Source organism: Platichthys flesus, chromosome 3 (genome assembly GCF_949316205.1).
Source record: "Platichthys flesus chromosome 3, fPlaFle2.1, whole genome shotgun sequence".
NCBI classification, from domain to species: domain Eukaryota; kingdom Metazoa; phylum Chordata; class Actinopteri; order Pleuronectiformes; family Pleuronectidae; genus Platichthys; species Platichthys flesus.
In genome coordinates, this window is record NC_084947.1 from 1156714 (window position 1) to 1282599 (window position 125886).

At 44.8% G+C, this 125886-nt stretch overlaps 10 protein-coding genes across 15 annotated transcripts; 6 read left to right on the forward strand and 4 right to left on the reverse strand.

The window, feature by feature from the left end:
- Positions 1-409: 409 nt before the first annotated feature.
- Positions 410-11557, forward strand: adamtsl2 (ADAMTS-like 2). The gene is made up of 18 exons (XM_062381279.1): positions 410-514; positions 2073-2215; positions 2315-2390; positions 2599-2701; positions 3124-3269; positions 3543-3666; positions 3818-3898; positions 4061-4236; positions 4446-4749; positions 5443-5791; positions 6606-6709; positions 6999-7125; positions 7439-7652; positions 7777-7932; positions 9036-9206; positions 9341-9517; positions 10248-10392; positions 11160-11557. The coding sequence occupies exons 1-18, from the start codon at positions 410-412 to the stop codon at positions 11285-11287; spliced, it is 2829 nt and encodes a 942-aa protein (XP_062237263.1). The 3' UTR covers positions 11288-11557.
- Positions 11558-14501: 2944 nt separating this feature from the next.
- LOC133950730 (protein FAM163B) lies at positions 14502-20863 on the reverse strand. Its single transcript, XM_062384840.1, has 3 exons — positions 20547-20863; positions 16450-16565; positions 14502-15138 (listed from the first exon to the last, which is right to left on the reverse strand). Exons 2-3 carry the CDS (start codon positions 16540-16542, stop codon positions 14692-14694), a joined length of 540 nt encoding a protein of 179 aa, XP_062240824.1. The 5' UTR covers positions 16543-16565; positions 20547-20863; the 3' UTR covers positions 14502-14691.
- A 10617-nt stretch (positions 20864-31480) lies between these two features.
- Positions 31481-36260, reverse strand: LOC133936101 (calumenin-A-like). Its single transcript, XM_062381299.1, has 8 exons — positions 36067-36260; positions 34684-34925; positions 34076-34396; positions 33281-33474; positions 33041-33204; positions 32852-32912; positions 31777-31976; positions 31481-31619 (listed from the first exon to the last, which is right to left on the reverse strand). Exons 3-8 carry the CDS (start codon positions 34393-34395, stop codon positions 31515-31517), a joined length of 1044 nt encoding a protein of 347 aa, XP_062237283.1. The 5' UTR covers position 34396; positions 34684-34925; positions 36067-36260; the 3' UTR covers positions 31481-31514.
- A 1088-nt stretch (positions 36261-37348) lies between these two features.
- Positions 37349-39821, forward strand: LOC133936069 (natterin-3-like). Its single transcript, XM_062381297.1, has 3 exons — positions 37349-37370; positions 38162-38255; positions 38669-39821. The coding sequence occupies exons 2-3, from the start codon at positions 38162-38164 to the stop codon at positions 39754-39756; spliced, it is 1182 nt and encodes a 393-aa protein (XP_062237281.1). The 5' UTR covers positions 37349-37370; the 3' UTR covers positions 39757-39821.
- A 5189-nt stretch (positions 39822-45010) lies between these two features.
- On the forward strand, positions 45011-47268 carry LOC133936043 (natterin-3-like). 2 transcript variants are annotated; one of them, XM_062381295.1, is made up of 3 exons: positions 45011-45040; positions 45863-45974; positions 46095-47268. In XM_062381295.1, the coding sequence occupies exons 2-3, from the start codon at positions 45863-45865 to the stop codon at positions 47183-47185; spliced, it is 1203 nt and encodes a 400-aa protein (XP_062237279.1). In that variant the 5' UTR covers positions 45011-45040; the 3' UTR covers positions 47186-47268. The 2 variants fall into 2 exon arrangements, with proteins under 2 accessions (XP_062237279.1, XP_062237278.1); XM_062381294.1 differs by lacking the exon at positions 45011-45040 and having other exon boundaries at positions 45815-45974.
- Positions 47269-47820: 552 nt separating this feature from the next.
- On the forward strand, positions 47821-51168 carry ptrh1 (peptidyl-tRNA hydrolase 1 homolog). Its single transcript, XM_062381301.1, has 5 exons — positions 47821-48518; positions 49921-50140; positions 50305-50404; positions 50541-50586; positions 50674-51168. Exons 1-5 carry the CDS (start codon positions 48333-48335, stop codon positions 50947-50949), a joined length of 828 nt encoding a protein of 275 aa, XP_062237285.1. The 5' UTR covers positions 47821-48332; the 3' UTR covers positions 50950-51168.
- A 14231-nt stretch (positions 51169-65399) lies between these two features.
- Positions 65400-69188, reverse strand: tor2a (torsin family 2, member A). The gene is made up of 5 exons (XM_062381300.1): positions 68979-69188; positions 67733-67998; positions 67477-67652; positions 67221-67348; positions 65400-66818 (listed from the first exon to the last, which is right to left on the reverse strand). Exons 1-5 carry the CDS (start codon positions 69097-69099, stop codon positions 66574-66576), a joined length of 936 nt encoding a protein of 311 aa, XP_062237284.1. The 5' UTR covers positions 69100-69188; the 3' UTR covers positions 65400-66573.
- A 2123-nt stretch (positions 69189-71311) lies between these two features.
- On the reverse strand, positions 71312-85402 carry sh2d3cb (SH2 domain containing 3Cb). 3 transcript variants are annotated; one of them, XM_062381277.1, is made up of 12 exons: positions 85254-85402; positions 82481-83195; positions 77648-77687; positions 76581-76709; positions 75435-75829; positions 75201-75283; positions 74088-74548; positions 73387-73502; positions 73085-73256; positions 72860-72971; positions 72555-72761; positions 71312-72422 (listed from the first exon to the last, which is right to left on the reverse strand). In XM_062381277.1, exons 1-12 carry the CDS (start codon positions 85270-85272, stop codon positions 72253-72255), a joined length of 2619 nt encoding a protein of 872 aa, XP_062237261.1. In that variant the 5' UTR covers positions 85273-85402; the 3' UTR covers positions 71312-72252. The 3 variants fall into 3 exon arrangements, with proteins under 3 accessions (XP_062237261.1, XP_062237260.1, XP_062237262.1); XM_062381276.1 differs by having other exon boundaries at positions 75201-75304; positions 85254-85399; XM_062381278.1 differs by lacking the exons at positions 82481-83195; positions 85254-85402 and adding an exon at positions 81743-81913 and having other exon boundaries at positions 75201-75304.
- Positions 85403-88722: 3320 nt separating this feature from the next.
- LOC133947388 (STAM-binding protein-like A) lies at positions 88723-94454 on the forward strand. 2 transcript variants are annotated; one of them, XM_062382181.1, is made up of 10 exons: positions 88723-88871; positions 90369-90628; positions 90962-91037; positions 91138-91233; positions 91528-91924; positions 92111-92235; positions 92794-92931; positions 93130-93242; positions 93372-93471; positions 93840-94454. In XM_062382181.1, exons 2-10 carry the CDS (start codon positions 90423-90425, stop codon positions 93894-93896), a joined length of 1308 nt encoding a protein of 435 aa, XP_062238165.1. In that variant the 5' UTR covers positions 88723-88871; positions 90369-90422; the 3' UTR covers positions 93897-94454. The 2 variants fall into 2 exon arrangements, with proteins under 2 accessions (XP_062238165.1, XP_062238166.1); XM_062382182.1 differs by having other exon boundaries at positions 90404-90628.
- A 1010-nt stretch (positions 94455-95464) lies between these two features.
- ppil2 (peptidylprolyl isomerase (cyclophilin)-like 2) lies at positions 95465-115886 on the forward strand. 2 transcript variants are annotated; one of them, XM_062381287.1, is made up of 21 exons: positions 95465-95610; positions 95777-95826; positions 96580-96625; positions 96777-96839; positions 96971-97022; positions 97285-97336; positions 97668-97759; positions 98163-98252; positions 98356-98431; positions 98899-99059; positions 101728-101803; positions 102570-102676; positions 105521-105610; positions 106935-106968; positions 109501-109618; positions 109842-109898; positions 113254-113326; positions 113463-113525; positions 114220-114362; positions 115441-115477; positions 115508-115886. In XM_062381287.1, exons 1-21 carry the CDS (start codon positions 95579-95581, stop codon positions 115742-115744), a joined length of 1749 nt encoding a protein of 582 aa, XP_062237271.1. In that variant the 5' UTR covers positions 95465-95578; the 3' UTR covers positions 115745-115886. The 2 variants fall into 2 exon arrangements, with proteins under 2 accessions (XP_062237271.1, XP_062237270.1); XM_062381286.1 differs by having other exon boundaries at positions 115441-115886.
- The last annotated feature ends 10000 nt before the right edge of the window (positions 115887-125886 follow it).

Sequence of the window (125886 nt, forward strand, 5' to 3'; positions counted from 1 at the left end):
CAAGGATTTGTGCGTGCTACCTTTACACTAACTCCGTAAACACGAATAAACCTCAGTGACAACTTCAAGACGTCTGGAGGAGAAGACGCAGCGTCAGACATTCGTCTTCAGGCCTGGAACAAAGACTCTGGACATCGTCTCCTGTCTCAGTCCACGTCCAGAGTGTGATGAAGCCCAGAGAGAAGCTTCATCACAGCAGCTCCTCCAGACGAACACCTTCACACTTAATTACTTCAACGTGTGCTGAAGCAGTCGTGATGGTTTCAAGACTTAAAAAACACCAATATTCCAAATATATATTGTAATATTTGGAAGTTTTGTGTATTTTTCAGATTGTGCACATGGTTGTTTGTTGGCTCGGGTGAACACCAGCAATGATCTGATTTCTTTGTCCCTCTGATGAACCAGGATGAGGGGGAGGTCGTGGGAGCGATGTGGGGAGTCGGGCGTGGTCCTGCTGGGCTTCCTGACGCTGGCGGTGTCTGTGGGGAACCTGTCCACCAGGGGGCTTCAGGTACACAACTCACTGCTTATCACTGAAAATCATGTTTGACTACTTTGAACAGATTGTGAGACGACGCACAAAATGAGCTGTGAGTTAATCTGGAAACCAAAACTATAAAAACCCGTCGATGTCTCATCAACAAAGTTTTGGTCTAAATGGCTTTCAGTCTTAAACGAGCTGCTCAGAACTTTTTGTCCAACTTCTTTTCAAACAGTGTTGAGTTAGGATTTCCTCACAGGAACCAGATTATCATAATGATCCTAAGACTTCACAGTTAACTGTATATTTTTCTGCAGAGAACTGTTTGATGATTGAAGGTCTTGTACATAACTTTCATTATTAATGACACTTGTGGCTTTTGAGGAAACTCCAATATTTATTGCTGCTTGTATTTGTGTGCTACTGAGCATTTGCCAAAACACTGAGTCTTCAGGTTCGAGTCACATCATCTGGTCACTACCACATTCTTTTGTATTAATGCTGGCTAATAAATAAAAATGCAGTTTCCAAGCAGGGAGCAAAAATGTGATTGATGTCATCGAGTCCAGTCGAGTGATTTTAACCCGACTTCGTGTCGTCTGCACGATGTCAAGCAACAAAAGTGTTTTTCTCCTGAAGTGGTTTTATTTGTCTAAACAAAACTAACTCTGCGTGGCAGCTGGTTCTCTTGAAAGCTTCAGCGGGGGAGGAACCAAATCCTTACAACAATCCACCTGTCAATCTAACGATCACATCGTCTTTGTCATGGATTCGATGTGATGTCATCGTCCAATATTCTCAAAAGAGATCAAACAGCAGAATTAAATCCAGAGACGTGAAATAAAAACATCATAAACTCATGAATCTGAGCTCGGTGACGATTCCCTGTGGAACCTCTTCTCTTTTCAGTCGACTCATCATCTTCTCTCTCTCCCTCGTTCTGTCTCTCTCTCACTTACGCCCTCTGTCTGGTATTTCCAGTGTCTCTCGCCCTCTCGCGCAGCTGCTCTGTCTCACGCCTTTTATAAGGAGCTCAGTGCACATTCCACCGGTCACTGCGATGAACGTGTCCGAGTGACGGGACGCAGCCATCGGCCCGATCCACGCTGCCGCTGCACATCGGGAATGTACGAAGTGTTTGAGCGTCTTCACACGACGGAGCCTCGGACAAAACGCTCTGACGCTCGCACGCTGTCGCTCTATTGGCTGCTGACGCACGGTGCAACCAGAGTACCACAACTATTACTGTTACACAACCAGACACACAACATGCGAGAGTTATTATTGTAATTAGAGATGAAACGATCATCATGGTTCTTATCACAGTTGTCTGAGTTTTTACATAGTTTTGTTAAATGTGTGTTGAAAAAGTACAGACACACAAACTAAAGTTATTTCATGAAGTAATATATTAAAATAAAAAGCTTTAATAAATAGACAATACCAAAACTGTGTGTGTGGTGTTGGTTTTACGGATGTTGTGGGGACCTGCCTCACAAAGTCACATTATGGGACTTGTCATCTTTATGAGGACAAAAAGGTAGAGACATGTCTGTGTGTGTGTGTGTGTGTGTGTGTGTGTGTGTAGGAGGAGGGTGCGGCCTCCAACAGTCTGGAGGAGGAGCTGGAGGTGACCACGTACTGGTGGGGGGAGTGGGCCAAGTGGACCGCCTGCACTCGAACCTGTGGAGGCGGCGTGATGTCACAAGAAAGACACTGCCTCAAACAGAGGTCTGCACGTGCACACACACACACACACACACACACACACACACTTATAGTGTTGTTGTGGTTGTTAATTCTTAAAACATGTTTGTTTTCTGTCCAAAGAAAGAAAGTTGCTGCTGGGAAAGACAACATGACGTGCACAGGAACTGCGAAGAAGTATCACCTCTGCAACACGAAGGTGAGTCACACACTGTAGCTCACTCCTGATTGGCTCCCAGCAGAGGACTGTGGTTGTGGCGGGAAGCTTCCAGGCGTGACAGCATGTGGTCGCCTGGAAGTCAAACCGGGCGAGGCTCAGAAAACCTTTCCCGAACAAATAAACACTGGCAGAGGATTTATTTGTGAACACTCTGTAAACCAGTTTAAATGGTGTCGTGTCTCTGCAGGAGTGTCCGGCCGCTGGGCGGAGCTTCAGAGAGGAGCAGTGCTGGTCCTTCAACTCGCAGCTTTACAGTGGGAGGAGCTTCCAGTGGAAACCTCTGTATCCTGGTAATAACACTCCCATTACCTCCCAGTACCTCCAGAGACACATCGGAGGTCACTGAGTTCTCTGCTGCTCAGCTGCTGAAGCTTTCATTTACAGTTTAAAATGTCTGCTATGATTTTTAACAAGCCATCTACAAACCAATCAGAGTCCAGTATATGTAGGCGTAGCCTACGTAGGAGATGACGACAGGACAAACGTATGTCAGACAAAATTCTTTAGTCCCTAAATTACAAGATCAAATGAAACCATGGATCAAACACATGATGCTTGTCCCAGGTTCAGATCCATAAATCCAATAATCTCTTCCACAAACGCTGCCCTCTTGTGGTCATGACATCATTTATAGCCGTGGTATCGAGGTCCTACCTAAAGAGAACTATAGAACTAAGTGAGATCGTGACCTTTGACCTGCGTTTTCCTCCAGACGACTACGTTCACATCTCCAGTAACCCCTGTGACCTCCACTGCACCACGACCGACGGCCAGCGGCAGCTGATGGTGACGGCTCGAGACGGAACGTCCTGCAAGTACAGCAGCTACCGCGGCGTCTGCGTGGACGGTAAGTGTGAGGTGAGTCCAGCTGCGTCTTTGTTTCTACTGGTTTACTCCCACTCTCAACGCTCAGGTTGGAAGTGATGAAGGGAAATGTTTGATTTCACTGAGGACCTTCGTTATCTGTTTTTTATTGAAATCAAAAAACACTCTGTCGAGAAAGAGAAGTGCACATTTAATTCATGTCCGGTTCATTATGTTCAAAATAATCTGATCTCATAAAACACAATGAACTTGTCTCTATATTGTGTAATAACTGGTCATTTCCACCTGCTCTGCTCTTCTGCTCAGCCAATCGGATGTGACGGAGTTCTGTTTTCCTCCAACACTTTGGACAAGTGCGGCGTCTGTCAGGGCGACGGCAGCAGCTGCAGCAGAGTCAACGGGAACTCGCGCCGCGGAGCCACGACTCTCGGTGAACACCTTTAGAATTATCCTGGGATTCTGAAAATTACAAGGAGAAAACATTCTTTTCATTTGTCAGTTGAGTATGAAAAGTTCAAGTGATGCACAGATTAAATAGGAGAACCAGAGATTAAAGTTCATTCTGGTTTCTGACCATCCAGGTTACTCTTTCATTACTCAAATCCCTGAAGGATCATGGGACATCCAGATCATTGAGAGGAAGAAGTCAGCAGATCTTCTGGGTGAGTTCTTGAATTTAAGTGGAGCTTTCATTTGACCCTGGTCCCTGGACTGGAAACACAATGAGTTCCTGCAATGGTTCCTGATCCCATCTGAACGTTCCTGCAGTGGACACATGTCTTAAGAGTCTTTTGAAAATGGCTAATGTGTCTCTTCCTCCCCAGCTGTGACCGACCAGGCAGGAAACTTCTTCTTCAACGGAGCCTACAAGGTGGACACTCCTCAGAACTTCCACGCTGCCGGCACTGTCTTCAAGTACCGTCGACCCATGGACGTGTACGAGACCGGGATCGAGTACATCGTCGTCAAAGGCCCCATCGATCAGGCCATCAATATCCTGGTACGCCTCAGGTCTCACCTGTCTTCCCCTGTCCTCACTCACCTTCATGTGTACCTTCATCACACGCTGTTCAATGAAGGAAGAGCTGGTTGTGTCTCGTCTTTTCTCTGCTGCTTCGTCTCTTTGTTCTTCATCATAAGAACCAGCAGCCTGAGGACCACGTCTGGATTCATGAACCTGTCTTAACTCAACTTCTTCTCCTCACTCAGGTTTGGAACCAGAACGGACGAATTCCGTACATCACCTACGAATACACCGTCCTGCGGGACTCCCTGCCGCCCATCCCGCCTCCTCCCGTCTACACCGGGTCCGACACCTCAGCTGGTGAGGCCTCGGTGGAGGTGGGGACGCTGCTGTCCCCAAACAGCAGTGTCCATGGGCAGGCGGGCCCTCAGGGCCAGCTGGAGCCGGGGGCCGCAGACGACCAGAAGGTCCAAGAAACCAATGAGGTGTACGAGGAGACGGTGTCCATCGACTGCGACCAAGACGCAGCAGCTGCGCCAAAATTCACAGGTAGAGACCCACGTTGGTAACATATCCCATTCGAGTAGGTTGATAACCTATACTGCAGCCAACCACCAGGGGGCGATCCCCTGAAGGAACAGAAAGGACTCTTCAGCTCCAGTGGTTTATTAGCTGACGAGTGAAAGTGGGTCAGAAGCTTCACCTTCTTCTCGGCTGTTTCTCTGGACGTGTGTGCGATGGCCCTTCACATCTCTGCATTATTCATCATTCAGACACATGAAGAGATCGAGAGCCGATGAAAAATTCAGACATGTGGTGTTTTCTTCCCTTTTTAAAAAACGGCTGCATCGCCAACATGAGTGGTAATGGCTCTCAGCTCGCTCAGCTGACCGCCCAGCCCATTACGTCTCCTCAGCTGGTGGTGGTGGTGGTGGTGGTGGTGGTGCTGGTGGTGGTGGTGGTGCTGGTGGTGGTGGTGGTGGTGGTGGTGGTGCTGGTGGTGGTGGTGGTGCTGGTGCTGGTGGTGGTGGTGGTGGTGGTGGTGCGAGGAGATGTCTCCTCACAGGCTGACGTCACATCACAGACTTCAAAGCTACATCAGACTGAATGATATCAAGCTGTTTCTGATATGAGCAAACATGGAGGCAGAACTCAGAGGACTGATATTAATAATATGAATTGGCGTTAAGGTCTGTTAAGGTGACGATGTGGTTTTGAACGCTCTCTCTCTTCCATCAGAAGGAAACAGCAGTCACACCGGCAGCACTGTGAACCCTGCCGCTGGAGCCCTGGACTCAGGACCCGAGTCCCCGAACCTCATCTGGAGGGTCCTGCTGGACGGGCGGATCAGCCCCGACGAGCTGCTCATCAACATCTCCACCAACCAGCTGCTGACGGAGGGCGGCGGCTTGTTCTCGTCCGAGCTGGGCCCCGGCGAGGTGGACCTGAGCAGCCTGGAGCGAGAGCTCGGTCTGAACGAGACGCTGGAGTTCACTCTGGGCCGAAGACGCAATGACAGCGGGGACACGGTGTCCCAGAACAAAACGGTGCAGAACACAGGGAGGACGTCCAGCCGCTCCAACAGAACCAGGTAATCCAGCAGAACCAGGTTCTCCAGCAGAACCAGGTAATCCAGCAGAACCAGGTTCTCCAACAGAACCAGGTTCTCCAGCAGAACCAGACCCCCCAAACAGCACAAAGATAAGAAGCACATGTAGTTTTCAGATGATGTACAGACGTCCACCGTCAGTTTGGACGCTCAGAAAACAGGTTGGACAACGTGGTTCTCCTCTGAAGACGTCCACAGAGGAGACAGACAGACCTGCAGGGACAGACAGACCGGTGTAAGCAGGTGGTGATACAGTACAGACAGTAGGAGCAGACACACAGACAGACAGGTCAAGCCAGCAGCTCACAGTTATAATTCATGTCACTGCTCTGTGTCCAACACGGCTTCAGAAGGTCTGAGCCAGTAGAACCCCCGACACGCCCTCCAAGGGGAACGTGAGCGACTCTGGGGAGGAACCCATGTGATGAGGTGGAACTCTGAGTTTTCAAACAAACGTCTGGCGGCTGTCGGAGGGAGAGGGACCGGCGTCATGACAAGAATGTGCACACAACTTTTATGTGATGAAAGAAGTGAGAGCGTGGTCTGCTGCGATGGAGACTCAGCTGAGTGAGGACTGGGTGTGAAGTCTCATCGACGTCTGAGGAGAAACACAAACTCCTGACGAGTCTTTACATGAACGAGCTCCAGTCCCACTGAGACGAGGCGGAATTCTTGTATGACACACAAATAAATTCTGCTACAGACACAGTTTTCCTTTCCTTATACAGTGTGTGTGTGTGTGTGTGTGTGTGTGTGTGTGTGTGTGTGTGTGTGTGTGTGTGTGTGTGTCTCTCAGGGGGAATCAGAGGCTCTACCAGAAGAACCTGAAGCTGAGCCCTGCCGACATGTATCGCTGGAAACTTTCCTCTCAGGAGCCCTGCAGCATGACGTGCTCTATAGGTACACACACACACACACACACACACACACACACACACACACACACACACACACACACACACCTTTACTCAATGATTTTACTGGAGTGAATAAACAGTTTTTCATTTTTAAACATCATTAAACTGCTTTAATATAAAACAGTTTAAACAAAGCGAGACAGTAACTTCAACACTTTGATTTCTGCAGCTACCTTGAATATTTTCTATTTCTCTCTTCACAGCACTTTGAGTTTCTTTGTGTTGATCTTTGTGTTGATCTTTGTGTTGATTTTTTGTGTCTCGCGGTGCAGGCGTGTCCAGGTCCTTCGTGTCGTGTGTTCGCTATGACGGCATCGAGGTGCACGACATGTACTGTGACGCTCTGACCCGACCCGAGCCCGTCCACGACTTCTGTATCGGCAGAGAGTGTCAGCCCAGGTAAGCAAAACAAACACTTCATACATTGTACAACACAATCGATGTCTGTCCGTCCTGGGAGACGGGTCCTCACATGTGTCTCTGAGGTTTCTATGTATTGTACCTGTTAAAAGGGTTTTAGTAGTTTGTCCTGACTCTTGTTGAGGGTGAAGGACAGAGGATGTCTCACCCTGTTAAAGCCCTATGAGGCGAATTGTGATTTGTGAATATGGGCTATACAAATCAAATGTGATTGATTGATTGATTGATTGATTGATTGATTGATTGATTGTATGTAGTATGTGGTAAAAGCTTGTGCTGACCTCGTGTCCAGGTGGGAGGCGAGCAGCTGGAGCGAGTGCTCCAGGACGTGTGGCGAGGGATTCCAGTTCCGGCAGGTCCGCTGCTGGAAGATGCTGTCGCCGGGCCTGGACAGCTCGGTGTACAGCGACCTCTGCACCATGGCCGACCTGGAGCGACCCGTGGAGAGACGGGCCTGCAAGAGCCCGGCCTGCGGGCCCCAGTGGGAGGTGGCCGAGTGGACGGAGGTAGGAGAGCAAGCCACAGGAGACGCTCCTCTTCGGACTGGTTTGACTTTCTCCACTTTTTAATGTATTGAAATGTTTTGCTCATTAAAATCTTGAACGGTCTCGTTGTGCGTCCTCGTCCCAGTGTCCTGCAAAGTGCGGCCTCAAAGCCCAGGTGACCCGGGACGTCCGCTGCACCGATGACCCCAGATCATGTGACCCGATGACCAGACCAGCCAGCGTCAAGAACTGCACTGGTCCGCCCTGTGAACGCCACTGGACCGTGTCCGAGTGGGGACCCGTGAGTTCCTTCACTCTGTGTCTGCGCTCTGTAATCTGATCTGAGAATCGAGATCATTACTTACAGATATAAATAATAGGAACTTGTTACTGTCGACCCAGATATAAATATTGTTTTCTCTGCCGTTAAAATCACAGACAGTGAAGAAAAGTCCATCTGGTTGATTTAAGGTTTATTCTTAGAATAACTCTTATTTCCTGTGTCTGAGTCGTTCATGAAAGAAGATAAATTCCTCACGTTTGAAACAGGTTTTCCTTCGTCTCATGTTTTGATTGATGGCTCACCTGTCCTCAGCCGTCGAACACACTGTGTGAATTTGTGTCTTTAATCGGTGTCGTACAGGCAAATGTAGTTTCTGATGATTTTCCATTCAAAGTCCACGTCTGGAAACTTTCACGTCTAATTTACGACCGTCCAGTCGAACCTGGAAAAAGCCGGCGGGAGCTCGAACAGCCGAGAAATGTTCCTGTGAAATACGGCTCCCAGTGCAACAGCTAATGTTGGGTCAGGCATATTTATTATTATTTACACACTGTGAGTGTTTCTAGTTTACTGGGATTTACTGGTTTATGATGTCCAGCTGTGCAGTCGAACAGAACCAGTGAAACATCCTCTGCAGTAAATCTGTGGTTTTATTGACTCATTTAATTTCCTCTCGTGTTTGATGAGTTGTTTAAAACAGTTTTTAAACAGAAACACAAACATCTGCTTCTTAAAACGCTGCCAGTTCCCACATGTTTGATTTTATTTTGAAGGGTCAATTCAAATAAATTCCCCTTTTTCATTAATGTTGTCAGATAGTTTTATTCTTCATTATGATTTAATAATCCTGAGTTCTTTTCTTAATATTTATTAATCGCAGATTTATGCTGCCTCCACGCAAACACACTCTTCAGTTTCATTTTTCGATAAAAGCACAATGAACAACAGTTTGTATATTTTCTCAACGACAGTAAGATGACGAGTGCTTGCACAGGGAATCGAACCTGTGACGTGAGGCTGTTTCCTCACACGTGTCACTCTGACCTGATCTGACTTCACATGTTGGACTGAGCTGTTTCCTGTGAATCACGCACTCTGACCTTTGCCCTCCTGTCACGCAGTGCTCGGGGTCGTGTGGCCAGGGGAAGACGATGCGTCACGTGTACTGTAAGGCCGGGGACGGGCGCGTGGTCCCGGAGAACCAGTGCTCTGCGGAGAACAAGCCACTGGCCATCCACCCCTGTGGAGAGAGGGACTGTGCCCCCCACTGGCTGAGCCAGGACTGGGAGAGGGTGAGACCACGTTCCTCAGGAGCTAACCCTGATCCCTGATCAGTCACTGATCCACGTTCACTATGAGTGAACCTTCTTGTTTTGTATTCTGAAATGAAGGGAGACATGATTGTGTTTCTTGTCCCGACCGACAGTGCAACACAACCTGTGGGCGTGGCGTGAAGCGGAGGACGCTCATGTGCGTCGGCATCAGTGGAGGAAAGTTCCAGATCTTCGAGGAGGAGGCGTGCGGAGGCAGCGAGAAGCCGGAGGAGGAGAACACCTGCTTCGAGAGGCCGTGCTTCAAGTGGTACACCACCCCCTGGTCGGAGGTGAGCACCACACTGGGTCAGCCTCACTGGGACCATCCCAGTATCCAGGGTTCCCCAGTTCCCTGTGTTCACTTTAACATTCACCCTCCTGTGGATTTAGATTAGATTCAACTTTATTGTCATTACACATTTCAAGTACTAATACAATGAAATGCAGTTTAGCGTCTAACCAGAAGTACAAAAAAAGTTAAAGTGCAGAGTATTGTGTGTATTTAAAATGGAATGTAAATAAATAAGATATGTACAGTAGCAAATATATATGGAATAGTACAGTATTAACAGGTATTGTATGACATAAGAACTATGAGTTAGAAATATCATCCAGGTTTTATTATTGGACCAATAATCATGAGTTGGTCTGTTACACTGAGAGACATGAGGCCGGGGAACCGGAGAACCCACAACAGCCTGAGGAACACCGGACCATGGGAAGACACACGTGTAGAACTTTGTCATTGTGTGTCAAATACAGTAAATCTGGGGAACATACAACACAGGGAACACAGCCGTGTGTGAACAGGGGACCAGACGAACATACGTTATTATTATGATTATGTGATGGGTTATGTGAACAGTCTTTGTTAATCATTCCAGTTTTTTACTGTAGTGAAAACCCTTCTCATCAATCTTTTTATTTCATCTATTTATTTATTTGTTTGACCTTTGGAGCTGTGTGTGTTGTGTAATGTCTGTGTGTTGTGTAACGTCTGTGTGTTGTGCGTCTCCTCAGTGCACGAAGACGTGTGGCGTGGGCGTGAGGATGCGGGACGTGAAGTGTTACCAGGGCCGGGAGCTGGTCCGGGGCTGCGACCCCCTCACCAGGCCGGTGGCCAAACAGACGTGCACGCTGCAGGCCTGCCCCACCGAGCCGCCAGGTAACCACCTGTCTGTCCTCTCTCAGCAGACACGTCTCCGTCCCTGGTCTCTGGTCTCACACTGGAATCAGGTGATCTTGTAATAAAGGATTTAAAGTCTCACTGGGAGGAACCAGGGCTGTGAAGCTTCTCTTCACGTCCTCAAGGTCGTTGGAGGATCAAGTGAATTAGAGTCTGAAAGTTCCAGAAACACAATCTGTTAATAAAGACTCACAAGGTCACCGTGACCTTTGACCACTGAAATATAATCTGTCTAATTTAATTCCATAATGACAGACTTGAGATATCAAGAGGCCAAAAGCATGTTTTGTGAGGTCACAGTGACCTTTGACCTTCAACAACCAAAGACAGATCAATTCATCCTTGACTTCGACTCAACGCTGTCATTGAAATGAAGCCAAAATATCTACGAACAGCGCCACCTGGGGGTTTAACCTCATTTTGAAGTCATTTGTGTTTGAGCCACAGCATCGACCTGCCGATGATACGTCGACCAATCAGGAGTCCGTCTCAGCTGTCAATCATCACGTCTCAGCCTGTTTTTAAATCATCAAATAAAAATCAAACCAAACTGATCAGAAACACAAACATCAGTGAGATAAGAACTGAGAAATGTCTGAAGTTGAAAGTGAAAGTTGTCTTTGTTTTCTTATGATAAAAGTGTGATTCTTGATTTGTTTTAGTTTCTTCAACGGGGGGGGGGGGGGGGGGGGGGGGAGCAGCCTGGTTCAGGTTCCATGTTTTCTAAGAGGACTTTGATTTGGCAGATGAGAGCTGCCAGGACCGGCCCTCCACCAACTGCCTGCTGGCCCTGAAGGTGAACCTGTGCAGCCACTGGTACTACAGCAAGGCCTGCTGCCACTCGTGCCGCGCCGTGCGCCCTCCGCCCTCCTAGTCCCGGACGCCTCCCTCCACCCGCCTGGGTCTGCTCCTGCAGGAGGTTACTGTGAATAACGAGGAGGAGGAGGAGGAGGAGCTGGAAGTGACACAGAACTTCCTCCAATAACTCTGGATTCATCTCTTTGATAGTTTAAATGATCCAACTTGAAATCTGCTCATCAGTCATTTCATGAATCAGCTGCAAAAACACAGTTTCTCTTTTTCACGTCTTTTTCTAGATTATTTTCCAAACACGTTTGATTTGGACTAAAAGGATTAAAGAGTCACGAGGAACAACTCTTCATCGCTCTCTTGTAATTATATTGGTAAAATATATATATTTTTCTATTTGACTACTTGAAAATGAATTGGAAACGACACCAAATATTAATTCGTGAATCATTTATTATTATATTTCTTCTCTATGGTTTCATTCTGTTCCGCTGACGTGATAAATTCATCAGACGTGAACAAACTGAACATCGTCTTAGAAATGATTCTGAAAATGACTTTTACTGAGAAACTCTTCCTCCAACTGTCGAGTCGATTAAAAGATCTATTAAATTATTTCTGAATATACTGCATGACTAGAATATTTAATACAGAAATCTTATTTAATTGTGTTTCAGTCCGGCACGGCCCAACAGGAAGTTCAAAAGAGAAAAGCGAACGCACATTTCCGTGGCCTGGCGCCGTGCCGTCACGCCTGCAGGACGTGGACCAGCGTATTTATTAGTCATAGCACATTTTCATTTATCGTGACGCTGCTGATGCCAGCGATGGTTATTCATCGGTTCAGCTGAAGCCAGTTGTGTGTTTGTGTTCTGTGTGCGTGACGGAGGAGCAGCACAGGCAGAAAGAGTCCTGACACTTGAAGTCATGTATTCAGACGTGTACATGTAAGTCTCGTGTGTAACTATTGTGTGTTTTTATATACCTGATACCTCTTTGTACAAAACTCAAGTATGCAGATTGTGTACTGTTGATAATGAACTGAAGTGTTCCTGGTACTGACGTGTATTTCAATTAAACAGTTTCAATGAGTGTCTCTGTGGTTTTCAATGGGAACTGATGGAACGTTGCTTCTTCAGTTGGATCAGTTTCATCTCAACATAACACATGTTGGATGTTTCTTTAGCTTTTTTGATATTTCTAAAATTTAGCACTTGATAATCCAGAAATCTTTAATTACATCTTTAATTCCTTTATCCTCTTGTCTCCTCGTAGATTGAAGTAAATCCTCTAATGACAGTTTACACACAAGCTGTGACCTCACAGGTGAAAGAACAGGTCCTGGTTCAGTTTGATCTGGTGTCTCTTGGTAAATCCTGGTTTGTTAAACACACAGTTTGGTTTTTGAAGACGTGAACAGAGGGACGAAGGAAGCTGCGTTCAACACTTTTATTCTGTAGGTTAACGAGACGCAGTCACATGACACAGCTCTGCGTCCGGACGCTCTCTTACAAACTTGACAAAGTGAAAGAGACACAATCATTGTGTTGTGCGCTTGTTCATCGTCTCACACACTTTGACTCAAAAAACACTGAAATCACAAATATCACATGACAGGAAGAAGATGGCCGACCAGGAGAAGCAACTCCTGTTTTATAGCAGCAAATAGTTTTATCCGAAATGTTCAAGTGACTGCCTCATTTCACGATGGAGTGATGACCTCTGACCTCTGACCTCTGACCCGGACGGACTGTCATCGTTCAGGAGACGTCAGGTCGTTGCTCCAAAGCCCTTTGAACTGTTTCCTGTCGGCAGACGAGCCTGAACTCAGCTGCTTCACCGACTCAGGTCAGAAAACTCAAAACGCACAAATCACGATCTGACAAATCTACACAAGTGAACACAAACGTGGGTTCGACCAGAGGATCTGTGTGTGTGTGTGGGGGGGGGGGGGACCTTTAACTTTTATAAGTTTTCACTCAAACATCATAATCAAACCAGACTTTATACCACACGTTGCTTCTTGTATTAAAAACCTAAAGATCAGATGATTTGTTATTTTATTCCTTAATGTCAGATTTATAAATGTTTTAATTCTTAAGACAGGAAAACAACTCAAACTCTTTCAAAGACCAAAGTTTCCAAATTAAACTCAGTATTTTAAACAAAAGGTTTGATTTCTCTACATTTCATCGCCTCCTTCATTTCATTTTCCTTATTTTGACACTAAACATTTAACAAAGAGCAAAAATGCTCCTGAAAGTCAGAAGAAGTCAAGATAAATTCAACAATCAATCAAACTTCTTCTTTCTGTCTTCAAACTAGCAACTTGTTCACAGAAGATATTAACGAGGTCATGATTATTGAAGCAAATGGACTGAGAAGGTTTTTATCTCCTTCGCCTTCACAGGGGTTTTCTTTTTACAGAAGATCCACTGTGGGTCCTGTGTTATTATTCTTCATTGTTTATTTGCATTATAAAAATGCGATAGTTAAAAAAAGTCTTAGTTTGTGTTGAGTGAATAAATGTGAAATGTTAATAGACACTTTACAGTCGCTGCTGCACAAACTCCATCACATCTTTTCTGCACATCAACGTTTACATGGACTAAAATAATCTGACTTTATTCTGAATGAGACAATTGTGTTTTCAAGCAGTTGGTAAATGTTGTTGGTTGTTGTCGCACAATCCGGTGGAAGCACCAACAGGACGTTATAATGAGAACAACAACAACCACATTTCTGAGTTAGATTATTGTTTATTCTGAGTTATGACCTTATTCCGGTTTAGTTGATCAGATCTTTCTGTTTATTCTGATTCAGACTATTGTCTTAACCGGGTAAGTCTGAATATTGGTGTCCATGTAAACATGTCTGGAGTCGTTTCCGTTGAACCACAGTGAGGTTGTGTAGTAACGTTAAGTCACTGCAGCAGAACCAAGGTACAGAACGTTGAACTGGGTCATCAGCTGGGACAGTTACACCCGTCTACTGGAAATGAGAGCTTCTTGTGAGAGAGGATAAACTGTGAAGACAAAACTTCAGCTTTTTTCTTCTTCCCCAAAACCCTTTGGAGATTAACTTTTCTTTATAATCCCATGAAAATCTTGTTTGTACCTGATTGATTCCCCCCCCCCCCGTGTGATGCATTCAACCAACAAAACAATAAAATCTGTGTTAACTTCACTGACAAAAGCTCAAATTGTTAATTTTCTGTTTTATATTTCCACAAACACACATATTGGTAATTTACTTGACTAAAGCTAAAACACAGAATGATGCTCAAAACTGACAAAAATCTATCCGTTCAAGTTTGTCAGAAACATTTTGTGTTCGGGTTCGTATCAGAGGTGTGGACCTCCAACATGGCTGCCACGTGAAAGCCCTCAGGTCAGTGTCGGTGCTGCAGCCACAGCACGGTGCAACTGACGAAGTTCGTTTGTCCGCAGGCCAGCAGGGGGCGCTGCTCTACACGTCGGTGCTGACGCTGTGGGTGACCACCTCCCTCATGGTGACGGAGCGGATGAGGTTCAGCTTCTGGTAGAAACTGGCCAGATCCACGGGCAGGTCCAGGTCCTGCTGCTGCACAGTCCTGTAGCTGACCCCCCGCCCCCCCCCGCCGCACAGCCTCTCCGGGTGCTGCAGGTAGAAGGGCAGCGAGCAGCGGGCGCAGGACGGGCAGAAGGCGTGCGAGCGCTGGCACCTGCGCGGCGGGGGGGTCGGGGAGTAGCCGACCGGCCCATTGGGCTCGGTGAGGAATGTGGGGGGGTAGGTCTCGTGCTCGTCGCTGTAGTGCTCCGGCGTCGGGGGGGTAGGAGGAGCTGTCAGAGCCAGGGGGCGGCACGGCGACATGCTGGAGAGTTCCGGTTCCTCCTCCTCCCCCTTCTCAGACTCCTCCCTCTTACAGCAGTAATACTGGTGCAGTGAAACACAAGAGAAAAATACCAGGGTGAGTCACTGTCCAAACTTTTAACGTGTTTTACTAATGCTAATGCGAATCTACTACGTACTAACGTGGCTCCTACGTGCTAACGTGACTCCTACGTGCTAACGTGACTCCTACGTGCTAACGTGGTTCCCACGTACTAACGTGACTCCTACGTGCTAACGTGGCTCCTACGTGCTAACGTGGTTCCTACGTACTAACGTGGCTCCTATGTGCTAACGTGGCTCCTACGTGCTAACGTGGCTCGTACGTGCTAACGTGGTTCCTACGTACTAACGTGACTCCTATGTGCTAACGTGGCTCCTATGTGCTAACGTGGTTCCTACGTACTAACATGACTCCTACGTACTAACGTGGTTCCTACGTACTAACGTGACTCCTACGTGCTAACGTGGCTCCTACGTGCTAACGTGGCTCCTAGGTGCTAACGTGATTCCTACATATTAACGTGACTCCTACGTGCTAACGTGACTCCTACGTAAGAGTCAGCTTCAAGATTAATAACAATTTCAACTCAGTGAGGATACTTCTACATTTCCGGAGTTATGAACAGGGTTTGAACTTGTTTCTTAAAGAGACAGTCCTTCTGATTCCGGAAGCCATCGATCCTCAGGAACCTTTAGGTCACGCTTCAGTTCCTGAGTTGGTCTTACGATTCAGAAAACTAAACTAATTGTTTCCACATCAGTAACTTATCTGATGTAGATTCTCCTCAGATCGGGTCAAACCTACGACATTCACCTTCCTCTCAGAATGAAGTGCAACAACTTTCCTCACTTTCAATTTATTTCTCTTTTCCAGTGCTGTGGTTGGTTTGTTCCGTGTGTTCAGCTCTTCCACTGGGAGCCTGTTAGCAGTTACATCAGTTAGCCTGTCCACTTGTAGCGTTAAATCTGACACGACACACCAACAACAGACTGGTTTCTTTGATGAAGTTGTGACTTTCCTGTCCGACACTATAGAAAATGATTTATAGACCCTCTGATGGTGTCGATATAACCAGTGATCCAAGCGAGACGCTCATGGGACACGAGGAAGACATTTCAACAACGTCAGAAACTAAGCTCACATCAAGCAGACGTGTTCCTTAACGGCCGTCCCAACACGAGAGACACGTGGATGCATGGTCACGTCTTCATGATGCAGAGCCAATGAGCTTTAATCCAACACAACCAGCATCAGAAGTTCTGAGTCATGCAGATGGAGAAGTGAGTGGCACCAACTCCCATTTCATGGATGAGAATCTGTGGAACGTGAACTGAAGAGTGAAACAGTCGTACCTGTAACCTACATAGACACAGTACAGCCACGATGGTCAGTAAGATGACTGTAGCCAGAATTCCTCCTGCGATGACCACTGTCCCGGCTGACATTCGAAATCCTCTCCATCAACAGCCTGCAGGCAGGAGGAGGAGGAGGGGGGGGGGGGGGGCAGAAGAAGAGATGAAAGTGGAAATGGACCAAAAGGAGAGATGAGAACAAGGCAGGACGAGTGAGAGAGAGGATAAGGAAAGGAGATTAAGAGGAAAGAGAGAAACGGAGGAAATGGGAACAGATGGAGAGGATGATAATGAAGGGGGGGGGGGGGGTCAAGGAGAAAGTTAAGATGGAGGAAGGTTGAGAGGAGGCAGGAAGGAAGAGAGAGATACAAAAAATAAAGCCCAAATATCTCTGTAATGGATTAATAATCAAATAACTCGCTTTCTGTGGATTCTCCAGAACTTTCCAGGAGAATAACTCGACTCCAGTTCGAAACTCAGGAGAGGAAACTGAAGAGAAAAACTTATGACAGACCTCGAGCTTTAGCATTTCTCCGGCTAACTGGATTCCATTAAACACTTTGCATTTGTTAGTCGCGGGTGTTCAGCTGAGTGCTCCCACAGCAACCTGACAATTAAACAATGAGGCAGCAAGCAGAGCGCTAAACTCCACCGACACCCATCCACTCTCCGGCCTGCAGCCCCCAGGTCTGTTCACCAGGTTTCATTCTCCCGCACATTTAAAAATAAAAACAAGGATCTGTCTCGTGGTTAAAAGCTGCCTTCTGCACTTTCACCACCGATAAACCATCTAAAGTAAAAAGGGACGCGACCCGTGAGTTTTTAGAGAATCTGCGGGAAACTTTGTGAGAGCTGTCACAGAACGACGGCCTTGGGGGGGGGAGCGGAAAAAGCCTCCAGCATTAAAAACAATCCTCATACTGTAATATTTATCAGTCTCTGGAAGGTTTGTGACGAGGAGGAGGAAAAAGACGAGATGAGGACGAGAGCGAGGAAGGTGACGCCAGCTTCTTCTTGTCAGGGCAAGAAATCTGTTTGTAATCTGCTTCAAATTACATCAGGCTGAGACTTCATGTGTTTTATTATTCACTTCGGCTTCATGTTTAATGCAGCAAATCTGCTCCCGGATCAGAATTAAGTGTGCATTAGTCGATGAAGAGAAAAACTAAAACACTGAAGGGACACAAGGAAATATTCCTCAAGCTTTAATGTGACGGCAGATAGAAATTTAACAGGATTCCCTGGAGGCCTCGGCAGCGTCGGGCTCAACAGTCACGTGAACTCACTCTTCCATGATTGAAGATTTAAATATGAGAAGCTAATATTTAACTCCTGCTCATGTTTTAAACACGAAAACAGAAAGAAAAGCAGAATTGAATGAACCGGGTCAGAGGAGCCATCAGCTCATTTCCTTCCTGTGTGGGCGTGGCGAGGGACAGTGAGGCGTCGTGTCATTGGACGGTGGCACTGTGACACGTTCCGGCCAAGACGCCGTCAGACATCCTACGAACAGCAGAGGGCGCCGACTGTAAGAAACTCAGCTTCACGTTCGGACTCGGTAAGAGACTGAGACTCTGCAGACGAGACATCAGGTGAAGTTTGTGAGCTGCTGATCTGAAGCTTCCAGTTTGGATATTCTGTCCCGCTCCATCTAGGGTTGGGCACTGAAGTCCAGAGCCAATCAGAGACCAGTTCCTACACGGCCAGTTACAACTGGACCAAATCATTTCTCTGGCTGAGCTCTGCACTGGAATACACAGGAAACTTCCCTGTTAGGACCCTGTCCAGACGTGTGGTCAGGTTTTACTGGGATGGATGTGTTGGATATAGAGGAAGATGATTGGTTGTTGAGGGAAAGGTTTGAGGAGCAGATGTGTCTGGTTGGCTGGTGAAGGACAGACTCAGAGTCTGGGTTCAGTCTCAGGCATCTTTTCACCCAGGCTTATTACAGGATGGAACCTAGAGTGAGAGATGAGAGGTGTGCACCAAGGGAGAAGAGGAGGGTGAGGGTCAAGGGCTGGGATGGGGAAAGTGGGGATGAAGAGTTTTTGGTGATGTAGGGATGAGGATGATAAAGGGATGTGGGTAAGGATGAGGGAGATGAGGATGAAGAAGATTAGAGGTCGTAGAGATGAGGATGAAAAAGATGAGAGGATGTGGGGATGAGGAGGAAGAAGATGAGAGGATGTGGGGATGAGGAGGAAGAAGATGAGAGGATGTGGGGATGAGGAGGAAGAAGATGAGAGGATGTGGGGATGAGGAGGAAGAAGATGAGAGGATGTGGAGATGAGGATGAAGAAGATGAGAGGATGTGGGGATGAGGAGGAAGGGAATGAGAGGATGTGGGGATGAGGAGGAAGAAGATGAGAGGATGTGGGGATGAGGAGGAAGAAGATGAGAGGATGTGGGGATGAGGAGGAAGAAGATGAGAGGATGTGGGGATGAGGAGGATGCAGATGAAGGCTTGTGTGTAGGGATGATGGACGTGAGGATGATGAAGGTGAGGTGATGTAGGGATGAGCAGAGCGAGGCATGATGAAGAAGGACGATTGGATGAAGTGGAGGGAAAGGGTGACTTGATGAAACAGAGACAAACGGAGCGTGACCAGGGATGTGTCAGCTTCACATGTGATTGGCGTGTGATTGACGTGTGATTGGCGTGTGATTGACGTGTGGCTCTGCTCTTGATCTTAAGTTAACCAGGTAGCTTCATCTTAACACACGTCCGGTTACACGTCACTCTAGAGACGACTCTCTCTCCACGTGGCTCAGTTAGCACGTAGCGTTAGCATGTAGTTAGCATGTAGCCAGAAGCTACAAAGATCATTAATACAAACTGTTCAGTAGAGGACGGAACACGAAGAATCAGAGGCTCCGTGTTCCACATGTGAGTTACATGTCAGTTACATGTTATAGCTGCAGCAGCTGGAACTGACTGTGGGTCAGTTTCACTCTCGTCTCATCAGCAGCCTGAGCAGCACCTGCTAATGAACCGGGTTCCCATAGTGATGACATCAGCACGGCCAGTCGTTTACACACACACAGAGACACACACATACTCACCCACACCCACACATACACACACTCACCCACACACGCTCACACTCACACAACCACTCAAGCATCAGACACACACACACACACAACCACTCACACACACACACACACACATACACACACATACACAAACACACACACACACACACACACACACACTCACCCACACCCACACACACATACACATACACGTACACATACACACACACACACACAAACACACACTCACACACACGCTCACACACACACACACACACTCAAGCATCAGACAAACACACACACACCCACACACCCACACACCCTAATTTAATTTATCAAACTGGCAGCTTTTATTTTAAACTTGTTTTATGTAAATATGATTTTCAATCATCAGAAGTACACACTTTACACATAGGTTGTGTGCATAGTGTGAGTCTGGTCTGGATTAGCAACACACTCATGTTGGATATTTTCAAAGCAATATGAATATTTTTAGACTCATATTGAAACTACTTTTTGAAAATAAATAATTGAAAAGACTCAGTTTCTCTTCACAGATATAAAGATTCTCTGAGTGATGCTGAGAGTTCGAACAACGTCTGGACTCATGACTTCAATATGAATAAAATAAATGAATTGAATAATTAGACAAATAATTAATTGGTACCAGGACAAAATTGATACTCAGTGTTACATGTGAGGACAGAAACGTGACACTGGAACATACAAACACAACGTATGAAGCATGTGAGCAGGATCATAACTGCACAGTCTGAGCGGTTCCTCACTGAGAAACTTCGAGCGTAAAAGTTGCAGAACCCAAAGTGACAACAGAAGAATCAGGGCGGACTTTTCAATCATTCAATTTTCAATGTATGAGCTAATTACTGAACGTGGCTGCTGTTGGTTTCAGTGGAATAATCAGATGAATTAATATATCACACCTTTACGCATTTAACAAATTCTAGAGAGTTTCCAGCACCAAGGTTTAATCCTGGCTCCAAATTAGGATCCCAGTTTAACCACAGGATCCCAGTACACAAAGAGCTGGATCATCTCACCCATCACATCAGTATCGTGCCATGGTGTCTCCCGCGGCTCCTGGTCAGCTCGGGGTGCCCCCCACCCCCCCTCGGGAGCAGCGGGTCGGGTTTCAGCTGAGGGAGGTGGAACCCGGCGTGGAGCTGTGACCGCAGCGGTTTACATCCACACGCATCTGAGCCGAGCTCCTCCGGAACTTCTCCACCTGATGGAGGAGAGGAGCTCAGGCGCTCAGGTTCCCATCCACAGCTCCTGTCTCCTGCAAGAAGCCGTTAGGAGGTCGAGAAGGTCCAGGTATTTCCTCCGGAGCTCCAGGTCGCTTCTCTTTTGCTCTTTGGCCAAACCGCAGAAACCGGATCCTCACGCACGGTGACTCCCGCACGAGAAGCTCGGCTCCGCTTTGTAATTAATTTGTAATTCTCTTCCGCGCGCCGCGGCCGCTCTCACTCTGTGCGCGCTCCCGCAGCAGTGCGCTCAATCCCGATGTGACCGCGCTTCACAGTAGCGCGCACTGAATAAAAAGCCAATACCTGCAGGATGCGAGTCAATCCTCCAATCACGTTCCAGAGATTTGTATGAATCAATTTGACCTTTCATTAAACCTCAGGCTGGAGTCACGTGATCAGGGACCTGATCTCCAGTTTCCTGAACCTTCATCATGTTGATGTGTTTGCTTCCTCAGGATCAGATACAGGACAACACTGTATCCTTCACTACACCTGTTGAGCTGATCTAGTATCAGTGTGGGTCACTTAACAGAGTGTGATCATACACACCATCTCCTGAGCACCTTTTGTATCTAGACATTAAGGGCGATATCATCACATATGGACCTGAAGAGGCAAGGTGCACAATAACACAACTTTGAACATTATAACGCATTTTTGGGAGGCAAAGGTTCACCACTGATACATCTCGTCAAACCAGCTGTTGACGTTGTGCGACATTTTTCACACTGAGCAACACTTTTGCTCAAAGGGCTTCGAGGTTTGTTTTGTGGGCGTGTCTGAGGCGATGTCCAATCAGCAGTGACGTGTATATAAACTCACCTGATAAAAAAGTCAGTGACCTTCTCAGCGGCCGTATCAGTGTTTAACCCAGATCTGTTCTTCAGTGTTAACTCTCAGCTCTTTAGAGTAATTTGGAGCCGGTTCAACATGATGGACTTGAAGAAGACGGACATGTTGGTTGGTTAGAGATGTGTCAGTAAGATGAGGATGAGCTTACTGCTGGTTGCTCTCCGGCTCCTCTCTCTCCTCCAGCGCTCCACTTAAGCAGCGCCAAGAAAAGACGAGCAAGGCAGAGAAAGAAAAGATTTTATTGTGTGAATTATTTAGAGGTTAAAGCAGGATGAGATTCCACAGACAAGAGCCTGTGATACAGTATTAATGAGTGAAGACATTAGAGGTTATTTCTCCTCTTTTCTGCCACTGATGTGTTTCAACACTTCAACATCCAGATGCTCCCGGAGGAAACAACGAGCAACGAGAAGCAGAAGAGAAGAATATTCAACCCGGAGTCGATCGGCAAAACTTCAGACGCCATCAAACACGACTTTATTTAAAATCAGGAAACAAACAAAATCGGAGATGTGGATGTTTATGATTGATTGCTTGATATGAACAAAAATAAATGATAGTAAGCAGAACCGTTAGTAGACTTTGAGAGAAAGGACTGTTTCACACCTTCAGCCTGAACCTCACTATCAGTGAAAGGTTCCTCAGACCGATGGAGCAGAAGAGGAGATCTGGGTCTGGATCAATCTGAACCACGGTGAAAACACACGTTCAAACACAGAAGAGAATGAAAAGCTCTGGTGTGAAAACACTCAACATGTTGTCACCTGCCTCCTCTCACTGCTCGTCCAATGACACGGCTTCATGACACCTTCCACTTTGCATTGATCCTCTCATCAGGCTGATGGATTTGTTTACAGCAGGAGCTGAAGAGGTCGGAGACCAGGTCAGATGAGTCAGATTCAGACGATACAGTCTCAGTCGAGCGATTCTCAACTCAACCACAGCTTTTCACCACAGTAGAATTATTACATATATGAACTCAGCAGCTTTTGTCTGATGCATCAGTTTCTGTTTGAATCCACCAATAACAATGAAGACTGTGTTAGAAGGAGGACGTGTAATGATGAGAGACCGTCTTCAGTAAACAGAGTCTCTGAGAAGCAGCGAGGAGGAAGCCTCCCGTCAGCCGGGGGCTCGCTGGGATCTGCTGCTCGCTGATGTTGTGACTGAAAGAACACGATCTCAGATCAGTGACAGTGAGACGGGATGAGCAGGAGGTTTGTCGGGATGTGAGAGACACCGAGGAGGACACTGACATGTGGTGGGTATCATGTCGCTCTGAGGTTTGTGGAGCTCCTCCGTGGAGCTCAGGAAGTGAAGTGGAACAAATGCTGAGTGACACAGATCCTCGTCTCCGAACATCAGACCAGAGAAGACGAGGAGGAGGAGGAGGAGAAAGAGCTTCACCACCAACATGACAGCAAGTCAAACCGAGGCCAGAGTTCATCCTCTGAGGACCATGAATGTCTAAGAAGAACTTCCTGTCCTGTGTAATGGAGACTCACATCACACCTTCAGTGTGAGACCACAGGACATCTTTTCTTTCTGTGGCCATGAAACCCCCCCCCCCCCCGATCTATCATGTGAAATATGAATTTGTTGTTTTAATCATATAATGTTCAATGTCACTTATTCCTGTTATCATTCATTTATACTTAATAATAGTTTGTTCTCTATGAAGCCGATCCACGTCTTTGTGCAGAAACAACAACAAACAGAAATGAATCATCAGTTCCTTCACGACGCGGAGCTGCTCCGTGAATCAGAGGAAAGTTCATCCATCCTGACACATCCTCATTAAAACTGTTTGTAACAGCCAAGGCTGTCAGTGAGGTCACGTCTGACGAGCCGGCCTGCAGGTATCCGACTGTCAGAGACGCTCCTGTCCCCAGAATCACTCAAACACTTATTTAAAGCAGCAATGTTCTTAAACCTTAGAATAAAAACTGCTCCACAGACGTTTGAGAAGGTGAAGTACGAGTACGAGTTAGAGTCGGAGTGTCGGCTGGATTCGTGGATAAATACAACTGGGTATCGTCGTCATAACAATGAGAATTCCCTGATCAGTTTTCTAATGGAAGAATAGATGAGGTAAATGGAATCAGGCCGAGCACAGAGCCCTGAGGATCTACTGGACAGATTTCCATCTAACATGGTGGAAGAATGTGGTTTGGGTCGGGGGAGAATTCACCAGGGGTCAAATCCAGGGACGTTTTAAGCTTTTATCACTTTCTTTAACCTTTTCACTAATTTCACAGGAAAGTTCACGGGTTTGAAAAGGAATCAGACATAATCAGCCTCGTTTTTCTTCACCTTGTGGTTCGCGATGGAGCTGGAGTTGGTTTTCAAGTCGTGTTTCCTGATTCGAGCTAAATGAGCAGAAGGGTTCAAACCCTCTGGAGCTGAGCGCCGGCTCCTGAAGTGTTTCTGGTCGACATGTGGATGTTTGTGTCTCGTCCAGACTTCCTGCACCGATCCAAGCCGTCAGCGAACAGGTGTCTCCTGTTTCCTGGGTTATTTAGTCAAGGGCTTTCAGAGAGCGGTCCGGGGGGGGGGGGGGGACCTCAGCTTTGTTATCGTTTCATCAGCTCATCGCTCGTCTGGGAAAGGTCGGACTCCTGGACGGCTCCTCGCTCAGGTGTGAAGGCTCTCAGTGTCGTAGGGCTTAGCGGGTGAAGGAAATGTGATGTTAGCCTGATCCGCCACATCAGCCCCCCCCCCCGGCCTCTCCACCGAGCCTCAGAGTTTATACAACATATAGAGTTATCCTCATGTTACGCTCCGTGATGTCAGGCTGCCGCTCCCCCCCCTCTGCCTGCGTCATCAGCAGAGGTCGGAGTCTGAACCCGTGAACAAACAGACTCTCACCTTCACACAAAACACAGGAGAGAACCTGATTCCATCTTCAGACACAAGCTTCTTCTTTGTTTCTCATTTTTTTAAAGACACTCGAGCTTCACGGACCGTTTGGTTTCTGGAGTCTTTTCCTCTTTTTCATCCGTTTACTGAGATTCGCTCTCGGTTGTGTTTCTCACTGAAGTCTCTCAGAAACGCTGAGTCATTATTTTCTGACATTTTGAATTTAAACTTAAAGAAACACAAATGTCTTGAACCAGATTATAACTCAGTGTTGATTCCTTTGATTTGCATTTGTTGTTTTTCTGCGTTCAAAAAGTTGTGATTGACAGCTGAGACTGACTCCTGATTGGTCGAGGGCATCTATCAATTTGATCTCGATAGAGCAGCTCCATCCTCTCAAGATGGTGGCGCTTGTTGTCATCATGGCATTTTAGGTCATTCTGAATAGTGGGAGAAATTTCGTCCATCTTTATTTACGGACCTTGAATTGACGTGAACCAGATTATCTGGGGATGAATCCATCAGATTCACTGGTGGTATCGTAGAAGCAGTTTCCTGAGTTTCTCTGTCAGGACGTGATGCTGCATCTTGTTGCCTCCTCCCCCCCCCCCCCCCCCCCTCTGCAGTGCACAGAACAGAACCAACAGTTTTATTAATAATGAAACACAAAGATTTCTATTTGATGGCTCGGTCCTCTCTGTGATGCACTGACCCCACTTTGAGAAGAAAAAGGCTTTTTCAAGGAATGGTCTCCACTGAAGCGGGAGGAGAGCATCTCCCTTTGAAGAGGCTTTTATTGGATATGGAGCCTGAGAGCACCTGACCGCCATCTCAGCCCTTTTCTGTCCCACTAACACAGCAGGAGGTGCGTCCAACATTCACACATGTCAGAGCGAGGAGGACTCAAACTCAGCTCCTCAGTCCTCACGTGAGGTCACAGGAATTTGTCTTTTTGAATAAGTGAGAGGAAAACAAGGAGGTTTTGTTTGACACTGATCTCATCAGGTTCACAGACAGTGAACCTCAGGTGGTACACACAGAGTCCACAGGGAGACAGGTGAGGAGACAGAGGAGGAGACATGTGAGGAGACAGATGAGGAGACATGTGAGGAGACAGATGAGGAGACAGAGGAGGAGACATGCGAGGAGACAGATGAGGAGACATGTGAGGAGACAGGTGAGGAGACAGAGGAGGAGACATGTGAGGAGACAGATGAGGAGATATGTGAGGAGACAGATGAGACAGGTGAGGAGACAGGGGAGGAGACAGGTTAGGAGACAGATGAGATAGGGGAGGAGACAGGCGAGGACACATATGAGGAGACAGATTAAGAAACATGTGAGGAGACAGGTGAGACAGGGGAGGAGACAGGTGAGAATACAGATGAGACAGGTGAGGAGACAGGTGAGGATACAGGTGAGGAGACAGATGAGACAGGTGAGGAGAGAGGTGAGGAGACAGGTGAGGAGACAGATGAGACAGGTGAGGAGACAGATGAGGAGACAGGTGAGGAGACAGGTGAGACAGGTGAGAAGACAGATGAGACAGGTGAGGAGACAGGTTCCTGGTCCCTTGTCCCTGAACAGTCGAGTGTCTGTGTTGATCTGAACCAGATGGTTGACGTGAGCAGAGATTTGGTTTTTGCTCTTTTTCCTCCTGACGACAGTGAAGAGAAACTTCTGTGAATAAATAAAGGTCAGAAGTGTTTTCAGAGCCGAGGTCAGAATATTAATGTTAATGTTAATTTATGTGTAATGATGAATTGCAGCTGAAAACAAATAAAGCAGGAGATTGTTTCAATAAATCTGCATAAAAGTGAAGGTTAGAGACGTGACCTCCACCTGCTGAGCTTCTTCAGCTGCTCTCTGATCCACACTCAGGGATATAGATCCTGGAATAAGAGAAATAAAAGACACTAGATTTAAGTGAAGTAACATTTAATACACATCATAATGTTTGACAGGAGCATCATTCATTTAATCTAGAAGTTATTTAGACTATCAGCTGTGCTTTGGACCTGACCCTGATAAAAGTAATGTCAGGTTGGACACACACGTTTAGAAGAGTTGTTGTTTGGTTTTCTGTTTTCTGTTTTCTGCCTCAGTGAACATTTATTTCTTCAAACTCACCTGCTCCGTCCGGGAATCAAACCCGCGACCTCGGCTCACCCGCTGACTCACCCCGTCAGGAAGTTAAGACAGTACAGTCTCAAAGTTCAGTTGCACTTTTCCTCCAATGACACGGAGTCTCTGCTCCCAGCTGTCGTCCTGCATGTCGTCCAATCAGCTGATGAATATTCAGCGGCGGGTATTAGCATATTGTTCAGGATATTAGCATCGAGACGCTGACAGCAGCATCAGGGTGAGGGGAACTGATGAGTCAGAGGGGGGGAGGGGGGGGGGGAGTGGGCAGCTCCGGCCTGGGGGGGGCAGCGGGTCAGGATTCATCACGTCCACGACCACAGCTCGGCCTGATGGGAAGAAGGTGGCAGCAGAGGAGAAGATTCACAAGAATCAGATCCAGGACATGTTTTAAAATGGAGATCTGTGAGTCGTGGCCTCTGGTCGACAGACGAGCCGCTACAGACGAGCCGCTACAGACGACCTGCTACAGACAACCTGCTACAGACGACCTGGTACAGACAAGCCGCGACAGATGACCTGCTACAGACGAGCTGCTACAGACGAAATGCTACAGACGACCTGCTACAGACGAGCCGCGACAGATGACCTGCTACAGACGAGCCGCTACAGACGAGCCGCTACAGACGAGATGCTACAGACGAGCCACTACAGACGAGCCGCTACAGACGAGCCGCTACAGACGAGCCGCTACAGACAAACTGCGACAGACGACTTGCTACAGATGAGATGCTACAGACGAGCCGCTACAGACGACCTGCTACAGACGAGCCACTACAGACGACCTGCTACAGACGAGCCGCTACAGACGAGCTGCTACAGACGAGCCACTACAGACGACCTGCTACAGACGAGCCACTACAGACGACCTGCAACAGACGACCTGCTACAGACGAGCCACTACAGACGAGCTGCTACAGACGAGCCGCTACAGACGACCTGCTACAGACGAGCTGTGTCTCTGGACACGACTCAGAGCTTCATGCTCAGAAACGTGACGTCAGCCACTGAGTAAAGAAAAACTTTCTCCTGAGAAAGTTTTTACAGAGTCTGTGGAGAAGTGAAGTGATCAGGTGATCAGTATCAAGGTTCCGCCCCCAACCCCCCCTCCACCAGCCACAGCTGTCAATCAAGACCACATCAAAGCTTTTGTTACTTTGGTAAAAGGGCGTTAACTTTGCATAAATATGTATTTGAGCTTTATTCGGAAATGTGAACTTCTGGACACACAATGATACAAACACACTTTTCATCGTACCTTTGTCCCGAGTTACCTGAATGGGACAACCTGTTGACTTCCTGTTGTAGAACCAGTGGACTAACTGGTCGGCCCTGAAGCTCGGTGAGCCGTGTTCGACGTAGAGTTCTTCACTCTGTGGGATTGAAGCTGTGATCGGGTCTGGAGCTCAGCTGCAGCTTCTCGTCACTGGAAGTCTCTTCATGGACTCGCTGCTCGGCCGATCTGCAGTTACACTCACAGTCCACGCTCAAACACAAAGCAGCAGCTGCCAGGTGAGATGAAGCTCTCACATGGAAATGTGCTCAGAGATGGAGCCGATGCATTTTTCATGGTGGACACGGCAGCTCCTCTCACATGACGCCGGCTCTTCTTGTCCCGTGTGCTCGATGGGGCGTGCGACCTCGGGCTCAGATGCAATCTGCACCTCGCTCGCTGGAACCGGTTCAGCTCTGCAGGCAAAGTGACGTGATGTGTTTCATCCCTTTACCATAAAGATGGAGATATGAGGTGGAAAGTACAATTACACACATACTGCACTGAGGTACTATACGTACATATGGTAACTCTACTGCAACTTCAACGTATCTTATTTCAAAGGAGAATCACTCTGCAACAGAACTTCATCATTTCACAGTTATTAGCGATAACTAAACAATACGTGAGAATAACAACTGTTCAGATATATCTCAGGGTTATTGGACAAACTCATTTGCATGGTGTGTAGATTTAATGAGTATTTTACTTATTAGTATTTTGCCGTAAGTAAAGAGTCTTGAAACTTTTTACTTCAGAAACTCTTCTTACGCTGTCCTCTGGATCACAGACTTAAATGTTGCTCGTCTCGTTTCAGTCTGAAAACTCTTCTACGTTCTCTTCCTGATTGGTTCTCATCAGTCACATGACTCGACTACCAGTGAACACAAAGCTAACACTTCCTGTCAGTAACACTTCCACCTCGGCGTCGCTCAGAGAACAGAAATCCCTGCTCTGACTCTTCACCATCACTGTTATATATCGTTTTATACATGATCATATTTACAGTTTTATACATGATCATATTTACAGTTTTATACATGATCATATTTACAGTTTTATATATGATCATACATCCCAGTGGGACATGTGGACCTGCTGCTGGTGTCTGGTTCTGTACTGATCTACTGGAAGTGGCTGAATAATGCATCACATGATGGAAGTGAGAGAGTTGAACCTCAGCACTGACTCAACACACACTGTTTGTGTTGGACACATGATGTTTAGTCAGCACACCCCCGAGGCTGTTTGTTTACATGTTAACTTGGCATGTATATGGCGTGTATGAGCTCCACGTGACCAACATACAAACATAACAAGCAATCAACTCACTGCACGATGAGAGCGTAACCCAGGAGGATTCTGGGAAATGAGACAATAAGAACAGCAGCAATCACAGGAGAGAAAACTGACTTGAAATGAAACCAAATCAAATTTAAATTTGTTATACTACAGTAAATAAGGGAATGAATGATAATGAAATGGAATATTACTCCTTACATTAAGAATAATTCTGTCTTTATAAACAATAATATTATTATTATTAGGTCAAGGTATCCCACACTATATTTAACCTATTTTAAACTTTTAAACCTCTGTTTGTGCAGTGTTTCTTATAATAATAAAATAATGATGATTATCAAATCAGTATAGTGTTCTCGTGCTTCCCTTCAGTCTCTGACAGATCGTCCTCAGGAAGTGTCTCCAGGCCGAGGACTGCTCGTCTCTGTCAGTGTCTCATTAGGAGAGACTCGTCCTGGACGCTCAGCTGAACCTAACGAGCTGTTGGGCTGATCGCTGTCACCCTGAGCACAGGCAGCCATCCACCCCCCCCCCCCCCCCCCCCCGTGCCTGACGGGACGTTCAAGGGCAGAGCACATAGAGCAGATAGAGCAGATAGAGCACACAGAGCAGAGTGCAGCTCATCTCATTCACACACCACCATCTCCTGGTGCCAGAGGTCGACTCACTCTGCAGAGATCTACTGAGCGTGACCTCTGACCTTCTGACTCCTTACAAACCATTTTCGAGTGCGACTGAGGATCAGGCCACTGAGATTTCAAGACTAAAGTCCTAATATTAAAGTCATGATTTGTTTTCTTTATAAGAAAGTCACGACTTTATTCCTGTAATATTATGTTTTTTTTCCAAAGTATTTACAACTCAGTATCAGTGACCAATATGACATTTTCTCAGTTGTGATATAAAATCATTTTGCTGAATCGCTCCGGTCGCTCTACCTGCCTCACTACTGCCCTCTAGGTGAACTTAGTGACTCGGGCGTTAGCGGTGCGACTCCGTGGTCGACCTCCGACGCAGCGCTCAGCCACACTCAGGTCGGCCATGTTGTGGACTGATGGTTTCACTGCAGCTCTCACCGCCACTTTACCACCAATAAATAAAACATAGACTCCATCTTTCTTTCTATCCATCTATCTATATCACAAACGCACACACATGCATGCACACACGTACACGCACACAGGTACACAATGATCAGGACATACAACACAAAGTGGTGCTGTCGCATCAGAGCAGGACCACGACTCTAACGACCGTTCATCACAACGTTGCTCTATGTTTTCTATAGATTTCTACCCATGAGCTTTAAGGTGAGTTGGGATTTTATTTTTCTAAATGACATCACATCACAGGCTCACTTCCTGTCTGTGGTTTAAAACATCAGCTCAGAGTCATTAACGAGTGCAGTGATTCTATAGGTCGATCATTTACCAACACCAGTGAACCAGTGATGTTGAACTGGGATAATAACACAAACCAAAGTTATTGACTTTCTCTCAGCAGCTGCACGATGGAAACGATAAACAAGGATCAAATCCCAGAGGTCAAAGAAATCCATAAGTGTTCATGAGCAGAAACAGAGAGGTCAGAGGTCAGACCCTTCTGTCAGTCAGAATATATATGTTCTCACTAAATATATGAATAAAACAAACCACAAAACCGTTGTTGTTCCTCTGTTGTGTTCTGTGTGTTGCTGCCCCCTGGCGACTCAGCACAGTATTTCAACTGAGTGAAAGCTCAGCGACTCAGTGTTTCTACAGAAACTGTTAAACTGTTAAAGAGCTCCAGTAAAATAATGATAAATGTTTTCTCTGCTGCTCGTTGTTTGTTACTGATTCAAATCGATTCAAACATAAATTTCTCATTTTTGAAGATCGACTCTGGATCTAAGAGGTTGAGAACTAAGAAATCTGCTCTCGCTTATTTCAAACTAGAACAATTAAACATTTGATTTTAAAATATATAGAGAAGTTTTTGTGAATGTTTCTCCAGTAGCATTGACTTTAAACACATTAGATACAAATAAAAAAACTGGGGTTTAGTCTTAAAAACATCAACATGTTTGATTAATTAAAAAATATGAAATCAGTAAATTGTGACATTAAACCTGTGAAACAGCAAACTGACCAATAAACTGACCAATAAAGGTTTTGTCAGCAAAACATTTAACTGGAGAAACGAAGCAGTAAAAACTCATAAAGCTGAAAACTGATCAGTTGAAGCTGATTCTAAATTATTGATCACACAGAAGTTTTAAAGTTTTTAAATGTAAACAAAAATGTCAAAAATAAATTCATCATTCAAAGTGAAATCATGTTTATTCTTCCACAGATCTACAGCTCGTCGTGTGGCACCACAGCTTCTCCGTAGTTCGTCACCTGACTCTCAACAAACATCTCGTGTTTGTCCAGAATCTCCGCCTTGGTCAGTTTTCCATCCTGAAGAAGAAGAAGAGGTGAAAGTGAAACTCTTCATTTATTGACATTAACATTGATTGAATACGTTTTTTACAAACTAACTGTTGAGGGTGAGACTGAAGTGACCATTTGTTAAACTGTTTGAACAATAGAAAGTGAGATGGGAGTGAATCTGGACCTTGTTGGTGTCGGACTCCATCAGGAGCTGTTTGGCTTCAGAGTCGGCAGCGCTATAATTAGCCGGAAAAATCAACTGCATCAGTTCCTGTTTGTCCAGTTTCTCGTCTTTGTTTGTGTCTTGGATCTCCAGGAAGTCTCGACGTTGCTTTTCCATCAGTTCTGGATCGTTGTCATTGTTTCCTGGAGGGAACAGTACATCTGCAGCCAGGAACAAGTAATCAGATTACAGGAGAGTCAGATTCTGTCTGAGTCCAGTCTGGAGACAACGTTGGAATAATATTAATCCTTTATTGGCTCTTTACCACAAATTCAATTCAAAATGTATTCTGTGAAACCAAACCAGAGGGTTCAGAGTTAGGCTCCTCCTCCTCGTCCTCTTCCTCTACCTCCTCCACTTCCTCCTCCACCTCTTCCTCTTCCTCTACCTCCTCCACTTCCTTCACTTTCATCACTTCTTATACCTCCTCCATTTCCTCCTCCACCTATTCCACATCCTCTACCTCGTCCAACCCTTCGTCTTCCTCTACCTCATCCATTTCCTCGTCCACTTCCTTCAATTCCATCACTTCTTATACCTCCTCCACTCCCACCTCCACTTCCTCCTCCACCTCCTACTCTTCCTATATCTCCTCCACTTCCTCGTCCACTTCCTCCTCCAACTATTCCACGTCCTCTACCTCATCCACCTCTTCCTCTTCCTCTACCTCCTCCACTTCCTTCACTTCATCACTTCTTATACCTCCTCCATTTCCTCCTCCACTTCCTCCTCCACCTATTCCACATCCTCTACCTCGTCCAACCCTTCGTCTTCCTCTACCTCATCCACTTCCTCGTCCACTCCCTTCACTTCCATCACTTCTTATACCTCCTCCACTTCCTTCACTTCCTGTACCTTGTCCACCTCCTCCACTTCCTCCTCTACTTCCTCCACCTGCTCCACCTCTGAGGTCCATTTTAAACGTCTATTGTCCCTAAACCTTGAAAATTCTTCCTAGTTTACAGAACCTTCACACATTGAATGTATTTTATAAACAGTTGAGTTCTGAGTGAAAGTTGAGAGCGGAACTTTTTACCCATGAACTCGTTCAGGTCGATGAAACCGTCTCCGTTCTTGTCAAAGTCATCTATCGTTTCCTGTTCGTGCAAATTGAAATAAAAAGATGTGAATATATGACACTGAATGAGTGAGAATCAGCGACATCACAGCTCTCGGCGACATCACAGCTCTCGGTGACATCACAGCTCTCGGTGACATCACTCGCCTGAACCACGACGTCCCTCATGTGATGGAAGTTTTCCGGATGAAGGAAAGCGTTGAGCTCCTGCTTGTCGAGCTTCATGTCTGCGTCGGTGTCGGCGGCTCTGAAGCGTCGCTCCTCCTGCAGCATCTGGGGGACGTTGACATCTTCTTTCGTGAGAGGGTCGTCTGTGGGAGGTGAGGACAAACTGATCAGAGGTCGTGAGACGTCACGTGACTCAGCGTCTGATTGGTCGTTTCTTACTGATGTAGCTGCCGTACGTGACGTTCTTATACTCGTCCCAGCTGATCAGTCCGTCCCCGTCCGTGTCGAAGTCTCTCCACCGGTCCTCCACTTGTCCATCCGTGTAGTTCCTCTGAACGTTCTGGATCCAGGTCTTCAGTTCGTCCTCGGAGATGAAATCGTCTTTGTCCACGTCGATTCTGTCCACGAGGATTCTGCAGAGGGACACACAGTGAGGACAGTTCAGAGGCTTGGACAGAATTACATCACACGTCTGACATCATCGTAACAATGTGGTGACACGTGGGAATTAAAATGATTAACTGTTTTATTTCCAACACTACAACACGGACAGGTTGAACCTGTAGAACGAGTCGAGGTCACGTTAACCTGCCGAACAGGAAGTGAAGAGCTGAATGTTTCCAACAGAGGACACGTTTACAAGAAGACACACCTGAGCAGGAGACTCATGAGACACAGAGGACACGTACACACACGTCTGTGAAAGCGTCTTTTCCTCATTTCACCTGAACTCTGTGATTTGTCTCATTAAATCCACGAGGACGTTAAGTTGTCACCAGGTTGTTTGTTAACTACTGAACCGATCTCTGAAACCGTGAGGATGTAGAACTGCAGCAGATTGTGAGTGACAGGTTCACAGACCAAGAGGTGAGAGATGAGTGAAGAGAGAGAACTTCAGTGAAGCCACTCGCGGATACACAACTGATACTGTGACTCTGAGTGTCTGCGTGGATGGCAAAAACTTTACAGAGGTAACAAAGCAAAACACCAAGAGGCTGTAGGTCGTGAACTCACGCAAGCTGAGCGATGCTCTCCTCTGGGGCGAGCTGGTTGAAGCTTCTCGCTTCATCTGGTTCCAGAAGAGCTTCGTGCTCGTGCTCGTGGTCGTGCTCGTGGTCGTGGTCGTGGTCGTGGTCGTGGTCGTGGTCGTCCTCGAGGTGAGAGAGCGGCTCTTCCTCGAGGTGAGAGAGCGGCTCTTCCTCGAGGTGAGAGAGCGGCTCTTCCTCGAGGTGAGAGAGCGGCTCTTCCTCGATCACTCCACTCTTCTTCTCTGTTTGCTCGCTGCTGCCGAGGACGATGCAGGAGACGAAGCAGATCAGCAACAGACGGATCATCCTGAGACACATTTAGAGATTAAACATTAAACATCAAACACATCTACATATGTAATGTTTAAGTTCAAACACAAACATTTATAGATACAGAGATTAAACACTGTGATGTCATCATAATGTCACTGAGATGAATGCACCAATATTCAGATTCTTTTTTATGTGACCTCATTTTATGAAAATTATAATTTTCTTTCTTCTTTGAAAAGTAATTGAAACAAATTTTTTAAACTTTAGTTATGACATTTGTTAACTAACTTTAATCAAATAAAAATAAACAGCTGAACTCACCTGTCGTTTCACCTGCTCTCTATGTCTCTCTGTCTCTGTCTCTGTCTCTCTCTCTCTCTCTCTCTCTCTCTCTCTCTCTCTCTCTCTCTCTCTCTCTCCCTCCCTCCTCCCTCTCTCGGTTTCACTCTCCTTCCATCTCTCCCAATTTAATTGGTCCACCGCAGCATGTGCTGGATTCTCATTGGCTGTTGGTTTTATTCGGACCAATCAGCAGCATGAAATGAACAGTGTTGGCTTCACATCTTTAAAAAACAAAAGGAGGATTATTATTTATTCAGGTAGTATAGCTTTTTATTTCTGTGATATTTACAAAGGTGCTGAATTAATTCAGGTATATGAACATAGATGTAGTTAATGAAAACTATGTGCATATATTATCATCATATGAATATGAGCTGATGTGCAGACAGTCTTTATTTGTATTTTACAAACAGTTGCCAGGTTAGTTTCTTATTGGTCGAAAAGAGGTAAAGAAGTCATCATCTTGTCTTTTCTTCATCAATAAGAAATAGGGAGGGAGGGAGAAAGAAGGGAGGAGGGAAGGAAGGGAGGGAGAAAGAAGGGAGGAGGGAAGGAAGGGAGGGAGGGAGGGAGGAAGAAAGAAGGTTAGAGGGAGGAAGGGAGAAAGAAAGAACGTAGGAGGGGAGGATGGGAGAATGAAGGGAGGAGGGAAGGAATGAAGGAAGGGAGAAAGGGAGGGAGGGGGGAAGAAAGAAGGTAGGAGGGAAGGAAGGGAGAAAGAAGGAAGGGAGGAAGGGAGGGAGAAAGAAAGAAGGTAGGAGGGAAGAAAGGGAGAATGAAGGGAGGAGGGAAGGAAGGAAGGAAGGGAGAAAGGGAGGGAGGGGGGAAGAAAGAAGGGAGGAGGGAAGGAAGGGAGAAAGAAGGGAGGGAGTGAGAAAGAAATAAGGTAGGAGTGCAGGAGGAGGGGAGAAAAGAAGGGAGGGAGGAACAAAGCATCAACTTTCTCTTGTTTCTTGAAAGAACAAAAAAAACGCAAATTCTAAAGATTTTAAATGAAATGAAAGAAAATCTGTTCTGATTTAATGATAAAATCTGGTGCAGTGAACAATAAAAATGATGTGATTGGTTTTCTGATGATCACGTTCTCTCCCGAGACGCTGGACAACACCACTGTCAACATCTCTGGATGTCAGCCAGTTGTGAGAAGAGTTTCTCTGAGGAGGACGGACCAGGTTTCTGTGACAATCAAGTGATTAATGTTACTTTCTACTTATTGTTGTCCTTTGACCATTTTTGTCGGCCAACAATAAAAAATTAAATACTATGAAGATGGACCACTTCTATGTTTCAGTTACACTAGAAACAGGAGGCGATTAGCTTAGCTAAGCATAAAGCCGGGAAACGGGGGGGTTAAATAGTTACCTGGCTAACAGCCTAAAGACGGACGGCATGGCAGCTCAAAACAGCTCAATGACCCCCTGGTGGCTGGCTGCAGTACAGTTCATTGACTCCACCTCCTCCATGTTAGCAGGTGGGACATGATCTAAACAAAACGAGGGGAAAAATCCAAGCAGATGTTGAAATATCTAACACATCCAGCAGGTGGCACTAAGACATCACCAACTGCACAATGTAAAGAAGATCCTACAGTAAAGATCAAGTCTTATTCGTTGAGCTCACCACATAAATAATTAATTCTCCACATATTAAATACAAAGAATAAAATAACCAGTTTTGAGTTTATTGATGGACAATTCAAATCGAGAGGTCAGACAGGTCATCATGTGACTTAGTGACATCTGGAAACTGATCAAACTGATGAAGACCATGAGATGTCGTTGAAGGAAAAGCTGCAGAGTCAAGATTATTTTTATTTATAGAGTTTTCCTTCGAACTAAGAAGAAGTGATGAAGTGATTTATTTCTTCTTTCTGTGGCGAAAGGAGATTCTTTTATTTCCTGTAGGAATTCTGTGATTAGCAGCTGACGCACTTCAGGTCATTGAGTGAGATAGTGTGAACAACAAAAGAGCCGATGATAAGTCACGTCCTTATCAGCCTGTTGTCCTTTACACGTTAATAATCCTGAATCTTATCCTGGATTTATCTGCCCTCAGGTGACACTAGATCAAGAGAACAGCACGATCACTTTACAGAGGAGGTTACTAATGGACTTTAAAACAAGAGCAACAAAGAGAAACAAATCACAAACAAACCAAACTAACAAGTGAACCAACCAACAAACAAAACTACAAAACAACTAACAAACTCACCAACTCACCAACAAACCTATAAACCAAGAAATTAACTAACCAACACAACCACTAACCAGCAAATAAACCAACAAACAAAACTACACAACAACTAACAAACTCACCAACTCACCAACAAACCTATAAACCAAGAAATTAACTAACCAACACAACCACTAACCAGCAAATAAACCAACAAACAAAACTACACAACAACTAAAAACCCACCAACAAACCTACAAACGAAGAAATAAACGAACCAACACAACAACAAACCAACATTCACAAGAAAGAAAATCTTACAAACATACTCCAAAGAACTAATGAGCGGCAGCCACCAGTCCTCATCAGCTGTGACCAGGCACGTTGCACCAGTTTGTGTTGATTGGTCAAAGTCAGCGCGTGATTATGATTCAGTCATAAATCAGGTTTATAAAGCAGCAGGTGATGGAGCCAGTGGGGGAGCGGCTGTGAAGGTGAGTGCTGCTCAGGCTCGTTCACTTATACTGATGTGATTAGTACAGTTTGATTTTTACACTATTGTTTTGTTACAATGTTTCAGCTAAAGACTCAATTACAAATAAATCATAATTATTGTTGCACTATAATAATATATATGAATAATAGTTGTTTAATTAAAATAGATAGACTTTAGATCATCGTCATATGTGAATATGATAATAAATAATACACTATACTCATGATATTCAAAGCCTTACATTATTGTGCTTAAAGAAAAGTTTGATAAAACGGACTATTATTAGTGTGAATGGTGAATAACAACAGGGATGAATTACTGAGGGTGGATTTTCAAATATTAGATTTTCATAGTAAATTGTAAATGGACACAAACAGTTTTTTAAAAGTTGTTATTTATACATTAAGTATTGTTTCAACTTACGTACTATTACACACTCAGGTCTGCTCATGTTGTCACATGAATAAAGCATGTTCTAGGTAACTATGGTTAGTCAGACAATGTTCAACATTAGAAATAATGAACAAGATTAAAAACATTAACGGTGAAAGATACAGAATAGGATTGAAAAATGTTAAACTAAATCTGACAAAATACATGAGTACAATATGTAGTTTTATTAGTAGTATTATTTTAGGGGAGTTTGTCTCCAGTGCTCAGTCCAGAGGAAACGATGGAGTCGTCTACTCTCATGTCTAAAGTTTAAGTGTTTAAATCCTGATTCTGTACAAAACTGATTTAATATTATTGATGATAAAGATGTGGAATTGAATGGTGTTTGAATCCCAGATGAAGCTGTCCCTGTTGCTGCTGTGGGGCCTGATGGCTCTGACCTCAGCCAGTCTGCAGGACATCGTGAAGAAGAGCTCGCAGCTCAGGAAAGGTGAACCCTCAGATTATTGAGACATAAACATGTTTAGACGATTAATCATTTCTAATGCAGATGTTTTCTTTTCTGGAAATTCGTTAGTTTTTAGTTTTTGCTGAATCTTGTAAATATTCAAACAAACAAACAAACGTGGCTGAAAACATTATGATTTTAACCGATGTGATGACAAAAAATATATATTAGAAACATTAATTTCTCATATACATTAATTTAATGAAGCCCATGTCCCATACGCTAACATGGAGGTAGGGTTTGTAACCTACACTGCCTCCAGCCACCAAGGGGCTTTATTTAAGTGGAGAAATTTTGGCTTCACTTTCAGGAGCTGTCATGTCGTCCATCTTTATTTTAGAGATAATACCATGAGATGAACTTGTGGTTTAACATGTGAACTTTTATCTTCCCAGTTTCTTTACTGAACCCAGAGCTGGAGGACCTGGAGCCTCAGTCCACCGGTAATAACTTGGTGACGAGTCCTCTGACCCCCCCCGACCTGGAGCAGCAGCAAGACCTGCCTTCCTCCTACATGTTCACCGATAACGTGAACCTGGAGTGGCAGGCCTGGACCGGCTCTCTGCCCAACGGAGCTGTCTCCATATACAACGGCTACACCGAGCGCCAAGACTACATCTGCAAATACCGGTGTGAAGCCGGCTTCTACAGCCCCAGCCTGGGCCCCTACTGCCGTTACCCCTATGGAGACCGTGAGTACTACGCCCCCAAGTTTGAGCTGCTGGCCAACAAAGACAACTTTGAGTTCCTGGAGTGGAAGGAAGGCTCCTACGGTTCAGTGCCGCCGAATTCAGTCAGAACCTGCCCAGGTGTCGGCATCTACGTTGGCAAGAACAAGTACGGTCTGGGGAAGGTGGTTCCCCAGTTCGAGGCCTTCTTCCTGCCTTGGGAAGGCGACGAGTATTGGTACAAGAAGTACCAGGTCTTGGCCATCAACAAGGACGCCTACACCCAGCACATCAGTGACGTCAAGTACGCCATCGACGAGGTCGCCATCTTCCAGTATCCTCCTGAGACCATGCGTATGTCCGGGGTCACCAACAACGAGTGCCAGGCGGTGGTGAAGACAGTCACCATCTCAAAGACCTCAGAGGTGGAGACCACGTGGGACATCGGCCGATCCACCATGCTCGGCATCACAGGCAGCATCACCGCCAAAATCCCGTTCATCGGCTCCGGGGGCATCGAACTGGGCGGCGAGAAGACGCTGACGTTCAACAAGGGAACCACCGTGGTGGAGTCGCTCAGCCACTCGGTGTCTGTGGAGCTCACGGTTCCACCGAACCACTCCTGCACAGTCCGCATGGAAGGTCGCAAGATGAAGGCTGATATCCCCTACACGGCTCGGCTCAGCCGCACCTACCGAAACGGAGACACCCAGTGGACCTCCATCACCGGGACGTACGACGGGGTCCAGATCGGAGAAGTGCGGGCGGTGGTGGAGCGCTGCGAACCGGTGGTCGATGCCAAGCCGTGTCCTTAATGAGAGAATCAACATCTGCTGTTTGTTGTGTTCAAAACTAATAAAGTGTCTCAATAAGAACAAATCCCACAAATCAAAACCTCCTCCTTTGTTTTCACAAACTCTTTACCAGCACTAAATAAAATACAAAAATACAATGTAAAATATATATATATACATATAACGTTCACTGATTAAACAGTTTTGACTGATTATTCCTTCTATTCCTGAACTACAATGCAGAAAAACATTTTTTGTCCACAACATTGATCTGAGATTTTTTATTGTACAGATAAACAGTTACTATTAAATCATTAAAAATAAGTAAACCAGTTCTGTTACTTCACATTGAAACATACAGTCACTGATCCTCTTTATATAAAGTCAGTGATCATCTTTATATACAGTCAGTGATCATCTTTATATAAAGTCAATAATCATCTTTATATAAAGTCACTGATCATCTTCATATACAGTCACTGATCCTCTTTATATACAGTCACTGATCATCTTTATATACAGTCAGTGATCATCTTTATATACAGTCACTGATCCTCTTTATATACAGTCACTGATCCTCTTTATATACAGTCACTGATCATCTTCATATACAGTCACTGATCCTCTTTATATACAGTCACTGATCATCTTTATATACAGTCACTGATCCTCTTTATATACAGTCACTGATCATCTTTATATACAGTCAGTGATCATCTTTATATACAGTCACTGATCCTCTTTATATACAGTCACTGATCCTCTTTATATACAGTCACTTATCATCTTCATATACAGTCACTGATCATCTCTATATACAGTCACTGATCATTTTTATATAAATTGACTGATCATCTTTATATAAAGTCACTGATCATCTTTATATACAGTCACTTATCATCTTTATATACAGTCACTTATCATCTTTATATACAGTCACTGATCATCTTCATATACAGTCAGTGATCATCTTTATATACAGTCACTGATCCTCTTTATATACAGTCACTGATCATCTTTATATACAGTCAGTGATCATCTTTATATACAGTCACTGATCCTCTTTATATACAGTCACTGATCCTCTTTATATACAGTCACTTATCATCTTCATATACAGTCACTGATCATCTCTATATACAGTCACTCATCATCTTTATATACAGTCACTGATCATTTTTATATAAATTGACTGATCATCTTTATATACAGTCACTGATCATCTTTATATACAGTCACTGATCATCTTTATATAAAGTCACTGATCATCTTTATATACAGTCACTGATCCTCTTTATATACAGTCACTGATCCTCTTTATATACAGTCACTGATCATCTTTATATACAGTCACTGATCATCTTTATATACAGTCACTGATCATCTTTATATACAGTCACTGATCATTTTTATATAAATTGACTGATCATCTTTATATAAAGTCACTGATCATCTTTATATAAAGTCACTGATCATCTTTATATACAGTCACTGATCATCTTTATATACAGACACTGATCATCTTTATATTCAGTCACTGATCATCTTTATATAAATTGACTGATCATCTTTATATACAGTCACTGATCATCTTTATATACAGTCACTGATCATCTTTATATACAGTCACTGATCATCTTTATATACAGACACTGATCATCTTTATATTCAGTCACTGATCATCTTTATATAAATTGACTGATCATCTTTATATACAGTCACTGATCATCTTTATATACAGTCACTGATCATCTTTATATAAAGTCACTGATCATCTTTATATACAGTCACTGATCATCTTTATATACAGACACTGATCATCTTTATATTCAGTCACTGATCATCTTTATATAAATTGACTGATCATCTTTATATACAGTCACTGATCATCTTTATATACAGTCACTGATCATCTTTATATACAGTCACTGATCATTTTTATATAAAGTCACTGATCATCTTTATATACAGTCACTGATCATCTTTTTATACAGTCACTGATCATTTTTATATAAATTGACTGATCATCTTTATATAAAGTCACTGATCATCTTTATATCAAGTCACTGATCATCTTTATATACAGACACTGATCATCTTTATATTCAGTCACTGATCATCTTTATAAACAGTCACTGATCATCTTTATAAACAGTCACTGATCATCTTTATATAAATTAACTGATCATTTTTATATAAATTGACTGATCATCTTTATATAAAGTCACTGATCATCTTTATATAAAGTCACTGATCATCTTTATATACAGTCACTGATCATCTTTATATACAGACACTGATCATCTTTATATTCAGTCACTGATCATCTTTATATAAATTGACTGATCATCTTTATATACAGTCACTGATCATCTTTATATACAGTCACTGATCATCTTTATATACAGTCACTGATCATTTTTATATAAAGTCACTGATCATCTTTATATACAGTCACTGATCATCTTTATATACAGTCACTGATCATTTTTATATAAAGTCACTGATCATCTTTATATACAGTCACTGATCATCTTTTTATACAGTCACTGATCATTTTTATATAAAGTCACTGATCATCTTTATATACAGTCACTGATCATCTTTTTATACAGTCACTGATCATTTTTATATAAAGTCACTGATCATCTTTATATACAGTCACTGATCATCTTTATATACAGTCACTGATCATTTTTATATAAATTGACTGATCATCTTTATATAAAGTCACTGATCATCTTTATATAAAGTCACTGATCATCTTTATATACAGACACTGATCATCTTTATATTCAGTCACTGATCATCTTTATAAACAGTCACTGATCATCTTTATAAACAGTCACTGATCATCTTTATATAAATTAACTGATCATTTTTATATAAATTGACTGATCATCTTTATATAAAGTCACTGATCATCTTTATATAAAGTCACTGATCATCTTTATATACAGACACTGATCATCTTTATATTCAGTCACTGATCATCTTTATATACAGTCACTGATCATCTTTATATACAGACACTGATCATCTTTATATTCAGTCACTGATCATCTTTATATAAATTGACTGATCATCTTTATATACAGTCACTGATCATCTTTATATACAGTCACTGATCATCTTTATATACAGTCACTGATCATTTTTATATAAAGTCACTGATCATCTTTATATACAGTCACTGATCATCTTTTTATACAGTCACTGATCATTTTTATATAAATTGACTGATCATCTTTATATAAAGTCACTGATCATCTTTATATACAGTCACTGATCATCTTTATATTCAGTCACTGATCATCTTTATAAACAGTCACTGATCATCTTTATATTCAGTCACTGATCATCTTTATATAAAGTCACTGATCATCTTTATATACAGTCACTGATCATTTTTATATAAATTGACTGATCATCTTTATATAAAGTCACTGATCATCTTTATAAACAGTCACTGATCATCTTTATATAAATTAACTGATCATTTTTATATAAATTGACTGATCATCTTTATATAAAGTCACTGATCATCTTTATATAAAGTCACTGATCATCTTTATATACAGACACTGATCATCTTTATATTCAGTCACTGATCATCTTTATAAACAGTCACTGATCATCTTTATAAACAGTCACTGATCATCTTTATATAAATTAACTGATCATTTTTATATAAATTGACTGATCATCTTTATATAAAGTCACTGATCATCTTTATATAAAGTCACTGATCATCTTTATATACAGACACTGATCATCTTTATATTCAGTCACTGATCATCTTTATATACAGACACTGATCATCTTTATATTCAGTCACTGATCCTCTTTATATACAGACACTGATCATCTTTATATACAGTCACTGATCCTCTTTATATACAGTGATTTGAATCTGTGTACCACCAGTGAAATAGAAGCACTGACCCTCAGATGAAACCTCTCACCCTGGTTCCTCACAGTCCTCTTTGGAACATTAATAAATAAACTGATAATAACTTTGTTTATAACTTTCTGCCTCAAGGACGAACACAGTCGATCGTCACATCAGCGATTTCCACCGATACGGCTGTGATGGGAGAACTGGTTTAATCTTGGCAGCCGGAGACATGACACAACATGGACCTTCTTAATCGATGAGCCACCATTACAGGAGATGGTAATCGCGCTGTTCCCAGTCTGAGCTTATCTGACCGTACAGTATCTGGCATCGATGGAGAAAGAGCGCCGCAGCACTTTGGACATCGTGTGATCAGCGGATCCCCCGATAGATACAGGACGTTAAATCCAGGATAACTTATTTATGAAGCACTTTGAACGGTCTCATAAAAGAGTCGGAGGCAGAACAGGGATCAATAAAGAATCCTGTTATCACCATTAATACTGTGTCTTCGCTCCGGGAGCTGCAGGTGGATCCTGGTCAAGGTCAAACAGCCTGAAGGGTTTAATGGAAGTCACGCAACACACGAGCTTCTACTAATATATATAAACTTGGGACAGGAGGATCTTAATATACAATCAATATGTGCTCGCAAAAATAAAGATGGACAACACTTCCTCCCACTATGAATCCAAAATGTCCTGCACAAGATCAACCAGGGGATGGAGACGTCTCAGCTGTCAATCATGACGTTTTACCCCTTTTTCATATCCTCAAAAGAACTGATGCTGAATCAAGCTGCAGCAGATTAGACCCACTCATGATCCTCAGCTTCTAAATGTGACTGATTCCATCAAGATCCATGAATTATTCTCTTACAAAGAGAAACAAGTTGCTGGATCTGCACCAAAGTCTAATGACTCAACACTTTGGTGAAGATCATAGTTTTTAGACGATCTTGCTCACAAACAAACAAACAAACAAACAAACAAAGAAACGGAGCGAGGTGAAAACATAACCTCCTTGGTGGAGATAATGAAGACTCTGATTTCAGAGCTACGTTTTGAGTGTGGTCAATGCCCCGTCCACTAACATGGGGTTTATGAACTATGGAGGAGCCACCAGGAGGCGATGGAGATTCTCCTTTTACTGAGCCGTCATGTTGTCCTTCTTTATTTACACTTTATGAAATAAATCAAACACACTCAGTCCTTGAAGGAGTTTTAAAGTAAAGTCAGAGGCGTCTCTGGTCATCAACACAAACACTATCAGGATTGAGCTCTGGGTCATGGAAGCTGCTCGCGCTGCTGTTTTATGGTCGGGGGGGGGGGGGGGGTGATAAGCCTGATGTGTTTTTAAACCTGAGTTCACACTGAGCCGGCGTCACTGCCTCAGGAACCTGTCCAGGTAAAAACCGATCCTCACACTACTTCTCATGATTAACGACAACTCTCTGTCAAACTGATCATCGATCAATAAACAGATCAAAACAGTTCATCTGAAGAAAATGCTGCAGATTTATTTAAACTGTTTTTACAATAATAATGAATGACATATCTGGTTTATACATGTAGAACAACTTTCTTTATGCCACATGTAGGGACCTGCACTTTGTCTGTACTTCTGTAAATTTCCTGCAACGATCCGACTTGACAATATTTTTTAAAGGGACCGAAGAACATTTTTCTGTACATTTATGTTTTCAGATTCTTCGACACAAAACATGTTTCACTCGTGCATCTTTAGATACAATATGTTCAAACTAATTTTTAAAGGAGCGTTACACTAGATCTGATTTTTAATGTCTCAGTAGTAAAGATAATAAAACCTGCAGATAATTAAACACATAATTAATTGATATAAACACAAGCAATAAATAGTTAATGGTATTAAAGCAAATGAGTATATATATTCAGTTATAGTCTACAAAAAGTAACATTGCACATTGTTTATTTTATATTTATGTTCGTGTGGATTAAATTATTCTAAAGGATAAATAAAAGAGAAAGTTGATGTTATTATGTTATATTAAACATTAAAGCTTTTAGCCAAAAATAAACTAAAATCTCAAACCATCGTTCAAACGAATAGAAGCATTTCTTTAACCAGCGCCTGGTTTCATATTGTTTCTTTATTCAACCAGGAGAAGACGTGAGTGGGAACAAACCCTCTTTGTCATGAGCTCAGTTAATGGTTCAGTGTGATGTTGTGTTTTGGTTGTTGATCCAGATGAGTTGGTGCGTGGCTGTCGTCCTGACGGTGCTGCAGCTCTGCAGCCCGGCGCTGCAGTCCGACCCACAGCTCCACGTCTCCCGGCTGCAGGACGGGCAAGAGAAACCCAGTGAGTCACATCGTAGTCAGAATTAAGACTCAATAAATCAGCACCAGGTCAACAACTGCTCCATGTCTTTTAAATCTATGCCTTTAGACCCAGAGTCATTTTCTCTGTCTTGTCCTGTAGCGCTGTGGCTTAACCCCGAAAAGGAAGATGTTGTTCCTTCTCGTGAAGTCATCAACCCTCCGTACGTTAGAGACTTCCCAGAAGCTGAGACCACCCCTCAATCCTTCCCCATGTTCGACGAACACGTCAACCTCAAGTGGGTCACGTGGAACCGCTCTGTCCCCAACGGGGCCGTGGCCATCTTCAACGGCTACACCGAACGCACCGACTACGTTTGCAAGGTGAACTGCGAGGCCGGTTTCTACACCCCCAGCCTGGGAGGCTTCTGCCAGTACCCCTACGCCGACAAAGAGTATTCATCCTCCAGGTTTGACCTGCTGGTCAACGTCGACCACTTTGAGTTCCTGCACTGGGTTGAAGACTCGTACGGATCCGTCCCCACGTTTTCGGTGAGAACCTGCCCCGGCTCAGACATCTACGTGGGGAAGAACAAGTACGGACTTGGCAAAGTGGTGACCCAACACAAGGCCTTCTTCCTCCCCTGGGAGGGCGACGAGTACTGGTACAAGTCCTACCAGGTCCTGGCGATCGACAGGGAGGTCTACAGCCAGCACATCTCCCACGTGGAGTACGCCGTCGACAAGATGGAGCTGTTCCATCAACCTCCCGAAGCCCTGAAGCTCGCCAAGGTCACCAACCTGGAGTGCAGGGACGTGGTGAAGGTGGTGCACCTGGAGAAGACCAGCACGGTGGAGAAGAGCTGGGACATCGGGAGGCAAACCCGCAACAGCTCCGTCTCAACCATGAAGGCTAAAGTGCCCATCATCAGCCCGGGGACGGTGGACTTCACCAAGGAGCAGACGGTGACCTTCTCCGAGGGAACCACCACGGTGGAGAGCATCAGCCACTCGGTCTCTGTGGAGCTGCTGGTCCCACCCAACCACTCCTGCACTGTGATGATGGAAGGACGCAAGATGACCGCTGACCTCCCCTTCACCGCCAGGCTGAGCAGGACCAACCTCCAGGGAGAGACCCGCTGGACGTACATGACGGGCACCTACAGCGACGTGAACGTCGGTGAGATCAACGCTGTGGTGGAGCGGTGCCAGCCGGTGCCTGAGGCTGACCCCTGCCCCTCGGCTCAGGACTGAGGATCCGTCTGAGCCACGTGATTCACAAAAATAAAAACTGAGAAAAACTCTGTTTTCTGAATAAAACACGTTAAAATTAAGAAGTTCTTTGTCTTCAATTTGTTACTTCTCTCACAATTTAAATTTTTTTAATTTGAGGAAAATGTTCTTTAACAATAAAAACATCAATGAATACTGTGAATGTGAAACAAAGAATTTTCAGTGAAAAATAAATATAGACATTTAAAACTGTTTAAAAATCCATGTTTTATTTGATTATATTTGTAGATCTTTATTTTATTGACATAAGTCAAAGTAAGATTCATTATTCACACAATGAAAACCTGCAAACACTGAAACTGAATCATTTACATTAGAGAACAGAAGAGTAACGAGCGACAACATGAAGACAGACTTAGAGACAGTTAACTGCCACAGACCAATTAAGACAACTCCTCATGTGTAAACCTAAACATTTTAAATATATGAAACATTTACATGAGTTATTATAATTTGAATGAGCAACAGTAATGAGCTGTTCAACTTTTTATAACTTTTGACTCTGTGCACCTGTTGAGTGTAAAGGTGCAGGTCTCAGTCTCGCCGCTAGGTGGCGATGTAGCCTCGGCTCATGTTGTCTTGTTACTCCTCGTTGACTGCTGTGATGCAGCTACACGTCATCAAGCTAACAAGCTAATAAGCTAATGTTGCCTCATGTCAGAGATGAGATGGTTTTTAAAACATGAATTATCCTTTGATCCGGTTTATGTGTTTTTCTCTCCGGGTCTGATTCTCTCACCAGGTTCAGGGAGTATTTCAATCCGGTGTCAACCCGTTATGAGTTAGCAACAAGCTACAGGAGGCTAACGTTAGCCCGGAAGCTAACATCACCTTCACAGCCAACACGTGAAAACAGTGTTTAAAGTGTTTAAAATATCTCTGAGGTGAAGAAGTTTGTATAAAAGCAACAGTTTCAATACAACGTTAATTAATATACCCTTTAATTTAACCTGATATTCGGTTTGTATAGAAACGAACTCCATAGAGAAACCCGCTGATTGACAGGACCCACACTCGTTGGATTCTGCTTCAAAATGTCAGAGTCGTCGCTGTGAACATTAAAAACAAGCTTGACTGGACCCGGGGAGAGAAGCCGATCTCCGGCCGAATGAACCTCATCGACGCGTGGAGCCGTTTCCGTCGCTTCGTGTCTCCTTTGATCAACGAGTTTCTGACCTTTGTCACGATGCGTCGACTTCTAACCCGAGTTCTGAACCGAGTCCTGCTGAACGAGTCCTTCTCACCTGTGATGGTCCCTGAGGCGGAGATACACTCACACGGCCGCAGGAAGCTGGTGAGTGGGAAACTCTTCATCTGTTACTGTACAATATTAATATCACTTCATCTTCATTATATGAGTGGTTCCTCACTTCTCATCTTCATCTGTTAAGTACTGTCCAGTAATAATATCACTTCATCTTCATCTTCATCATCTGTGTGGATCTTCACTTCTCATCTTCTTCAGTTCTGCTGCTGAAGTTTCATGTGTGTTCTCACCTTGGTCTCAGTTTATTTTTAATGTCATAAACACACATGTGTCACGTTGATTTAGATATGAATGAATATTTCCTCCGTGTCCAACGTGACTCTCAACTCACGAGGCAACTTTAAATCTATCGTGGAATAAACTTTGTGTTTTTCTATTTCCACAGCTCACATCCTGTGGTCTACAGATATTCTCTTAGTTCTGATGAACAGGTTTGAGTCATTCTGAGAAACCGTTCAAGGGTCGTTTCTATATTGAACAACATTTATCTTGAAACCTGTTTTTATCTGGTGTCAGACAGATTGTACTGTAGCTCCGAGGACGTGTTCCAGATGAGACATGCTCCTGAATGCAGCTGCTGCACTTTCTACTGTTCTAACAAACAGGCAACATGCAACTCAGACAAGCGCCCAGTGGAATTCAGAATTCATCCACACACACACACACACACACACACACTCACACACTTAACTTCAGTTGTTTTAAATGTGAGATATATGTAATCGTGACCTTTTTAAATGTGAGTGTGAACAGCCCCAGTTTGTCCAAAGAGTTCCGTCACACAAGCGCCTTGTGAAACACAGAGCAGCTTTGTGTGTGCATAATGCTTACATGTATTTATGTGGCACCATAATGACAATTGTGTGTTTTCTGAAAGCTTAGTGTAAAGAGCACAATGTTTGCAGTGTGTCAGTCAGAGTCCAACACAATGTGCTCTGTGGTGCTCAGTGGATCAGTCCCATCCGTACCACGCAGCATCTGTATCTTTGTTTGTTTGTGTGTGTGTGTGTGTGTTGAGGTGTGTGTATAAGTGTGTAACAGTCTGACGCCTCCGGTGAAATACAAAGCTCCTCTGGATTCTTCTGAGAATGAACGAGCTTTGTAGAAGCAAACTCCTCAATGTTTCTTTCAGCGACCTCATCTCTCAGCTTGAAGCCCATTGGTTCCCACTGATGATTTCATCCTTAAAACATCAAACAAACGTTGTGTAATTAAAAAATATAACACTTCCTAAACATGCTCACTAGTTTTTAGCAAATTCTCTTTAAATTTAACAAATTAAATCAGAATCTTGACGGGGACTATTTTCTTAAGTGGATGAATCTATGTTCTGAGATGTAGTGAATATTTGCAGCAGCAGGACGATGTGTTTGTTCCATTAAAGAACTGTGTGTGTCTGTGTGTGTGTGTGTCTGTGTGTGTGAGTCAGGTGGTGGGACTGGGCAACCCGGGGATGGAGGGAACCAGACACAGCGTGGGCATGGCGGTGCTCGGCGCGCTCGCCGCCCGGCTCGACGTGGCGGACCGATGGCGCGGTGACAAGCAGGTGTCCGGTGAGGTCATCGTGTCGGAGATCGAACACACACATGTGGTGCTGCTCCGTCCCAGACTGCTGATGAACATCAATGGAGTGTCAGTGGCCAAAGCAGGTGTGTGTGTGTGTCTGTGTGTGTCTAAATCACACAGGAAGTGAACAAACACACATCATGACAGTATCTCAACCGTTGTATCTCAATGAACGAATTCCTCGACAGACAGGGAGTGAATATGAAATGAAAGATTATCTTATGATCCCAACTCTCTTGTTCTCCAGCCGGTAAATACGGCATCAGGCCTGAAGACATCCTGCTGGTCCACGATGAACTGGACAAACCTCTGGGGAAGGTCAACATCAAGCATGGAGGCAGCGCCAGGTCGGTTCCTCGTCACGTAGACATCAGACCTGACCGCTGGTGCATCCACAGAGAAACCAGATAAATAATGAAATTTGTGAGGAAATACGTTTTTAATGTGCATGAAAAACGTGAAACTTTGAATTCCTCTTTGCAGAGGTCACAACGGAGTGCGCTCCTGTGTCGACTGTCTTCAGACGGATGTGAGTGTCCAACACAGCAGACTCAGACCTGGTGTTGTCTGTGGATCTGTATCTCATGTTGGTCCATCGTCCTCTCGTCTCCTGCAGGTGATGCAGAGACTTCGAGTCGGGATCGGACGGCCGACGGGGAAGACGTCGGTGGAGCGTCACGTCCTGGGCCGCTTCTCCTCGGAGGAGCGGAAGGTTCTGGAGTCTGTGTTGGTCCAGAGTGTGGACCTCCTCCTCTCCCAGCTCTCCCAGCAAGAGTCCAAACAGGACTCCCCCTCCTCCCCCTCCTCGCCAGCAGGGGGCAGAGGAGCAGCACAGAAGAGAACAGAGCCCAGAGCTTCTCCGGCCGAGGACTCGTCTGCTGCCCGGAGCTGAACATCAACATCTGTCTTATCAAACCCACAGCTGCCTCAAAGACAAATGTATTTATTCTCTGCTGTGAGATTAAGAGACTTAAAAGACAAAGTCCACAAGATGAAGATGATGCAACAGGAGCTGAGGTTCAGGCCCAAAGACCGTGAGGACCTGAGCTCTTCGGTTTGTTCCTGTGAATCATTTCTCTCATGAATTTAAGTACTGAAACCAAAAGCTCAACAGATTCACTGTTTTCATTAACATTTGTCTGGTTGTTGATTCTTGATGCCTCAAAAACCTGCAGACGTTTGGTTGCAAGTGAAGAAGTTTGAAGAACTTATTGAGGATATTTCACATTCTGTGATGAGCAGGGGCACAGTGTGGTGGGCGTGCACAGGAAGCATGTGGTCGCTAGTTGCAGAAAGAGCGAGGCTAGCTGTTAGCAACACAACAGGTTAGGAACTATCGTAATTGATTCTTCGTGTTGTTGTTCTACTCTGGTGGCTGAGGCTGGTGATGGAAGGAGGTCATGTGACGGGAGCCTAACGAATCACTGAAGTCAAAAAGACCCAATCAGCCAGAGGTCGTGAGCGTCTGCGCCACCGTTTCCAAACGTCTCAGGTTCTGCTCGTTCAGACTCAAACGCAGCCGCGGAGTTTTCAAACTAAAAGGAGATCATCAGCGTTTACACACTTCTCTGTGACACGTCTCTGAATGTCCCTCTGGACAGCGGACGGTCTGCAGCAGGAGGACGTCCTGTGGACGAGGCCTGAGAGGACGTTTCTCTGAAGTGATGCATCTCTAACAAGTCGCCCGAGTCAACAGACAAAAAGAAAAACGTCTTTTCGTGAAGTTAAACTTTTTCTTTCTTTACATCTGAGTGGAGGTGATCGTCCTCGTGCAGCCGTGACTGGGATCCACTCTCTCTCCCTCTGGACGAGGCTCCTCTGGCTCTCAACATATTGATTTCCTCTCATGATTGTCACACTAATTACACTTTTCATCAATTAGGGCTCTTTAATGGTCACATTGAGTCGAGGGGCGCGCTGCGTTCTCACACTGCGGAGAATGCCAGAAGAGGGGGGGTGGTGGACAAATAAAAAAAAAAGAGAAGGGCCATAAAAGAGCATATAAACCAGCGGAAAGAGGCCGACCAGCGGCTGAATGAGGGAAACCAGCACAAAGGAGCCGGTAGATTGCGATGGAGGCCTGAGGAAGAAAGGCCGGCGAGAAACAAAAGAGCCCAAACATTGTTTAGAGCCGGTTTGTTTGGAGCCTTCTGTCCCCGCGGCGCACAAAGGCAGCAGGGACACACTTGTGGACGTGAGGAAAGTGGGGGGGGTGCTGGACTCAAAGGAAACTTCTTCACTCTATGACAACCCCCACCACACACACACACACACACACACCCTCCTCCCCGACCCCGTTGACCCTATCAGGCCACTTTCCCAGTCACTGGTCAACTTTTCACCACCGGCTTCAATAACTTTTCTTCTGCCGGGGTCAAAGGTCAGCTGGACACCCGGGCCTTTAGACCCTCAATTTATTCAGGAATGGAAGTGCCCCCCACACCACCCTGCCTCCTCCCTCCTCCTCCTCCTGATGCTCCACAGTGAAGCGTAGCTGGGCTAACAGGTGGTGGTGGGGGGGGGGGGGGGGGCTTCGCTCAGATGTGCTGACTCTGCAGAAACAGGCCGACAGACTCTGAGGACGAGAATTCTCAGAGATACGTTAATGTTATAAACTCATTTACACTCTTTTAAAGCCAGGATCAGTATTTGTTGGTGTTTGGCTTCAGACAGAAACATCTGAGCAGCTTCAGGACAGTGGACGGAGGACGGAGGACAGTGGACAGTGGACGTCCTGAGGGCGCAGCTGAAACATCTACCAGGGGAAAGACTTCTGAATACTGCAGCTTCTCCTTCAGATGAACATGTGGGGTCAAGAAATAAACAACTCAAGTTCATAAAACCAAAACTCAACAATTTCTGTATATTTCAATTAAAAGTTATCAACCCAGTAACAAATATAAGATTCTTCTTCTTTAAGTTAATAGAATATACTTATACTTGATGGTAATTCTATCAAACCTAAATTGTATTAGTAAAGAACATTTGTTATCCAGGCTGTGTAAGAGGCTCAAGGGACATTTTGAGGGCAGCATAGTAGTGCGTGTTTTCTTTAATACTTTCTTTAGTTGTGCAACTCAAGCAGAACTCAGCTGATCTCAGACCTGCACTGAACTCCAGAGATGCTCCACAGCTTCTCCAGCAACAGCCTCTGGAGTTTCTGCTGACTTTCTCATTTGACCTCCTGGTATAAAGTCTGGAGAAAGTCCGGAGAAGCTGATCTGAGAACAGGGGAGAGGATCCTCTGCCTGATTCACAGAGAGCGAGTGGGTTCGTTGAAGACGCTACAAACATCTGACAAATGCAAAAATGAATAAAACAAAAAGAAAGCTCATATCTCCGGGTGAAGCAGCAGGAGTCGATGTTCTGTAGAGGAAGTCACGTGATCTCTGCAGTGGAGTTAAAACGTTTTGTCCCGACTGAACGAGTCTGAGCAGAAAACCTCAAGTTAAGATATCTTAAGGTTTTTCTTCTCTTTCTAGAAGAGTGTGGTCTTCACTTTGAGATCAGGACTCATTGATTCCTTCAGATGAATGATGCTCTCACTCAGATGTTTAGATTTCCAGCTTCAGCTCGTCTGGCTGTGACGCTGCTACCGATAGAACACCAGCAATTTGTCCAATTATTGACAAATAACTGATAATCAATATTGTGCCTGAACCGCCTCTGTTGTCCCAAGATAACGTTTTATAAATATATATTATATATTAACAAGATGTTTTCCTGTTCATGTAAATACTAGTTTGCAGAGCAAAGACATTTATATATATATTTTACATTAATATATTTAAAATACTATAATAACTATAATATTTATAATGCTGACGATCAGAGTCTCTGTGGCTCCGAGTGGTTTTCAGCCCTGAACTCAGGGAACTTCTACTGTTCCTCATTGTCCTGTGGGGGGTTGTTGAGGAGTTTAACAGTAAGTTGATGTTCATCTTAATGTACATTATCTCTCTCGTGTATTACTGGAACGTTCCAGCAGGGACCTGAGCCCCCCCCTCCTCTCTCTCTCTCTCTGGAGGTCGTCCTGGTTTCCAGGCAGAGCCGCCTGTTACAGTGAATCCTTGTCGCCTCTCTCCGATGAGGAAGCATTAATAACGCGTCCTTCTCCCTTTCATCGCTGTAATCTCCAGTGATCTCGGGCCTCCCGCACTAAATTATTCGTACAGGGCCATGAAAAGGCGGCGGCGGGCCCCTTTAAGAGGCAAATGAGCATCGAACGTGCGACGCCGTCCCCAGCAACGAAAACGTTAAGTCACCCGGGAGCAGGTTGACGGCAGAGGACTGTGTGAGGAGAGGAAGGGCCCACCAGCTCCATCACCGCCATCATGGAGGCAAAGCCTGCTGGGTAATTTATTCCTGGACTCCTTGTCTAGTTGTTTACATTTGGCTTTTAGCGGCTCAGAGTGAAACAGTGAAGACCTGGAGCTCAAGGCCCAACAGGCGACTGAAGACACCACGTTTAGATTCATCTCAAATCCAGATTTATTATTCTGATCTGCACCAATTTATCATAAAAATCAATCCTAACTGTGTCTGATCTCTTTCATCAGGACTCATTCATTATTTTCTCAGAAATCTAAAATCCCTGATGTGCTGCTGCTCTGGGTCCGAACCCGAGTTTAACGAGTTCCTCTCTGAGCTGGAGACACAACCTCCTCCACCGGGTTAGGGTTAGTCTGTTGTCTGTTGGTTTGAATCAACACATGCAAAGAAAACAGAACCTCCATCACAAGCAGGATTATTCTCCAACATTCTCCAATGGATCCTCCAGTAGATTTAACTCTTCTGTTACTTTGCTTTATGCTCGGAAGCTTTGAAACTCCAGCTGCTTTCAGATCTGCACTGAACCTTCTCCAGAAGGGTAATAAGGTCAGAGTGAGAGGCTCAGGTCTTCCTCTGGACCTTCTCCTGTCAGCCTCTTGGTAGAACCTCTGGAGAATGACCAGATGAGCCGATGTGTAAACAGGAAGTTCTTGTAGCACAACAGGAAGTAAAGCCTTGTTGTCCTTATGGGATTTTCCACTCGTACATTTTAGAACCTGGCGACTGAAACCCCTGATTGGATCCAACCTGTGGATTCTGTGCTCTACATGTTTGAACTCTTCAAAGATGGGATTTGATCATCTCCATGTCTCGTCTCCTTCTAGCAGGTAAATGATGATCTCAGAGGACCAGTATCATCCCTGGTTAGATATCGTGGGATGTGACACACACATCCTGGTTGTTTTTGAGTTGCAGCTCATAATATTCATGTAACGACTGGTTCAACAGCTGCTAACAGGCTCTCCTCCATCTTGGCTCAACTACAGCCAATCACAGCCAAGCGGGGTCGACCTCAGTGAGGATGTGACGTCGTTGCTCAAAGGTCAAAGTCAAACTCCACAATGTTTATTTGTTTAATTCGGGAATAAAACCGACTGCCAAATGTATTAACTCCTCAGACATCTGTGTGTGTGTGTGCAAATCAAATCTCCCCCCCCCCCCCCCCCCCCACACACACACACACTCACCAGCTTCACACAAACCACACGTGTTGTTCAGGGCCTGAGAAGGTGCCGTGTGGAATATGGTGAGTTTATGCATTTTTAGCAAATTTGTCTTCGTGTTAAAACACATTTGTTAAGTTGCTACAATGCTTTTATTTTGAAAAGTTATAAACTTGGGCTTGAAGATTGTCTTCAACATGTAAAAGACAAAATGAAAAGTTGAATCAAGGATTTCTGGATCAAAGATGATTCTTCATCAACTTAAAACTCAAAATGTGATATTTTAGGAATATATATTAACAGCAGGAGCTTGTAACCTGTTTTTATTTATTAAGAGAAATCAAATAATATTATTGAACATGTAAAGTATTCTGTAAATTTAATAAAAATATTTATAATCTTGATCTGTATTATATATTTATATATATATAATAAAATTCGAATGAAATTTACCTCAAAATAAAAACATTTTTATTTTTCCCAATTCACAGTTTTAAAAACGGCAACGAATTTCATTCGAGTTTGTTAGTTCATTAATGTGTTTCTCACCGTCAGTGTGTGTGTCTGTTTGTGTGTGTGTGTGTGTGTGTGTGTACAGTGTCATTATTGTGTTTGGAAATGAAGAAAAACAAATGAATAAATAAAACATAATGAGATGTCGTGTCTTTAAGATTTTTTTTACTGATCCAGCTCTGTCCTTCTCTCTCTCTCTCTCTCTCTCTCTCTCTCTCTCTCTCTCTCTCTCTCTCTCTCTCTCTCTCTCTCTCTCTCTCTGTGCAGATTCATTACCTCTCCTCCTCCTGCACAATGGGCATTTATCATCACCCCCGCGGTGTGTGTGTGTGACTGTGTGTGTGACTGTGTGTGTGTTCAAATCTCTGCACCACGCGCGGACCGGCTCCACTCTCTCTCTCCATCTCTCTCTCGGTGCCACGGACGCACCGGTGCTTATTGTTGGAGGAGCCCCAGAAATAGGGCCCCTGCTCGGCCGGAGGGAGCGGAGGGAGCCGTTGGAGCGGGAGGTGCTGGAGGTGGAGGTGGTGCTGTCCACTCGCACCCCCGTCCATCCGGGGCGGGTGCGTGTGGTACAGGGAGGGGGGTGCACACCGCCTGGCTGCCCGCCTCTTTGCCTCCATCATCCGCCTCCTGTTTCCCTCCGAGCCGCTGGAGCCGCGGAGCCTCAGAGCTGGAGGAGCCCGAGGAGGAGCAGGTGCTTCCCCCTCCGTCCTCCTGCAGGAGCAGGTGAGGAGGTGGCTTCATCCGGATCTTCTCTCTTGTTAAAGGAGGGAAGAAGGAGGACGGAGGACGGAGGATGGAGGGATGCGACCGAACAGGTGCAGATATGGCGGAGTTTTCATTCCCTGGATCTTTTTTCCTGAGTTTTTGTCTGTGTGTGTTTTTATGAATTGAGGATTTGTCCTCCTCCTCAGCTGCTGCTTCTCTTCATTCGTTTCTGGATTATTTCTGATAAATTGGACTGAGGCTCATTAACTGGATGAAGGAGAAGCTGCAGGAGGAGAAATCTCCGCATGGAACTTCAGTTATTATTATTATTACTGTCATTATTACCAGTATTATTACTTGTATTATTACTGTGTCTCTAGCAGCTGATTGTCCAAACGCAATTCTTGTTAAATTTTAAATCCAATCCGAGAGTTGTGCATGGACATCTGTTGCTGGAGGCTCCTTCTCGTCCTGACCTGCTCCTCACCTGGATTCATCTGCTCCTCTCAGAGGTGGTTCAGTGTGCGGGTCTCGAGCTCCTCGTGCCCGAGTGGGGCTCCATGTGTTGGGGTTGAGTCCGGGGCCTTCGCAGGGCCACGCTCCTGCTGCCATCTTTCATCTGACTTATTTATCAAGTTAGATTCTCTCAAAGTGAGGAAGTGGAGCAGAAACAGTGACAAAATAAAGGCAGATAATTGAGTATTTTATAAGCTGGGACGTTATTACTTATTTTTCCTGAGTTGCTGGAGTGAAACTAATTTCCCTGCTCAGCTCGTCTCTCTGGATCGAGTCACTTCAGCTGCTGCAGGGAAGCTTTACTGTCGCTCCACCGCTGAGGCTTTGTTGCCTCCTTTTGTTAACGTTGTGGGGATTATCATTTGCATAATTCTTCAGGAATGTATCATTTTAATTTTGTTTAACAAACCGTGACCCTTTCCAAGCCCTTTATCCGTTCGATAAAAGCTGCCATTACAAGCCAATAAAGACGGGATTCGTTTGTACTCATTCTGCTGAATAATAAAGAATTCATCACCATTGGAAGCGTCAGATTATTTTTCCTCCTCTTCACGTTTTTCTATTTTTCTCCCACGTGTCATCTGAAATTCACAGGGTTTATTTATCCGTAAAAAAGGTTTTTATCTGGAAAAATGAAATTGTAAAGAAATCTTTTTTTTTGTTCTTACATCAGAAATCAGAAATCCTGGAGCAGCCACGTGTGGATTTGATTTGGTTAAAGTTGTAAAGTGTCTCGGAGAAAAACAGAATTTAAATCAAATAGTTAAACAGACAAAACATATTTGTATAAATCAATTAATAATGCAATTTATTTTATAACTTTATAACGTGTATTGTTTTCTAAGAAACAGTATTGTGACAAATTGAAATCGTTTTTTCCAGAATTTTTCTTTGTCACAATAAGATAACTTTTTCATTTATAAATTGAAATCTTTGTTGGAAATATTGGATTTAATTTTTTTTAAATTTCTATAATTTCCTTACAGACCGGGACTAAATTCTCGTGCAGCAGGTGAAAACTGTGACATGACAGGGATGTGAAAACTGTTTCCAGCAGCAGATCCAAACCTTCAGTTTGACTCTGGCCTCCTCGGGGGGGCTGTGGGTCTGGGGTCTGTTTGATTTTCACACCACAGCATCACTGAGGCCGGGATGCGTCGGGTCTCCTCCGACTAATTTGCTGCTGTAATCTGCTCTCAGCGTGTTGCTGTGGGAAGGAGCTCAGCCTCAGAGCGGTGGATTAAAAACTGTGTGCGTCTGTGTGTGTGTGTGTGTTTGTGTGTGTGTGTGTGTGTGTGTGTGTGTGGGTGTGTTTGTGTGTGTGTGTGTGTGTGTGTGGGTGTGTTTGTGTGTGTGTCAACAACCACCCAAGTTGGGCTGAAAACCCATCAGTTGTGTGTTGACCAGGAGGAAATCATGATCCTACACATCTGAGACTTTTTCTCTTGACTTCAAAAGTAGAAATGCTCAACGTCGTCTAACGCAAATTAAAACCAGCAAAATGTAAACTGAAGCCCTGAACCAAGAGTCTGAATTTAACTTCTCCACAGTTTGTAAAACTTCCAGCTGCACAGACACAGAGTTCTGAGCTGAGGAAGGCCGTCCTGTTTAAACTTGGGTATCGATCCTCACTTGTTTTGGCTGAAGAAGCTCGTATCAGCTGCAACTCAACTTTCTTCACTTTGTTTTAAGAGGAGAAAAATGTCAACGTGAAAAAAGTCCTAAAAAATGGGATTTAGTATTTTGGTCTCATACAAATATGGTTATCTGGAGTCATGTGCTTGGGGTCATGACCCCCGGGTTCAGAACCACTGAGATCTGTAGTTTGGTTCAGTTTTTAAATTAACTTTGAATTTATCTTTAAAAGGGAACTCCTTGGTTTTACTCAAACCTGATGAACATATCAGATCTTTACCATGTGTGTTAATGAAGAGACTGAACAAGAGGTCATGTGAATTCAGCTGGTGGCAGCAGATCCAGGAGCAGTCGTGCTGATGGAGCTTCACACTCTGGGTGACTTCAGGTGCACGTTCAGCTGAGTAAGGGATCGATCACCATCGACGGGGATATCGATGACACAGATATGTTGAGGAAACAATTAGGAGGGCAGTGTAATGATCAGACGGATCATTACAGCCATTTAACCTCGCTGGCAGCTGCTGATGAGATATAGACTGATCGCTGCAGCGGGTTCCAGCTCCTCAGAGTCTTCAGAGCTCACACAGCTCCTGGTTGTTCTCAATGTGACGGCTCCTCCTGCTGGTTCTGTTCATCACGTCTGACCCAGGAGGATAAAAACCCTCCACAGGGTCAGAGGGTCCTAAAGGAGCTCGTGGACGTGTATTCAGGGTCTAAATGTCTGAACCGTTTCTTCTCCTCTTGTCCTCGTCTTCTTTGATGAGTCAAAGCTCAGATTCGAGTCAGGTCGAGCGTCAGCGGCTGAAGAAGAATCTGATGACCGACGTTGACGCAGCGTTAAAACAGAAAGACGCTTCCTCTTCCGGGTTCGGCCTCCATGTTGGACGAGCAGCTTCCGCCTGCTGCACCGGGTCACTCACTTCCTCCTTCCTGCCCCTCCCTCCTCCTCTATCTCCACAGTCACATGACCCAGGCAGTGTTATCAGTGACACAAGCACACACACACTGACACACACACACACACACTGACACACACACACACTGACACACACACCGCTGCAGAGTAAGAGGCAGCGAGGACGGAGGTGGAGATGGAAGGAGGAGACCGGATGTGGGCAGAGGAGGAAGAGGAGGTGTGGGAGCATCACATGGGTGACGTCACATCACGACCTCCTTCCCAGCATCCCTCCCTCCCTTCTTACCATCACACACACACACACACACACACACACACACACACACAGCATCTCACTGGCGTCTAAGAAACGTGCAAGAATGTTGAGGTCTGTCTCTGGATGTGACCTCCTGTGATGCTGCGAACTGACGTCTTTATTAGCAACAGGCGAAGAGGCCATTAACGTGTGCATGTGCATGTGCATGTGCACGTGTTTGCATGTAATTGTCTGGATTCTACGATGTCGGGTGTTTTCAGGTGAACGTGGAGTCGGGGCCGCTCAGTGGAGCGAGCGAGACAGGTTCTGCCGTGGGGGGGGGGGGATGGCGTGACTGTGGAGACCATGTGATGAAACGCCCCCCCGCCTCCCTCTGATTTTATCCCCACACCCCTCTTCCCACCTCCACACATAAACACGCCCCCTCTCCCAAATAACATCATCATCAGCGCTGTGTTCGCCAGCCGGTGGCTTCTGCTGCGGAGAGGAGGGCAGGCGGCCATGTTGGGCCCTTAACACGCCACATCGACAAATGGCTCCGACTCTCACACAGACACACACACACACACACACACATACACACACACAAATATAATATTCAAGTGTGTGAGCAGGAGTTCATTTCTTTCCTTTGGGCCGTTTCGTCACCGACTGGAGACGCCTGGGACATCGGCGCTCGTCTCTGACCGCACCACCATCACCACTGCCACCTCAACCCCCCCATTGCTCTCTGTTGGTACCAAACAGCAGCTGTCCCCCCCCCCCCTCACACACACACACACACTGCACCACTGTTCAGGCCCAGCTGCAGACGCACAGCTGTGGTATAGCAGGGCGCTCTGACATCACCGTCCTCCCCCGGCCAATCATCTGCTTCGATTATTTTAAGGAGCACTGTCCAGCCACAGGACGACATGTCCTCACTGGAGACAGATATTGAGAAGAGACGCTTTAAAAATCTAGTTTTACAGAGAAGAGAGAAAAGTCTCTGAAAGTGTAGAAATGGAGAAAAAAACCAGAACACGTGAACGAGTTCAAATCAAATCCTGACGAGCCAGCTCAGAAACTAGAGACTGAAGAAACCTCACGTCTACTGGTGGAGCGACTCAGATACCAAGAGCAGATCAGACTGGGTGTGTTGTGAGGACAAGCGTTCGACTCCTCTGATAAAGGAAACTGTTGGAGAGTAAAGGCTCAGATTCCTCATCAGTCGATGGGCTCGGAGACGTCCTCCATCAAATCCCCTCAGCACCACGACCCACAGAGAGTCAGAACCTGCTGGTTGTGAATGAAACGAAGCCGGAGCAGAGTCTGAATCCTACACGTGGATCCGAACATCAGACAGTTCCTTCCTGCAGATCAAACTGGATCTGAGTTTCTGTGCATTGAGCTGGTCTGAGAGCAGCTGCAGATCCTCGTCTGTTCAGCGTCATTACCATAAACTGTGGTGGGAAAGGAATCGCTCATCAATCAGAAGTGTAGGGAGAGTGACCACGGCAAAGACCGGGCCCGCTGTTTGAGCAGCAGGCCCTCAGGGGTCAGCTGGGGTGCTGTGTGTGTGTCTGTGTGTGTGTGTGTGTGTGTGTGTGTGTGTGTGTGTGTGTGTGTTGTCATTAATCACTCCAGGTTTGAACAGAGTGAGAGGCGTCACAGCCTTTATCCTCCCCCCCTCTTCATCCTCCTCCTTCTCGGCCGGTGGCCTTCGCACCCCATCTGACCACCGCACAGAGGCCAAGGTCGAGCTGACCCCTGCCCCCCCCTCCACACCGCCACCTCATCTCCAATCAGCCCCCCCGCCCCCATCCCCCCCCATCCCCTCAGGAGTCACCCTTCACCCTCTCTCCTCGCCCCACATTCCCCCCGCCGCGTCCCCTTTGTTCACCTGTTGTCCTGGAGACCCGACTGCCACTGAGACCACCCCTCCACTGTGTGTGTGTGTGCGTGTGTGTGTGTGAGTGTGTGTGTGTGTGTGTGTGTGTGTGTGTGGCAGAGGTCAGAACAGACGCTAAAATAACAGATAATCCCACAGAACACCGGTCAGGCCATGACACCATGGAGGCCACTCAGTGACGACAAACACACTCTCACAGCATTACACACTGTCACACAACACACACACACACACACAACACACACACAGGTTTGTAACACGTTCGACTAGAATTGACCAGCTGTTTATATATATATTTATATATATATATATACTTTACTTTCTATTTTAAATTTTGAAATTCTATTTTATTCTATTTTATACTTTTTCTATTTATTTTATTTTATAGGTTGTAATTACTTTTGCTATAAGAGAGCCTGAGACTCAAGCATTTCACTGCCAGGGACTGCTTAATGTTATTGTTGTGCATTTGACAATAAAAAATCTTGAATCTTGAATCTTGAATCTTGAATCTTGAATCTTGAATCTTGAATCGTGAATCTTGACCACCATTTAAACAGCATCCCTATGGGACGACCTTGGGAAACACATGAGTACGGGACCCCAGAAAATAATTCTAGTGATAATGATTCAGCCCTTCTGGTCGTCTTGAGTCGGGGTTAGCATCACCACCTCAGCTAGCATCGCTAATTCCAGTAGTGGACATTTATTCTGAAGTCTTGGCGTCAGTGACGCAGTTTCGAGTTGAGTTTGATGTCGTGACACTTGATGACATCACAGGAGCAGAATCGAGGCGTGTTATATATTTTGTCTGTTGTTTTATTGTGTTTGAACAATCTGTCACCAGTTACTCCAGTTGTGTTGGATTTTTGGCTTCAACAAAGTTTATCACTGAAACTGTTTTGTTGACTCAAACACCCCCCCCCCCCCCCCCCAGCCTCCATCATAGAGCTGAGGAGATAATGAGTGAATGAGGTGAAGGTGTGAACGTGTAGTGAGGAGGCAGCTGAGTGAAGAGGAGACGAGAGGACGAAGAGTCAGGTCAGAAAAACCACTGACTCAAACTGGACAGCATCAGATCCTCGTCCTCCTTCAGGTGACAGGTGGAGCGGCCGGGTGCAGCAGACAGAGACAGGAAGTGACGTGACACCTCTGCTGCAGAGGTCATGTGATCTCCTTTACAACACACCTGCGCCTCCTCCAGAGGAGATGTGGAGGAGCTGTGGAGTTCAGTGTGGGAGCAGCGACTGGCTGCTGCCGCTCAGGCTCGTCCTCCTCGTCCTGCCGGGGGACGGACAGCTGCAGGAATGTGGAGGCCGAGCTGGGCCCGTCCCAACCGTCCCAAATGACTGCACACACAAAAAAGGATTTAAGTCTTTGTCACAATTGTCCCCTCACACTTTGGGCTGCAAGAGAAAACAGCATAAGACTCCCTCAACCCCCCCCTCCCCCCCACACACACACCACCACCAGCCCTACCCCACCCCCTCATTGTACCCCCCCTCCTCCGCAGCCCCTACCTTTCTCCTGACCCCGGCCGCCCGCATAAAAGACCCATCAGAAGTATCGCTGGCTGCATTAACAAGTGAAAGAGGCCCAATAATGGAGCGGTTAGGGAGAAGAATGAGGAGACAGAGGGGCACTCACAGATGTGGAGCTGGGTGGGGAGGAGGGGAGGAAGGAGCAGCGTCCCATTGTTGCCCCCCCCCCCCCCCCCCCCCCCCCCGCCTCAGATGGATGAGAGGAAGAAGGGAGGGCCTGGAAGGAGAGAGGAGGTAGAATATAGGAAAGTAGGTGAAAGTGGCTTCTTCAACCTGATTTGTGATGGAGGAGGCCGGGGAAGGAGAGAGGGAGGGGAGGAGAGGAAGAGTAGAGGAAGAGGAGAGGAAGAGGGATAAAGGAGGGAAGGAAGTAAGAGATGGACAGAAGCAATATGAAGAAGAGGAAGAGGAGGAAGACTAAGGAAAAGTAAAGTGGAGGAGGTGAACGAAGCGACCAGAGCTGACAGCTGGACCTTTCTGCAGGGAGCGTGTGAAAACAGGCTCAGAGGTCAGAGGAGCGTGTGTGTGTGTGTGTGTGTGTGTGTGTGTGTGTGTGTGTGTGTGTGTTTGTGTGTGTGTGTGCGTGGGTGTTGTCCAGAAGGACGAAGATTGCGATACAGCAGCTGGGGTGAAGAGGCTTGTCACCTGACCTTCGACCCCCTCCTCTTCCTCACACCGCCTGAATGTGTGGCGCTGGAGTAATGAAGTCATCACGGTGGGATCGTGGTGAGATGTGGCATGTGTGTAAATATAAACACATGTATGTGTGTGTAGGAGGACGTGGGGGGCCATTTACCAACAAAGGGTTTGTTAGTGGGACAGGAAGTCGTCACAGGGGGAAGTCTCCTCCAATCAGAACATCTACACGAGTCCAAAACTCCAGATATGAACTTTTATCTGGACGGGAGTTTCCAGTTGAATCCTGTGTCTGTGTTGACTCATTTCTTTATAAAATCTACTTCCTGGTATTTTTATTTCACACTTTCAACTCATCCTGCGTCCAATCAGAAAGCCTCCTCCCCATAAATGTCATTGATAAAGTTTTCACATCATGAATTGAGAATAAAGTCAAATAAAATCGGAGGAAGGTACTTTTTAATTTTTTGCAAAAAGTCGGATTTTTTTCTGATAATGTAGAGAATTTTTAGTTTGTGAATAAAGTTGAAATGTGTTTGATCTTTAGTTTAATGCAACCTTTACAACGCAGATCTTTAAACTCTGAGCTGAAGCAGAAATAATTAACTTTCCACTGATTCCTCCACACAGGATGTTCTAGAGGCCGTCATGTGCTGACGTCAGTGTTTGATCTGTTATAAGAAGTTGGACTTGAATCCAGAAAAAAGGTTTATCTGCATTTCAAATTCATTCTCAAAATACTAAATCTTCCTTATATTTTATTTTTTTATGTAGAATATGTTTCATGAGAAACGTCCTCACAGCCAAAGTTCCTACAGGAGTAAAGATGGAATGAGTCTCTCACACACACAGAATGCTGAAGCCCTCTGACACCTGTTCATATCCGATGGAGGAACCATTCATTTCCTGTCGGTGCAGATAGAGGAGCTGCGTCTCTGTCACAGAGCGATCACATCTCCTCTGCTTCCTGTTCGCAGCCGCAGGAGGCCACACACTCAGGAGCAGGGATTCAAACCAACACTACAAAACAACATCACCTTTTGAATGCTTGTATACAGACGACAGTATTTACAGTATTAGTTAAGTACTGGTTGTATTTTCATTTCATCTGGAAAGTTAAAGATCAAAAAGTAAACACTGTTATTTGTTAAAGATTTGAATTTCCACTGATAGAAGAGCTGAAGTCAGTCAATAAATTAATTCATAATAAATACGGAGTTTACAGAGCAGCTTGTTAATTGGATGTGTTTTTTATTTGACAACTTGCTGCTGCAGTCATTCATACAGTCACAATTTAATGCAGTCAATAGAATTAACACCTGTAAATTAGTTGTAATAATAAAGTAAACTTCATGACTCAACGTGTTCGTCCTGGATCAAGAGGCCTCCAGGTTATAAAGTGCAGTTTCAGTGTTGTCACCGTTTACAACACGTTTACATTAGAAATATCAAAACTGTTGAAAACTCATTTAAATGAAATAAAAACCAATGAGCTGCAGCTGAAGTTCTGCAGAGCTTCTTCCTCGCTTGGTAAAAGTAAGTCTCTACTGCCCCCTGGTGGTTAAAGTGCATGTGAGCACCCAGACTGGAGCCTGAAGTCAAATCCACCAGCTTCTTCCTTTAGTTCGTAGAAATAGTTTTCTCTTAAAGCATCACCTCAGTTTGACTCGACTTATTTCTCATTCCCCCCAAAAAATCCTTAAGTTTCAAATATACGATTTCTTATTTCTAAAAGTTCTTAATTTTTGCTTTAAGTTAAAATAGTTATCCATGATTTCCTGGATCTGACAGGAAGTGACACAGACTTAACTTCACATCTCTTTTTAAAATGAATCATGTTTTTTTTTTTCTCCATATTTTTTGTGTCTCTGTTGCAAAGCTGCAAGTTTGTTCCATCGTTTTAAGGTTTAAGGCTTTGAGAGTTTATGAGTTCACTTCTGAACGCTCTCGAATATTAAACAACAAACTAAGTCTGTCACCGGAGCACGAAGGAGTTCTCGCTAAATAAATATTTCAAACGTTAAAAAGTCTTTATGGAAACTCTTTTTTTCTAAAACTATGATCACAAAGCAGAAACCACATCATAGATCAAAAAGACAGAGCCTCTTTCTTTAGCTGTTGGATGCCAACAGATGAGCAAGGCACTAAAGCGGCCAGCAGCTGAAACCTTTGTCTCCTTTTGAGGTAGAGACGGAGACGTGTCCCGGGTTCAGACGCTGAACAAAGCTCAGGGAACAAACTCTCCTGTTTGGTTAAAGCGCTGGAGGCCTCCTCCACTGTGAATCTCCGCTGCTTTGACCTCTGACCTCCACGTGGCAGAAACTAGGCAAACGTAAAGTTCTGTTTTTCACCTCAGGGGGAGTTTCCCTGTCAGTCATTAAAAAAGAAAGTCAACACTCCGACTCACAGGAACATGTTGATTTTGGCGGAGACGGCCTTACAGCCGGTGGTGGAGAAGTATTGTCCCGGAGCGGGAGTGTAAACCATGTCGCCCCCCACTGCCTCCACCACGTCACTGCGGCCACACCGGTCCTGCTGGCAGAGCTGCGAGCGGACGCAGCGCTCGATGTGGCGGCGGCTCAGCGGCAGGAAGGGGACGAAGCGGGTGATGAGCTTCTGCTGGATGATGCTGGAGTGGAAGAAGCCGCCTGGAGGAAGAAACTCAGACTTAATGTCACAGGAGCGTTCCAGCAAATCCACTCGTTTGATCAACGGAACAAAGACAAGAGGCAGTTTCATCACTGAGCAGAGTTATACAGATTATCTATTGGCTAATGAATATGAATGTGAATGTTAATGTTCTGTTCTATTGACTGGGAGTTTTTTTCCACCGATTCTTAGGAAATTCCATCAGTTCATCTTTGAGTCCGAGAGACAACTGGTCAAACTGGGAAGAAAGTCCTGAACGGCCGACTTGAGATACAAAGTGAAGATCTGCAGCTGCACAAACATCTGTTCACCTGTTTATTCATATTCAAAGTATAACTAAGTACATGATGAAACAGAATTCTTAAACGTTGTGTGAAAGGATCGAGAGTTGTGCGACTCACTTGAGGTGTCGTTGTAGACCGACTGTGCGATGTCGTCCTGCAGGTCGGACAACCTGATCTCCTCTCGGTCCCGTCCAGCCCGACGGTTCTCCACACTCAGTCTGTTTATCACCTCCTCTCCTGTGGTGCTGCGGGGAAACACACACATTATTATATCAAACTCATTTCTATACAATCTATTTTGTCATAGTGAAGACTCCAGTTATAAATGTATAGACTGTGTGTGTGTGTGTGTGTGTGTGTACTGGCTTTGTACCTGATGAAGATGTAGATGGCCTTGCGGTAATTGGTGCGGAACACGACGTGAGAAGGACCGAGGAAGGGCTCCAGGACATCGATGAGGCCTGAAGGCATCTTCTCCATCTCGTCAAACAGGAAGATGGAGCGTGCGCACTCCGTCAGGTTCCCCTGCACCCAGAGCTTCAACTCCTCCTGCAAACCAGAGGGGGGACATGTCGATCTGACCACATCTGTCTTTCTGGATCGGACCTTCAGACTCATCCCTCACTTACCCTGTACTCATTGACCCGCTGAGGGATTGGGAAGTGCAGCGTTGGAACAAACTGGTGGATAAATGGGCTGCTCATAGCTGAGCCATACAGATGAGTTCCCAGCATGGAGCTGACCAGTGTCTTCCCTGTCCCAGAGGAGCCGTGGAAGGACAGCACCAGGGGGCGATCGGGGTTTTTATTCTGGAGGAAACTGGCCACCGCCTCTGACACGATGTCCTGGGCCAGGTGTTGACCGTAGACATTCTTGTAGAGGTCCCACTCCAAGTCTGGTCATGGGAAAAAAAAGACATGTGTGATGTTAATGTTAACACATAATCCTCATGTTGAGTGATGACATGTTAAAGCTCTTCAAGGAGCAAAGAACAAACACAAAATAAAAGTACAAGAAACTATGAAGAACTACTCAGACTCCACTCAGTTTCTTGGGCAACATGCGACTACAAAGAAAGAAGCGCCGTGGGACTGGCGTCCGACGTCTGGCTGGTAGCCGGCGCTACCAGCCATTTAGATAACCACATATCTAAATATGATAACCACATATCTAAATAAATGGTAAAAAATCAAAGTTCGCAATAGAAAAAAATATTTCTTTATTTCTAGATAACCCTACTTATTAATTTCTTCACTTCCTGCTATGCTCCACAGTAACTGACCGGATCACCACTGTAAACAAAGAGTTAAACACACCCACCTAATTAACATACAGACACAGAAATACAAAAAGTTAATGTGTAGAAAAAAAAGAAATGAAAAAACGAGTAAATGTAGAATTTTGTAAATAAATGTCAACATATAGATGTTCACAAATAAATAACTTAATTTAGAAATATGAAACTGTAGAACTACAGAAAAACGTTGTCATTGTAAACTGTTAGTATTCTACATTTGTTAAGTTGTTCGGTAAGTTTGTTGTTCTAAATATTAGTGACAGCACGTTGGCCAATCAGATTTCAGCTATGGCAATTGGCCCCGCCCCCGCAGCTAGCATAGCATGCTAGCTGTTGAGTAAGAATCTGTCTCTTTCTGGACACGGTCAGTAACATGTCGGTGAGTGACCTCTTCCTGCTCGTGAACCAAACTAATCAGCCGCGTTTGAGTTTCCGTTCACTGAACAAACGAACTTTAATCCTGTGTGTGCAGCTAGCTGGCTAACAGGAAGTCATTCAGGCTAGGTAGCTGGCTAACAGGAAGTCATTCAGGCTAGGTAGCAGGCTAACAGGAAGTCATTCAGGCTCGCTAGCCGTACCTCTGATGCGCGGTCTGAAGTCGCAGTCGCAGCTTTCTGAAAGGGCGCAGTAGAGTTTCTGGAAAACTGCGCACACCGGGTTGCAGAGGAATAAAAACAGCGCACAGCGGACGAGCACCATGTTGGACTTGCTCCAGCGACCACCGCTCAGTTTGTAGTTTCTCCTTCTTCCCGGAAGACACGGAGAAACATGTAACAGTGTGAGGAGGACTACATTTCCCATGAGCCACCTGGAGACTGGTGCACCACTAGGGACACGTTGGAGGCTCACAGGTCGGAGTGACGCAGGTTCCGGATGTTGTCGGTTGGTTGCAGACTCGGTCGCTGATTCGTTATTTCCACATAGCGCCTGTGTTTGAAGTGTGGTGATAAACTGAAGTTATGAACATGAATTAAAACACAACCACGAGTTAATATGATGTGTGCGTGTCAACATCTCCTTTAGACACCGATATAAATCATATGGGTACCGAAATAAATATAGCAGTACATGTGCATTTATCTATATCTAGATAGGTAGAAAATAATCATGGACAGGATAATATATTTATTTGATTCCTCATTAAAAGATAAGGCAATGAACATATTGAGTATTTTTATTTTTCATTATACAAAGGAATCAAAGGAAAATATGATTATTATAGGAAAAATTGAATTAGAGCCCTTATGTGTTTGCTCTATCCTCTACATCATCCCCTCTGCATCTGCTCAGGCTTTCTGTAGCCAATCAAATTGGCTCACGTAGAGCGTCCTCGAGATTACCTTTGAACTTATCGTTCACAGCAGCAAGTTTGTGATTCTCCAGAATCATATTGTCACAATCTGCTTCCTTCTGCTGCATGAAGATGGTAGCCTGATCAGAGAACTCTAGGGAAGCCTCAGAAGTAACTTGGTGGTTTTCCTGAGTCCACTGGTCCAGTTTATCTGTGTCGTCTTGGTGCTGGGAAAAGAGGGCCTGATGATGAGTATGGTATTTCTCATGTAGAGCGTCCTCAAGTTCATCTTGCTCTCTGACGCCAGTAGGTAACTATCTAGAGTCAGATGGTCAGAGTCTGTTTCCTCCTGCTGCTGGGAGATGAGAGCTTGATGAGTATGGTATTTCTCATGTAGAGCATCCTGAAGATCACCTTGTAGCTCGTTGTTCTCAGAAGGTGGTTCTCCAGACCCAGCTGGTCCAGTTTATCTGTGTCCTCATGCTGCAGGTGTAACGGATGTGGACCTGAAGAGGGACACGTGACTCAGGGACTGGGTTCCGGCTCTTCATTCCCTCTAGAAACCAGCATATAGGTTTGCTGTGGTTATTTTCACCTCTTTGCTCCGTTATTAAATCTACAATATAAAATAAATGAACTTCAGAGGCTGCCGACATCCGCGACGTGAAAACAAAAGGGCGCCAGCACCGCGTATAATACATCTCAGTGTATTGTTGTGTTCATTCATGGTTATTCATGCTCATATAATCAATCCATGAATTTGTTTTTTTTAAATAATGTATAAAGTTTTTGAATAATCTCATACATTTCGACCAGAATTATTGAAATAGTCAATTATTGAAATGGAGTCAATAAAACATCAAGCTCTATAATCGTCTCCATTTTCTCCTCTTTGTCTCTTCAACTTCCTCAGTCCTCAAAATTCTCTTTGTTGGTTTGTTCATCAGTTCATTGAATTGATCCTTAATTTGAAAGATGATAAAATTGATCCTCTTCTTATAGTTCAATAAACCATTGATTGGATTGCAACCAACATCAGGTCAAAGGTGTTGGATCAACGTCAAGCTTTGAGTCCTTTAGTTCTTTGATTCTTTCAAGGTGAAGTATTCTAGTGTGAGTGTGTGTGTGTGTTTGTGTGTGTCGTGTTGCATAGTTTCCTATGTGTCCACCTGTGAGGTGCGTTGACTCATCTACAGCGGGTTACTCACAGGATAAGTGAGTAACCCAAACCACTCAGGTTTCAACATTTTTATTTTATAGGCGAACACAAATTAAAGTACCTAAACTTAGATTGTCCAGCAGTGTCCTCTGGCCTGGTGAAGGCTCAGCTTTGTCTTCTCTGTCCCTCACGGCTGCTCTCCTGGTGCCTTTAGTCCAGGGAGCTCTGCCAACTGTCCCTGGTTCAGCTGGAGGTGCTCTCCAAACCCCCTCCTTGCTCACATCGATGTATTATATTCAATATAGAGATTAGATGTTAACCCTATGTAAGGTAGGAGAAATGTTGTGTGATGTACTCATTTATTTAGGGTCAGTAAATGTTCAGCTCCTTCATCTCATTCCATTTTAAACAGTTATGATGTGAGATAAGAAAAAAGCTTAAAAAATCCAAACCCGATAACGTGAAGATAGTAGAAATATCTTTATGAACACATTACAGTAGTCAAAATGTAAAATAATACAATTTTATAAATGCAGATAAAATGTTATTATGTTATTTGGTTTTATAATATAAGATACAGTTGGTGAACTTGTTAATTCAGTGGAAGGTCCAGCCTTAAGATCAACAACATTTGTATATATTAATCGACACACAGAGGCTCAGCCTCATCTCAGGAACAAAAGCACCAAACCAAATGTTTACACTCATATCTGATATGATATGTTAATATTGAGTTCAATGTGGAACAGATGAAGTCCTCTGGTAAGATACATTAACATATTAATGTTGCACCGATGGACCTGGATATGGCTAATCAAATGCAGAGTAGTATATTATATATACAGATTAGACTTTAACACTATGTAAGGTTGTAGAAATGTTGTGTACCTGTGGGATGTACCATTGTATTCAGGGTCAGTTCATTTCCATCTCCTTCACCTCACTCCATCTTTAACAGTATTCCAGGGAAACAGAGAAATCTATGTTCTAAAGGAATAACTGATCAGTTGTAAAGTCTTTGAATGATCTTGGCTCTCTGGTTCTGGACGTCCATTTCTCAACTCTTGACTGTGGGGGGGGGGGGACCAGTCGGGCTTGGTTTCAAACATGGTACAAAAACAAACCATTAAGTATCAGAACCACTTTGACACTTGTTATCGTCCTTCTGAATGAAGTTTCATCAGGAATCTGAATCATAGAGCGACAGGAAGGTTTGCTTCCCCTCTCAAGAGACGATGCATTGATCAGAGTCATCTCTACATAAATAAAGTCAAACTGCCACTCGTGTGCATTTGGGGCAGGAACCTCCCTGTTTAAAACACCATCGTGCCGTTGAGTTAGGTTTCATTGAGAACAGACTCCATTGGGGAGAATGCGACAGGCCACTCGTCCAGATCTGAGGTCAGTGTGATCTGAAAGGCGGCTCCAGCTTGTTGGACAAGGCCGTCAGCACCTGCTCGAACTTGGTGTATCGTAGAGCCTGGCTCTCCGGGGCTCCCCTGCTACCCCACAGCAACCTCAGCTGGAAGTCGGTCAGGAAGAGCTCCATGACCTCGGCCTGCTCCTGGAAACCTGCAACATCAGTTCAAAGGGTAAATGTCTGATGGTTTCAGACGGTTTCTTGTCCGGCGCCCACCATGCTGCACCCACACAGACCGACACCACGCCACAGCCTGGAGGGTGTCCTCCTTTGACTTTGCTCACCTTGTAGTTTGCTCTGAGCGTTGGATTGGTAGATGCCCCCCAGCTGTGCGATGGTCCTCGCCGCCCCCAGGTGGAACATGACCACGTCCATGCCGACATCCGCCGACTCCCATGGCTCCGTCCCCTCACCCACCACCACACTCTTCTCCAGCAGAGACAAGAGGGGGAGGACATGGGGGAAGGTGGTGTTGGACAGCGGACAACTTTCTGAGGGGAGACAGACGCACTCACAGAGTCAGCTTTAGGTGGAAGAAGAGAGGGGGGGGTGCTTGATCATGTGGTGTGAGGTGTAGAAAGCACTCTACCTCTCCCATCATTGAGGCTCTTCATAAACGGCCTTAGAGTTTTCTCGTAGAGAATAGCGCCCTCTGTGTGTCGCTGTCGTAACGCCGTCCACATCTGCTCCAGACGAGACACCTGAAGGACACGGAAAACCTGGTTAAATATCAGACAGGGAACCAGTACCTCCACCCCCCAGTACCTCCACCCCCCAGTACCTCCACCCACCAGTCTGAGTGAAGCCTGCTTACCTGCGGCAGCTCGAGAGCTCTCATGACGGCAGCAAAACCAAACATGTTTCCCATGGTGCTCTTGAGCTCGGCTGCGATTTGGATGATCTTGTAGAGCAGACCGGCTCGCTCCTCGTTTGTCCCGGTGCAGCCCAACACATCCACCGCCAACATGATGGCCATGGTGTGAAACCTGAGGGGAGAGAGGGCGTCAGGAAGTTTTCAGTCACTGCAGTCAGGGCTTCATCTCTTTACGTTTTCACAGAGTTCCGGAAACAAGACCACGTTGAGGGGACTGATATCAATGAGGATTTCTTCCTCACCTCTCCAGCAGGTCCAGTCTCAGCTGCTGGCCATGTGGCAACGTGAGCAGCTCTATCCCAGAGCTGACTCCCATCATCCTTTGCACCTCCGGAGTCACCGGCAGAATCCGTGCCACCTGAGAAACAAACGTGCACTTGTTGGACCTGAATGTGGTTCTTGGTATTTTGTTATTTTGTTTAGCAGGTAGCTAGTTGCATGATCAACAAGTTGTGTTATCACCTTACTGTTAGATGTTAGGCAGCAGTAATACGCCAGCTGTTCTCTTCTTACCTTTCTTGCACATTAACATAAAGTGACCTGGTTGTGAGTGATGAGTGAGCTTACTCCCATAATACTTGTATGATACACTCTCCTTAAGGAGGTCGGCTGGGTAAAAGTTCATTAATGTTTTGGCCTTTGAGGCAGTTAACTGAACTGCACTGGCTGGTGGGGGCTCTCACCCACAGGCTGGTCATTGTAGTTTGTGTGTGTAAAGCTTCTGCAAATTTAAAATACAAAAAGTCAGGTAAGGAACTTGTTTTCTGAGGCCACAGCCACCTCGACCTTCAACCAACAAAATCAAATGGGTTCATCCTGAAGTCCAACTAAACCTGTGTTGACAAATTTTCAAAGAAATGATCATGTTCACAGACGACCCCGAAAAAAGAACAAGAAATAGCAGTGACTAGTGGATATTGATTAGAGGAGCTTTAAACAGTACCATGCAGTCGGCCTTGGTGATATGTTTGGCTGCGGTCCTGGGGTCCACCTCAGCTAGAAGCTCCTTCACTCTTCGCAGAATTCCGACCTCCAAAGGCTTATTCTGTTCAGGCATCAGCGGGGACTTGTACCTGCTCGGTTTGAAAGAAGAAACCGCCTCCACTACGGGTGAAAAGTACACGTTCCCGTCCTCCAGCCTCAGTGGATCCACGCCCAGCGACCCATCCTCTGCCCACAGCCTCTCCACATAGCTCTGAGGGCCAGGGTACAGCTCCGTGTAGCAGCTTCCGTCTCCATCAGAGGACGGAGGGTCCTGCTTCTGATGGTATCTGTTGTTACGCTGTCTGTTGAGGGTGCTGTTCGGAGAGGACGTGGGCTGAGAGGTGTTCAAGCTCCTGGAGAAGGATGGAGATGGTGCCACAAGGGTGGTCGGGGGGTAGCAAGGGCTTCTGGACCGTGGGGCTGGAGGTGGAAGACGACACGGCAAAGAAGGACTGTTATTAACTCTTACGTGATGAATACCCTTACATTAAAATAAAAAAAGAGTTTGTAATGAGGCAAACGGGAGCTCCGCATCTTAAGACTCATAGGATTCACATGATCCATGTTTTTAGTCATGGACAAACAAACAGAACACGCCTTAGAGATCATGTTTATTAATTTATTCATCTGTTAAATCTCCAAAATGTATGAACATTTTTTGAAAAGCTTGACCTGAGCTATGATATAGTTTTTAGTTGAGATCTAATGATGGATTTCATAACACTAAAGGATTCTTATGTTTTAAATGTTATAAAATGTATAGATCACTGCACTTATTTGAATCTAAAACTAACTCAAATAATAATTTTAGAAAATAGGACAAGATGGAGAATATTACTACGGTTAATCATGTTTTTAATCATCAAATTAAATCCACAGTGGAACTTGTGGTCTTTATTTCACCCCCGAGCCGACACACAAACCTCCTCTTTTGTGTTTGTATATTTATTGTACCATTATAGTTAATACGTAAAGCTAATGCTAAGCAGTGTTTTGTGAAACGATCTATGAATCGTGTAGTGTTGACCTGGCTGAGATTAGATTAAAAGATTCCGTTTGGCAGTAAACTCACTGTTGATGTTTGGAGAAGTGAGAGTTGATTCTCCTGAAGTCGACAGAGTCTGCTCGTCCTGTCTTCTGCTCATGTCTGTCCCCCTGTGGACGAGAGAGGAAGGACTGCACGGAGACAGACAAGGACAGAGACAGATCACAGAAGGACATTATGTCTGTGCTGATTTAAAACACGTGCCTAGTGAACAGTGACACCAGTCCCTTGTGTTCTGGAGAAGTGTCGGTGAAGCCTCACCTCCTGGGACGGACCCTGTCCTCTCCACCCGAGCTGCCGCTCCTCGGCCCCCCGGGGTCGGAGCGCTGGCTGGTGACGGTGCAGAACGCCGTCTCCAGGTAACTGAGTGGCAGCGTCCTGTGAACTGGCTGATGGATCTGAGCGCTGCTCCACGGGGTCAGAGCCGCCCGGCTGCCCACGTGGAAGTGGACGAGGGCCTGTATGGTGTCAAAGGTCCCCCCCCCCAGGCTGTACTGGACCCGGGTGAACGTCTCACCAGCCTGAACCACCGTCTTCCTGATCAGGAAGTGAAGCGTCTTCTCCTCCCAGTGGCTGGTGAGGACAAAGTCTCCCTGACTGGACTGGGAGTCTCGGATGAGGAAGTCGCCATGTTTCCCCACAAGGCTCTCCGACACCTGAGGAGGCAACTTCATGTTATCTGTGTGACATGCTGCAAATATTAGATATGAAGCAAATGTCAAAACAAATAGCACCTCTCTAAAAAAAAACAGGTTCCTCTTCCTCTTTTCAGCCTCCTGGTTTGAGCTCCTGTCTCTTTAAGCCCCCCCCCCCCCCCCCCCCCCGATAAAGCCCCCTCTGTTGTGATTGGTCAACCACTTCTGACAGGTGTATTAAAACCAAGGTACCTGCTCTCACTTTACCGGACTTTGTTAGCGGGGGGGGGGGGGGGGGGGGGGAGTTTACACTGGACATTCTGTCATATGGCTTTGACTTTTTAACTTAGCAGAACTTGCACATCATGGAGTTATAAATAAAGACGGAAAACGCATCTCCACTTCTCAGAAATGAGGCACAAACTTCAAAATGCTAACTTTAGTCCAATGATCAGAAACTGTGCAGCAGTGGTGATGGAGGGGAGCCTCGTTATCGAGGTCCCAATGATAGAGGCAGCTCACCAAAAGGGAGTTAGTCTCAACTGTCAATCATGATGAAACATGGACACTTCATCCACATACACCAGTGAGACACGAACGACCGAAAATCTTTGAGAAATATTTATTTAACGACTACTCAGATTTGTTTTTACTCAATGTCCTATCTGCTAACATGGAGGAGGCGAGGTTTATGACCTTAACTGTAGCCAGCCACCAGGGGACAAAAGTGCACAATGTGTGTCTGTGTGTGCGTGTGTGTTGTGGGGCACACCTCCCAGGGGATGTGTCCGTGGTACCAGACGTTGCTCCTCAGGTTCGTGCCGCTCAGCTTCAGCTCCTCCTCCAGCTGCTTCCTCTGGGTCTCTGACGGCGGCTCCAACCAGAACTTCCCCTTGGAGAACTTAAAGAGCATCACAGACACACAATCAGATACAAAACACACACACACACACACACACTCACACACACACACAACAAACACAACTGAAGATGAACCCATCATGCTGGCATTGGGTGAAAATCCCATCTTCATCTGGAACAACAAACTTTCGTTTGGTCCTCTGAGGGAACGAGAGTCGTCCTGCTCCTCCGCTCGCTGTCCGGGTGAAAGTGTGTTAACACAGGACGGGACGGGGGACGGGGCGAGGGACGGAGCGAGGGACGGGGTGAGGGACGGGCGAGGGACGGGGCGAGGGAGGACAGCTCTGGCATTCCCACACTGGCGGCACCAGGGGCCCGAGACCCAGACCCATGCTGGGGTCTGGGTCTTGTCACTGTGGCAACGAGGGGGCATCACTCAGAGGAGCTTTGTCTATCGAGTCTTTATACAAACAACCCCCCCCCCCCAAAGAAAAATACGTGTTTAAGTGTTTGCACCAGGGATGGACTGGGAATGCTTTTGTTTGTTTTGTTTTAGGACACTCACACACACACACACACACACACAAACACACACACACACACACACTCACACATTCCCTAGCTACTTACCCTAAAATGAACCATCCAATCTAAATGCCTGAACATAACAACAAGTCTTAACCCTCTAACAGCCCATTGACTTTGTGAGGTTCGGTTTGTGTGTGTGTGTGTGTGTGTGCGTGTGTGTGTGTTAAGCCCCTCATGAATAGTGTTATCATTCATTACCAGCGTGTCCCATTGAGACGAGTGTGTTTGTGTAAGTTTCCAATTATAAGTCAATGAACAGGAAACTGTCTCTCCTCCATCTTTCCCCAGAGCTGCCGCCTCAAAGTGTTGTTGTTGTTTTATTGTTTCCAGAGTTTCACCGTGTGACCCCGAGCAGCACGAGAACAGAAACCACGTGAAGAAGAAACTCACCTTCACATACTCTCCACTGCCGTCTGTCACGTGACCCGGCCTGAAACACACATGACGAGCACACGTTAGAACATGACACAGTCACGTGAGCTCTATTTCTACACGGTGTGATAAGAACTTCATAAAATGACACAAACCATCTGTAACCAAACGTTTATTTAACGTCTGGATTGATTATGACTAGTAGTTTGATTTTTCTGTTTGGTCCCCGTCTCGTCTGCTAACATGGAGGAGGCGGCTTCACTTTTGGGAGCCATCATGTCGTCCATCTTTGTTTTATTGAGTAATAAATTTGATTTGGTTTATTTATGGCGTCCAATGCTTGAGTATCACGCTGCAACTCAACTGATAAACAAAGGGGTGTTGTATTTAAAGATAAACACGTATTTTTAAATCCTCAATATTTCCTAAGGATTAGAGTTAAGGGTTATTAAACCATAATAACAAAGAAACATAATTGAGGTTTGATATTTTATAGTTTACGAAAGTGTAATTTCAGCTGATAAATGGAGCTTTAGTTTGAACTCACAGGAAGCAGCGGGACAAGTGTGAACTTATTTATGAATAATCACGTCACACACTTCACACACAACCCGTAACACAACAGTAACGATGGTAGACGTGGAAGTGTGCGTCCTCTTGCTCAAGCACAGCAGCGCCCGTCAGTGTGACACCACCCAGCAACATCTTGCAACACTACAAACTTCTCCATGGAGGCCGGGGAACATTTCTGCAGCCGCGTGAACCTCGTGTCTGCCAGCGGAGTTTCAGACGAGTGCTGAGAAACCCACCGGGGGTTCGATGCTGGCTATGTTGGGAGTGTGAACCTCTTTTTATTTGTTTTCTGGTCACTCTGCTCTTCCTCAAAATGCTGCATATTTTCCCTGAGTAACGTCAGGGGAGGTGACCTTTCGTTCCCAAGCACAAGCCCAGAGAGCACAGAGCCAACACACACACACACACACACACACACACAGATGTGAACACACACATAAAACACACTCTTGACTCCCTGACAGTGTGATTGTCCCTGATTGTCCCTGAACTCATCGCTCATCATTGTGTGATGATGTGTGATGATTTATTCACGATGAGGGTAAATGTGGGTCGCTCTGTGAGGCCGGACAGGAAGCACATGTATCTGATCACGTTCTGACTCAACAACTCAACAACTCAACAACTCGACTTTTGTGTTTCTGAGATGAAGTCGGCAAAAAGAAAACAGCTCATGAAATAATAAGAAACATTATGGAAACAGGTTTGATGAACTGAGATTATGAAATAACCTCATGATCAGGAGGTATGATTCCAGTATCTGGTACCTGATTGGTCTCGGTACACAGCCCTGATACTTGGGAGAAAAAAAAGTATTTTGATATATGGGCCGATATCTATGTAGTGTATAGTTTACATGTGTTTGAAAGCCAACATGCATCTGTTCATACATTTCACAAACAATCAAACTGAGGTTTGTGAAATGTCTGGTAGAGAACCACAGAGAACCACAGAGAACCACAGAGAACCCCAGAGAACCCCAGAGAACCACAGAGAACCACAGAGAACCACAGAGGACCACAGAGGACCACAGTGTACCACAGAGAACCACAGAGAACCCCAGAGAACCACAGAGAACCACAGAGAGCCACAGTGAACCCCAGAGAACCACAGAGAACCACAGAGAACCACAGAGGACCACAGAGAACCACAGAGAACCACAGAGAACCACAGAGAACCCCAGAGAACCACAGAGGACCACAGAGAACCACAGAGAACTACAGAGAACCACAGAGAACCACAGTGTACCACAGAGAACCACAGAGAACCACAGAGAACCACAGAGGACCACAGAGGACCACAGTGTACCACAGAGAACCACAGGGAACCACAGAGAACCACAGAGAACCACAGAGAACCACAGTGAACCACAGAGGACCACAGAGGACCACAGAGAACCACAGAGAACCACAGAGGACCACAGAGAACCACAGAGAACCACAGAGGACCACAGATAACCACAGAGAACCACAGTGAACCACAGAGGACCACAGAGGACCACAGAGAACCACAGTGAACCACAGAGGACCACAGAGGACCACAGAGAACCACAGAGGACCACAGAGGACCACAGAGAACCACAGAGAACCACAGAGAACCACAGATAACCACAGAGAACCACAGTGAACCACAGAGGACCACAGAGAACCCAAGAGGACCTCAGAGAACCACAGTGAGCCGCAGAGAACCACAGAGAACCACAGAGAACCACAGAGAACCACAGAGAACCACAGAGGACCACAGAGGACCACAGAGAACCACAGAGAACCACAGAGAACCACAGAGAACCACAGAGAACCACAGATAACCACAGAGAACCACAGTGAACCACAGAGGACCACAGAGAACCCCAGAGGACCTCAGAGAACCACAGTGAGCCGCAGAGAACCACAGAGAACCACAGAGAACCACAGAGAACCACAGAGAACCACAGAGGACCACAGAGAACCACAGAGGACCACAGAGGACCACAGAGAACCACAGAGGACCACAGAGGACCACAGAGAACCCCAGAGGACCTCAGAGAACCACAGTGAGCCGCAGAGAACCACAGAGAACCACAGAGGACCCCAGACTCTGAGCTGCTCTGTGGAAACTCCCTTCACCTCAGGGCTGCATTCCCCAAAACAAGCATCAAGTTTTACAGCACTTCCTGCTCTGAGGCCAGCAGCTCTCTCACACACTTCCACTTCAGTGAGGACACTCAGTGATGTAATGCAGCTCCCTGACACAAACCTTCAACAACACAATTTCAGTTCAGAGGAGAGGAAAACCCGGGAGTTTGATTTCTCTGAGCCTGTGACACAAAGTGAGGACCATTCAAAATGCTGTAACACCTGGAGATGAAGCCTGGGGGGGGGACCTGAAGACATTATCTTCAGGTCATTGACTGAATCTGAACCTCTGCAATTTAGAATCGTGATTATCAAGAAGATTCTCATATGAAAGGTGCAGCAATTGGTTGAGTGAGCAGAAACTTCAGAAACTTTGGAAACTTCAGTAAAGTTTAGAACCGAAACTTTGCTGCTGACGTGTAAATAAGTCTTTTGTTTCCTGTACCGTGTAGACAAGGACACACACACGTGGAGTGTGGTCACTGTTTGTTCACTATTAACATACTAAGCATCAGTTACATCGTTATGTTGGATACTGTGTTTTTAAAATCAATTAATATTTGAAAATCCACAAGGTGCAGCAGCCGTACATCTCAAAGAAGTCCTCACAAAGACACACACAGGCACACACACACACAGACACACACGCTCCCATAATAACCAAACATGACACCAGCTCCACGTGTCCTCACAGAGCTGAAGCTGTTTACTGCAGAGAGGACGAGTCCAACCAAACTCTGTTGAAATGAAAGTCAAGGTCGAAGCACTTCTGCTGCGACGGGTCACTAACGCACCGACCAGCACAAGATGGCGGCGCCCAGTCCGAGGTGTACTGGCTTCATTACTGGATAGAAAGTGGAGAGAGAGAGGAATCTGCATTCTGAGTCAGTCCGGTCGGGTCCGGTGCCTCGAGCGTCCACGTGAGGCTCAGAGCTGAGAAACAGAAAGAAGGACGTAGACAACCTGTCTCTGGAAACAGGTAGAAGACGACAGAGATCGTTTTAATTTGAAAAGGCCTCAGACGCTCCTGCATGACAGTGAGAGGTCAGAGGTCAGCATCAGGTGTGACTCAGGTCAGAGTGAAACAGGCTGAAGCATCTCTGACTTAAATCACTATTCTTACAGGATCCAGTTCCCCCACTTACGTAACACACACACTCACACAGACACACGCACACACTCACAGACACACACACACACTCAGTCACACACAGCCTGTTTTTGAACTGGTCGCTGTGAAACCTTGGTTTTCTGACAACTTTCAAACTAACGTCACGTGTCTGGAAACATCGAGGACCGATCAAACGCAGCAATAATCGATCACATCTCGATCATCGATCACTCTTCGATCGTCGGTGGATCTCAGTCCTGCGGCTGCCCCCCCCATGACTCGGACCTTCATCAGAACGGAACCCGCTCCTCTCACCTCCGTCCTCCGGCTCCGCAGCGGAGCGACCCTCCGGCCCCGGCTCCACTCATCCTGTCCCGCACGGTCCCGCACGCTCACTCCCGCCGAACCTCTCCAGCAGCTCACTTTGAGCGGACAGGCGGGGACGCGCTGCGCATGCCCGCTGGCAAATCACTTTTTTACTGTGATCGAATTCTTTAGGATACGGTCATTTATTATTATTTTATTTGAAATATTTATTTTTGTAAAACAAAACTTCAGTCACGCGTCATTATCGTGTTTTTACGCGTTGTTATAAAGAAGTATTTGAGTAATTATTATAAATTAAAGAGTTAAATCTGAAGTCATTTAAAATTCTTTAGTTTCCCTGGATTCACCATCAACCCTCCGACATGTCTGGGACACTTATATATTTTTTTATAATGTATTCCAGTGTGCACTGATGACTCTGTATTGGTTACAGTAGCAGTCAGTATTTAAACATAATTTTTGAAATATTCTTTCATTTATTTTAGATTCTGTCAGTATTTAATTTAAAAACAAACTCAATTCAAATGTTTCTCAAATTAAATTATTATTTCATTATTTGATCGATTTGATTTTCAAACATACAGCTTCTAATGAAACGAGACTTGACCCAGATTCTTTTCTTGTTTAAAGCCTCAGTTCTCGTGTCATCAGCTCGAAGGTCACAGGTTTGAAACCCAGACACACACAGAGTCTCTAGGAACCTTCAGTGCAGTAGACCGTCCTCACCTCACGTCCCCCGGGCTCTTGGGCTCCTGAGCTGTGTCTCTTTGCTGCTTCCCTCTTGGGTCGTCTCGAGCTGCCTCAGTAATCGGGTCCATCGGGACGTACACATCCTGCGCTGGAGCCACTTTGGGTCCGTTAGTGCCCATGTTCGATGGATATTTCACAGGTCTACTGGTTTCTAAAGCATCCTTGCTCCTCGACGGTGCGTCTCGGCTCTTATCGAGTTCTCCTGGAGGACGACTGAAGCCTTCGGGGCCTGAGGTCAAAGGTGAGGCTGGGCTGGGTGACGGAGTGGCGGGCAGCGGCCGGCACGCTGCAGGCAGGGGCCGGTCCGGACTGGTCACAGTGAGGCTGGACAGGGCACTGAGCAGGAGGGAGTCTGGGACATGTTCCCCCGCCTTGCACTGGCCCTGCCCTCCACTCACCCCCCCATCCTCCTCCTCCTCTTTCCTCCTCTTCATCTTTTCCTTCAGACCCCTGAAGCTCTTCTTCTGCCTCTCGCTGCGGGGCACAGTGCCCACATGTGTGTACATGTCACTGGAGCGGGCGTAGCCGGGGCTGTGGAGGCACGACTCCATGTCGTCCACTGACTGGTCCCCAGCTGCTGCTGGTTTGGCCCCACAGAGGCTCCCATCATGCTCTGGGGCTGCCTGGATTTTGCCCGGGGATGAGGAGCGGCGGGCGGAGAGATTGGTGAGGCTCCCAAACCACTTGAGACCTGGAGAGAGAAGGAAACAGTTCATTAATAAGTTTATTAATACGCCCTCAAAGTATGATTATCATTTATCTCCTCACGCAGATTCCCTGAACAACTTTCATTGATATAAAGACAAAAAACTAAACTCAGCTTCTTTGCATGTGCACCTCCAGCATCTTTTTTTCTCAGGATCATTTATCTATATTTAGCTGAGGAAATGGACGGGGGGTTGAGGGGGGGGGGGGGCATAATAAAACACTGCTGAGATCTCCAGGGGCCACGGATCAGAATAGAAACCGATGAGAGTTTAAAGGCTACAACAACAACATTCCTGCAGTGAGACAACTCTCATTTTCTCACAGCAGAGAAAGAATTCTCCTGCTCTGACATATTTAACGGTCCCTGGTCGGGTCGTCCTGTTTCACTGCACATGTCATGTCCAGCACATTCAGGTCAAGCTGAGTCAGGGCCTGAACCGGGAGACTTGTAAGACAGAGAGAAAGAAGAAAGATATTTATCAATGTTTCACTTCAAACTTTACACAAATAACAAGAGCAAAAGTCTTGGAGAGCTTCTGGGTCAAAGGTCAGAGGAGTGAGAGAAACCCAGTTAACAGGAAACCGCCACTCCCCCATATAATTTTGGAATCAGAGAGTGTTTCTCATTTCAGAGGTGTCATGGTTTCGCCTCCTTTGCAGCAAAGACCGTGAAGACCAAATCAAAATAAGACACTCAGGTCTACGAAGCTTTCCCATGAGCGCCGTCCCCAGCTCGTCCCTTATTGGACACAACCAGACATGTTTAATGCCCCTTGGTTTTTCAACGTGCACCGTTTGCTGTTGGGTTGAGTTGAGGCGTGACACTTGTGTGTGGTCGCTCATCGCTTGCCGGCTCCATTTCCTCTTTATAAAATGTTTTTTCACTTCTCGGGGCTGAGGCTGTGATCTGTGACATCACCTCATGAGCATATTACTGTCCTGAAGCTCAGAGAGAAGCTGCAGCACAGAGACGTGTTCACTGATGTGACGCTTCAGGCCGAACCCGACTGAATGAGCGGCCCTCAGATGCATCATGGGTAAGTGTGGACAGCGAGCAGACAGTGACACTCGCTGTCTTTTCTTAGCTCTGAGCTAAACTCCGCCCTCAGACGCACCAGTGTCCATTGATGCTGCACAAAGACTCGTTTATGCCTCGTTTACAATGGACCAAAAACACCACAGTGTGAGTGGAACAGTGGACAAAGGGCCAATGCACACAAACACACACATTATCACACAGCATCACACAGCATCACACTGCGACACCAGACTAAATGGACCCCCCTCTGCGCTGACTCATCATAAAACACTGAAGCCGTTTTCAGACATGAACTCCAGAAAAGGTCCGTACAGCTGGGTCTGGACATGTTGTGTAGTTGGTGTTTGTGTAGCAGCAGCAGCAGGTTGTCGGAACATGCGAGGAACAGGCGAGGGGCGGGGCCTGTAGAGCAGCAGGGGCGGAGCCTGTAGAGCAGCAGGAGGCGGGACATGACGTATAAACTCTGATGTGGAAAGATCAGTGTTGTTGTTTACACCTCCCTTGACGTCTTCATCTTCTACGTGTACGGCTCCTCTTCTTCATCCTGAGATGTTTTTGTTCTTCCAATTTCTAACGTGTGTCACGTGTTAGAAACCTCATCAACACGTCCACTCGGCCACTTTCCACCAACGCCCAGTACTCATCTCAGGTTTACATGGTGCCCCTCTGAAGGGCCCCGAGCCAGAGGCTTCGAACCAATGGATCAAATAACAACTGCAACTTTTGAAATATTATGTTTTATTTGCTGCTAATATTTCCCTTTATCATTCGGTATGATGTTGAATAAGGAGCTCTAGGGTAATTGAGTATTTTCAGATTATACTTCAATTCACATAAGAACACGTCTGTAATGTTTAGATTAACATCATTGCCGTGAATGAACAAACAAAGTCCTGCTGTGTTGTCTCATCTCTTTTACATCACAGATCATAAGAGCTTTAGACTCTGATGATTATTTATTAAAACAACTTTACTCATCTGCATCAGAAACATGGAACTTACTCAGTTTCCTCTTGATCATGGCTCCGACGTTTGAAGATGATGTTTCCTGGAGAGCTCGGACAGGAGAACTGTGTGTTCCTCTGGCTGCTGCAGTGTGATGATGAGGAGGCACATGTCCTTCACTGCTTCGCTCACTGAAGCTGCTTCCTGTCTCATCACAGCGGAAGCTCAGGGCGAGAGAGTGTCACCGTGTTCTTCTGCTGCCTTGATGCAATCAGATGACCCAGTAACACTACACAGGAAGTGTGTGTCACTCACTCTTCCACCAAAAGCCTCCAACCTGCAACTGAGCCACTGTCACAACAACATGATACAAATCTATTTGACTAGTTGAGAATTAGAATGAGTCAAAAATAAAAACCTCTTCTTTGAAGAGAAACAGGAAGTTGAGACATCGCACAAAGAACGAAAATTATAATTCATAACATTTCAGAGACAATAACTTTATGTGTCTACATTTACTTCAAAGCCTTATTTATTAAACAGTCAACCAATCAATCAATCAATCAATCAATCAATCAATCAATCTGACTTTATCTGTAGAGAACTTTTCATTTAAACAAGACAAACAAAAACCAGGACACTCACTTGCACACTCACTCGCACACTCAGTCACACACTCACTCGCACACTCAGTCACACACTCACTCGCACACTCACTCACACACTCACTAGCACACTCACAAACACACTAAGTCGCACACTCACTCCCTCAGTCACACAAAAAACAGATCAAATAGAGAAGACTTGTAGATTGAGTTCTTTTAAATCTCTTCTTAAAACCTTTTTGTAGACACACACAAAACAAACTGAAAAAATGAACGACAAACATGACAAACAATATCTGAAGTCATTCCACAAGTTTCCTGTTAATATCTCGCAACTATAAAACATCGGATCATTTAAATCTTTACGAATGGCGATTTGTTTTTGGATTAAATAATCTTAAAAAATCTATATCACAAATTAAATTCAGATAGTCATGAGAAACAAACGTAGGGATGTGTTAAATTAGAATTCAGAAATCCCTCTGAGATCAGCAGAAGGAGGAGAAGTGGAGGAGAGGATAGAAAAACTTGAACCAATGAACGACTCGTTTCCCCAAAAAACTGATATAATCTCACTTCCTGTTTCACTTCTGTAAATAACTGGGTGGAGCTAACCATCAAACTAAAAATATGAGACCAAAATGTTGCACCAAAAACAGGACACGGTGGAAAGTGGAAAATAAAAATAAATAAAAACATAACAGGGTAAAGATGTCAAATCCATGTTAAGTTAGATTTTTAAAAACTTCAATCTTTGAGGTTGAAAAGAAGATTTAGATTTTCTTGTGTCTACACTGTGGGAGTCATTCTTTTCTATTATCTCTTCTTGATAATAATTAATAAACAAATCTCTCAAAGAACTCATAACAGACGTCTCTGTGGAGCATTCGTCTGTTAACTGAGAGGTTGGTGGTTCAAGTCCGGGGGCGATTTGTTTTCCATCCCAAAGCATTGAATTTATCTCACTCCAATTTTAAAACTTTATTTAACAACACATGCTCTGACTGACACTCTGGAAACTCTGGACTCTGTTTGAAGCCCCTGAACCAGATCCTGTTATAATGTTGAACTCATCAGTATCTATCTGAGGAGCTCAGACTGGTTGCGATGGGATGTGACCATAAACAGAGTTTCCTCTGCAGATGGGGGATGTCCTCTCTTCTCTTCTCTTTTCAGTCATATATCAGAGAAAGAAAATCTCTAATTCCAAGACTATCATATTTGTGGATATTATTATAATTATTGTATATATATTAAGGGAGAATCATACCCCTAGACCGACAAGCCATGAGAATTAAACGTTATTTCATAGTACGCCCTGTATTTGTTGTTTCAATAGAAGGTGTCTCTTCTTGTCACTCTATAACATTCAGGAGTTCATGTCTCATTCTCTAGTTTCAAGTCTTCTTCAAACAGCTGATGTTTATTCAGTGAAATATGATCATTTAGAGTCAAACAAATCATAAAGCACAAGTGTGATTGACAGCTGGTACCGTCCAATGGGTGCAGGTGGGTGTGTAGTCAGGCTCCACCCCCTGCTCCTCCATATAGTGTTGCTTCTGGCAAAGTGTCAAGCAGTTGTTTTCCTCCATCATGTGTATGTGCTGTTCCTTAACAACAATGCTCCTTTTAGAGTTTTTTGTTGTGCTCATATTTAAAGAAGCATGTATATCTGAGTCCGGTGGTGAAAAGCCTGAGGTCTGTGAGGAAGACAGATTCAAACACAGAGCCGTCCCTGCCTCGTCCTCATGTCCCTCAGCTCAGCTGCTGCTTCAGACTGGTCTTCTGTCTCCAACACACAACAGTGGATCTGTGGTCTGAACAAGGACGACTCAGTGTGACCACAGAGGACTGTACCAACCGAGTCGTGTCCCCACACTGAAACTAAAGAAACAGAGTTACTGCTCAGAGGAAACCTTCACTGAGTCAAACAGTTCACGCACCAATTTCCAAACGTTGTTACTCAACAACATCTGAGCTCTGACCAGCAGAGGAAACTCTGACATAAGGACTAAATAAGAAGAAGCTGTGGAGCATTACAAACAGACACGTTTACAATGAGCGCTGACCTGCTGCTGCAGGGTGCATGTGGTTCTCACCCTCTTCTAGTTTCTTCTGGGTTGAAAACTCTCTATTGAACGAGTCTCTGGAGCATTAGTTCATCACATTCTGCTGTAAACTGAACAGCTGGTGGTTCACGTCCATCCAGGGACGATTCACTCTCCTTCCCACGTTCAGCATTGATTCCACTGTTGTTTCAAACCATTACATCAGCTTGAATATGTGGGGGTTTTAGGTTTTGAATCGACTGCAGGTTGTAACACTTTATGCTTCCAGCACATATAAGATATGAAAGATATGACATTTCTTATAAATTTAGTGTAAATTTATTTCTGATGTATTGTGATTATCGTTTGTGGATTAAAGACTTTTCCAAGATTTCAACCGAGGACCTCTGACTTTATGTATTTTCATATCTGAGTGAGAACACACATGTGAGGCTCAGTGTCTCACATGTAAACACAGATCAATCATAGGCACTGATGATTATTGGAAGACGACTTAAGGAGGGATTCTAAAGTAGAACAAGAGAACACAACATTAAATCTTTATTATTATTCAATCAGATGCACATCAACTCTCTGTAACCCCCTGAATTTGATACTGGAGTTTAACCACATGGTGGAGCAGTAGACCAAACACCCTCTAACATGCGCAAGGTGCTGGGCTGTACTGGGATTTGAACCAAGAACCTTCCTCTGCAGGGATTCCTAACCCTGACCCTATGGTTTTTTATGACAACTAAATATGAATTCAATTTGTTTTCATTTCATTTCATTTCAATTCTATTTTATTTTATTTTGTTTTATTTTATTTTGTAAGATACCCGAGTTCCGGCGGTGCGTGTGTCGTCATGCGGAAGTTGTTGGGATTGCGGAAGTGTCTGGGTCGCTGGAGTGACACCAGAGTGAAACCAGAGGAACGGGTCTTCACTGGGCCTGGGGCGGTTCCGGTTCGGGTCTGCTCTGCATGTCAGAGCCCTGGGAGCCGCGGGTCACTGCTCGGTTCGGTGAGGACCAACATTCACTTCCTGTTTGAGCCTTTTGAAACTCGGAGCCCGGTCGAGCTAAGTTAGCTGCTAACGCTCCGTGAGACAGAACCAGTGAAACAGCTTCTTCTGTCCAATCACAGGAGGTTCGGAGACGACCTGAACTGGTTTCTCATCATCTCGTGTATTTCACTGGTGAAGTTTCACGTGTTGTGGTTCAGCTTCAACTTGAACTCGTGTGCTTTTAATCTGAAGTTTCCATATCAAGAGAAACTTGGTTCTTTTCCTTTCTGCACCTGAACCGCATCAGATCCGTTGCAGCTCCGGAACCAGCAGAGTTCTGCCTGTCACATCCGGTCTGTTACCCACAGAAGAGTTTACACTTTAATAACTTCACCTTTGTTTCTAGTTATGAAAACAAAACAAGACCAATAACTCAGTTTGGACTGGATTTACCCAAAGAAGCTACAGACTGTGTAAAACATACATGGCCTGAGATTATTAAAACCTTTGTTTCTAAAGCTAATATAATAATCATAACTTGAATTTATCTGTCAACAGACCAGAGGTTTTAAATGCGTCATTAATAAAAACACAATTATCATTATTCGTTTATTGTTCTGGTCTGCATCCACCGGTAAAGACTCTTCTAAACATAGCTCGAGTTCTATAAAACCTTTATTTCTATCTATCAAAACACAACAAGATGAATTTAATAGTTGTATGTCAGTTGTAGCTCAAACACCATTCACTCTGTTCATGTCCAGACTGTAAAGACTCTTCTGAACTCGAGCTCGAGGTTTGTAACAGCTTGATTTCTCTTTGGAGAAACACTAACAGGTCATGTATTTAATAATCCTGCCAGAGCGTCCACCTTTCACCTTCTACCAGAGCCACACCTCGGTGACTCCACTGCCAACAGCCACACATTGTGCTTCAGTGGGAGGACACCAGCTCGCCATGCAGCCCATGTGACTGTTCTCACATTAGACTTCAGTGGAAATCCAGAGTCATGGAGCCTCCCAGCAGAGACACTGGTTCTTATTGTAAATACACTCAGTCTGTGATTTTCTGACTGGTCTATGGCTCCTCGATCAGAATCAATCACTTCTGTCTGTGGTTTGAGAAATAACAAGGTTTATTTTCCACTCGCCCTGTGTTCAGTTATTATGTGTCAGTAAATCTGGGACTTTCCTTCATATGTGTCTGACTCAAAATAGATCGTATTTATTACTGTCTTGAAAAGTCTTAAGTTAAACTTGTTGACTTATTCTGTTGCTGAAGGAACCGTGATGTAAACAGCTTCTGTTACAGGAAGTACAACATTATAAAACGATGCTGAAGAACCTAAAGTGGCTGTTTTAGGTTATTATCCATAATTTTAAATTCACGAGGCCTTGAATGTGAAAAAAGTCCCTTTGTTCTCGTAAACAAACCATGTCAGGACCAAACCCGAAGTACCAGATAAAGTTCCAACACTTCCTGACAGGTGGTGCGTGTGGTTTTCTTCTTCCACAGGAAGCTGCATTAAGTACTTGACCCTCTCTTCCCAGTGTTCGTGGTTGACTGGTCATGATGGCGGATCACACGGATGTCAGTCTGCTGCCGGAGGAGCGCGTCCGTGCGCTCACCAAGAAGGGAAGCACGGTGGAGGTGAACGACCTGGTGCCCCTGAGGCGCTACTTCCGCTCAGGCATGGAGATGGTGCGCATGGCGAACGTCTACACGGACGAGGGCAGCATCGAACACGCGTTCGTCCTGTACAACCGATACATCACGTACGTGGGCGGCCTTGTTTCAAGTATTTACTTTGTCCTACCCTGCAGAGGCTGGGTCACAATTAAATGAAGCACATATGTCAAGTTGGGAGGAAATATATATAAAAGAAGGATAAGATGCTGAGGAAAGTTTCTGCAGATTTTAACCTTGAGATCAAGTCAGAATGCTGTCAGCCCGTCCTCGCTTTAGTTTTGTGGTTCTTCAAAACGAGGAAAACCAATTCAAAGTCGAGAGTCTGTCATTACTTTGAATTCCAAAGTTTAGTCGCTGGTTTTTAAAAAGCTTTCTCAGGACACAGAGGTTTTTCACTGAATTTCTTTTCTGTCCAAAAGGCTCTTTATAGAAAAACTTCCCAAACATCGTGATTACAAGACGACGAACGTCCCGGAGAAGAAGGACACGCTGAAGGTACGCTCACCGGGTTACACTGACCTGGAAAGTGTGTTTTGAATTGTTTTCCAGAAATCGACTCAGCTCCACATTTAACTCGGTTTCCTTTCTTCTGCAGAAACTGAAGGATGTCGCATTTCCTCAGGCAGAGATTCTGAAAAAAGGTCTTTTGAGGAGATTTGAACAGGAACACGCACAATATCTTGCCAAAAAGGTAAAGTGTCCTGACTCACATCTGTCAAAACCACTGTCAATACAATGAGAAGTACAGTACTCTGATTTGACAGTGTATCGACTGGGCTGTAAATGGGCTGAAACATTAACCAGGGTGTGATGAAAGAAGCAGTGATTCATTATCGGAGGCTAAACGATAACATGAGCCTGAATACTCTCATTGTTTATTACAATGAAAGAAACACATTCATTTGAGATCAACCTACGACTTTCATTAATTGTTCTGCTGCTGAAACTAAAACCTTCACGTCTCTGGTGTGTGCGTGACGCTCAGAAAGTGGAGGATGAGGCCCTGGTGCAGGAGCAGTCGAGGCGCCGGGCGCTGGACGCCGAGCGGGAGCGCGTGGCCGAGATGCAGCGGCGGCAGCGGGAGCAGGAGCAGTTCAGTGCCTTCGAGGAGATGATCCGCCGCCAGGAGCTGGAGAAGGAGCGCCAGCGCGTGCTCCTCGAGTTCGCCACGCCCAGCGTGCCCACCCCTGAAACGGCCCTCCTTCCGGGCATCCAGGGCCCCCCGCTCGTCCCCCCCAGCGCCCCACAGAGCCTGGGGGACGTGTCCAGTGGCACCAACTACGAGTACAACCCCCCTTCAGCCGGCGGTACACCTGCCACCGCCCCGCCCACCTTCGACCGCGCGCTCAAGCCCGGCTCTCTGGTCAGCCCGGGGAACAACAGTGAGTTAATCTTCTTGTGAGGGGCCGGCCCTCAGAGGATTTAAATACTGCCCTGTTCCTGCTCTAAAGTCTTTATTCTCCTGAGCTGATTTCTTTCCCCCTGACCTACTTCACTTCCTGTTCACACCATGCCTTGCTCCAGGAGAGAATCCAGGTTTTCTGCTCTGACTCTTATGGTTTGTGCAGATACGATGTCGGACGCCGTCCGGCAGCTGGCGGTTCCTGCCGAGCTGTGCCGGAGCTTCCTGAGGTTGGCCGAGGCCAACACCAGCCGAGCTGTGGAGACCTGCGGCATCCTGTGTGGCAAACTGGTAAGACTCTTGAGTTGAGCCATTCGTGTTCAACCGGGTTTCTGCTGCGTCTTAAAACGTCTAAATGACCTCCGACCTGAATATTATAAACATGCACTGGAATAAGTTTGGGTAGATTTGAATTATGTTAAAGTTCCCTTGTGTTTAAACAGTTTTCTTTATGAGAAGAGGTTTTTGTTTAGTTTGTAATGCTCCGGTTTGTAGAAATTCTTTCTCACCTAATCAGATATTTTGCCACGGTAATAACAGCTACATCCATTCTACTATGATTTCATTTGTAAAGAATGTTTTCAAACTAAAAGCATCTCTGTCCGGTTGAGTGTTTTTGCTCTGCATCAGTTGGTTGTTTTATTCTGGAAGGAGGTCATGTGATCGGAGCAAAGTTCCATCGAGACCGGGAAGAACCAATCAGCAAGTGGTTGTGTCATCGTTTGCAAACATCGCTGCCCGTCCAGACTCAAAGTTGACAGAGACCGTGGACACCTGTTGGCAGACGGCTGCTTTGCATAATTTAACGCAGAGCAACAAACAGTGTGTCGCTTTGTGTGTTTGTTTCAGACCAGAAATGCGTTTACTGTGACACACGTCATCGTACCGAAGCAGAGCGGTGGACCCGACTATTGTGACACGGAAAATGAGGAGGAGCTCTTCCTCATACAGGACCAGTACGATCTCATCACCCTGGGCTGGATTCATGTGAGTGAGCAGAGCTGTCTCTTTAAACTCTATGAGACTCAGTGGTGTCAGTAATTCATGGTTCTACACTGAACACGTGGTTTGTCAAGTCAGAGGCTCACGGTATGAACGAGTCGTCGTGTTGAGGTGTCGATAACTTTTCACAGTAAATTGAAACCAGCTGAGCAGGAAACTGAAGTCTGTGCTCTCTCTTCTCAGACTCACCCGACACAGACGGCCTTCCTGTCCAGCGTGGACCTCCACACACACTGCTCCTACCAGATGATGCTGCCAGAGGCCATCGCCATCGTCTGCTCGCCCAAGTTCAACGAGTGAGTCGGAAACCCACTCGTGTCTCGTGGTCGAGAACTTAAGACACGAGGGAGGGTTAGTACTTCAGGGTTTGTGTGTTTGTGCCGATGTGTTTTCTCTGTGCTGAAGTGTGATTGTGTTTGACCCAGAATCGGCTACTTCAGTTTGACGGACCGGGGAACAAATGAGATCTCCACGTGTAAAGAGAAAGGCTTCCACCCTCACAGCAAAGAACCCCCTCTGTTTACAGTGAGTGCCCCTCCCTTACCTGAGAGCATTGCACAGTTCAATTAACTTTTTACTTATACATACTGTTTTAGTTCATTTTTGTAATTGTCAAATATCATTTTCTTGATATTCGCCCTGACAGGGAGAAAGTAGTCGTGCTTATCTAGAGCAGTTTTCAGACATGAACTCAGTTAGTGTTTGTGAAGCAGCAGCAGCAGGTTGTTGGGTCCAGCTCGTTCACAGCAACAGGAACATGTGGGATCATAGAATCGTGGGGACGATCTCCTGCTGGGTTCTCAGGAGGTTCTGACAGCAGCTGGAGTGCAGGTGTAGTTTTGAATCACCTGTCCTTGTGAACAGACTCTAACCAACATGTCTCTTGTTTCCAGCACGCGGGTCACGTCACCATCACCAACGACACCGTGTCCATGATGGATTTGCGGTGATTTAGTTTCTGCTTCCACAAGAAGACTCACTGACTGTTTTATCAAATGAAGACTGGACTAAACACTTGTTTATTGTCGGGACGCTACCGAGCAGATGCCGCCCTCGAGTTTACCGTTCATATGGACTTCAGTCGTTCTCCAAAGGAACGACAACGTGAACTTATGTTTTTGTCAGAAAACCAATCTACATATTACTGCACTTTTTGAGCAAAAACAACTTCAACCTCTGGCTCTTCAACCCCCTTTGTCTCTGTGAACATGTGCTTTACTTCCCATTCAGATTTTTGTTTTATAAATAAAAATGTGTCTGTGAGTAACAGGTGAGCGTCTGGTAACTCAGCCTTTGTAGTTGTTAAAGTTTGGTCCTGCCTGACTTATCAAGTGCCACGAGGAGAAGGTTCACTGGTCGAGTTGTTCACTGTGCAACACTACGTTCAGTGAAAAGTCTAAAGTTTGTAATCAAATCTTTGTTCTTTTACTAGACTGTAAATAAAGATGCACGTCTCCACTTCCTCCCACTGTACAAAAATAAAGCCAAAATATTAGAGCATATGTAAATATACGACTTCTGCCGTTTTGTTGTTTTGACGTCTTTGGACCCAGAAGCTGCTTCAGCATCAACTCAGCTGAAGATACGTCTGGTGGCAGGTTTTAGTTTGAAAACTCCGGGGCTGCGTTTCCGTCTGGACGAACAGAAACCGAGATGTTTGGAAACGATGACGCTCACAACCTCCTGCTGATTGGTTCTTTTCAGTCTATCTCTCATTTGACTCCTAAGATGATCAGAGCGAGTGACGAGAGAAGACAGCTGTAACTCAGGTCTGTCAGGAGTGTTGCTGTTGCTGCTCTGTCTTATATCTTTATAAAACCACACCATCACTTCACAGCATCCTTTACTAAGACGAGGGTTTGGTTTGAAGTTCACTTCCTGTTTACAGTGGATCCTCATCCTCCAGGTTTCTCTTGTCCTTGTGTTTTGGGGGAAGAGAAGTTTGAAGGAATCATCTGAATGTTCCTCCTCTTGTCAGAAGAAGTCAATGATTAGCCACAATTGTGAGAATCCCCTTAATGAATGAAATGCCAAGAGAAAATAAACTTATTGTAGATTCATTTATTCTGTATTGTTTTATTTTTCCCATGAGTATAAACAGTTATTGTTAGTGTTTAGATTGATTGGATTGATATCCTGAGGTTAGGAGGACCTGGAGTAGGTGACACCTTGTAAGTACGTTAAAGATGACAGCTCCTCCATCGTTCCTGTATTCCTCAAGTCTCACATGTTCCAGACTCTTGTTTTGTGAGATCAGCTTTCAGATCATTATTCTGTTGTATTTACATTGTGAAAACAAATTTGTTATTTAAATTTTTGCTTATATTATATTATAATGTCCCAATTTATTTTGAATGGGATTCAATGGGAGCGTTATTCTAAGCCTCATAGATCAGAGGAGTCTTTGTAGGTACTTATTTGTGTATTTATATATGCTGAGGTAATTTGGCCTGAACCAATGTTCCGCTAGGGGCAGCAGAGTTTCGCTGTAGCAGCTCAAACATCATCAAATACGACGGCGAAGAAGAATATAAACCGGAAGGGAAACAGAGCAGCTCGTCTGTTGTTGTGTCGGTGATCTATTTGTGTTTTTTCTGGAGAGAAACTCGTGGTTTTTACACAAAAACTCAAAATGGGGAAGCGGCAGCATCAAAAGGATAAAATGTGAGTGATCACGTGTTTCTGGATCAAACAGCGACACCGCGAAGCGCTTGTTGCTGTTAGCTTAGCATGCTAACGCTGTTTGTCAACGAGCTAACTTTACTTTTACTCTTATTTAACGAATCTTCCGGTGTTTTCATGTATTATTGTGTGTTTTCCCCCCCTTCAGGTACATCACGTGTACAGAGTACACCAACTACTACGGAGGAAAACGAAACGGTTTGTGTTTTACCACCTTTCAACCCACAAACTGTGTTTACAACCTTATTAACTTGAACCTGTGAAAACAAACCTTTAATTGTATTTGTATAGTGTAAATATATATTTTTAAATGTTCTCAAGTCACAGTTTGTCTCATTGGACTTAACGAGGTGCGACATCTCTGCAGTAAAACCTCAACAAGAGTAAAACGTACAAAAAACCCTTTAACAGTAAATTAAACCATAGAAACCTCAGAGAGTCACGTGTGAGGGATCAGGGAACAGAGCATAACAACAATATTTACATTTACGTGAGTAACATAAGTCAAGAGGTTTATTCATATTTCAGGTATTTATACAAAAGTCTGACAGATGAATAAGCAGTACAGTTAGAATATGTGAGTAGAAGTATTGTGTATCTGAGCTCAAGTTGTATTAATAATCCACAATCAGCTGTGATCATCAGTCACAGCTCTGAAGTTCCTGTTTGGATCATTAATGATTCTTTTCCTTTCTTGTAGTTTTACTCTCCAGTAATATACATAAATATATTGATTATGCATTATTTAAGCACAGTGAGGAGGTTACAGTTACTTATAATATTTATTAATTGTCCATCTATTTCATTATCAACATTTCCACCAATCGCTCTCTTCAAAATGAAGTGTCGAGCTGCTGTTCAGAGACCAGGTTTTGAAAGTATCTTTAAAACCTAGTAGATGTCTGGAAATTAAAGACGTTTGAAGTTTGTCTTCATGTTTTTACTTTCCAGTGATCCCTCAGGCAAACTTCAGACGCCTTCCATTCGACCACTGCAGGTAAGAAGAAGAAGCACAACACGTCTAAATAAGACATCTATGAAATGATGTCCTCCCTGTTCCATTAATATGTTAATTTGATAGTAATACTGGAAACTGCACAGATGTTAAAATCTATATTCACACTCAAAATGTGTCTGAAACCTTTCAGCTTGTCCCTGCAGCCGTTTGAGTATCCTGTCTGCACGGAGGAGGGAGTCATCTATGACCTGCTGTAAGAACATGTTATTTAATAAATGTATATATATTTTAAAGATGTCTGCTGGACTCTAAGTGAGGCTTTGTCTGTCAGTTGTTAAACGGTATTTGTTTAATAGTTTACTTCCTCTCTTGCCTCTGTTTTAGGAGCATTGTTCCGTGGATTAAGAGGTTCGGCACGAATCCGATCTCTGGAGAGGTAAGAAATGATTGTCATCATATTGATACAGGTTTTTTTATCTACTGTCATTCATCTACCACAATGTTGACTTGTGTTCTGCAGCTGGGGGTTTAAAAATGTATATCGAACGCTGTTTTCAGACATGAAGCACTGGTGGAGCAGTTAAACAGAGAACACAGTTCAATTAGAAAAGTGAAATTCCCCATGGATGGAATCTAAACGTCTGAAATGTAAAAATGTTGTTGATTGCACTTTAACGCTTGTTTGTTCGTTCCCACAGAAACTTGAAGCAAAGTCTCTGATCAAACTCAACTTCGCCAAGAACCAAGATGGTAAATGAACTCAGGTTCCGTCTCATTTAACCTCAGAGGTTTCACACCGACACTAATTACTGAGCATAATAAGGTTAACACTGACATTAGGGCTTAATTCCTCAGCTGCAAATCACCAAAATCAGTGGGTCGTTGGGAAATAAAAAGTCAGGGCCACACTAATGTCTCTGCAGTTCTGTGAGAGAGCTTTTGAAGGAGTAAATTAAAGCAAGTGGCTACGGGAGAGGAGGTCTAACTCAGCAGGGGGCACATTCATGAGGAGCTTCTTGAGTTTTCAGCCTGTGACTCTGCGGCTTTGCTTTCCTCTGATGTTTTCTTCTCTTTCAACCAGGGAAGTATCACTGCCCCGTCCTGTACAACATCTTCACAAACAACTCTCACATCGTCACCAACAAGGTCACAGGCAACGTCTTCTCTAACGAGGTGGGTGACATCAACAACGCAACACTGATCCTTACACGACTTCTTTGTCCACATGTCTCAAACTACACAAACAGCTGCAGAGATATTATTATGTTGATTTTCAACGTCAGTGTGATTCAGTACACACGGTCTCATAAGATGCTGCCTGACATCAAAGTACGAGTTGTGTACAACAAACGTTTCTCCAAAAAAATGAGGATTAAACACGTTCAGGTTACATTTCCTCTGCTTTGACAGATCTTCAACAAAGAAGAAACTGCCTTTTTCTTCAAAAATACGTTGTTTATAATAATGAATGGTCAAGAGAAGCAACAGAAATCTGTCAAATTGCTATAATGTGATGATTAGAAGTATATACAAAGGAGAGATCTCTAGTTTCTCTCTGTTTCACCTTGTCACTCAGGCTGTGGAGCAACTCAACATTAAGACCAAGAGTTTTAGAGATCTGCTCACCGACGAGCCCTTCACCAGAAAGGACATCATCACAATTCAGGTGGGTTGTTGCTTTGGTTCACAAAGGTTATTATATCATTATTTTTAATATTTAGGGGAAAGTAGCCTATATTGTTTAGTTTATTTTTGTTTTGTCTTCATAGGATCCAACAAACCTGGATAAATTCAATGTCTCTGACTTCTTCCACGTGAAGAACAACCTGAAGGTGTTGGATCCAGGTGAGTTGTTGAGATGTTTGCATTAAACAGGAAATTATATGGATTCAGAATAATGAGCCTCTGGAAATGAAAGAGTCTGAATCAAGCGAGGATGATCTGTTCTTCTATTCAAGAAAAGAATAGATTAAATACAAAGAACAATATTGACAAAGAGAGAACTTGGTGAGTTTCACTGGTTCAGGAACTTCAGATGCTTCTGAGCTTCAGGATGTTTCACAGGATGTTTCCAGAACTGATAATAGTTTTACACATTTGATTAATTAATTTTCTTCAACAGAAGTTGCGTTGCCTGATGCTTGAAACTATTTGAATTTAGCTTAAAGCCCAAAACAATGGAACAATAGCTAATAGACAAATATGAGATAAATCGACAAATACAGTTGAGGGTTTAAAGGCCTTAAGTCTCAAGTTGTCTTTGGACTTGAAAGAGTTTAAAATCATATCTTTCCTCTTTCTGTTTTTCTCAGAGGAGGAAAAGGCCAAGCTGCACCCCCAGTACCACCTGAAGACGACCAACCTGGAGACCAGGGAGACCTTAGCTGAGCTGTACAAAGACTACAAGGGCGACAAGCTGCTGGCGTCCACCATGTTAGTGCCCGTGCCCAAGAAGACGGACAAGATCAACGCTGTAAGGAAAAACATCATGATGCTCATTTTATTTTAAACTGACACCTGTGGAGGGAACATGATGAATGACCAAGAAACTCTGAGTTAAAATATCAAACATAATCAGAAAAACTGATTCACATCTTAGTAAAGTAAGTAAATCACCTGAGGGTTGTGGGTTCACATCCTCCGTCTGTATGCCACAGCCAAGAAGCCAGAGCTGACCACATGTGACCAGAATTAACACTGAATTGAATTCTGTAATTCATTTTTCACTTTCAGTAAATTAGAGGTAGGGGAAAGATCTGAAAGTCTTCGAACTGGTTCTTAAAAGGTTCCCAGGTAGAACCAGCAGTAGAACCAGCAGTAGAACCTGCAGTAGGACCAGTCCACCACAAGGACTCAGTTCACTTTGGTGGAAACCAGGTCCAGTTTACTCGGTTGTTGAATCATAAGAAATCTATTTTTCAGTTGCAGCTCTTAGGAGATTAAAAGATTGATAAGTCTTGAATAATTTATTAAAAGCATTTAAATAGATGTAACAGTTCTACAGTAAAGCTTCTGTGAGCAATTTATCCAGTGAATAAGTGTAATTTTCACTACGTACACCAGGAGGAGCCAAACACACATTAATAGATGAACTGCACTGACGACAACAAGAGAAAACAACAACATGGAGAAACAGAACAAAGGATGTTTCAGTGTTGTGAGGAATATGGATAATATTAACATGTGCATTCAATGCATTACAGCAAATGTCTGTATTTACAAAGATATTTAGAAAACATGTTGAGATCTAAAATATTAGACATAATTAAACCTTTGAGTTTGAAATGTAATTGTTAGAAAAGGATTAACTTTGAAACAGCGTCTGGATTCTCTGTGTTACCTGGTGTAAACTTCTGGCCTCAGTGGTTCCTGGTTTAACTAAAGGGAAAGCAAACGTTCAGATGCTGAACAAAGAGGGTCGCCTGTGGTCACACTGCCTCTGAGACGTATCCTTGAATAACCGGGTGGAGGAGGAGGAGGTGGAGGAGGAGGAGGAGGAATCCTGATTCACTTTGAGAGACAACAGCTTTTATCAGCTGCTGCTCCACCACGTCTGGTATCCAGACCTGGAGAGCAACTGAGTCCATGTAGAAGATTCATTAAAATACAAAATATGTGTAAGTAGATCTAATTACCGGGAAAATTTGTAAAGCAAAAATGCAGTGCTCTCATTGGAAGTTTAAAAATATGTACTACAACCTTTCGGTGCGTGAGCTTCCTCGCTTTGCAAATGTACATCAATATTTATCTGCGGAAAAGCAAAGAAGGAAATAAAATGAGATTTTTATTTGAAGTCAAAGTGAAAATCAAGTTTTCTGTGAATTCACAAAGCTTTAAGTTTGTCTTGTTTACTGGTTTTCACTTTTGGAAAATAAGGAGTGAAACTAAAGGTCTTTCTCACCAAGTCTGAATTCTTCCTCCAAAACTGTCGCACATTTAAAAATGATTTCTACCTCATGTTGCTTCAATCACGTTGACACAAGACTCATCACATTTTTCAAAACAGGTTAGATTTTGTTGTGTTTTTCTGTCCAAGTTGTTCCTCAGAGTTTGTTTGAGCTCCTGTCAGAGCTGGTTTGAGCAACTGGACCACTGATGATTTAGTCATTGTAGTAAAGTTATTATCTTACATTACATTTGAAAGCACCAGAGCTTCCCCTCGCTGGCTCTCAGTTCACCGTGGAGGTGCCGCTCAGCAGCCTCTGAGGGAACAGGGAATATAGGTCAGACGGAGCACACAAGGTGAAGTCTGTGCTTTCATGCATCTTCACAAGAACTAGAGCAGAAGAATTGTAAGCCAGGACTGTAGAATAGACGTGAGCTTTTAAAATCCATTTTCACTTCTCAGCTTTCATCTTCGCTCAGCTCTTATTCTCTTAGACCTAAATAACTCCTCCGGTCTCCCGGCTGGGTTTTGTGGTATTTTTAGGTGAACATCACTATTCAGCAAATGTATTCTACTATAATTTAAACTCAAACGACCTGAACGCATCTTAAGTGCCCCGAATTATGAGATGGCAGCGACTTCTCCACGCTTGGGGGGGGGGGGGCTGTGCTCTTAGTCGTACAGAAGCTGCCGCGGCTGAATGTCCTGAAAAGGACAATAACAAGTTCGTCTGAAAATGAAAAACGTGCGCATATGATAAAGTTAACCCTAAAAACAATCTACACCGTTGTAAAGAGCATGTTTTAATTTGTCTAAAGGGAAAATATGAAGTTGTTACCTCAAGCCAATCTGTATTCATCAAGGTATCAAACCCAATTCTCTCGGGTTCAGGTGTTTACTTGAACATGTGCTGTTTTGTTTACACGGCCTCGTGCGTCTGATTCCCGTGCATCTGTCCTCTGTGTCGTCCAATGCTCATTTTAATCTGCTATTAATTTCATTCATTTCAATTAATGGTGCACATTTTGAAGAGCATGAAAAAACTGGCATAAAGTAAAAATATATATTGAGGTCTCTGCTGTTCAAAGCCGTTTTCATGTTGTTATGTTTGTAGATAGAAGAAACTAAAATCAACCCATTCATTGGCTTTTGAATGAACCAACATCATAAATGAACTCATTAAGAGCAGACGTAGTGTTTAGACGGTGGAGTGAGAAATCATTGAAACTGTAACTTTCTCTCTTCTCTCCCTCAGGCTCATTACTCCACAGGCACAGTGTCCGCCTCCTTCACGTCCACGGCCATGACGCCGGCAACTTTACACGTAGCAGGTGAGTGAACACGTCCTCAGGTTCCCAGCAGAGAGAAACGTGCACCTCTGGTTCAGACACGTTCATCTTTATTTATCCAGTAAAGACGGGGGGGGGGGGGGGGGTCACACTCGTGCAGCTTTGTGCTCACACTGTGTTTCCTCCTCCTGTCACACTCTGAGCTGCTTCATGGGAAAGATTCACTGTAACACAACTGTGTAGTGCGTTCACTACACTTCAGAAGAAGATGAAGGGTTTTACATTCAGTGACCTCATTCAAGGTTTTTTAGAAAGAAGAGTGTGGACATGAATTGTCTCAACATTGTATTGACAACGCATGTATTTATCATATCCATATATTCAGATCCAGAAAAATTTGTTCCCACAAAGTTGGAAGCTTAGAATTGTCCAAAATGTCTCAGTGAGATACTTGCGTCCATATAGTTTGTGTGTGTGTGTGAACATATGTGTGTTTGTGTGTATAGTATTGAACAGACAGGATTTCCATCTTAGTTACTGATTTATTTATGTCTCTGAATCTGTATTTTTAAATATTGCACTCTGTAAAAGATCTATTTGGATGAAATAATGTTCATGAGAGAATCATTTCCTGGTGAATCTAAATAACCATCACACTGACGAAGCTGTGAGGGTTTTCAAAGGTCAGAGATTTTACCTTCAGCAACATGAGGCTCACAAACAATCAATGAAATCCAAAGACTGTCTCCATCTCAAAAGGTGGTCATCAATAAGTCACAAGAACTGAAATCATATTTTCCGTTTGCAGAGGCCATCGCTGACGACACGGTGCGTTACGGGTACGTGAAGAAGAAGGGCTACGTCCGGCTCCACACCAACAAGGGGGACGTGAATGTGGAGCTGCACTGTGATAAGGTAACAACCTCACACACACACACACTCGTCTTGTGATGTTGTTGTGACGCAGGCTTGGCCTGAGCTCGTTGTCGACTCATCCAAACACTTAAATCCACCTTTTGCAGAGTCTGACCTTCTGCCAGACAAGTTTTACGTCTTGGCACCGAGCTGTTTGGCGTGTTCCTCCTTCTTAAGGTTATTCGTGGGCTCCTGGGAGACGGCGTGCGTTCCAGGAATGCGTTTCTGCCCCGGTAACCAGGCGTCTCGAGTGCTGGGTTCTCATTGGCCCCTGAGCCGTCGAATCAGAATAATGAGTGGAGCGAGGCAGCGGTTGGACGAGCTGCCCTCGGCGCCCTGCTCCTCCTCCTCCTCAGCACCTTCCTCCCCGGTGGCTCTCACACAGCGGCTCTATTCGTGGCCTGCTGTTTATGAATTAATGAGCTCTGCCTCACTGTCACATGCACTCTCAGTCCAGAGCCCCCCCCCCCCCATGAAGGGCCCGTTCACGTTGGACGTCTCCGTCGCCCTCGTTGCCCCGGCTCGGATGAGAAGTGGGGGGGCAGACGTGGGAGATGTGATGACACAGCTGGAAATAGACTTCACCTGATGGCTGTGATGGATTCACAAATATGTTTTACACAGTGAAGATTTATATTTAGATTCAAATAAGAATCTGAATTATTCCCTCCAGGAAGGAGGTTTTATTTTCTGTCAGCAGGACATTAAGCTAATGAACTGATTTTCATGAAACTCATTATTTATATAAGCAGATTAAATTGAGGGGGCGGAGCCAGGGTTGTTTTTATGTTGGAGGTTGTTTTAGTGAGTTCCCAGGAGCAGTTCATGCTTGGTTGTATTTCAGGTCCGTGTGTGTGTGATGTGCGTGTAGTGCCATTCTAGTTGTATTTAGGTTGTGTATTTTATTGCATCACTGTGGGAGGATGTGGTTCAGATCTAAGTTTGTGTTTTCATTATGTTTAACACTGAAAAGGAGGTTTTTCAACTTTTTCTGGTAATTTCCCAAGAAATAAGACAAACGAGATCTTGAAACCACATCCTTCTCTTTAACTTTCAATGATGTGCATAGGTTGCTGGGGATCTAAATACATGCACACAATCTTGGCAGAATACATTTTTACTTTCTCAGACTAATGGAATTATTTTAATGGCTTTTATGTCCCTCATCCCCCCGGGTAGTACTTGTAGAGGAGAAGAGCTTGTGAGTTAATGTGAATTACCATTTTGTAAGTCTGCGTCAGCAAATTCTGTTTCCCTGCTGACATCACTGATTGCTGACAGCTTCAGGCAGCCAGGCTTGTTTTGATGTGGACTGCATTCGAAACATTCCCAGGCTGAAAAGTCTCTCAGAGAAACAGAGACACAAACACAGACGCAGGCGGACACGCTCAATTTACCACTAATACACAGCGGCGGCGGCGACAGGCAGACGTGTCACAGACAAAGATCTCTGACGTAAAAGATTCTGCTTACAGATCAGAAGCATTTAGATGAAAGAAAGGAAACACAGAGAGGAAAAGGTTTGAATTTTACTGAAATGTTATTAATGCAAACTGGTTATCTGTTCCAACAAGACAGTTCCTCCTGAGATTCGAGTTTGAGGCGTTCTGTTCCATTCCAGAAATTGTATTTAGTGGCTAAAATTGGTTAAAACCAATCCCTGTTTTTAGTTTCTTCCTTCTTTTGTGGAGGGGTTTAAAACAATAAGCCTCTTTGTACCAGAGTGCTCTGAAAACCAGGATTTACCATGAAGGGTAAAGGAAGCAGCGAGTCGAGCCTCTGCAGCAGAATTGAGACGTAGGAGGAAATAAGACCAGCAGAGCTCAAAGGAACTCGTCACACAACGACAGGCCGATGAATAAAAACAGGTTTTATGAAGGTTCTTGGAAAACACCAACCACCGCGGCCGGGGGGGTAAAGTTAAGTCTCTCTCCCACACACACAGAAGTGTTCCTCGAGGCTGTTGGTGATAATAACACTGGACCATAGCAGCCGGCTCATTTCACAGAGCGACAGCCCGTCAAGAGCAGCTTCTCTCAGCGGGGGGGGGCATCACAGACACAGGTCGACCCTTCAGCAGGGGAGACAATCCAGATGTGTGTTCTTTAAAAAACACCAACACAACATCCTTGTGACTGTGTAGAATACCTGGCTTCTGTCTACAGAGCTCACCAGCAGGGTTCCCATTCCCACAACCTCATGAAGATGTTTCGTGCTCCTGAAGAAACGACAAGTCTGTTTGATATCAACCTTGTTTTAAGGAAAACTTAAGTTCTCAATGTCGAGGAGAAATATTACACTACCCACAATCCTCAGGTGTAATGGTGGCGTCACTGTAAGCAGGGAAATGATTTCCAGAACTGCAAAAATCATGTCAGCTATTATCGGATGATTCAGCGTTGCATTACGTTTACCACAGAGCAGCCACTCCCACTGGTTAGTGGGATGTAGATGACATCTGTTTGGATATCTATGGGATGATATCTGGAGGTTGAAACGTAAAGTCACGTCCCAAACCTCCACCAAGACCCAAAGTTCCTTCAATTCATTCAAGCTGCACCAAATATCGGGACCTATGAATTATTCTCTGGGAAATATATGAAAATGTTGGAAAACGTCTCTCACAATGTTGAAGAAAGAGGAATTAAAAATCCTTTGATCCGTCCCCTGAGCTGGATCTGCACTAACAGGTAATGGTTAAAGATATTCTCTTTGGTAGAGGTGATCAACTTATAGAGCAGCTGATATTATTGACTGTGGAGAAACCTTTCAGGACCCCAGTTACTGAGTCAGTTAATGATACAGTTGTTTAATCTAATAAACGTGTCTCTCTCTTTCCTCCAGGTTCCCAAAGCTGGAGAGAACTTTGTCCGTCTGTGTAAGAAAGGATACTACGATGGCACGGTGTTCCACAGGTCCATCAAGAACTTCATGGTGAGGAATCAAACTCAACCACAATGCTTTTCTGCTTCTCTCTCCCATTCGCTCTCCTCTGCACCAACAAAGAAGAGTTGGAACTGGTTATGTCGGCAAAAACAGGAATACGGAGAGTTTCAATACAGAGAGGGAGATGTGATAAAAGGATGAGTGACAGGTTCCAGAACAAATAGATTTGATCAGAGTAATGCAAATGGTTTGGGATTTGAGACATTTTATATGAATGTTGGTGATTAAGGTTTAGATTATTTTATATTTAGGTGTATTCACCCCCCCCGTGTACTCACCGACCCATGAATCACTATCCAGGCTGTCATTCATCTCGTCTGATGTTGAGATAATTACACATGTGAGTGTTTATCACTTCAGAGAGGAGTAAACACACAAACTCTTTGTTCCAACTCGCTCTCAAACTAAAGCGTCTTGACCCGGGACTCTGAATGTGAGACGACAGATCTCTGATCAGCTCCTTGTCAGTTTACTTCACAGCCTCGGCTCCCATAATGAAAGTGGCTCAGAGTGGACATCTGCTCTCAAAAGGACTCTCTTTCTATTCCATCCCCTGGTTTCATACGCAGTGGTTTGAAAGCTCTGAATTGTTTATCCCTCGTTACTGGTCGGCCTCCACAGTGGACTGGGAGGGAGTATTGTCATGACATACAAAACAAACACTTGAAGTTCAGTGTGTTAATGGGACGGGGAACGAGGCTCCTGCTTCCTTCTGTAAAGCCGTTCATCACGACCATGTAAGTGGACTGAACCTCCTGTGAGGACACTTGACAGTTTTACTTTGAAAAGCAGGAGGCCCAGCAGCCGTCTTCATCAGTGTTCCTCCTGCTTCCTTCTGGTTCTGCTGTTTAGCTTCTCTTCCCTTGGTTCTGCTGCTGAATAAACAGCAAACAATGGGAAAACATTGGAAACACAATCAGCTCCTGCTTCCTCCAGTGTTGGCAGAAATGATTCTGCCAGGCCCGGGGTCATGGCGTCCACACAAACACCGCAGGAACCCACTCGTCTCAATGTGCTCCGCAGCAGCACCGGTGGTCAGAACCTGCAGCTTTTCGGAGAAGTGCTCTTGATGAACAATGAACAATGGAGGCCAGTATCCTGCGAGGGTTTGACGTCTGTTCCTAATGATTACAAGGAACACGACTCCAGTTTGGCCGTTTGACAAAAGAAAATATAACGTTACAAGTTAAACCCTCATTCGACCACTTAACAGAAATTGAACATTTTCCTCTAATAGGTAAAAGGAACAAAGTGTGTATTCAGCTTTGAATGAGCATCACCAGCACGTAACACAGTTTGTTTTTGTTTCCAGATTCAAGGAGGGGACCCGACTGGCACCGGTACAGGTGAGAACCAGCACTCACACCACATAACAGCTCCCTGTCGAATTATTAATAGTTCCCTTTTGGAAGCTTTGCGTAAATACCACTGGCAACTCAACATGTAAGTCAAGAGTGTTACTAAATATACTCTGCAGAGGCACAAGGGGGTTCAGAAGAGACGCACACACACACACACACACACACACACACACACACACACACACACACACACACACACACACACAGAGAGAGTGATTATTTGGAGGGAAAGGGGCTGGGTGTAGGGGGGCAGAAAGGGGGGTGGGGGGGATGTTAAACAACCAAACAACCAGCGTTCGGTGTCATGTTCCTGTTTTTAAAGTGCGTTTCAAAGGCAGCTTCGTGTAATTGACTGCGAGGCCTCATCCAGTTCATTTCCTGCCTTCATGCCGTCTGTGCCGCTGAGGGACTTTACTGCACAAAGTGGGCTTTGTGTCGGTGGGCGTCTCTTAACGCTACACAAAATACACACACACACACGCTGACAGATTTATGAAGGTGTAGAATATCTGGCTTGAGGGTAAAACTCTCCTCGACACCTGGAGCGAACAACGTGTGCACTGAAAATCATGAACATACTTTCTAATGTGTTTTTAAAGACGACTTCTCCTCGTACAGAACATCCACAGAACCAACCTGGTGCTTTCACTCTAACGCGACTTGTTAAAGAGGAAGTGGTTCTATGACAGAGGCAGGAAGAGAAGGGGAAACGTCACCATGAATTGAGGCTATGCAAGAAAATCCTACCTGAGCTGATTTTGAGTTTCATTGTCTCCATGTAAATTGAGCAGAGACACTTCCTGGAAGCTGCTCACTGTGGCGTTCCAGCTCAGATAAGCCTCATTTATCTAAAACCCTCCAGAAGGAGCTGCTTCGGAGAAGGAGATGTTTTAAACATGAAACCCGGACTCACACTCTTCATATGAAACGAAGAACACAAGCTCACGTGTTGTGCAGTGGTCAGATAACGTGCTCGTTGGTGGAGATGCCTCGCGGCTCTCAGACAGAGACGTCCTCTTCTGTTTTCCCTTCACTCTTTGAATCATTTGAAATAACAACAGAGCGACTGCAGCTTCACAAACTGTTGGTGGAGAAGTCCTCCCTCTTGTTCTCCTCCTCGTTCACCATCCAGACGTACCGAGGTAAAATGTCAACAAGTCGATCAATTATGCAGAAATGTCACCGGAGGGGGGGGCGGGGGGGGTGTTGACGGCTGCACAACACCTCAGAGGAGCTGATTGGTTGGTGGTATATGTTTACACACCTCCAACCCATCACACACATACAGCACACACTCAAAGTTTTATACACACACACACAGTTTCATGCACGTACACCAGCTGGCAGGACACAAACTGAAACACACCTCAGGGCGACAGATCCTCTTCCCCATCGTGAGCCAATGAGCTCCCGCGGTGCGTGTTCCTGTGAACTCATCGTGATGAGTCTCCATGATGAAGTCGGTCTGAATAATGATTCCCAGCTGAAGCCTCTCGACGTGGGTCCGTGTTCAAGGGCAAACCGGCTTCTCGTGAAATCACACAGAGCCTCTGGAATGCTGCAGTCGTTTGATTGAGCGAGGGTTGTGTGTTGTTTTCATACACACTAAGAGGATTGTGACACTGAAACACACACATTTATCAGATGTACTCAGCGACGTCTCCACATTAAACTCCAGATGGTTCAGCTGAACGTCAGATTAACACTGAACTGTCAGTGAACTGCTGCCTGAGGGAAAGGACTCGATGAGTTCCTTTAATAACTTGTTGGACTTGTTGTACTCGTCCAAACAACTTTATTTTCCTCATCCAGGAAGATTTGATTCCCTGTGTAATTATTGGCAGACACAAACTTGCATAAACATGATTTACTTTAATTTACATGACATTTGCAAACATGAGGTTTTGACTTGTTGTATCGAGATAACGATGGCAGCTCATCAAACCTTATGTTTCTAATAAGATTGGTTTGAATTGGCTTTAATAGGGTGAAGCTTCATGATTGACAGCTGAGTTTGACTCTGCTTGGTTGAGTGTGTGTTTCAGCAGGAACTTGATACCACAGCTCAAAGTGTGAATCTGGGATTTGTTTAGGCTTCATTTCTGGAGAGTGGGAGAAAGGGGAGACGTCTCATCTATCTTTATTCCCAGTCTGCGTATCAGCCTGAGAAATGCTTTCACTTTATCATGGTGGAATGTGAGGTGGTTCAGCGACTTCCATCTCCGCTCTGTCTGCTGAAGTCATCTGTTCCCCTTCAAGAGAACCACTGAGAGAGACGCCTGAACTCCAGAGAACTGGGACTCGGACCAAAAGACTCCTGTGAGGGAGATCCATCGTGTGAATCAATGAGTTCTACCAAATGAGCCACACTCACTGGAAGGTGGGGGGGGGGATGAATATGTGTTACTCAGTTAATGTTGCTGAGGAGTCACTTTAACTTCACTACCAATCAGATGAAACCTTTCCTTGTCTCCTTCCTTCTCTCCTTCCTCCCTCACCCTCTCTCCTTATGCTCAGGCGGAGAATCCTTCTGGGGAAAACCTTTCAAGGACGAGTTCCGGCCCAACCTGTCCCACACCGGCCGCGGCATCCTCAGCATGGCCAACTCCGGCCCGGACACCAACAAGTCCCAGTTGTGAGAGATGTTCTTTTAAAAAGTGCTTCTTCCTAAACTTTGAACAGTCGCTCTGTCCCTGACCCTCCGTCAACAGATTAAAAAATGGTGGCTGAAATAAAATGCTGCACTACTCAACCAATCGAGGCTCTTCTTCTTTAGACGTCCTCTTTTTATATAGTACTTTAAATATACGTAGGATTTATATTAACGTTGCTTTGTGCTCTGTTTGCGTTTCTCTCAGCTTCATCACATTCCGGTCGTGCAACTACCTCGACAGAAAGCACACGATATTTGGAAGGTAAACTTTTTATATTATTATTGTTGTTGTGAGTAATTAAGCAGCAGATGTTTGAAATGAGATCATCACAACAGACGCTTGTTAAATCGTCGTCTCACTCTCTGATCCTCTCATGTTGTTCTTTAATACCTGTTTCCTGTGGAGCTGCTTCAGAGCAGAGAGTCACCAGACAGAGAGGGAAGGTGTAGACTCTACTCCTTCCTGTAGACCTGCACACTGTAGAGCTACCTGTCTACAGGAAGGTGTAGACTCTACTCCTTCCTGTAGACCTGCACACTGTAGAGCTACCTGTCTACAGGAAGGTGTAGACTCTACTCCTTCCTGTAGACATGCACACTGTAGAGCTACCTGTCTACAGGAAGGTGTAGAGTCTACACCTTCCTGTAGACATGTACACTGTAGAGCTACCTGTCACAGGAAGGTGTAGACTCTACTCCTTCCTGTAGACATGTACACTGTAGAGCTACCTGTCACAGGAAGGTGTAGACTCTACTCCTTCCTGTAGACCTGCACACTGTAGAGCTACCTGTCTACAGGAAGGTGTAGACTCTACTCCTTCCTGTAGACATGTACACTGTAGAGCTACGTGTCTACAGGAAGGTGTAGAGTCTACACCTTCCTGTAGACCTGCACACTGTAGAGCTACCTGTCTACAGGAAGGTGTAGACTCTACACCTTCCTGTAGACCTGTACACTGTAGAGCTACGTGTCTACAGGAAGGTGTAGACTCTACACCTTCCTGTAGACATGTACACTGTAGAGCTACCTGTCTACAGGAAGGTGTAGACTCTAATCCTTCCTGTAGACATGTACACTGTAGAGCTACCTGTCACAGGAAGGTGTAGACACTACACCTTTGTTATCTATTATTTTGTCACTCAACTTGTAATAACAACTCATTATGAGCCTTGTGCTTCTGACTGAGTGACAGTCGAGCTCATCCTCGGTTCAACAGAACTCCCTCATGAGGTTTCCAGAGACTCGACCAGGAGCAGTGAAACATTTATCACTGACTATCTCTCTCTCTCTCTCTCTCTCTCTCTCGCTCTCTCTCGCTCTCTCGCTCTCGCTCTCTCTCTCTGAGCAAGATATTAAATGCTTTTCTTTTTGCAGTTGTCTAAAAATATTCAGGCGGCTTTCAGCTGATTCTTCTCATGGCCGACGCACTTAAAGCTTCTGCTCTGAGCGAGTGCAGCGTCTCATGATGTCCAGACTGTGGTTTGATATCAGGACCACGGGGTCTGCTGTTTTCACTCCTGTCCATTGATTGGTTGGTTTGTGTGTAACCACGATTGTACCGAATCTATGTGACGTTTACCCCAAACAATCTGGTATCGGTCCTGGCAGAACACTAGGTTTTGGTGCTGATCAGGGGGAGGGTCCCGGCTCCATGCCTGAGTCCTCCTCAAACATGTGTGCAGAGCTTTTCATAAACAGTCTGGTGTGTGTGTGTGTGTGCGTGCATGCATGCGTGTGTGTGTATTTGTTGTATTAGTAATATGAAGGCTGTCGTAGGCAGTGATGAACCAACCGAGTTCTTTCCTCTGTTTCTATGTTTGTTTCTCAGCCGACATCTTCACAGTTTTAGTTCACTCACAGTTTTCATCATGTCTTTTTTGGGGGTCGCAGCAGGAAGTGGTTTCCAGTGAAGAAGCTCTTAAAACCCAGTGTGTCCTACCTGCTCAGAAACAGACCTCAGACAGACACAGTCTGAGCTGCTGGAGAACCCAGGGCAGCATTTAGCAGCTGGAGACAGATGTTTACCTCAGGGGTCGATGGAGACCTAAACCGAGTTAAAGAATATTGGACTTGAGGTGATTTCAGGCAGCGGGTGGCTGCTGCTGTGGCCACCGCCCAGCAGGGAACCATCCATCCAGTGTAAATTCCCCACAGCTGATATTTGTTATCTTGTGGGGACAAAATCTAAACTGGTTTGCACATGAGCCCTCGAAACTGAGAGAACTCTGCTGAGCAGCTTCTGATTTCACCTTCGAATGTCACACAATCAAATTCTTGCAGCTAACACAGGAATCCTCTGCTGCACATGAAGCAATTAGTTCCCACACGGTCTTTATCTAGTGGTAAAAAGTTGAGACATTATCCTGTGGGAACAAGTTATTATCTCGTGCACCTGTCGGGACTTTAGGGACGAGTGTAACACAACGTGTGTAACACAACGTGACTTGATAATGATCTGCTTCCTGTCTTGGCTCAAATCACTGGGTTCTGCTCTTTGTAGCACAAGTTGTTGAACGGTTGTTTGAGGTTGTGACTCAAATCAAACTATGAGTCCTCTGGTCAGTGGAGTTGTATGGTCCAGAGGAAGATATTGTGTGTTTCACTCAGTCTCACACTAACTGTGTTATTGACCCACACTTCTCCAACCTTCAGTTTGGTGTCATGGCAGCTTCAGTCTGAACGTCCTCGTGTTTCATCTTCTCACCTTTACCTGCTGCAGCAGCACACACACATCATGGCACACCCCTGCACAACTTCAAACACACAACCAGTGAGGGTGAACCCCCCCTCTCCTGCAGTGGAAGGTCAGCTGCAGGGTCGCCTGCAGTTCAGCAGCCCTGCAGTGGAGATGGATTCAGTGTCTGGCTAAAGGGCGATGTCACATCTTTATAAAGGTTGTCATTTTGAAGGGGGGGGGGGGTTGCATTCATTTGGGTTCGCCTCCTGTGGATCAGTTTTGTAGATTCATTAACAAGCCGATGTTAAAAAGGAGCAGGTAGCGTTAGCAGCTTCTTATTTAACGTCGACTCTCGGGTTGAATTGTGCGTCGGTAGATTCGATCAGCTGGAGCTCGTTACAGGTGGTTGTGTAACGGCTGAACCTTCAGCCTGTTGGTTCACGAGCTCAGAACCACACATCAGAGTGTGACATCACCGACCTGCAGCTGAACTGTAGTAACGATCAGCTGATGAGTCTGAGCTCATCAGGCTCAGTTACATGGATCAAGAAGCTGGAGGGTTCAGAAATGAATCAATTAACATTAATATCAATATCATCTGTTGCTTGTTTCCAGGTGGTGAAGTGAATGATGTTAAACTGAAATAATCCTGAAGAATCTGAAGAATCTCGTTTAACAACCATTTAAAAACCTGTGTTTCTGATTGACAGCTGTTAAAGCTTCTTACTGAGATTCCATTGGGATCTGAAAGGATCAGATCGGATCAGTGGATTTGATTCTGGATTTGGATTCAGTGAAATATTATCAAACACCAAATCTTGTTCTGCCCTTGTTTGATCTGTGTGTCGGGGGGGGGGGGGGGGGGGGGGGGAACCTAGGTCTCTGTTGTGTTCACCTCCGTGTGTAGAGCATGAAGCATGTTGTGTTTTGTGTTTGCAGGGTGGTGGGGGGGTTTGAGGCCCTCACAGCCATGGAGAACGTGGAGAGCGATCCCAAATCAGACAAACCAAAGGTAAGAGTCCGTGATGTTCACATGAGGAACGTTAACCGGAGCCGAGAGGACGAGACTCCCTCACAGGGACACTTCTCTACATTCACTCGTCCTCGCAGCTCTTCAGCTTCCACATGTCTCTGTCTCTGTCTTCCAGTCGGAGATCAAGCTCATCAGTGCCACGGTGTTCGTGGACCCGTACGAAGAGGCCGACGCTCAGGTGGGTGTCTCTCCTTCACATGAACACTTCTGAATTAATGATGGAAGTCATCCTCATCCAGAGTGTGTGTGTGTGTCAGTGAGTTTGAGCAGAGACTCACTGAAATCAGTGATTACATCCCCCGATGATGTTGTTGTTGTTTTAATCATTTGTTCACTAGTTAGTGGATATTTAGTGGTGGGGGGGCATGACCTGAACCCATTACATTTCATTCCCGATACGAATTAATGAGCAGATCCAGATTATTAAAATATTATTTGTTCACTAAATCTGCAGTTTCCCACAGAATTAATTAAATCTGTGTCATAACAGGGGCTCACGTGCACTGAAGGGAAAGTTGATCTCATGCACGACCGGTTCACAGACTGAAGAGCAGGAGACGAGCTCCTCACTGAGAACTGTGTTAATGACACAACGTGAGGGAACGTGAACCAAGACGTCTTTTCTTTAGTGCTGTGAATGTGAATCGTTATCAGAGAATCTGTGAATCTGGTTTCTGTGTCAGTGAAGGAGTTTTCCTCTGTTGTCTTATGAACACACCCGGATCTTAAAGTCCCACCTGGACATTGAAAGAGTGGACACGGTTTTAACAGCTGCTCGGAGGGAAGTCCTGTCATGCGTGTCCTCTGTCATGCGTGTCCTCTGTCATGCGTGTCCTCTGACATGGGTGTCCTCTGTCATCTGTGTTCTTCAGATCGCAGCAGAACGAGAGCAGGAGGTGCAGAGGCAGGAGGACGAGAAGGAGCAGGCCAGCGTCTCCCTGAAGAAAAGACAGGAGCGGCTGGCGCCTAAGACCTTCAAGGAGGGTGTGGGGAAATACATCAACCCTTCCAAAGTGTAAGAACGAACACACACACACACACACACACACACACACACACACACACACACACACACACACTCACTCATTTACTATTCAAAGCACGTCCCTGTCCTCTGCTGTAGTAGAGACTCGTGTTAAAGTTGCTGTGACGTCCTATAAAAGCTGCTGGAAGTTTAAAGATCATAAACTTGATGTCAGAAGTTTCTTTGGTCCTCACCTGCTCAAAGTGCTCAAAGTGTTTTCTCTCAGCGAGACGTTGGACAAACGGGAAGGAAACAGATGATTAAACATTATAGTAACTCAGAAGGAGCCGAGGCCTGACGTTCTAAATTGTCAATTATAGAGAAGATTACCTTTTTCCTCATGGGGATAATTCAGGGACATTTGATGTGTTTTGTGTTTTTATAGGAAAGTTCATGTTTGTCTGATACCATAAAGACATCTCACACTGCTGCCACTTTAACATCCGACACAATAAAGAGACGAACACTTCAGATCTCTGTTCTGTGGCTTTATTAAACTCGGCCATGCAGGGTTTTAATGCTGGTTTATGGATTTATGGTAGAAATAGTTTGTGTTGGAAAAGCTTTTATCTTCAGAATGAAACCCTCTTGTCTTCTAGCTGCTGTCACATCGTGTTCAGTTCTTATGAAGAGAACCTCAGTATTTATGCTTTTGGCTCATTGAGACGTTTCAGTTCTGAACAATGTTCTCATAAGTTTTCAGGATGACAGAAATTAGCTTTTAGCCACAACACAAGGAAGTGGTTTTGTGGTGGAGAAGCAGGAGTTAGTGACTGGAACCAGACGTGTGAAGATTTCTCCTCTGGAGAACGTTCTTCTTCCTCCTCGACCCATCGCGAGAGGAAGGAAGTGGAAACGTGTTATCGTTATTTACAGTCTGTGTGTGGAAATATTAAATTATTCAGTCAATCATCTCATAGTGACAGAATTTGGTCAGACTTTTTTTTTATTTAAGAATATAGAAGTTGAGATTCTGGTAAACAACATATTTATCAAAGAACAGTTTCAATGTGAACATGAAGATAAGAAATGTCCTCGGTGTGTTGATCTTCTGGTTCGGCTCTTTCAGAGTAAAACGTCCGGCGGCTGAAGATGAGAGCGGACCATCCACCAGCGGAGCGTCCTCCAGCGGAGCGTCCACCAGCGGAGCGTCCACCAGCGGAGCGTCCACCCATAGAGCGTCCTCCAGCGGAGCGTCCTCCAGCGGAGCGTCCACCAGCAGAGCTTCCTCCAGCGGAGCGTCCACCAGTAGAGCGTCCATCACGGGACCCTTACCCAGCAGATTGTCCACCAGTGGAGCGTCCACCAGTGGAGCAGCTGCAGCCAAGAAGTCCAAAGGGAAGTCGAGTCTGGGAGACTTCAGCTCCTGGTAGAGCGACACGTTCAGCTGCTCTGTATTCTTACTGGTGAAGCTAAAAGTCGGCTCTACTTCAAATCTACATTTTTATTATCGTTCATCATTTCTCAGTTTTGGTGTCTTGTGAAAGTCTCGATTAAAGTCACGTTTTTCAATGATGGTGTGTTAACTTGTATTTTGTCACATCCTGATTGTGTGTTGTTTTAACTCTGTGTGATTGTGTAGAAAGATTTCCACACTTTTTAAGAGCAAACACGTCTCAGTAAGAATAAATTCATCTTTTCACGATTCACCATCTGATCAATATTTGGGCTGAGACCATGTGATGGATCTGATTGGTTGTGGGCGGTTTATGATAAACACCAGAGAGAGACTCAGGAGGTTTTACTCTGTGGTGAAGAACAATGCCAGCGCAGCTCCCAGATCTGTTAGTGGATGTGAGTCCTTCTGCCGCTGCCTCACAGAAAGCTCCAGGTAAAGATTGAAGTCAACACATTAAAGATTCATCTGGAGCTCGGCCACTTCATGTCCACAGAGGACGTCTGGTTATTTCAGGACTTTCAGATTCTCCTCATCCGACTGAAACCCTGAAAAGTTTAAGTTCTGAGGAGCTCTTCTAGTATGAGGTACATATTAAATATGAATATGAGCCTTGAGGAATAAAGTTGTAATATGAAAATAAAATTGTAACCTCAACAAGAATTAAGTTGCAATATTAACGATATAAAAGTCTTAATTTAACGATATGAACATAAAATCGTAACATGGGACTGAAGTTGTTACTTAAGACAACATTCCCAATATTAAAAGAATGAAGTAGCAATACTATGAGAATATAGTAATAATATGAGAATGAAGTGGTAATATAACAAGATTAAAGTCATAATTTAACAAGTATAAAGTTGTAATTTAGTTTCCGACCCTCGAGTGACATTCAGATCTAAAATGATGCAACTTTTCAAACTGGTTACTGGAAAACATCAGTTTCCAGTGGAATCGTTTCCCCGAGCGAACGTGAAATCTTTCACGGCCTGAGAGTCGAATCTGCAGCTGCTGGTTGTGAAGCAGAAGTCAAACTGGGACGGTTCCTGTTCAGGTCCTCGCTGCTCAGGAGGAACAGTGGAACCCCCCCCCCCGATCGCCCCCTGGTGTCACATTATCCATAATTCATCAGCTTCCTGGTTAACGTCTCTAACGCTTCTTCTCTGAGGTCTTATTTTTAAACTGTGCTCTCTGCCTGAGTGAGGTGAAGCTGACCTCCAGAGCTGAACGATGAAGACTCCAGAGCTGAACGATGAAGACTCCAGAGCTGAACGATGAAGACTGTGACAGTGACTCAGCGGTTTCTGTCCCGTCGGCCCGGAGGCAGAACTTGAATTCAAGCCGACGCGTCGACACTGAAGTCGCTGATTCAATGAATAATTGAGTTCTGAGGTTCTTGAAAGAATTGAACGTGTGAGTTGAAACGGGGGCGGGGGGGGTCACGAGGTCACGGTAACTTCAGACATGAAGCAGTTCACATAATGTTCAGACACGGTGTCAATAGGTTTAACTGCACAGTTCAAAACAACAGACTGAGAATATACAGTTACTTAAAGGTTTTACTTTATTTCCCTCTTGATCAATAAAGTATCCAATCAAGTTATTTATATGTTTGACAATTCTTGTTTGATAATGTTTGAATTAGATCCTGGCAGATACATGTAAAACAAATTGTGTGTATGTGTTTTATCTTTATTTAATTCATCTGTTAAAATCAGCAGTGAAAGTTTGTGCTGTTCTCAAATGTTGTTATAAAACCTTATGAAATGTGAAGCTGCTGTTCAGGATCCTGTTCAGGAGTTTTTAAAAGAACTCGTTCACAAGGATAATAGAGGTTTGTGAGATCGCTGTGACCTTTGACCTCTGATTTCTCATCAGGTCATTACTGAGTCAATCTGAACATTTCTATCAAAAGAAGAAATTCCTTCACATTAACTGAATTCACCTCCAAACTGTCAGAATGACAGAAAAGTTGTTTATGAATACTTTCAGTTATCACCACTGGTTATTTCTAATAGAAACCAGGTGATCATCATAGTTTCTCCTCTGAGCTTCATGTCCTCGACCTGAAGCTTCTCTACTGCAAATTAAAACTGTTCCTTAAACACAGACTGGTGAAATGTTCCATTGGCTGATTTCCAGCCACAGGTTTTAGTGTCCGAGCTGAAATAACTGTTTTCTTAAAGTCTGTCCTTGCTCAGGTCTCAGTTCATTCTCCTCACGAGGACACACCTCCTGTATTTCTGTCCCTGAGACGTCTCAGGACCTGACGAGGACATTGTCTTTATGTTTGTTGGACAGTTCAGAGCCGAGCATAAGAACGACCGTTAAAGTGAAGCCGGGGTTTCTGCCAAACTCAAACTCATCAAGACTTAAGTTTGAGTTTTAAAGAATTAGTTTTCCAAGTTACGTCTAGTTTCAGAGCGACAGTTAAACTTTAATAGACAGAAACAGATGTTATCAAAACAGAGTTCATTAGAATCATGGACAGTGGATTTATGTCAATTTAATTTATTCATATAACTCATTGGTTTTTGTTTTGAACGTGTGTTGGTAATGTTGTGTTTCTCTCGTCCTGTGTGTTAGTTTGAAGTCCGTCCTCTAGAGCAACTCTTCAGAGACACTGAGGCAGTGACTCAGAGTCAATCCTCTTTCTTCTAATGTCATAATTAATATTTATATTGTTAGTGAAGACGTCTCTCAGCTGATCCACTGATATATGGACGGCTGATGAATGGATCGAAGTGTGTGAGTCCCATGTGGACGAGTCGTCTCCACAACCACCAGAAGATCTTTGATAGAGACGCCTGTTCCCATCGGGATTAATGAGCTCCAACATGGAGGTCGAGTCTTCATCATGTCTTCATCACGTCTTCATCACAAACATGAACGTAGCAGCGGCTTCACTTCTTCTGACAAACAGAATCCACCGGCTCCAGGTGGCAGCTCCTCCTCAGGTCAACCTGTCCCAGAATGCATTGGGCTTCGGTGACGAGTCGTCATCAGAGAGGTAACGACGCACGTGACGCCAATCATGGAGATTCTCTTCGTCATAGATATTTATAAAGTCTAGATGTCTCGGCCAGCAGAGTCGAACATCCGCACATGGCGGCCATCTTGCCACAGGCAGCTCGCCCACCCATAACATTGTGTTGTAGTGGTACGTACTTTTTAAATAACCATAACTTACCAAATTCTCAACCAATTTTTAAACGATTCGGTTTGTTACAAACGTCAGAGATGTAGTTATGACACTGCATACTTATGAATAATTATGTTATTTTCCAAAAAATAGAGTAATGTACAAGATTTCCCTTAACAAATATACATCAAGATTTTTTTTTATTTATTTATTTATTTTTATTTAAAAAGTACATGTACCACTACCAACACAATGTTATGGGTGGGCAAGCTTCCTGTGGCAAGATGGCCGCCATGTGCGGACGTTCGACTCCGTTGACCGGAAACGTGGATGAGACATCTAGCCTTTATATATCTATGCTCTTCGTCCTCAAAAGGGGGGCGGAGCTTAAACTGGGACACAGAGTCACTTGTTATTTTGGGACTGAGAGACCCCCAGAGGCCAAGTCACATATTGTCTGTTTGAAGTCCTGAAGAGAAACGTGTCCATCGTCAAATCTGACAAAACAAACAATAAAAGACTTTGAATATAATCTCCCACAGACGTTATAAATCATTGTTATTCTCTAAACTGTGAATGACATCATCGCTCTGCACGGAGACGTTCCCTCCAGAGCTGAAGCTAACGTCCGTCCTTCAGTGCCATGGTCCCTGAGGGACAAACTGTGTCCTCTCTCATACACAGAGAGCGTTTCACTGGGATCCTTGTGGGAGTAATGGAGATCACTTGTTACTTGTTAAGACTGGAAATTAATCAGCCGTCGTGGAAGAGAAGGCAGCCGGTGACGCCCCCTCCATCGACCCCCCCCCCCCCCCCCTCCGCTGAGGGCAAAGGGTTCGTCAGAGCTGTTGAATCTGAAACATTTATGATGCTCCACCGTCCTCAGAGAGATGATGAGCCACAGGAGCTCTCCCCGATCAGGAGAAGCTCCGGTGGATCACAGGCTCCTGTTTGCAGCTGAAAGCTTTTAACTGAGTTTCTGAATCTGATTACGACACAAACGATGTATTAATTCTGCTAATATGAAGTTTAATATTTGTGATAAAAGCTTTTCATGAAAGGGATTAAAGTAGATTCACAGACCTTCGGGGTTATGAAGCCAAATGGGGGGGGGGGGGGTGGTTCGGCTTAATAGTTTTTTATATGTGTTCAAGGAAAAATTCCACAAATATTAAATCATATATTATTTATATATGGGGAGATATAAATATAGAGAGAGATGTTGAGCAGAGACGAGACCTTTGGGACAAAAGTTCATTAAAACCACTCAGATAGGTGAGATGATTGGCTGATGCAGTTAGGAGGAGGAGGAGCCAGGGGGGTGACCACGCCCACAGACAAACAGGAAGAGAGAGAACACAGGAAACAAAGAAAGAAGGAAACAGAAGAAACTGATGAAAAACCAGAAGCTCAGGAGATTTTCTGCTTCTGGTTTCAACAAAGGGATTTTTTTTAATTGTCTGTAGAAGCTTCAAACGTGATGTTCCAGACACGTGAGGCTCCAGGAGACCAGAGGACCATGATGCAGCAGGGACATAACACAGAGACAAAAGACGAGGCACAAGAAAGCAGAAGGAAACTTCCCCACGTGCACGTCCAGGTTTCTGAGATGTCTGCTGTCGTGAGATTGCATCACCGGCTTCCACTGGATTCCATGTTCTACTGTTGTGGTCACGTGATGTTCAGATTCTTTGTCACCTCCCACATCTTCTCTGCTGAGATGAGATCCTCTCATCCGATAAAGAAGTGTCATGTTTGTTTTGTCCATAAAGAAATAGATCATTATATTAAAACGTGTTTTTCCAGCTCTGATCCAAGCCCCGCCCTGACCCCCCCCCCCCCCCCCCTATCAGCCCCTGGTGGTGATTTCAGGTCTAAATCAGATTTCCATCAGCTGACGTCTTCTCACCTGTTTCCTCCAGAGAGACGACGGCTCCGTCTCCTGAAGCTGCTGAGATGTGGTGACATCACTCTCCTGCCCTCTCATTGGACGCAGCGCCTGTCGCTCGTTCACGATGACCTCGCTGCCCGGCGGCTTCGGGAGAGGGGGGGGTTGGGGGTGCAGTCATGGCGACAGTGGATGCTGAGCGCTGCCACGACTTCGTGTGGGCGGAGTCTGGACGAGGATGACATCACTCAGAGAGACGAGAGGAAAACAACATCTCCCTCAGATCCTGTTCCTCTGCATCACATCACGATTCATGAGCTGAAGGAAACTGGATCAGAACCTGTTTGTCTCCACAGACGCATAGTTTGATATAAAAAGGTTTAAACTGTTAATTAATTTGTTTCCTGATATATTTAAAACGATTTTCTGTTTCTTTCCCAGAAGGATTTTCTGTGACTGTGATTGTGTTAATTCATCAAGTGAAGACAAAATATCTTAATATTAAAGAAAATCCCCGAAGCTTTTATCATAAAATCTGGGAGCCAAAGGGAAGCAAACAAATAACACAGATTAAAATGGTGGAAAAAAAAAATCAAAACACTATTCACAATGAATACAAAAAACTAAAATTAAATTATTTATTTGTTTATATTGGGAACTTTGGGTTTAATGAAGTTTACAGAATAAAACTGTTTTATCACAGTTACAGTTAGGTACTGGTTTTCACTTGTGTTGTTTTTTAACATCATATTCACTTCGACCATTTCAACAAAGAGACAAGCTGCTGTTTTGATGATGTGAGCCCCCCCCCATCCCCCTGTCCCCCCCCTCTCCTCCTCTCAGTCTGTGACTCACCCTCATGATGACCAGCTCCTCCCTCAGATGACATCAGGACTCCTGAAATAGCTGCAGCATCGAGGAAGCTTCTAGTTCAGACTTCACCTCCATCTGAGCGAGGGGGGGGGGGGGGGGGGGGGGTAATTGAGGAGGAGGGATAAGGGAGGAGGAGGGAGAAGGAGGAGGGAGGGAGGACGGGGCTGGAAAAGAAAACAGAGAAGATGATGAAGTGACAGAGCAACAAGTCAGTTAAGGTCACTTCCTGTTTCAGATCAGAATCAACTCCGAAAGCAAACTAGACTCCTCTTCTGGACTGTGACCCCTGTGACTCCTCCTCTTCAGACTGTGACTCCTCCTCTCTGGATTGTGACCCCTGTGACTCCTCCTCTTCAGACTGTGACTCCTCCTCTCTGGATTGTATCCCCCGTGACTCCTCCTCTTTAGACTGTGACTCCTCCTTTCTGGACTGTGACCCCTGTGACCCCCTCCTCTTTATACTGTGACTCCTTCTCTCTGGACTGTGACCCCTGTGACTCCTCCTCTTTAGACTGTGACTCCTCCTGTCTGGACTGTGACCCCTGTGACTCCTCCTCTCTATACTGTGACTCCTCCTCTTCAGACTGTGACTCCTCCTCTCTGGATTGTATCCCCCGTGACTCCTCCTCTTTAGACTGTGACTCCTCCTTTCTGGACTGTGACCCCTGTGACCCCCTCCTCTTTATACTGTGACTCCTTCTCTCTGGACTGTGACCCCTGTGACCCCCTCCTCTTTAGACTGTGACTCCTCCTGTCTGGACTGTGACCCCTGTGACTCCTCCTCTCTATACTGTGACTCCTCCTCTCTGGAATGTGACCCCTGTGACTCCTCCTCTTTATACTGTGACTCCTCCTCTCTGGACTGTGACCCCTGTGACTCCTCCTCTTTAGACTGTGACTCATCCTCTCTAGACTGTGACTCCTCCTCGTTAAACTGGGACTCCTCCTCTGGACTGTGACTCCTGTGACTCCTCTCTGGACTGTGACTCCTCTCTGGACTGTGACTTCTCCTCGTTAAACTGTGACTCCTCCTCTGGACTCCTCCTCTTTAGACTGTGACTCCTCCTCTTTAGACTGTGACTCCTCCTCTTTAGACTGTGACCCCTGTGACACCTCCTCTCTGGACTGTGACTCCTCCTCATTAAACTGTGACTCCTCCTCTCTGGACTGTGACTCCTCCTCTTTAGACAGTGACTCATGTGACTCCTCCTCTTTAGACTGTGACTCCTGTGACTCCTCCTCTTTAGACTGTGACTCATGTGACTCCCGCTCTCTGGACTGTGACTCCTCCTCTATATGATCAAAAGGGTAGTTAAGAGTCTTACAAGTCTTACTGCTTTACTCAAAGATGATCTGACGAGTTAAAGGTCACAAGCAATGCGTGAAGTGAACACACACGCACGCACGCACACGCACAAACACACACACACACACACTGCTCTGGTTCTCATGTCGTTGTGTGTAACATCCAGAGGAAGTCGACTCAAACCTAACCTGCTCGTGTTTGTGTGTCTGTTTCAAGACAACATGTTGTGTGGAAATGCATCTGTTTGGTCAGTTTGTGTCATCAGGTCTCATGGTGTTTTACATGGAGAGATTGTGTGTGTGTGTTTGTGTTCATTTTCTGTTTTGCAGAACTTGTGTCTCTTGTGGTTTCTTTTGTGTTTTCATTTCGTGTGTCTTTCTCTTAATTTTGTCGCCTTGTGGTCGGTTTGTATTTTGTTTCTCTTTCTCTCTGTAGTTAATTTTCTGTTTTCTAGTCTTCTTGCGTCTCTTTGTGTTTTTTTTCATATCATATTGTTTGTGGTGATTTTCATTTTCCTCTAACTCGTCTGCCCGGTGACGTGAAACCATCTTTTACAGAAACATCTCTCCCAGCATGAGAAACTCTTAAATCACAGAAAAGCTCAAAGTTTGTTCTGAGAGGAAAAAACCAACCAGCCTCAGAATGTCGACTGGATCCTATCGACCAGTTTCCTGTTTGTCAGACCTCAGTGTGTAAAGAGCTGAAATCATCAGTGTGAGGCGGATGTTTGTCGTTATCAAGGATTGTGGGTGATTCAGACTCTAGAACATGACGTCTGCCTCTACACAGCTTCCTCTCAGTGTGAAGTAACAAACTGTGTGTGAGGCCAGTTTGTGAATAACTGGATCATCTCCTCCTTTCCTTTTGGTTCTGTGGTTGTTGTGGTTTCACAGATGCTTGAAGAGCGGTCGAGCAACTCAAGGCCGTGAAGCACGACCATCACACTCTAATCACATGCCTGATTGGCCGAGCTGACGGCCAATCAGGCTCCAGTGATGATTTTTTATTTATCTATATTTACAGATGTTTCATCATCACGTTCGTGTGAGTGTGAACGAACGGTTTGAGAGATGAATGTTTAAATGTTCCACAGACACTGAGGAATTAACAGGTGGATTATAATGAAAAGGCTTTTGTGTTTCTGCTTGTTGACACCGAGTGTGTTTATTCCTTTATTCACACACACACACACACACACACACACACACACACACACACACACACACACACACACACACACACACACACACACACACACACACACACACACACACACACACACACACACACACACACACACACACACACACACACACACACACACACACACACACACACACACACACACACACACACACACACACACGCACACGCACACACACAGACGAGTTCTTTTCACAGAACATAAATTAATATTCATGTTTCTCTTGGACTCGTGGCAGCTGCAGGTTCATCAAATCTTCACACTGGTTCATCAGGTGGGAGACAGATATTTGTACAACCAGTTTGATTTTTATCTGGATTTGAGACACTTTGTTAAACTTGACCTGACAAACAGGTGAGAGCTGCGTGGCCCTGAAGCGCTCAGGAGTCACGCTGGCACCAGGATCATTTACTTTATTAAAGCGAAGGCCTGGTATATACTAATAATAATAAGATAATATAATATATAACCTTTGGCACTGTAACATTATTTTTAGCATTATTCCAAACAGTCAGAGGTTCGGTGAAGAGGACGCGAGGAGGCAACACGACTCCTGAGCTTTACAGTAATTAGACGGAGGCACCGAGTGAATCTCATGTTTCTTCTCATCTGTAATAATAATAATAATAAATCATCTTCAGCCTCCGTCACCGTTCATCACATTCACACACTCATCACCACGACCACAGTCCCACACCTGTTCCTGTTTCTCAAACCTTCACATCCTGTTTTATTGTTCTTACCACGTAGAGAATCTTTATTATTAGATTTGTATTATTGCTTTCGAAATTCACATCCCTCTGAAAACTCCATAAAAATGCAAAAATATTTCACAAACACAACTTGATGCCATTGAAAATTTATTGTGATATCTGATAGTTTACATTAGAGTGAAAACAGACGTGTGACATGGCTTCACTAATACAGAATGCAAAGCAATGTAGTCAAATAAAAAGCAGAGAGTATTTTTGTTTTAAAATTTAGGAAAGAAATCATAATAATAATAAAACAGGCACGACATATAGCCATTATAAATACAACATGCGTCAGACCTCACACTGTGGACACTCGTGTCCCTGTGGTTCCTCGGGTCCACGTCACAGAGCTCAACACGCCGGTGTCACAAGGAAACAACACAAAGTAAACATCAGCAGCAGGTTTCTACATGTGAGCAGCACACGTTCCACAGAAACACAAGCGCTTCTCCTCGTGGATTTGGTTTGAGGGTGGAGTCTGCAGAGCGGCGCCCGGCGTCTTCACTTCCTGTCGCCGGACACACAACGCGTTCCGTAGAACCTGGGTCGTATTTGGTAAACACCGGAGTGACACTGGCTCTTTGTTGGTCCGACTTATTGTGACTGATTGAAGGGAGAGAACAGGGGCTCTGCTGCTGGGGCACAGGCGACCAGTACCCCCCCCCGTAATGTATTTAAAGCAGACGTCTGCTAGCATGATCCAGAGATCTGTTGTTGGGCCCCTGCTGGCAACAACTATAAGTAGCAATTACATGTTTTAAATCATAATTCATATGGTACCAGCTTCTTATGTTTTAATATCAGTGTTTTTAATGATAATACATTTAATATTCTTGTATTTTCAGAATGCAACTTTGGGCCTTTTCTGCCACATTGTACAACGACCTGTCAATCACAAATCGTTGACGGACATGTTCATAATGCATCTGATACAGTAAATAATAGTTG

Bases quoted from the DNA above. Each gene is read 5' to 3' on its own strand.
- adamtsl2 (XM_062381279.1), top strand. From the start codon at position 410: ATGAGGGGGAGGTCGTGGGAGCGATGTGGGGAGTCGGGCGTGGTCCTG. The intron at 2,216-2,314 runs GTCTGCACGTGC...TTCTGTCCAAAG, and splicing joins AGACACTGCCTCAAACAGAG to AAAGAAAGTTGCTGCTGGGA. The intron at 2,391-2,598 runs GTGAGTCACACA...GTGTCTCTGCAG, and splicing joins ATCACCTCTGCAACACGAAG to GAGTGTCCGGCCGCTGGGCG.
- LOC133950730 (XM_062384840.1), bottom strand. From the start codon at position 16,542: ATGTCAGCCGGGACAGTGGTCATCGCAGGAGGAATTCTGGCTACAGTC. The intron at 15,139-16,449 runs GTACGACTGTTT...TCACTGCACCAG, and splicing joins TGTGTCTATGTAGGTTACAG to TATTACTGCTGTAAGAGGGA.
- LOC133936101 (XM_062381299.1), bottom strand. From the start codon at position 34,395: ATGATCCGTCTGTTGCTGATCTGCTTCGTCTCCTGCATCGTCCTCGGC. The intron at 32,913-33,040 runs GCGAGTGATGTC...TTGCACGAACAG, and splicing joins TGAGGGACGTCGTGGTTCAG to GAAACGATAGATGACTTTGA. The intron at 31,977-32,851 runs GTAAAAAGTTCC...TCCTGGCTGCAG, and splicing joins CGACCTGAACGAGTTCATGG to ATGTACTGTTCCCTCCAGGA.
- LOC133936069 (XM_062381297.1), top strand. From the start codon at position 38,162: ATGAAGCTGTCCCTGTTGCTGCTGTGGGGCCTGATGGCTCTGACCTCA. The intron at 38,256-38,668 runs GTGAACCCTCAG...TTATCTTCCCAG, and splicing joins GAGCTCGCAGCTCAGGAAAG to TTTCTTTACTGAACCCAGAG.
- LOC133936043 (XM_062381294.1), top strand. From the start codon at position 45,824: ATGGTTCAGTGTGATGTTGTGTTTTGGTTGTTGATCCAGATGAGTTGG. The intron at 45,975-46,094 runs GTGAGTCACATC...CTTGTCCTGTAG, and splicing joins GGACGGGCAAGAGAAACCCA to CGCTGTGGCTTAACCCCGAA.
- ptrh1 (XM_062381301.1), top strand. From the start codon at position 48,333: ATGAACCTCATCGACGCGTGGAGCCGTTTCCGTCGCTTCGTGTCTCCT. The intron at 50,405-50,540 runs GTCGGTTCCTCG...TCCTCTTTGCAG, and splicing joins AAGCATGGAGGCAGCGCCAG to AGGTCACAACGGAGTGCGCT. The intron at 50,587-50,673 runs GTGAGTGTCCAA...CGTCTCCTGCAG, and splicing joins TCGACTGTCTTCAGACGGAT to GTGATGCAGAGACTTCGAGT.
- tor2a (XM_062381300.1), bottom strand. From the start codon at position 69,099: ATGGTGCTCGTCCGCTGTGCGCTGTTTTTATTCCTCTGCAACCCGGTG. The intron at 67,349-67,476 runs GTACAAAGCCAG...GTTTCCCCGCAG, and splicing joins GCCATCTACATCTTCATCAG to CACCACAGGAGAGGAGGTGA. The intron at 66,819-67,220 runs GTGAGTCGCACA...TTCTTCCTCCAG, and splicing joins GGTCTACAACGACACCTCAA to GCGGCTTCTTCCACTCCAGC.
- sh2d3cb (XM_062381276.1), bottom strand. The intron at 74,549-75,200 runs GTGAGTTTACTG...TTCCACCTCCAG, and splicing joins CACTTCTCCAAACATCAACA to CCCCACGGTCCAGAAGCCCT. The intron at 72,762-72,859 runs GTAGAGTGCTTT...GTCTCCCCTCAG, and splicing joins GAGCCTCAATGATGGGAGAG to AAAGTTGTCCGCTGTCCAAC.
- LOC133947388 (XM_062382181.1), top strand. From the start codon at position 90,423: ATGATGGCGGATCACACGGATGTCAGTCTGCTGCCGGAGGAGCGCGTC. The intron at 91,925-92,110 runs GTGAGTTAATCT...TGGTTTGTGCAG, and splicing joins GGTCAGCCCGGGGAACAACA to ATACGATGTCGGACGCCGTC. The intron at 92,236-92,793 runs GTAAGACTCTTG...TGTTTGTTTCAG, and splicing joins GCATCCTGTGTGGCAAACTG to ACCAGAAATGCGTTTACTGT.
- ppil2 (XM_062381286.1), top strand. From the start codon at position 95,579: ATGGGGAAGCGGCAGCATCAAAAGGATAAAAT. The intron at 96,626-96,776 runs GTAAGAAGAAGA...GAAACCTTTCAG, and splicing joins CTTCCATTCGACCACTGCAG to CTTGTCCCTGCAGCCGTTTG. The intron at 97,337-97,667 runs GTAAATGAACTC...TCTTTCAACCAG, and splicing joins CTTCGCCAAGAACCAAGATG to GGAAGTATCACTGCCCCGTC.